At 41.9% G+C, this 140084-nt stretch overlaps 6 protein-coding genes across 6 annotated transcripts; 5 read left to right on the top strand and 1 right to left on the bottom strand.

The window, feature by feature from the left end:
- Positions 1-7836: 7836 nt before the first annotated feature.
- LOC139434665 (zinc finger protein 664-like) lies at positions 7837-16183 on the bottom strand. Its single transcript, XM_071204555.1, has 2 exons — positions 15938-16183; positions 7837-9255 (listed from the first exon to the last, which is right to left on the bottom strand). Exons 1-2 carry the CDS (start codon positions 16131-16133, stop codon positions 8054-8056), a joined length of 1398 nt encoding a protein of 465 aa, XP_071060656.1. The 5' UTR covers positions 16134-16183; the 3' UTR covers positions 7837-8053.
- Positions 16184-43382: 27199 nt separating this feature from the next.
- On the top strand, positions 43383-71048 carry LOC117453942 (zinc finger protein 726-like). Its single transcript, XM_034092979.2, has 6 exons — positions 43383-43476; positions 46555-46754; positions 65416-65989; positions 69655-70138; positions 70207-70460; positions 70629-71048. Exons 1-6 carry the CDS (start codon positions 43383-43385, stop codon positions 71036-71038), a joined length of 2016 nt encoding a protein of 671 aa, XP_033948870.2. The 3' UTR covers positions 71039-71048.
- Positions 71049-81456: 10408 nt separating this feature from the next.
- On the top strand, positions 81457-94376 carry LOC139434674 (zinc finger protein 79-like). Its single transcript, XM_071204565.1, has 2 exons — positions 81457-81988; positions 92302-94376. The coding sequence occupies exons 1-2, from the start codon at positions 81796-81798 to the stop codon at positions 93165-93167; spliced, it is 1059 nt and encodes a 352-aa protein (XP_071060666.1). The 5' UTR covers positions 81457-81795; the 3' UTR covers positions 93168-94376.
- Positions 94377-97786: 3410 nt separating this feature from the next.
- LOC117453943 (zinc finger protein OZF-like) lies at positions 97787-106304 on the top strand. Its single transcript, XM_071204575.1, has 2 exons — positions 97787-97935; positions 104165-106304. The coding sequence occupies exon 2, from the start codon at positions 104431-104433 to the stop codon at positions 105541-105543; it is 1113 nt and encodes a 370-aa protein (XP_071060676.1). The 5' UTR covers positions 97787-97935; positions 104165-104430; the 3' UTR covers positions 105544-106304.
- A 17979-nt stretch (positions 106305-124283) lies between these two features.
- LOC139434727 (RNA polymerase-associated protein LEO1-like) lies at positions 124284-130977 on the top strand. Its single transcript, XM_071204706.1, has 3 exons — positions 124284-124476; positions 130440-130853; positions 130952-130977. The coding sequence occupies exons 1-3, from the start codon at positions 124284-124286 to the stop codon at positions 130975-130977; spliced, it is 633 nt and encodes a 210-aa protein (XP_071060807.1).
- Positions 130978-131005: 28 nt separating this feature from the next.
- LOC139434675 (zinc finger protein 583-like) lies at positions 131006-132692 on the top strand. The gene has a single exon (XM_071204566.1). The coding sequence runs from the start codon at positions 131015-131017 to the stop codon at positions 132065-132067; it is 1053 nt and encodes a 350-aa protein (XP_071060667.1). The 5' UTR covers positions 131006-131014; the 3' UTR covers positions 132068-132692.
- Positions 132693-140084: the final 7392 nt, after the last annotated feature.

The following is a 140084-nucleotide window of genomic DNA, read 5'->3' on the forward strand; positions in this document are numbered from 1 at the left end:
GTAATCTTTATGACTTTCAGAAAGGACAGGAGACCCACAGGTGCCTATCAATGATTGTCAACTGACAGCACAATGAGTCAAAGGACTAGCAGCAGCAGCAGCAGCAGCAGCAGCATGATGATGATGTTAAAGGTGACATGTCATGCTTTTCCGGTTATTACCCGTCCCCTTGTGTTATGAAGCTTTTTATGCATGTAAACGGTGTGCAGAGTCAAAACCCTCAAAGTACACCCTGTAGCGAGTACAACTCTAACACAGAGAAGAACTCCCCAAAACGCCTCGTTGGTGAAACGTCATCATCCATTTGATTCTTCCGGGTACATCAGGACGTCATGTTGTAACCGGAACGAAATGGACCAATCCGTGGAGCCGTTACGTTAAGTCCGCGGAGCCATTACGTTAAGCCCCCGCTGACAGTGTTGGGAAAGTTCACTTTCTACATGAACTAGTTCAGTTCACAGTTCACATATTTTAAAATGAACTAGTTCAGTTCATAGTTCATAATTCAAAATGTTGAACTAAAGTTCATGGTTTCAAAAATGAACTAATTTATAGTTTATAGTTCTTTTTTCAATACGTTGCTGCGAGCTATTATTTGTCTCCTGTACGATGTTAATGGGCCATTGCAATGTTTACAATATCCTCAGAGGGCCGTACAAGTTATTGACCTCTGCTTAAAAAAACTAAAATCACAGCCCATTCATTTCATTCTGTGCAAAGAAAAAGCAACCTCCTAATCCAGATATCTCACCATGACTCGCGTATGCATGCACGTGCAGGGTGTGGCGTGACCACCAACACAGAAAGATATGGACACAAGATGTGTGCAAATGTATTTAGTTTCCTATCCATGTGAACATGGTTTAAGTGGGGGGGACCTAACCTCCTCTAGAGGGGTCCGGGGGGCATGCTCCCCTGGGAAGATTTGTTGCACTTTGAGAGCAACATTAGGAGATCTATGGACACATCTCTCAACACCCAAACACAACTGTAAGCAGATTTTCTTTTAATGTATGGATATTTGACAAATCACTACCCTTTCAAACTGTATTCTTCTTTATTAATAACTGTCATATAGTATTTTATACCTGTTTACTTTATTCTCTTATTTTTTTTATAACTTTAAAAATGATCATATAAAGATGTGCCTTTACCTCACTGGTTGTAGACAAAGCTTCTTATATTCGTTAGCATAGCTAGCTTACCAGATGCTAATGATAACAACACAGTTATTGACTGTCTGATCAGTATGACAGATGAGCAGATCGCCACTGGGCTTTCAACTAAAGACACAGACACCCAGAAACTGCGGCATGTGTATGGACTTATCGGTACTGCAATTTCTGAAGTGCTGGAGTGGCGTTCTGGTGCTCTCCGTCAGAACTGCACCCCTGCTGTCAAGACATATACCACGTGATGACACGTTAGGCTCGTGTTGTGTTCAAGGACCCTGACCTTGGCCAGGAAAAACAGGCACTCGCTTGTTTAATTTTTTTGCGGTCTAGATTTCTTTCATTTTTTTATTTTTTGCGTGTGTTTATAAATTACCTCGAGGGCCGTACCAAATTGTCTCGCGGGCCGTATACGGACGGAGGCCGGAGGTTCCCCACCCCTGCCGTAGAGTCTCACTCTGAGCGAGTGCTGCTGCAGCTGCTCTCGGCTTCGTCCATACTAATTCATTCATTCATTCATTCAATGCTCGCCGGTTCCGCGGTTCCACATTGTTTGTTGTGAGGAGTCTGATATATTTAGTATATTTATATTTTAGTGCGATAGCCAGGGGTGACAGGCGCGTACGCGTCACAGGCAGCTTGCTGTTGCCAGATTGGGTGGTTTTCCGCATTATTTTGAAGCCTGTTTACGGTGTGTTTTAACTGGGTTTTCGGCTGAAAGGCATATGAAATCTGGCACACTTTTGAACGCCGTTATAATACAGTGCTGAGAATGAACGCACTTTTGAACGCCGTTATACAGCGCTGAGAATGAACGCGTTCTCAATTACGTTCATCTAGCGGAAATACAGTACGTTCAGTTCACGTTCGCCCAAAATATGAACGCGTTCATGAACGATCGTTCATTGAACGCGTTCAGGTACATCACTGCCCGCTGATTGGTCCAAATTGACCAATCCACGGACTTCCTCACACACACACGCAGCTCAGCTGATGTCTCCTCCGGGCTGCTGCTGATAACAGACAGTTGGGATCGCGGCGAAATTCTCTCTGCAGACCCATTCTCACAGCGTGTATCAACCTTTTTCTTCTCAATATCAAGCCACACTTATTGTTTTTACTTCGGCTGTGACTTTGTGTGTGGTCAGGGTGAGTTTGGCTGTGTTTCGCTGTGTATCGCTAAACAAGGAAATCACACCTCCACGGAGCTCAGCGCGATTCACAACGTGAAACAATCGGACGTTGTGAATCACCCCGAGCACACACAAAGTCTCAGCCGAAGTAAAAACAATAAGTGTGGCTTGATATTGAGAAGAAAAAGGTTGATAAACGCTGTGAGAATGGGTCTGCAGAGAGAATTTCGCCGCGATCGCAACTGTCTGTTATCAGCAGCAGCCCGGAGGAGACATCAGCTGAGCTGCGTGTGTGTGTGTGTGTGTGTGTGTGTGTGTGTGTGTGTGTGTGTGTGTGAGGAAGTCTGTGGATTGGTCAATCGGAGCACACTGGGCTCACACGGAGGGGGGCAAGAGCTCCAACGAGCCGCTTAGTGGAGAGAGTGAATACAAGTAGTTTACAGAGATGCTGTATGCGAAACAATGTGAGTTTGGAAAATTGCACAGTATTTTTCTATTGTAATATCCCTCAACAATGGTATTATGATCAGTAGAAAGGACCATGACATGTGACCTTTAAATGTGTTGTTTTAGGAACATCCATTGTAAATAAATGGAATTCAATGAACATTGAATAGCATGCATGCAGTTTGTCTGTGCCTTTTCCTCTGTGTTGTCCTGGCATATAGTCTCCCCCATGGTTTGCTGTGCTGCCGGAGGATAATCCAATCGCTCAGAGAAAGGAGTACAAATGTAAGGTGTCCCCACTGACACAGAGAGGAGGACAGAATGGCTGGCTCAAGTCAGCAGGAGCAATTTAACCAGGTACGGACTAATGTTGCCCGGGCAACGGCCCATTTGCCATTTTTGTCTGACCTGCCCCTCTGGAGAGAGTGAGAGTTTTTTTGTTTTCTATTGTGGCCGAATCAACATGATAAGCCCACAATTAGTATTGTAGCGTCTCGCTGCGGGAAACACACCTTGTCAGCACTGTCATCTGCCCCCAGTCACGTGACTTTGTTTACAATCTTAAAGGTCCCATGTCATGGCCATTTCCACTGATCATAATTCCATTGTTGAGGTCTACTGGAATAGATTTATAATTTTCCAAACTCACATTGGTTTCTCAAACAGCATCTCTGTAAACTACGTGTATTCACTGAATTTCACTCTCTGCCTTTAACGGCTCATTGTAGCTCCAATAGCTCCAGCCACCCCCCTCCCTGTGAGCACAGTGTGCTCTGATTGTTTGGGACGTTGTGAATCGCGCTGAGCTCCGTGGAGGTGTGGTTTCCTTGTTTAGCAACAGCGAAACACAGCCAAACTCATCCTGAGCACACACACACTTCACAGCCGAAGTAAAAACAATCAGTATGGCTTGATATTGAGTAAGAAAAAGGTTGATAAACGCTGTGAGAATGGGTCTGCAGAGAGAATTTTGCCGCGATCCCAACTGTCTGTTATCAGCCTGCAGCCAGGGAGGAGAGATCAGCAGAGCTGCCTGCACTGAGTGTGTGAGGAAGTCCGTGGATTGGTCAATTTGGACCAATCAGCGGGGGCTTAACGTAACGGCTCCGCGGACGTAACGTAACGGCTCCACGGATTGGTCCATTTGGTTCCGGGTACCGCACGACCGTATCGCGCCATAGCTCTGGGCGCGGCTACTGGCCATTCCTACGTCATGATACCCAGGAAGTAAACAATGGACAATGACGTATCTCCAACGAGGCGTTTTGGGGAGGTATTTTCTGTGTTAGAGTTGTACTCGCTACAGGGTGTACTTTGAGGGTTTTGACTCTGCAGACCGTTTACATGCATAAAAACCTTCATAACACACAAGGGGACGGGTAATAACCGGAAAAGCATGACATGGGACCTTTAAGGCCGCTACACACCAACCTGAGACCAAAGAACGCGTACCGAAGGCGTCCCGACTTTTACGTCCGCTACGTCGCCTGCGTCGGCTACGCTGCCCGCCTACGCCGCCCGCCTACGCCGCCCGCCTACGAACACACCGCAAAGACTTCAGTCGACGAGTGGCAATAACTGTCCTTACCAGCAGTAGTGTGTATTCGTCATTCAAAAGAGGCAACAGCCAATCAGAGTGATTTCTTCAACATGTTGAATCGGCCGAGGGAGGTGTGAAAATGTGCCGTAAAGCAACGACGGTGCGGGACACACCAACCTGAGTAGGGCGTCGCGAATGCCCGACTGCCTCTGACCTGACGGCCTCTGACTCCCAAAATCGGGTAGGTGTGTCAGGGCCTTGACAGCTGGAAGTAAAGGAAAGCCCTCCGGCCTCCTATGGTGATCATACCATGTGCCTGCCTGGCGTTAGAGTATAGGGGACAAACCAGGGGACTTTACTTCCTCTTGACACTGTCAGTTATTTACAAAAAAAAACCTAAATATACTTGTTCTAATTGTGCTTCTGTCTTTCTGTGTATTTTCATCTGCTCCGTAAACTCCCTCAACGGGGCCGCACGCTCTCTTTTCTTGATCACCCTCTCACGGAGAACACTTCACTCTCCCGCTTCATTGTAGTATTTCTGCCATGTCTCTACTACTGTTTGCTTCCGTCCCACACACCTGAATCTTATCACCCGGTGATTACTTATATGCACTCATAAGTTGAATGCTCCATCCTGTGTTCAATGTTGGAACTGCATTATACATTCAGCTTGTGCAGATACAATTAAAACAACCAAGATATATTATGGCTCCAACACTTCCCTTGCTTTGGTTCTTCTTCCTCATGCATTGTTTTGTTGGAACTATTCTTGGTTATTTTAATCTCTCTCTTTGGACAATCTGATCGCCATGCTTTGTGATTCCCCCCACACTGACTATACTATGGTTCCTTCTCAGTTTCTACCGCTGCACAACTTATCCCTATATTTGCCACAAATCACCAAGGCATGTCTTCAGACCAAAGAACTGTGACCAAACGTACAACATTGTCTGCACTGTATTGGCTTAGGTTCAAACATCCTCAATGGGTAACCGATGTGATCCAGGAATACTTCGTCCAGCACCGAAGTCCATAGGGACATGGCTTGGGAAACGGAAGGTCACCGGTACGAGTCCCCGAAAGACCAAGTGCAACCGATATGTCCCTGAGCAAGGCACCTTTGACGACACTGATACCCGGGCAGTACATATGGCAGCCCACTGCTCCCAACACTAGGATAGGTGAAATGCAGAATGTACATTTCCCCTCTGTGGGACGATTCATGGTATATTCTTCTACATGTACACACTTCAATTGCTGTATTATTTACTCGAGGAACTTATACTATACCTAATTGTTTATTATATAATTGTTTTCTGCTACTTAACACCTCAACATTATATCTCAGAGGAAAATATGGAACTTTTTATGGCACAATTTTATTTTACAGCTTATTTTACAGATTCAGATTTTTATACAAAATAAAATCATCTCGTGAATTATTTCGTATTTCAACAAAACATAAACTACCAAGCATCATAGCCAATAATGTTATTAAAAATAGCTCCAACTTTATCAGCTTGAATATTAAGGTGATGAACAAATTGATAAATACATAATAACAAATATGATTTATTAATAAATAAGTACTTTTACATTTGGTATTTAGATGATAACACTGCAAAAAGTATAATCATTTGTAATATTTCTATATCCCTGATAATCTTCAAAACCCTTTCTGGTTCTTTGAAGGCTCTATCCAGATTATCTTCTGGTTATTTTCTACATCAATCCCTATTATCTCTTACAACAACAAAAGACAACATCTTGGACATAACCGCAAGACTGTAACCTCTTCACATTCTGTTGAAATTGTGAGTCAATTACCAGCCATATCTCACACATTGCTGTTTTTAATCATTAATATGTGGATGACAGTTGAACTGGATGATGTAACATTTATGCCATCTGCTGGAAAGAAGACGTATCGCTCTGTTGGCGTCGTTTGGACAAGAAAAACAGAGTGAAGCTCTCATACCATAAACAATCTTTGAGTACAGACACCGTCCTGCAGAGAGCACACAGCCCAACAGCACGTTTTCGGTCTAGCGTCACTTTACAAAAACGTTTGCATTAAGACACTAAGACTAGCTGGTTCATTGTAAAGGTCAGTCCACCTTAAATGAGCAGTGGGTGATCAGCAGGTGAAAGGCAGGACATGGGAACTTGGTCCTGAGGAGATGTAACGATTATTAAATAAGAAATAGACGATTCAAGGGGTCAAAGAAATTAACATTTTTGATTATTAGCGAATCGGTTGCAGATGGATGAAAACAGGCTTAGGGAGTAACGTATTACATGTATCGGCATTAGGTCATCAGGACACAAAATAGGAAAATGTATTCCCTTACAGTTACAGAAGCAAAAACACTTATGTTTTAATAATAATAATAATATATTGGATTTATATAGCGCTTTTATAGTACCCAAAGACCCTTTACAATATGAGGGAGGAGGGGTAGATAGACTGGGGCAGGTAGACAGCAGACTAAGAAAAACAACAAAAACAACAAAACAAAACACAGTGGCAGTCAGGAGGAGGTCGAAAATGAGTGGGGGGGTGTTTTACGGATAGAGAGAGGTGAAAAGATGGGTTTTGAGGCGGGACTGGAACAGAGTGAGGGACTCTGACTCACGGAGGTCTTGGGGGAGGGAGTTCCAGAGCTTTGGGGCGGCCACAGAGAAGGCTCTGTCTCCAAAGCTCCGGAGATTGCCAATGGGGGTGGAAAGCAGGCCGGCCGAGGTGGATCTGAGGGTCCGGGGAGGATGGTAGGGGATGAGAAGGTCAGTGAGGTACGGGGGGGCCAGATGGTGGAGGGCTTTATAGGTAAGGACCAGGAGTTTGTAGTTGATGCGGTGAGTAACGGGAAGCCAGTGTAGTTCTTTGAGGACCGGGGTGATATGGTGCCATGATTTAGTGTGGGTGAGAAGTCTGGCGGCTGCGTTCTGAACACGCTGGAGTCTACTGAGGGAGGTGGAGCTGATGCCGTATAGGAGGGAGTTACAGTAGTCGAGGCGGGAGGAGATGAAGGCGTGAATGAGTCGCTCAGCTGCGGGGCGGGTAAGATAGGGACGGATTTTGGCAATGTTGCGGAGATGGAAAAATGAGATTTTGACAACTTGGCGGATGTGGGAGTCAAGGGAGAGGGTGGGATCGAATATAACCCCGAGGTTGCGTGCCTGGGTTGAGGGGGAAACAGGGGTGCCATCGATGGTCAGTGTGAGGTTGGGGGTTTTACTGAGGGTGGATTTGGAGCCGATGAGGAGGAGTTCAGTTTTGTTAACATTTATGTAAAACAGGGCTCATTAACAGGATAGCAATGATACAAAACATTTAGAAATAAAGAACAATACATTAAATCATCCTATATCTCTATATGAAAACTTGGAGCCCTCAATCCAAATAAAATGGTTCATCAACAGTCAGTGGTTAACGTATACATCAGAATGACAAAAACATTAAACATATTGTCCACTTATGTTGATAAAGATGGAGTTCATTTAAGTCTTATATGGATGTTGTACAACAATGTTAATCCAGTCAGAAAGATTCCTCTCACGTGTGAACTGTCATAAAACTTATTCATTGTCCTCTCCATCAGCTTCTGATTCCATGTGTTCAGCTGAGCTGCTGATTGGAGGCTGCCTCTCTGTTATCCTCAGTTTAAATTTCATTAAGCTGTGAGGACTGACGACCAACACAATTGTGCCTTTTGAAATGATTACGCCATTTAGATCTTTTGTCACAAACAGACTGATTAGATGTGTGTTTTCTCTCCTGTGTGGACTCTCATGTGTGTCTTTAATTTCATATTCACGGCAAAAGCTTTCTTACAGACTGAGCATTTGAATGGTTTCTCTCCTGTGTGGACTCTCATGTGTGCCTTTAAACTTCCACTCTGTGCAAAAGCTTTCTTACAGACTGAGCAGATGTGTGGTTTCTCTCCTGTGTGGACTATCATGTGTGTCTTTAAATTCATATTCATGGCAAAAGCTTTGTTACAGACTGAGCATTTGAATGGTTTCTCTCCTGTGTGGACTCTCATGTGTTCCTTTAAACTTCCACTGTGTGAAAAAGCTTTCTTACAGACTGAGCAGATGTGTGTTTTCTCTCCTGTGTGGACTCTCATGTGTGTCTTTAAATTTTCCTTCCGTGAAAAAGCATTCTCACAGACTGAGCATTTGAATGCTTTCTCTCCTGTGTGGACTCTCATGTGTGTCTTTAAACTTCCACGCCGTGAAAAAGTTTTCTCACAGACTGAGCATTTGAATGGTTTCTCTCCTGTGTGGACTCTCATGTGTGTCTTTAAATTTTCCTTCCGTGAAATAGCTTTCTCACAGACTGAGCATTTGAATGATTTCTCTCCTATGTGGATTCTCATGTGTTGATTTAGATCTCTTCTATGTCTAAAAGCTTTCTTACAGACTGAGCAGCTGAATGGTTTCTTTTCAGCACTACGTCGGGGATCACTGAAAGATTCTTGTCTATTTTTCAGTGAGTTTGAGCCTGAGGCAGGTTCTCTGGTCTCCTTCCAATCAGCACTGTGTTCAGCGTCAGGTTCAGAAGAGTCATCAGTGTCTTTAGAAGAGTCTCCAGTGTCGTCCTCAGTCTTTGGTTGTAAACTGCTCTCTGGATCCGAGTCCCTGGCTGGTTCTGGTCCTCGACAGTCATCTCCATCAGCTTCTGTTTCCATGTGATCAGTTTGTCTTTGATGAGGCTGTGAGGACTGAGATTTCTCTTTATCATCTTCACTCTTCACAGGGTCAGGAGTGAAAGTGGACTTGGTGATATCAGCCTCCTCCAGCTCCTGAAGCGGCTCTCCCTCCTGACTGATCCTGAGTTCCTCCTGTTCCTGCTTGATGTGTGGGGGGGGCTCTGGGTTCTCCTGGTCCAGACTGGAGCTCCACTCCTGCTGGTCAGGGAAAGGCTCTTCTTTAACCACCACCAGCTGCTGGACATCTGCAGGAAACAGGAAACACACTGTTATATCAGTCTTGGACCTAGTCAATATAATTAGGTATGTTATTGAATTACAGTTTCCAGAGAAGAGAGGCCCATAGTCTCTTCCGCAATTATTAGGGGTGAGCGGAAGTGCAAAAAGGCCCTCCTCAGGATAATACAGTTAAGTCCTGTTAGGTGGTTCATATCCTGACAGGGTATGAACTACACTTAAAGAGGTCACGAGATAATGACCGACATGACCTCTATCTCTCAAAGTAACACCCTCGCTGGAATAAAGGCACTCTTACTCTCTTACTTTTTAACATTATACTCAAAGGGCCAGCAAATATCCCCCCGGGCCAGATTTGGCCCGCCAATTGAATAGCCCTGCACTACGCCTACATTATAGAATGAAAATACTGTTACAAATGAAAATCCTGCATTCAAACTAGGGCTGCTCGATTATGGCAAAAATCATAATCACAATTATGTCTGGTAAATATTGATAGTTAGTAAAAGTTGACTGTACGCTAGAGACCGGAGGATAAAGACATGGCAACTAAAGCTTCCCTTGTGACGTGTTTATATGGATTTATTAAACAGACTGCAAGTCACAACACAACCTGGCTGAGGGCTTTTAGGGAGGGGGGGGGGGGGGGGGCAGGATGTATAACGCAAGACACATTGAGAGCATCATTGCGAAAGGGAATGCAGCAAAAGAATAGTTTTTTTTTCGATGACGTTGTTTTCATAATCGTTGCAAGCCAAAATCGTAATAGATTAAAATACGGTTAATTGCACAGCCCTAATTTAAACCTTATTTAAGTAAAAGTATGCAAGTATTATCAGAACATTTTACGGCACCCTCTTATGTCACAGTAATGATGGTGCAGTAAAATGTTCCTCGTCAGTGTTTCATTTATGATGTTTCTTGATTGTTTGGAATGTTGCATTTTACTGCTGTACATGTTTAAAGTTCTGCTTGTATACATGAGGGATGAGGGAACCTGCTAAATATTAAAATATGTTTGTTTTTTATATACAGTACCAGTCAAAAGTTTGGACACCTTCTCATTCAATTGATTTTGTTTATTTTAATGTGTTTCTACTTTGTAGATTAATACTGAAGACATCAAAACTATGAAAGAACACATATGGAATTATCTAGTTAACAAAAAAGTGTGATTTTTTATTCTAGATTCTTCAAAGCAGCCCCCTTTTGCCTTGATGACAGCATTGCACACTCTGGGCTTCTCTCAGTCAGCTTCACGAGGATGTTAGTGCAATTAATGGTTCACCAACTTTAACTGTTAACACAGAGAGAGAGAGATCAATAAAACATAAACACAGATATGGTTGAGATTATTCAATATTTAGTTGCACAACAACAAATAATAATATTGGAGTATATCACCTCGCTTCAACAGCAACCAATCGCGGAAATGCCCCAACGAGTAGCAGTTTTACACAGGCATATATAGCTACTGTAATGAACACACACACATTTCCCCCTATGAATGCCATACTTGTATATGTTTCAGATGTCGAAAGGTATTAGCGAATCCGGTGCTTAAACAAATAGCTCTAAACCCCTGGCCAAAATGTCCCTAAATGAAGTCCGAGTTTGAAATATATCTCAAATAATGTATGCACTGCCATTTCTCCACATAAACATAACCGTCTGCAATGAAACGGTTGTCTCGTCTGTGCTCCACTTCCTACTTGGTGCACCGGTAAGTTTCTCGTGCGAACGAGAAACTTTTTTTTCTCTCTATGAACCTTTAGGGCAGGGCTATTCAACTTCATTAGCAAGTGGGCCAAATAGGAAAATCACTGGGGGTTTGTGGGCCACACAATACTTTGTCAAGGAATCACTACAAATAACTCTTGCTTACAGTAGTGTTAATATATACTAATACGAACAGTAATTTACACACATCTGGTTCTCCATAGTTATATGTGTATTCCCAAGTGAAAGAAATGTGTTTAATCTTAATCTCGATGTAGTGCTATAGTCTATAGTTTTCTCTCTATGAACCCTCCAGGGCTCCGTATGTATATCTCTCTCAGAATATATATTCTGTATGTATGTATGTATACATACATTACAACCCTACTAACCCAAGTACAGAGCTTTCGACAGGGAACTCCTTCGTCTCCATTTGGCGGTTCGCCATTTCCGTTTCCTGCTGGAAGGCCAGGAGTTTGCGACGTTCGTGGATCACAAGCCACTGACTTTCTGCATGTCCAAAGCGGCCGAGCCGTGGTCTGCCCGACAGCAATGCCAGCTTTCGTACATCTCCGAGTACACCACGGAAATAACGACACATCGCTGGCAAGGCTAACGTGGTCGCAGACTGCCTCTCCAGAGCGGTCATCAGAGCTGTGCAGCTGGGCCTCGATTACCTCCGCATGGGCGCTGACCAGGCAGCTGACCACGGGGTCCAGACCCTCAAGGTCTTGGTCACAGGATTACGCTTGGAGGAGGTCACGGTCGGTGACTCGGGCGAAGCTGTGGTGTGACATCTCCGCGGGCCAGCCTCGACCGCCAGTCACAATTTTTCCGACCGTGAAGTTGGTGTCGCTGAAGTTGGTGTGGCAGGGGCTTAAGAAGGACGTGAGGTCCTGGGTCAACTCATGCGTGGCCTGTCAACGTGCTAAGGTCCACCACCATACTAGGGCACCTTTTGGACTTTTTGTGGTTCCCGAGGGGAGGTTTGACCATGTCAATGTCGACATCGTAGGTCCGTTTCCCCCCTCTCATGGTTTCACCTACCTGTTTACGATGGTGGACAGGACGTTGGCTTCCGACGTCACCCGCGCTTTCATCGGCACGTGGGTGGGGCACTTCGGGACTCCGTCTGACCTCTCCTCTGACCGCGGTTCTCAGTTCACCTAGGAGCTGTGGAACGCGGTTGCTGTGGGTTTGGGGGTCAAGCTGCACCGCACCACCGCATATCACCCCCAGGCTAATGGATTGTGTGAGCGGTTTCACCGATCCATGAAGGCGTCACTGCACGACAGATTGGGTGGATAAACTCCCGTGGATTATGCTCGGCCTCAGGTGTGCCCCCAAAGAAGACCTGCAGTCCTCGTTGGCAGAGCTCGTCAATGGCCAGACGCTGCGGGTCCCCGGGGAATTCATCCCCGCCGCCACTGTGCCCTGGTCTGCAGCCGGGCAGCGCTCCTCCCTGCTGGAGACCGCCGGGACATTCAAGCCCGTCCACACGTCGCAGCACAGCAACCCAGCTTTCCGGGTGTCCCCCAGATTACGGTCGGCGGATTTCGTTTTTATTCGCCACGACGCCCACCGCGGCCCCCTTACAACGGCCCATTCAGGGTCATACGACACAGGGTCAAGATGCCTGGTGGTGGACGTTGGTGGCAGGCCTGAGACTGTGTCCGTCGATCGGATTAAGTCTGCTCACGTGGACGTTTCCAGGCCGTTGGAGTCAGTGTTAATTTTGTCAACGAAAACTATGACGAAAAATGTTCGTCAACAACCTATTTTACATGACTAAGATGAGACGATGGCGAGCTAAAAATAGTTTCTTGATAATGAAAACTTTGACGAAATGTATATTTAGTTTTCGTTGACGAGACGGGACTAAGGTGTTAATGGTGGACTATCGGACATTCAAAATGCAGCATATTTTCCCCCAATTGTCGGTCTTGTCTGTCAAAATGCATCTTACGTTTCTAACTTGCAATTAGGGGTGGGCGATATGACGATATATATCGTCGTGACGATATTAGGTCTCCACGATATGCTTTTTCAGAGATATCGTCCTATCGTGATAAAAAAAATATATATATATATTGCGGGAGGGGAAGAGGCTCTCCGTGCGCGGCGCAGGGGGCTATGACAGCGGACGGAGAGCCTCTTCCCCTCCCGCTCCCCCAGCCTCACCTACTGATTTTAATTTCACCATATATCAAGCCCGATCGATTTCACAATGTCAGCGCACCTCTGCTTTCGTTCAGTCCGAGTTGTTTGACACGCTCCCAAAGTCCCCGCCCCCTTTCTTTGCAGCAAGGGAAAATACACTGTTGGCAGTCTGCACACACAGCAATAATGGACGGAGAGTCAGATTCTGATGTAGAAGAATTCGATTTAGTCCCCAAAAAGAACTCTACGTCTGTGGTATGGAAATATTTTGGATATAACACAACAGACACGGAGCAAACAAATGTAATTTGCAAAATGTGCAAAAAAGGAAATTTCAAAGCGACAGATGGCAACACGTCGGGCTTACGAGACCACCTCAAACGCAAGCACCAGAAAGAGCATGCAGAGACTGTAAGAGTGCAAGGTCCCCCGCGTGTGAATGCACAATCTACCGCAGCGACTGCACCAAAACTACCATAGGGCAGGCATTTCATAAAGGGGCTCCTTATGGAAAGACTAGCAAACGGTGGAAAGACATAACTGACGCGGTGGCGTTTTATGTTTTTCCCTTCAGTTATGCTAAAGTATTTTATTACACTTCAAGTCTACTCTAAAGTTTACATTTTAATTGTTTGGCACTGACTTTTCCTCATTGATGTTTTATGTTTTACTTAGTTATGTTTTACCCTCCTTTTCATGTTTATTGATGTTCACTGCTCACTTGTTCATTCACGGATTCATTTCTGAAATAAAACCAGCTTGAAATGCTATTTTGGTCTGTTACTCCTTTTTGTTTTAGTTTCTGTTACCTTGTAGGTGCTTGTACTGTTAAGTAACATGAAAAATATCCATAATAACCGACATGAAAAAATATCGTGATATATATCGTCTATCGTGATACTGCTTGAAAATATCGTGATAACATATTTTTCAATATCGCCCACCCCTACTTGCAATATCATTATTTCTGCTCTCTTCACTCCAGAAGAGCGATCTCCCTGTGTCTCTCTGTGTGCGGGGGGCAGGGCCTAACAGACACGCTGCAGCGGCACACAGAGATCTGCCGGGGACGGAGCATTCAAAAGTATAGAGACATTCTACAAGGCTCGATGTGGACAAAGCTCGTTTGCCATTAGTGTTTTCTCGTTAGCGCATTGACACGAGTAGAGTAGTCTGTCCAAACAGCCGGCCAAAAGGCGTCATATTCAGTCGGAGAAATGCACAATTTTCGACATCCTTAACTCGTTTTCTCCATTTCAGAATAATATATATGATATGTTTTATAATGATTGATCATAAAAGTGTTCTCAAAGCTGGTAAAGGTGCAGCTAGTTTGAATGACTTTGTATACTGCAGGGTAGCTTGTGGATTTACTCCAGGTGGAACTAAAGTCTGATTTAACACTTGATTATATTTCACATCATTCATCCAGATCTGTAAAGTAACTAAAGGTATTAAATACATGTAGTGGAGTAAAAGTACACCATGTAGCTCTGAAATGTAGTGGAGTAGAAGAACACAGTAGCAAAACATTTAAATACTCCAGTAAAGTACAAGTACCTCAACATTTTACTCAAGTACAGTACAATATAATAACATTATATATATTTCATTTATTTCACATTTAAATAAAGCAATTAATTCGATTAACAATTTGTTAGTTTTTCCCTTTAACAAATAACAAAAAGTAAATAGAAGAATACCGTTAAAGTACCGGATCGATAAGCAGTATCGATAAGACTAGTAGTACTGTAAAAAACCGTAACGATACCCATCCCTAGATATTACACAAGTAAAGTGTTAAGAGAGTGAAATGTTGCTTTACGAATGTCAACAGTTGATGCTGTCCCATTGATTCCGATTTCAGAAACCTGTATTGGTTTAGAGAGAGAAAACATTTTGCCTATAAGTTGACTAAAATGCAATTTTTCATCGACCAAAACTAGACTAAAACGTTTTGAGTTTTCGTCGACTAAAACTAGACTAAAACTATGAAGGATAGAAATGACTAAAATGTGACGAAAACTAATAACCATTTTGGTCTAAAGACTAAATCAAAAACAGCTGCCAAAATTAACACTGGTTGAAGTTGGCTCTGCCCCCACGTCGGGGCCTCCTCCCATGTCCCGCCCCCTGTGGAGATGCCCTCGCCCTCGTGGGCGCCCCTGCCCTCGCCTGTGGCCCCGCCCTCCTCGGCCCCTGTGGTCCGTACGCGCCGGGTGGTACTTCCTCCCAGGCGCGAAGGTTTGACCATGGGTGAATTCTGGGGGGGCTTGTGTGGCGATTGACATTATTCACCCATGGACCTATGGGTTGGGGTATTGTTCCGCACGGACATTTGAGTTAGCCGGACTTCCCGTTTACCCCAGTCTTGCTTCCCGGGCTTGAAGTGTTTACATGTGTGTTAATGCTAAATAAAAGTCTAGCTTGTACCTATGATGAGCCTCCGACTCCCGTCTTATATTAATATTGAAATCAGTACATTACATGGCATATTATTCAATGTTTTCATATTATTCAATGTATGTATTTTTCTAAATATATTTATTTTGGTAGGTTTGCTCTTCCGTGATAAACTATTATTATTATAATTAAGTACATTTGTCTCATAATACTTACATACTTGTACTTAAAGATATGAATGCAGTACTTTAACTTATTATTAGTATTTTCACAGTGTGGTGTTTGTACTTTTACTTCAGGATCTACTACCTGCAGCAAGTGCTGATAAAGAGTCTAAAGGGTTATTAATGCGATAATAAAGTGTTACTGAAGAGTGTAAAGTGTTAATGAAGAGTAAAGGGAACATACCTGCTCTGTGTATCCGAAGCTGAGGCTGTAAAACAGCGTCCAGTAGTTTCTGGAGTCTCTTGTTCTCCTCTTTGGAAAGAAACAGCTCCTCCTCGAGCTCTGATAGTGTTTGTTCAAACAGAGCAAATATCTCTTCAGAATCAGCAGCAGTGACTCGCTGCTTCTTCAACGACAGCAGCATTTGGACTTTACTCATGTTTCCTAGATCACCTTTCCCTGCAGACTCCGTTAAACACACCGTTTCTCTCTCCGTCAAACTCTCAATCTGACTAGTGTTGCTAACGTGTTTCCAGCTAGCATGCTAAGCTAGCTCCTATAGTCCGAGGTAAACGCTCCAGAAAAAAGAGCACAGAGTCCGTTCAGAGGTTTATCCAGACACACAGATGATGGATCAGTAGAGCTGGAGCTCACACACACTTTCTCAGGAACACAGAGAGAACCGTAGCGACGAGACGCCACATGCAGGGCTCGAGTTATGTGTGAGCTAGTGATGTATCCGGTCGCGAACGACGGGAGCCGGTGTCAGCATAGATATATATAAACACTAGATGGCTCACACGCGCTGCTGGCCAATGGAGACCGACGTTGCCACTTGGCCGCCATCACGCTACAGGCAGTGCTCTCATTCATAACATTATGGTTTACTATTTAAATAACCATAGCTTGCTCAATTTTTAACCGATTTTCAAACGGTTTGGTTTTTTATAAACATTAAAGATGTAGTTATGATACTGCATACTTATAATCATGGACTTTCATATGAAAATAACATTAATCAGATAAAGCAATAGCTATACACACACACAAGGTATTTATATTAAATATTTGCCGGTGTATATATTTCCATTTATTTTATTATATTGTCAATATTTAAAATAAATTATAAATAAATTATAAAATTAAAATACATTTATATTTTATATATAAAAATCGGTCTCATGTTACCACTCTGTAAACCAAGAGTTGTTAATTGAGCAATGCCTTAGCTTGAAGAACAGGGACACAACTAATGACAATAGCATATGTTGGTATATTATTTAGATATTCACACCTTTATCAGAAGAACCAAACCAACATAAAATGTGCTCACAGACAGGCCAGTTCTGTCTAATTTATCACAATTATTCTTGACATGAGATCTTCATATCATCCTAGTTTTGTATTTAGTTTCTAGATTTGTAAACAAATCCAGAACCTTTGAAATATGTTAGTGAAAAAAGACCAAGAATAATATAAACTGTACCATATGTCCTTCTGTAGTCCATTTGTGGTTTGTCTTGACTCACCCCGGCTGATATATCACAAAATCCACTGTTTAAATTGTTCCCTATATTGCCCCTATGCCCCTGTAAGGTGTCCTTGGGTGTTATGAAAGGCGGCCCCCCAAAATAATTGTATTATTATTATTAAGAAGAACAACTTGGTGTGGTGTGGAGGGGATGTAGGAAGCAGGAGCAGGTGGGGAGAGATGGGGCTTCAAGGTTCAAGGTTATTTGTTTTAAATGTGTCTTGCACACAATAAAATAAAATACAGTATACCACAAAACCAATAAGACACACAGTGACACATGGCACACTAACAATCAATCATCGTCCAGCCTCAGCTTTGGTATTCTTTCACAACCATGTTATGGGTTTATTAGACTGAGCAAACATAAACATATGTGGTGATCCCACGGGTTCTTGTTTGCAGACAGCGGCGATTGGAACATCCGTAGGCTGCACAAAAGTCCGGCATAGTCAGGTACTTCTGTAAACACAAAGCCAGCAAATTCCTGTATCATAATGCAAGATGTTTTTAACAAGCCAAACCACTTGGAAGAAATCATGTGTAACTTAAGTTATGTTGAAAAGAAAGAGCAGTTCTGCCTCTCCCACTGGTGTAAAGTTGCTGGGTGAACTTTGTAATACTAGGTCTCACTGACAGCCTCTTGTTATTAGCCAGCTAATAAATACAACCACATACACAAAGAAAAGCTGCAATTTCAACATTTCCAAGCATCCTGTATCATAGCCATGCTAATAATGTTTATAATAAACCAAACCGTTTGTAAATCAGTCAAGATTTCAGCGAGTTAAGAGTATTTTTGTGCAGATCACTCACCTTACAACAGCTACCATAACGCGAATCAGAGTAACTGTTGACTGTAGCAAGATGGCGGCCAGTCAGCTACGCTGGAAAATCTCCCATGAGCCATCTAGTGTTTATATATATCTATGGGTGTCAGTACCACATGTGCTCGGGGTCCGTTACGCTTACCAATGACGTCACGCATTGGCCGTACGGCAACCCAAAAGGCAATAATAATAATTCTAAATAAAACAAGAAGTTCACCTAAATTACATTTAAGACACTGCAACGAAAGTAACAAAAACAATTTAATATCCTTTTTTTTCGTTTCAGAGAACACAAATTGGGTTATTTACATAATTATGTTTACACTGGTGGTGACATTTACGGGACACAATTCACTGGGTTATATAGTGTGTGTACAAGATCATCCTGTTGACTCCCATTCATCGGCAATACATTCTTAGAATAAGCGAGAAATTGATTTAACTCCTGTTTGACAATAACTGTAAATTTATTTCCTTTTATATAAAATTAGAAATCAAATTTGATCATACACCAATAGGGCGGGACATACTCAGGTGCTATATGAATCTGAAGTTCGTGGCGGGCCATTTGAATCACGATTTGAATCAATCAATCAATGTTTATTTATATAGCCCAATATCACAAATGTTACATTTGTCTCAGTGGTCTTCACAGTGTGTACAGAATATCAGTATGACAATACGACACCCTCTGTCCTTAGACCCTCACATCGTACAAGGAAAAACTTCCGGAGAAAACCCACAGTTTAAAGGGAACATGGGAGAAACCTCAGGGAGAGCAACAGAGGAGGGATCCCTCTCCCAGGACGGACAGACGTGCAATAGATGCCGTGTGTAAATTGAAAAGATAATACATTTGCAACATAGGTAGTCCAAATGTTTGGAAATGCATGTGTGTATAATAGGAAGATGAATCCATGAGGATATCCATCCAGGGCTCGCGATCCAGGACACAGAACCGCAGGATCATCCATGACTCCGGATCCCGGCGTATATAGACACCAAAAAGAAAGACATTTGGGGAAGCTGGGTTAATCGGAACATGAGAGGACACAGGTACAGACAGAGAGAAGAAGAAGTAAGGTGTCCCCCGACAAACTAAGCCTATATCAGCAAAACTAGGGGCTGAATCTAATCAGCCCTAACTATAAGCTTTATCAAAAAGGAAGGTCTTAAGCGCACTCTTAAAAACGGATAGGGTGTCTGCCGCCCGAACACAAACTGGAAGCTGATTCCACAAATGTGGAGCTTGATAAGAAAAGGCTCTGGCTCCCATTGTACTTTCAGAGACTCTAGGAACAACCAACAACCCTGCATTCTTGGAACGCAATGCCCTAGTAGGACAGTAGGGTATAATGAGTTATTGAAGGTAAGATGGCGCCTGCCCATTAAGGGCTTTGTAGGCGAGAAGAAGAATTTTACATTCTATCCTGTGTTCTATAGGGAGCCAGTGTAAGGCAGCCAGAACAGGAGGAATGTGGTCCCTTCTCCTAACTCTGGTTAGTACACGAGCTGCAGCATTTTGAATCAGCTGAAGCGACTTGACTGACTTCTTGGTACTCCCTGATAATAAAGAGTTACAATAATCCAGCCGAGAAGTAACAAATGCATGGACTAGTTTCTCTGCATCGTTTTGAGGCAAGATATGCCTGATTTTTGCAATGTTACGTAGATGGAAGTAGGCGGTCCTTGAAATTGATTTTATGTGGGCGTTAAAGGATAAATCCTGATCAAATATAACACCAAGATTCCTTACAGTCTCACTGGAGGCCAAATTAATGCCATCCATAGTTAGTATATCTTTAGATAATTTGTTTCGTAGATTCTTCGGGCCAAGTACAATAACTTCAGTTTTGGTCGTGTTTAACATCAAAAAGTTTAAGGTCATCCACGTTTTTAAGTCCTTGAGGCAGTCTTGAATTTTATTTAGATGAATAATTTCATCAGGCTTAATTGATAAATATAGTTGAATATCATCTGCATAACAATGAAAGTTTACAGAATGATTCCTTATAATATTGCCTAACGGAAGCATATATAATGTGAACAAAATAGGTCCGAGCACTGAGCCCTGTGGCACTCCATGGCTAACTTTGGTTTGCGTGGAAGATTCATCGTTAACACGTACAAACTGAGAGCGTTCAGATAGATAGGACCTAAACCAGCTTAAAGCAGTTCCCTGTATGCCAACTAAGTGCTCTAGTCTTTGCAATAGGATATCATTGTCGATAGTATCCAATGCAGCACTGAGATCGAGCAAAACAAGAATAGAGACAAGTCCCTAGTCTGAGGCTATTAGAATGTCATTTGTGACTTTAACCAGAGCTGTCTCTGTGCTATGATGTGTTCTAAAGCCAGACTGAAAATCTTCAAATAAATCATTGTTTTTTAAGTAATCACACAGCTGTTTTGCGACCGCTTTCTCAATAATTGTTGAGAGGAACGGAAGATTAGAAATAGGTCTATAGTTGGCTAAAACCTCTGGATCGAGGTTGTGCTTTTTAAGAAGCGGTTTTATCACTGCTACTTTGAATGATTGTGGAACATAGCCTGGTAATAAAGACATATTCATAATATTTAATAAAGAAGTGCTAATTAATGGAAAAACTTCCTTCAACAGCTTAGTTGAAATTGGGTCTAACATGCACGTTGATGGTTTAGAAGAGAGAATCATTGCATTTAATTGTTCAAGGTTTATGGCTGAAAAGCATTCTAGTTTACTATCTAGTGTAATATTAGAACTTACGGGCGGGCAATAGGGCGGGTCATACTCAGGTGCTATATGAATCTGAAGTTTGTGGCGGGCAATTTGAATCACGATTTGAATGCATAAATAACAGGATAGAAATGCAATTTTTGGTCATTAGTGGTCAATAAAGGTTTTGATTTGCAATATTTATACAACATATCGATATGTCTATGTAGTTACATCAATGTTTTGTTTTGTTTTTTAAAGTAACATTTGCTATTATTTGAGGATTAAGATAAAAAAAGAAGTACTTTATTGATACCAATTGGGGAAATGTTTACGCTGCATTAGCAAAAGACAAGGCATTGTACATTAGACAGTTAAAAGACTAGAATTAAACAATCGAAAATGTAAACATCTTAAATAGAATTAAAATAGCATTACACAAAGTAGAAAATAGACAGTGTGAACAGCTACCTGTTAACATATACATGTTAGGCTAACGTTGCCTTGGTTAAAGAGCCTGTTGCCTATTGCTTTGAATTCTTAAACCTGTATGGTAGTCAGGAGCATCACTTCATAATGTTTATTGATATATTTAGAGGGACGGGAGGAAGGTTTCAAAATTCTGATTAGATACATTTCTACCATTACTTTAATTCATGGTGGTTTCAGTAATCCATCATCTAAAGGACTAATGTAATCTTTATGACTTTCAGAAAGGACAGGAGACCCACAGGTGCCTATCAATGATTGTCAACTGACAGCACAATGAGTCAAAGGACTAGCAGCAGCAGCATGATGATGATGTTACATGTGTTGTTTTAGCAACATCCATTGTAAATAAATGGAATTCAATGAACATTGAATAGCATGCATGCAGTTTGTCTGTGCCTTTTCCTCTGTGTTGTCCTGGCATATAGTCTCCCTCATGATTTGCTGTGCTGCCGGGGGATGCTCCAATTGCTCAGAGAAAGGAGTACAAATGTAAGGTTTCCCCACTGACACAGAGCGGAAGAAAGAATGGCTGGCTCAAGTCAGCAGGAGCAATTCACCATTGTCAGAAACTTTCTTACGGCATCAACAACTATTTTGGTTCTTTCTGACTTTCTTTCTGCCTCAGCAGCACAGTTGATCCCCATAGACAGACATGACAATATTCCTCATGACTCCTACCTGCTTTACACTGCCTATTTTCTCGACTCTACCTGTAGTGACTATTTAACCTAATCTATACTCAAGCCACTGAGGGATGGGAACGGGAGACCTTTGTTCTGATGCATGTTCCAGACAATAAAACAATGTCCATACGAGTCGTGTATCTTTCAATCTAGTATATCCATTTCTTTTGTGTTCAATTTGCATGCCAGTCAGGATTTAGGTTTGTAGGAGATCCGGGGCATTGCCCAGGAGTTGTTGGGGGGGGGGGGGGGGGGGGGTACAGGGGTAAAGTGCTATTGTTTTACAAGTAGAGGGTGGACCGAACATCCTTTAGGGGGGTCGTCGCCTCCTCTAATATTTTTTTAAATATTGAAGTTAAAAGCATCAATCTGGTGCACATTGAGAGCAACATTAACCCTACCTTAATAATACCTTAAAAGGGACATATCATGCTATATTTGAACAATATATTGTAGGGCCATACCTATATAAAGTATATAAACAGTTTTTTTTTCAAAATACCAAACAGATCCTGCATTTTAGCCATGCCTCATTTCGCTCTATTTGCTCTTTCCAGCCCTGTTTTTGCAGGGGGCTGATTCTGTGAGCTGCACCACGCCCCCCTGCAGGAGAGGGGAGCGTGCTTTGAGATCAGCTGCTGGGCTGCAGCGGGGAGAAGAGGGGGAGAAAAAGAGATCTCCATCCTCCGTGTTTTATTCTTATATGATTATATAGAGTCATTATTCATTTGTTTTAAAGCTCAATAAATAACAAAGAAGACCTTTGACCGGCACTTTTCTGACTTTGTCCAGAAGATTTAAACTTTAACGGACATGTTGACCGGCGAAAAAAAATCTAACTGAAACTCTGCCGCACGGTCCCCTCGTTCCTTGGAAGAGGCGGAGAGGTGGGTGTTTGTCATCTGCTGGTGGACTACCGGAGAGAATTACAGCGAGGGAGGGATTGCATTGAATTACAGCAGCGGGAGCAAACGCTTGCCTCGAGGAGGGAGAAAAAGAGCCACAGCGGAGAATAAACAGAAGGGCAACCATGGCAACCATGGAAACCATGCGCGGGAAGTCTTCTTCGCTGCTTTTGTGAAAGACTACAGCGCCACTTACAGGCCTGGCATATGTACTACAGCGTCTCCTGCGCTTTCGAGCGGCAATGGCCGGCCGTGGCCCAACCCCACATTCCCCTGATAGGTGGAGAATTGACCACTAAGCGGAGCACCACTTCTGTGACGTAGAAAATAATTCAAATCTGGATCAGTCTGTATCAGATCCGTTGCAGCCCCGTTTTTAGAGATTTGGGTATGGAGGAAAAGAGAGAGGGTTGTGTTTTCTGACACTTGGTGAGTTCCCTGGAACACCGGGGACACATATTCATGTATAAAAGACGTACAAAAGTGCATTTTGCATGATAGGTCCCCTTTAAAGCGGACAAAAGGCACTGGAGAACACTTATTCATTAACACCCTTTAATGAAGCAAACTAATGCCTTAACTCACTCAAATACAGTCGTTTACTTATTTCGGTGAAACGAATGTGCGTAGAGTTTTAAAGGATGCGGATAGTCTCACCTTGATTCTGGCACATTGCTTATTGTTTTATAGATCTATTCTCATCCACCATCTTTGTTTGTGACGTAAAGAGTGTAAGAGTCATGTTTCTGACTGTTGCCTGTCAGTTCCGTTGCCTGTCAGTTCCGTTGCTATGGTTCCGTTGTTATGTGTACTGAAACGAGAGCCGGTATAATTCCACGCGCGAAAACAAAATAAAAATTGGAATACGTTATTTTAGTGTCTTGAAAGTAGACTGAGGTATGAAGGGTTAACGTTACATCTTAGAATAATTTGTAGTCATGTTCTGTATACATACTAACATATAAGGGTATTGACTTAGTGTGGTTTATCTTTTTGTCGCTGCTTTTAATTTAAACTGAGCTGTTGTGTTCATCAGTAAAGTGGAACTTCTGTGTGAACTATTCATATCTTAAACTGCACTGTAACTTTTTATTCATGTACTTTTTATTCATGTATTTTTTCTTTTAATGTTTCTTTTATTATCTTTTACTGTTTTTAAATGCCTTTGTCTGAATGTCTTTCATTTTTGTAAAGCACCTTGAATTGCTTTGTGTTGAAAGGTGCTATATAAATAAACTTGCCTTGCCTTGGTTACTCCATGTTTACTAGCTATAAGATTAACGTTACAGTACATCACTCTTTTTCACTTCTTACTCAGTCAGCCAGAGTGCAGATATCACCATGGACATGGTTTGGGAAACGGAAGGTCACCGGTACGAGTCCCCGAAAGACCAAGTGCAACCGATGTGTCCCTGAGCAAGGCACCTTTGACGACACTGATACCCGGGCAGTACATATGGCAGCCCACTGCTCCTAACACTAGGATAGGTGAAATGCAGAATGTACATTTCCCCTCTGTGGGACGATTCATGGTATCTTCTTCTACATGTACACACTTCAATTGCTGTATTATTTACTAGAGGAACTTATACTATACCTAATTGTTTATTATATAATTGTGTTCTGCTACTTAACACCTCAACATTATATCTCAGAGGAAAATATGGAACTTTTTATGGCACAATTTTATTTTACAGCTTATTTTACAGATTCAGATTTTTATACAAAATAAAATCAACTCGTGAATTATTTCGTATTTCAACAAAAAATAAACTACCAAGCATCACATGTGGGGTGTACGCAGGTGTAGTTAGTAGTTGCGTTGAGTTGAGCGGTTGTGTTTTAGTGAGCTGGTATTTTTCGGTAGTTTTACATTGTATTTCACCATTTGTAATCATGCAGTATTGTGTTTGTGCAGGTTGCACAAATACCAGCCTGTCAGGACATCGAGTCCACAGTTTCCCTAACAGGAAAAGAAAGCTAGCTAACTTTCAGTCCTGGGTTCGTTTTTTGTGCAGACAAAGAGACTGAACTTCAATGCTGCGTCTGTGACGAAAAACGCGGTCTTTTGTGGCGCTCATTTTCGACCGGAGGATTATGAGTCAAGTGATGTGAGGGAGTGCAGTATGGGATGAAGCCAGGGCTGTGTGAGGCTGATATCTAGTGCGGTTCCGTCAATACACACAGCTCCGGCAGCAGCAGCAGCAGCAGCAGCAGCAGCAGCCGCCGGTAGTGTATCAACAGTACATCATCAGTATCAACAGTTCTGCCAGTAACGTTACTATATTATCAATGCTACTTTAGTTATAGCCTGATATATGATAGCTAACTTTACACACATTTGTTGTGATGTGACGTTAACTAACATTCTGTAGCTAATGCCGGACACTCACCAAGATAGCTGCCCCTTCCCTGCTCGATGTGGACAATGCTCTTTGCCACAAAAAAAAAAGTGCAATAAGAGTTTAGCATGTAAGGGCGGTAACACGAGCAATTTGTCTAAACATTTTGCGAAAGTGCACCACATCCAGACGGAGAAATGCACCGGGTTCGACTGTCTTTCTTGTAGCTCTGTAGCCCCCCATCCACGAATAACTTTTCCACATCAGCAACACACGGAGTTAACAACATTATTACAAACATGGGATAATGATTAGAGGTAACTGAGTTATTTATTTTGTTAAAGTTTCAGCTATTCTGTTTACAGTTAGTTTAATATGATTTGTCAAAACATTGTTGTTTCTTTTGATGTGAAATATTATTTATTTAATTTAAATAAAAAGCAATGTTAATTTTGTTCACAATTTGTTAAGTTCATTTAATATTGTATGTATTTTTGAATCAAGTATTCATCTTTATTGTCTTCATTGTTAGTTTCCACATGCCTAAAACAACCTCAAGCTAAATCTAAAAGTTGATGGCTAAATAAGAGCGTTTGAGAAATTGTGCAAGGCATACAGTAATAGTCAGAATAGTCGATTAATCGTTTCATTAATCGATAGATTAATCGATTATCAAATGAGTCGTTTGTTGCAGCCCTATTGTAGTTATCCCATGTATAAATAAAACGTGTTCTTCAGCAACCCTTGCAATTTGGGATTTTATTGTTGGTTGGTAGACCTCGTGAGTTGGTCATTTCAAAAGTAGCTCACCAGCCAAAAAAGTGTGGGAACCCCTGGTCTAAAGGGTTATTGTTGAGCATATTTGTATAATAACAAAGTCATGTTTCAGTTCATGTGTATGACATCATCAGAATGTGCCTGAAACGTGGTGATGCTAATGAGCATGCGCAGATACAATAAACCGTCCGTACTCCAGGCCAAACTCTGAGCGATGTGGTCGTGTGTTTCTTCTGTCCATTAGCATACTTACAAGCTACTTTGGTTGACTGCAAACGTGGAGACTTCTGCTGAATATAATGTCTCACGCAACAGGTTATGGGCCCAGTCAAGGAGGCCAACGGTGGTTTAAGTTGTTATTCGACGGTGACGAGAAAAACTTTGAGTTATGGGAGACGAGATTGTTGGCGCACATGGAACTGCGCAGCCTCAGTGAAGTTATCCTGGAAGAGCCAGCGATAGACTACAACGACGAACAAGCACTTGAAGAAGACGCAACAAAGAATGCAGAAGCATATGCTGAATTAGTGCAGTGTCTAGATAATAAGAGTTTATCACTCATAATGAGAGACGCGAAACGAGATGGAAGAAAAGCGTTGGCAATACTCCGAGAGGACTACGCAGGAAAGGACCAACCACGAGTCGTGAGCATGTACTGTGAACTCTCTTCTCTCCACAAAGCAAGGAACGAGACTGCTACTGATTATATTATTCGAGCGGAGACTATATTCACGTCTTTGAGAAGGGCCGAAGAAAATATCAGTGACGGGTTGCAGATTGCCATGGTAGTGAAGGGGTTACCGGACTCATTCAACCCGTTTGTCACTCAAACCAACGACCGTCTAACATTCGGTGAGTTCAAAGCTAAACTGCAGAGCTATGAGAGCACTGACAAATATAGGACGAGTGACATGAATGCGGACGAGGACGGCGTTATGAGGACTAGCGGGGCGAGGACACGAGGACGAGGAAGAGGGAAGAAGATGGACTTAGCCGACACTGAATGCTACACATGCGGAAAGATGGGGCATATGGCTAGGGCATGCCCTAACGAGATCCAAGCGAGGCGAGAGGAGCGACGGTGGGACACACCACACCAAGGAAGGGGAAGAGGCCGAGGCAGAGGGCTGGGCCGTGATCAGGTGAAGGCAGACAGAGACACAGAGGATGATACCGGTGCATAGGGCTGCACGGTATTGAAAAAACTGACATCGCGATTTCCCCCCCCCCCCCTGTGGTATATATTGCGTTTTTTTTAACCTGTTAAACCCCAAAGTCCCGGCGGGTACTTTACTTTTTTTTTACGACACCGTCTCAGGGGATCGTAATATTTAAGAACCTATTCATGTGTTATACCAGATTAACGGAAATAATCTCAGCTAACTGACGATACAAACCATTTTTACCAAAACAAAACACAAGTTTCATAAGAAGCATCTAAATGACCCCTGAGCGAAAAATGCTAACGCACTTTGGCACAGAACTCAAGATAAAAGTACCTTTATTACTTATCGTAGCTGCACATAGAAGATATCCGATTAAAGCTAAGGTTCCACAGATTATTTAGGTATATAGTATCATCACTGAGTGATCTGAACTCGGACAGGGGAAGCAAACAGACATCACAACAGACATCACACAGACATCACAACACGTACTTTTACGTAGCTTCTAGGGGAGATGTCTCACCGTAGCTGTCCATCTGATCAAAAGACGTGTTCAATGGCATTAAAACGAGAAAAAACGCGGCTGAATCGGTTAATCCATAGGTTTTTAACGTCTCTGTATAAAAAAAGGATTTAATTTATAATCCATAATTCCATTTTTATGTAAAGATCGCAGAGCAAAAGTTAGCTGCTAATGGTAGCCACCAGAGTGGCTGCTGCTTCCGGTCTTGGCTATGCGGCAGTCTAACACACACACACATTACCAAATAAGGAGTGAGAGTGACGCATAGCCAAAACCGGAAGTTGCATACACTCTGGTGACTACCATTAGCAGCTAACTGTTGTGCTCCAATTTTTACATAAAAATGGATTATGGATTATAAACAATTGCTTCAAAGCCACAGATACATTATCAACCTATGGATCAAGCGATTCAGCCGCGTTTCTCGTTTTAATGCCATTGAACACTTCTTTTCATCAGATTGACAGCTACAGTGAGACGATCTCCCATAAAAGCTCCGTAAAAGGTACGTGTTGTGATGTCTGTGTTTGCTTCCCCTGTTGCGAGATCGGATCGCTTAGTGATGATACTATACTTAAATAATCTGTGGAGTCTCAGCTTTAATCGGATATATTGTATGTGCATTTTCGATAAGTAATAAGGGTATCTTTATTTTGAATTCTGTGCTAAAGTGCGTGAGCATTTTATTTTTATTTTTTTTACATGAATAAAACCGCACGTCCCTGCGGTGTGAATACCGCGCATGCCGCGGTTATCGCCATGACACGGTATATCGTTCAGCCCTACCGGGGCATCATTCTTTTTCAAAATAAGTGACTGTCAAAATTAAGTAGGAAATAAGAGAGGTCTTATGGTCGACTGCGGTGCCACGACACACATGATTAATGACCCGGCAAAGTTTAAGACAATCGATAAGAGCTTTAGACCCGAGGACCATGTGATAGAGCTGAAAGATGGAACGAAAACGACCGGGATGGCGAAGATGAGAGGAGAAGCCAAAGTTGTTCTGCTCGACAGCGAGAGACGGCAAGTGAAAACGAGGCTCAAACGAGCGCTTTACATCCCATCTTTTCCACGGAACATTTTCTCCGTGAAAGCAGCGACAGCCTGCGGAGCTGAGGTCCGTTTCAAGGACGGTGATGAATGGCTGATTCATCAAAATGGTACCAAGTTTAAAATGGATGTGTATGGTAGGCTATATTACCTTAGCACAGTAGAGGATGAAAATACTGATGTTTGTAATGGTTGTCATGACATCCCGACATGGCATAGAATACTTGGTCATTGTAATTTTGAGGATGTGTCTTCACTAGCAAATCTTTTATCACAACTAGACTACAAGGAAATAGTGCTACTTGGAGATTTTAACTGGGACTGGTTAACTGCAGTGTCAGAGGATTTTAAAAACCTTCTCTTTAAATGTTACTCAGATTGTTGACAGTCCTACTCGCCCTAACATTAAGTCCCCTAATAAATCCTCCCTAATTGATCTCATTCTAACTAATGTTCCCCATAAATACTTATCTGTGGGAGTATTTGCAAATGATGTTAGTGATCACTGTGTTGTAGCCACAATTAGGGACACTAAGGTTCAAAAGGTTAAACCTCGTATTATTATTAAGAGAGACATAAAACATTTTGTGGAGCAGGGTTTTGTGCATGATCTGTTTGATTTTGATTGGGGGGAAATCGATCTGTGTGCTGATGTAGAAACCGCATGGTCTTATTTTTATCTTGGTTTTATGGAGATCATTGATAGACATGCACCCCTGCGTACATTTAGAGTGAAGGGACGAGACAATCCTTGGTTTTCTGCCGAACCGTCCAGTCTCCTTCATGAGAGAAACAAGGCCTGGGCAAAGGCTAGGAAATCAGGCTCAGAGGTAGAATGGCTGTGTTTTAGGCAGCTAAGGAATAGCTTCACTTCACATGTCAAAAGTGCTAAATCTAAGTATTATCTGTCAGTAACCACAAAGAATCTGAATAATCGTGGAACGTTTTGGAAAGCCATTAAATCGTTATCCACCGGCGATATCCGTAATGAGCTACCTCCGTGCCTTACCACAGCATCTGGCTCTATATCGGACAGGGCCACTATGCTCAATTGCTTTAATGAGCATTTTGTGTCCTGTGGCTTTCTATTTGATTCTGTCACTAACTCTGCTTCTGTGAACACTACAGTCTGTGATTCTGAAAAACGTGTTTTGGAAAACCCTTTTAGTTTTACTCCTTTTACTGTTGATGTGGTTCGTGAAGCTCTAACCAAGTTAGATCCTAAGAAACCGGCCGGCCTGGCCAACGTAGAACCTTTCTTTTTAAAGATAGCTGCAGATTTTATTGCTCCACCTCTCACTACTCTTTTTAACCTCTCTCTCAGCACAAATGCAATTCCAAAAGTATGGAAGTCAGCGTTTCTCCTGCCTTTGCTAAAAGGAGGGGAGGCCACCGTATTAAATAATTATAGGCCAATCTCTAAGTTGTCAGTTCTGGCTAAGGTTCTTGAACGCCTAGTGAGTGAACAGGTAAAGGTGTTTTTATGTACAAATGACATCCTGTCTAAACATCAGTCAGGCTTCAGAAAGCAACACAGCACCATCACTGCCACAATGAAAGGGGTGAATGATGTGGCGAGTATTTTAGATAATAAGCAGAGTTGTGCAGCTCTATTTATTGACCTGTCCAAAGCGTTTGATACCGTCGATCATCGCATCTTAAAGCAGAGGCTACTCAGTATAGGCTTATCCAGCCATGCAGTGGGTGGTTTGTGAACTACCTCTCTGAAAGGTCCCAATGTGTTCATTTTGATGGGCTGTCTTCTGAGTGGTTGAACATTACTAATGGTGTTCCTCAAGGTTCTGTTTTAGGTCCACTTTTATTCTCCATCTACATCAACAGTTTAGGTGAAAATGTGGATGAAGCTACTTTACATTTCGATGCGGATGATACCGTGATGTTCTGTGCAGATCCCTCCACTAAGGAGGCTGTTGTTGAATTACAGGCTGTTTTTAACATTATTCAGACTCAGCTCTCTGAACTAAAGCTTCTTTTAAATGTTGAGAAACCCAAGGTAATGCTCTTTTCTAAAGCTAAAAAAACACCAGAGCCTGTTTTAGATATTGTAACTACGCAAGGAATAAAACTTGAAGTGGTTACCTGTTACAAATACCTTGGTATCTGGCTTAATGATTGTCTCACTTTTAAACTTCATGTCAATAATATATATGCTAGTGGATCGCCGGAGCTGTATTAGCTTAACATGCTTATTGTAGTTGTAAGTGCACTGTCTTGATGGAGGGCTGGACCTGTGTTATACAGGAAAGGAGTGAGCAGGGGGGAGTTGTCGATTCTTGTTCAGTTTTCTGTGACTTATCTTCCTCACCCTCTCTGACTTTCAGTTGCGCACGCTACTAAAGAGACGCGCTACCATGGAAACCAAACAATGGTGTAGCTGTATTAAAGTCTGAGTGGAAACAGTCGTGAGTAAATCCAATTTTGTCAGAAATTGGGAGAAATGCGGGAGAAATGTGACCCCGGGAGGAAACCGGGAGAGGGCAATGAAATCGGGAGTCTCCCGCGAAAATCGGGAGGGTTGGCAAGTATGCCTACATCTGCTCCCTGGTCTCACGGAGAATTGTAAGTGGCTACTGCCTGAGATCGAATGCTGTGGTTTTATTAAATGTGCCAACTGCTCGTCTGTCTTGGAATAGTCTGCAAATTAAATGGAAACTGAACAATCTGGTGCCACAAAATGTTTTTAAAGCTCGGTTGGATGCTAGTCAATCGGAAGCTGTTGGTACCTGCTCATGTTGATAATTTTGTAAATGATGCTGTATGATGTCCTTTTGTTGTTCTATTTATGTTTTTATGTGGAACTACTTGAGCAGGTCTCCCTTGAAAAAGAGATCAATGATCTCAAAGGGATTTATCTGTATAAATAAAGGTTTGAAATGAAAGGAAATACATAATTATAACAAATATGATTTATTAATAAATGACTACTTTTAAATTTGGTATTTAGATGTTAACACTGCAAAAAGTATAATAATTTGTAATATTTGTATTCTTTCTATATCCCTGATAATCTTCAAAACCCTTTCTGGTTATTTGAAGGCTCTATCCAGACTATCTTCTGGTTATTTTCTGCATCAATCCCTATTATCTCTTACAACAACAAAAAACAACATCTTAGACATAACCGCAAGACTGTAACCTCTTCATATTCTGTTGAAATTGTGAGTCAATTACCAGCCATATCTCACACATTGCTGTTTTGAATCAATAATATGTGGATGATGTAACATTTATGCCATCTGCTGGAAAGAAGACTCGCTCTGTTGGCATCGTTTGGACAACAAAAACAGAGTGAAGCTCTCATACCATAAACAATGTTTGAGTCCAGACACCGTCCTGCAGAGAGCACACAGCCCAACAGCACGTTTTTGGTGTAGTGTCATTTTACAAAACGTTTGCATTAAGACATTAAGACTAGCTGGTCCATTGTAAAAGTCAGTCCACCTTAAATGAGCAGTGGGTGATCAGCAGGTGAAAGGCAGGACACGGGAACTTGGTCCTGAGGAGGTAACGATTATTAAACAATAAATAGTCGAGTCAAGGGGTCAAAGAAATGAACATTTGTGATTATTAGCGAATCGGTTGCAGATGGGTGAAAACAGGCTTAAGGAGTAACGTATTACATGTAACGGCATTAGGTCATCAGGATACAAAATAGGAAACTGTATTCCCTTACAGTTACATAAGCAAAAACACTCCGATAACAGGTACATTTATGTAAAACAGGGCTCATTAACAGGATAGCAATGATACAAAACATTTAGAAATAAAGAACAATACATCAAATCATCCTATATGGAAACTTGGAGCCCTGAATCCAAATAAAATGGTTCATCAACAGTCAGTGGCTAATGTATAAATCAGAATCAGCTTCTGTTTCCATGTGTTCAGCTGAGCTGCTGATTGGAGGCTCTGCCTCTCCGTTATCCTCAGTTTGAATTTCATTAAGCTGGGAGGACTGACGACCAACACACTTGTGCCTTTTGAAATGATTAGGCCATTTAGATCTTTTGTCACAAACATTGCAGCTGTATATTTCCTCTCCTGTGTGGACTCTCATGTGTGTGTGCAAAAGCTTTCTTACAGACTGAGCAGATGTGTGGTTTCTCTCCTGTGTGGACTGTCATGTGTGTCTTTAAATTGATATTCATGGCAAAAGCTTTCTTACAGACTGAGCATTTGAATGGTTTCTCTCCTGTGTGGACTCTCAGGTGTTCCTTTAAACTTCCACTGTGTGAAAAAGCTTTCTTACAGACTGAGCAGATGTGTGTTTTCTCTCCTGTGTGGACTCTCATGTGTGTCTTTAAACTTCCACGGTGTGAACAAGTTCTCTCACAGACTGAGCATTTGAATGGTTTCTCTCCTGTGTGGATTCGCATGTGTTGATTTAGATCTCTTCTATGTCTAAAAGCTTTCTTACAGACTGAGCAGCTGAATGGTTTCTTTTCAGCACTACGTCGGGGATCACTGAAAGATTCTTGTCTATTTTTCAGTGAGTTTGAGCCTGAGGCAGGTTCTCTGGTCTCCTTCCAATCAGCACTGTGTTCAGCGTCAGGTTCAGAAGAGTCATCAGTGTCTTTAGAAGAGTCTCCAGTGTCGTCCTCAGTCTTTGGTTGTAAACTGCTCTCTGGATCTGAGTCCCTGGCTGGTTCTGGTCCTCGACAGTCATCTCCATCAGCTTCTGTTTCCATGTGATCAGTTTGTCTTTGATGAGGCTGTGAGGACTGAGATTTCTCTTTATCATCTTCACTCTTCACAGGGTCAGGAGTGAAAGAGGACTTGGTGATATCAGCCTCCTCCAGCTCCTGAAGCGGCTCTCCCTCCTGACTGATCCTGAGTTCCTCCTGTTCCTGCTTGATGTGTGGGGGGGGCTCTGGGTTCTCCTGGTCCAGACTGGAGCTCCATTCCTGCTGGTCAGGGAGAGGCTCTTCTTTAACCACCACCAGCTGCTGGACATCTGCAGGAAACACACTGTTATATCAGTCTTGGACCTAGTCAATATAATTAGGTATGTTATTGAATTACAGTTTCCAGAGAAGAGAGACCCATAGTCTCTTCCGCAATTATTAGGGGTGAGCGGAAGTGCAAAGAGGCCCTCCTCAGGATAATACAGTTAAGTCCTGTTCGTTAGGTGGTTCATATCCTGACAGGGTATGAACTACACTTAAAGAGGTCACAAGATAATGACCGACATCTGGAACATATGTGGGTGTGTTGGCTAATGTAAGGGAAATTGTGTGTGCGTTTATTACAGCTGCTATATATGATGTGAAAGACTTGTACTCATTGGAACATTACCACTATTGACTGCTTGTGTGCAAGGTTATGTTTCTTCATTATTATTGATTGTTGTACAATGAAATAATAATTAATCAACTATATCTGTGTTTTATTGATTCCTCTCTGTTTTTATTCTTTCCTTCTTTGAGTGCTGAATTGCCACAACAACACAGTCGGAAAATAGTCTAATTATGTTGGCTCAATTCACCTCAAGTAGCCCAGCCCCTTTCCACTTACAGTTAAAAATGAAAAAGGGTGTTTTCTTCTGGTTTAGCACGAGCCGCAATGTAAACAATTAATTGTATTTGGGATTGTTCACAGATACACTACGCCAGGGCTATTCAATTAGTTTGGAATGGGGGCCGGTTGATGAAAATGATCCAAAGCAAGGGGCCGGGAAAAAGATGGCTTGAAATATGAGCAATCATATTAAGAGCTTCAGATACAGTACAACAGCATAGTGGAGTGCATATATTGTGTTTCATTCAATCAAACAACATAGCCCCAAGGCCTTTATAGCTCTAAATGCTAAGTTCAGAACTCAGTAGACCTAATGTGTGAACTCAGTAGACTCAGTAGACCTAATGTGTGAAGCTAATTTAACAATCAACATCATTTAATTTAATTTAGATGACATGATCTAATCTTTCACGCAGATAGAATAAATGACAGGAGTTGTCACTACAGTAGCTATTAGGTGAGTTTGAAACCCGAGCCCGCCCAAGTTTTAAGGCAATGTCTTCCCCTCAATATCTCAAGGTAACACCCTCTCTGGAATAAAGGCTCTCTTACTTTTTAACATTATACTCAACGGGCCAGCAAATATCCCCCCGGGCCAGATTTGGCACGCCAATTGAATAGCCCTGCACTACGCCTAGATTATAGAATGAAAATACTGTGTTACATATTAAAATCCTGCATTCAAACTAGGGCTGCTCGATTATGGCAAAATTCATAATCACAATTATTTCTGGTAAATATTGATAGTTAGTAAAAGTTGACTGTACACTAGAGACCGGAGGATAAAGACATGGCAACTAAAGCTTTCCTTGTGACGTGTTTATATGGATTTATTAAACAGACTGCAAGTCACAACACAACCTGGCTGAGGGCTTTTAGGGAGGGGGGGGGGGGGGGGGCAGGATGTATAACGCAAGACACATTGAGAGCATCATTGCGAAAGGGAATGCAGCAAAAGAATAGTTTTTTTTTTTCGATGACGTTGTTTTCATAATCGTTGCAAGCCAAAATCGTAATAGATTAAAATACGGTTAATTGCACAGCCCTAATTCAAACCTTATTTAAGTAAAAGTATGCAAGTATTATCAGAACATTTTACGGCACCCTCTTATGTCACAGTAATGATGGTGCAGTAAAATGTTCCTTGTCAGTGTTTCATTTGTGATGTTTCTTGATTGTTTGGAATGTTGCATTTTACTGCTGTACATGTTTAAAGTTCTGCTTGTATACATGAGGGATGAGGGAACCTGCTAAATATTAAAATATGTTTGTTTTTTATATACAGTACCAGTCAAAAGTTTGGACACCTTCTCATTCAATTGATTTTGTTTATTTTAATGTGTTTCTACTTTGTAGATTAATACTGAAGACCTCAAAACTATGAAAGAACACATATGGAATTATCTAGTTAACAAAAAAGTGTGATTTTTTATTCTAGATTCTTCAAAGCAGCCCCCTTTTGCCTTGATGACAGCATTGCACAGTCTGGGCTTCTCTCAGTCAGCTTCACGAGGATGTTAGTGCAATTAATGGTTCACCAACTTTAAATGTTAACACAGAGAGAGAGAGAGATCAATAAAACATAAACACAGATATGGTTGAGATTAATCAATATTTAGTTGCACAACAACAAATAATAATATTGGAGTATATCACCTTGCTTCAACAGCAACCAATCACGGAAATGCTCCAACGAGTAGCAGTTTTACACAGGCATATATAGCTACTGTAATGAACACACACGCACACATTTCCCCCTATGAATGCCATACTTGTATATGTTTCAGATGTCGAAAGGTATTAGCGAATCCGGTGCTTAAACAAATAGCTCTAAACCCCTGGCCAAAATGTCCCTAAATGAAGTCCGAGTTTGAAATATATCTCAAATAATGTATGCACTGCCATTTCTCCACATAAACATAACAGTCTGCAATGAAACGGTTGTCTCGTCTGTGCTCCACTTCCTACTTGGCGCACCGGTAAGTTTTTTTTTTTCTCTCTATGAACCTTTAGGGCAGGGCTATTCAACTTCATTAGCAAGTGGGCCAAATAGGAAAATCACTGGGGGTTTGTGGGCCACACAATACTTTGTCAAGGAATCACTACAAATAACTCTTGCTTACAGTAGTGTTAATATATACTAATACGAACAGTAATTTACACACATCTGGTTTTCCATAGTTATATGTGTATTCCCAAGTGAAAGAAATGTGTTTAATCTTAATCTCGATGTAGTGCTATAGTCTATAGTTTTCTCTCTATGAACCCTCCAGGGCTCCGTATGTATATAACATATGTATGTATACATTACATTACAACCCTACTAACCCAAGTACAGAGCTTTCGACAGGGAACTCCTTGGTCTCTATTTGGCGGTTCGCCACTTCCGTTTCCTGCTGGAAGGCCGGGAGTTTGCGACGTTCGTGGATCACAAGCCACTTACTTTCTGCATGTCCAAAGTGGCCGAGCCGTGGTCTGCCCGACAGCAACGCCAGCTTTCGTACATCTCCGAGTACACCACGGAAATAACGACACATCGCTGGCAAGGCTAACGTGGTTGCAGACTGCCTCTCCAGAGCGGTCATCAGAGCTGTGCAGCTGGGACTCGATTACCTCCGCATGGGCGCTGACCAGGCCACTGACCACGGGGTCCAGACCCTCAAGGTCTTGGTCACAGGATTACGCTTGGAGGAGGTCACGGTCGGTGACTCGGGCGCGAAGCTGTGGTGTGACATCTCCGCGGGCCAGCCTCGACCTCCAGTCACAATTTTTCCGACCGTGAAGTTGGTGTCGCTGAAGTTGGTGTGGCAGGGGCTTAAGAAGGACGTGAGGTCCTGGGTCAACTCATGCGTGGCCTGTCAACGTGCTAAGGTCCACCGCCATACTAGGGCACCTTTTGGAGTTTTTGTGGTTCCCGAGGGGAGGTTTAACCATGTCAATGTCGACATCGTAGGTCCGTTTCCCCCCTCTCATGGTTTCACCTACCTGTTTACGATGGTGGACAGGACGTTGGCTTCCGACGTCACCCGCGCTTTCATCGGCACGTGGGTGGGGCACTTCGGGACTCCGTCTGACCTCTCCTCTGAACGCGGTTCTCTGTTCACCTCGGAGCTGTGGAACGCGGTTGCTGTGGGTTTGGGTGTCAAGCTGTACCGCTCCACCGCATATCACCCCCAGGCTAATGGATTGTGTGAGCGGTTTCACCGATCCATGAAGGCGTCACTGCGTGCCGGCACGACAGACGGCAACTGGGTGGATAAGCTCCCGTGGATTATGCTCGGCCTTAGGGGTGCCCCCAAAGAAGACCTGCAGTCCTCGTTGGCAGAGCTTGTCAATGGCCAGACGCTGCGGGTCCCCGCAGCCACTGTGCCCTGGTCTGCAGCCGGGCCGCACTCCTCCCTGCTGGAGACCCCCGGGACATTCAAGCCCGTCCACACGTCGCAGCACAGCAACCCAGCTTTCCGGGTGTCCCCCGGATTACGGTCGACGGATTTCGTTTTTATTCGCCACGACGCCCACCGCGGCCCCCTTACAACGGTCCATTCAGGGTCATATGACACGGGGTCAAGATGCCTGGTGGTGGACGTTGGTGGCAGGCCTGAGACTGTGTCCGTCGATCGGATTAAGTCTGCTCACGGGGACGTTTCCAGGCCGTTGGAGTCAGTGTTAATTTCGTCAACGAAAACTATGACGAAAAATGTTCGTCAACAACCTATTTTACATGACTAAGACGAGGGCGAGCTAAAATTAGTTTCTTGATAATGAAAATGTTGACGAAATGTATATTTAGTTTTCGTTGACGAGACGGGACTAAGGTGTTAATGGTGGACTATCGGACATTCAAAATGCAGCATATTTTCCCCCAGTTGTCGGTCTTGTCTGTCAAAATGCATCTTACGTTTCTAACTTGCAATATCATTATTTCTGCTCTCTTCACTCCAGAAGAGCGATCTCCCTGTGTCTCTCTGTGTGCGGGGGGCAGGGCCTAACAGACACGCTGCAGCGGCACACAGAGATCTGCCGGGGACGGAGCGTTCAAAAGTATAGAGACATTCTACAAGGCTCGATGTGGACAAAGCTCATTTGCCATTAGTGTTTTCTCGTTAGCGCATTGACACGAGTAGAGTAGTCTGTCCAAACAGCCGGCCAAAAGGCGTCATATTCAGTCGGAGAAATGCACAATTTTCGACATCCTTAACTCGTTTTCTCCATTTCAGAATAATATATATGATATGTTTTATAATGATTGATCATGAAAGTGTTCTCAAAGCTGGTAAAGGTGCAGCTAGTTTGAATGACTTTGTATACTGCAGGGTAGCTTGTGGATTTACTCCAGGTGGAACTAAAGTCTGATTCAACACCTGATTATATTTCACATCATTCATCCAGATCTGTAAAGTAACTAAAGGTATTAAATACATGTAGTGGAGTAAAAGTACACCATGTAGCTCTGAAATGTAGTGGAGTCAACATTTTACTCAAGTACAGTACAATATAATAACATTATATATATTTCATTTATTTCACATTTAAATAAAGCAATTAATTCGATTAACAATTTGTTAGTTTTTCCCTTTAACAAATAACAAAAAGTAAATACAAGAATACCGTTAAAGTACCGGATCGATAAGCAGTATCGATAAGACTAGTAGTACTGTAAAAAACGATACCCATCCCTAGATATTACACAAGTAAAGTGTTAAGAGAGTGAAATGTTGCTTTACGAATGTCAACACTTGATGCTGTCCCATTGATTCCGATTTCAGAAACCTGTATTTGCCTAACTGAATTGGTTTAGAGAGAGAAAACATTTTGCCTATAGGTTGACTAAAATGCAATTTTTCATCGACCAAAACTAGACTAAAACGTTTTGAGTTTTCGTCGACTAAAACTATGAAGGATAGAAATAACTAAAATGTGACTAAAACTAATAACCATTTTGGTCTAAAGACTAAATCAAAAACAGCTGCCAAAATTAACACTGGTTGAAGTTGGCTCTGCCCCCACGTCGGGGCCTCCTCCCATGTCCCGCCCCCTGTGGGGATACCCTCGCCCTCGTTGGCGCCCCTGCCCTCGCCTGTGGCCCCGCCCTCCTCGGCCACTGTGGTCCGTACGCGCCGGGTGGTACTTCCTCCCAGGCGCGAAGGTTTGACGATGGGTGAATTCTGGGGGGGCTTGTGTGGTGATTGACATTATTCACCCATGGACCTATGGGTTGGGGTATTGTTCCGCACGGACATTTGAGTTAGCCGGACTTCCCGTTTACCCCAGTCTTGCTTCCCGGTGTTGTGTCACATTATGCCTCCCCGTCATGAAATGCCCCCCTTGTCACGGGAACGCGCATTACTAAATGATACGTTTACGCCTCTAAATGACACGTTTACACCATAGGTTTACACCTTAAAAAGACGTTTAAAACGAAAAGTAAACATTCAGGGTTTTTATTAATGGTAATATTCAGACTGTGAGTTGTTTAGTGGTAGCTCATAGTCTGATTCTTATGGTTTAACTTTCGCTCCGTATTTGAGATGTCGAAATTCATTCGTCACTTCCTTTTCAGTTTTTGTTTTTTTTAATCTTTTTGTTATCATTATTGTTACGTCCTTTCTGTATAACCGTGGGGCAGCAGGTGAGGCCGATGGGGCAGCAGGTGAGGCCGATGGAGCAGCAGGTGAGGCCGATGGAGCAGCAGGTGGGGCCGATAGAGCAGCAGGTGAGGCTGGCGCTGATGGATCTTCCATGTAGGCTGGTGATGTGGAGGGTGCTGCTGTTGTTGCTGTTTTTTTAATTTGGTGAGGGATTCGGGGCAGCTGTGCTTTGCATATTTTCAAGTGATCCACATTGATTTTTTTAAAAACTTTAACATCCTCCGATAGCAGATCAGCACTTTTCCCCTCTAGTGCTGTAATTTGGAAAGGGCCAAGGAAGTTTGCCTCAAGCTTGCCACCTTTTCTTTGTTGGCCTGTCATAAAATGCCCCCCCCCAAAAGAGGTTTCTATGAATCCCACCCTCAAGAATTTTTCAGGGTATGGTTCTAGGACTGGTACCAATACATATTTTGTACACATAGCGTATATAACAATATGCTGACAAAGACTATGTAACATTTGTAAACATATATTTTGATTATTAGATGACAACTATGTAAAATTAAACAATACATTTTAAAGCACGGTTATACAGACAGGACGTAACAATAATGATAACAAAAAGATTAAAAAAAACAAAAACTGAAAAGGAAGTGACGAATGAATTTCGACATCTCAAATACGGAGCGAAAGTTAAACCATAAGAATCAGACTATGAGCTACCACTAAACAACTCACAGTCTGAATATTACCATTAATAAAAACCCTGAATGTTTACTTTTCGTTTTAAACGTCTTTTTAAGGTGTAAACCTATGGTGTAAACGTGTCATTTAGAGGCGTAAACGTATCATTTAGAAATGCGCGTTCCCGTGACAAGGGGGGCATTTCATGACGGGGAGGCATAATGTGACACAACACCGGGAAGCAAGACTGGGGTAAACGGGAAGTCCGGCTAACTCAAATGTCCGTGCGGAACAATACCCCAACCCATAGGTCCATGGGTGAATAATGTCAATCACCACACAAGCCCCCCCAGAATTCACCCATCGTCAAACCTTCGCGCCTGGGAGGAAGTACCACCCGGCGCGTACGGACCTCAGTGGCCGAGGAGGGCGGGGCCACAGGCGAGGGCAGGGGCGCCAACGAGGGCGAGGGCATCCCCACAGGGGGCGGGACATGGGAGGAGGCCCCGACGTGGGGGCAGAGCCAACTTCAACCAGTGTTAATTTTGGCAGCTGTTTTTGATTTAGTCTTTAGACCAAAATGGTTATTAGTTTTAGTCACATTTTAGTTATTTCTATCCTTCATAGTTTTAGTCGACGAAAACTCAAAACGTTTTAGTCTAGTTTTGGTCGATGAAAAATTGCATTTTAGTCAACCTATAGGCAAAATGTTTTCTCTCTCTAAACCAATTCAGTTAGGCAAATACAGGTTTCTGAAATCGGAATCAATGGGACAGCATCAAGTGTTGACATTCGTAAAGCAACATTTCACTCTCTTAACACTTTACTTGTGTAATATCTAGGGATGGGTATCGTTTTTTACAGTACTACTAGTCTTATCGATACTGCTTATCGATCCGGTACTTTAATGGTATTCTTATATTTACTTTTTGTTATTTGTTAAAGGGAAAAACTAACAAATTGTTAATCGAATTAATTGCTTTATTTAAATGTGAAATAAATGAAATATATATAATGTTATTATATTGTACTGTACTTGAGTAAAATGTTGACTCCACTACATTTCAGAGCTACATGGTGTACTTTTACTCCACTACATGTATTTAATACCTTTAGTTACTTTACAGATCTGGATGAATGATGTGAAATATAATCAGGTGTTGAATCAGACTTTAGTTCCACCTGGAGTAAATCCACAAGCTACCCTGCAGTATACAAAGTCATTCAAACTAGCTGCACCTTTACCAGCTTTGAGAACACTTTCATGATCAATCATTATAAAACATATCATATATATTATTCTGAAATGGAGAAAACGAGTTAAGGATGTCGAAAATTGTGCATTTCTCCGACTGAATATGACGCCTTTTGGCCGGCTGTTTGGACAGACTACTCTACTCGTGTCAATGCGCTAACGAGAAAACACTAATGGCAAATGAGCTTTGTCCACATCGAGCCTTGTAGAATGTCTCTATACTTTTGAACGCTCCGTCCCCGGCAGATCTCTGTGTGCCGCTGCAGCCTGTCTGTTAGGCCCTGCCCCCCGCACACAGAGAGACACAGGGAGATCGCTCTTCTGGAGTGAAGAGAGCAGAAATAATGATATTGCAAGTTAGAAACGTAAGATGCATTTTGACAGACAAGACCGACAACTGGGGGAAAATATGCTGCATTTTGAATGTCTGATAGTCCACCATTAACACCTTAGTCCCGTCTCGTCAACGAAAACTAAATATACATTTCGTCAACATTTTCATTATCAAGAAACTAATTTTAGCTCGCCCTCGTCTTAGTCATGTAAAATAGGTTGTTGACGAACATTTTTCGTCATAGTTTTCGTTGACGAAATTAACACTGACTCCAACGGCCTGGAAACGTCCCCGTGAGCAGACTTAATCCGATCGACGGACACAGTCTCAGGCCTGCCACCAACGTCCACCACCAGGCATCTTGACCCCGTGTCGTATGACCCTGAATGGACCGTTGTAAGGGGGCCGCGGTGGGCGTCGTGGCGAATAAAAACGAAATCCGTCGACCGTAATCCGGGGGACACCCGGAAAGCTGGGTTGCTGTGCTGCGACGTGTGGACGGGCTTGAATGTCCCGGCGGTCTCCAGCAGGGAGGAGTGCTGCCCGGCTGCAGACCAGGGCACAGTGGCGGCGGGGATGAATTCCCCGGGGACCCGCAGCGTCTGGCCATTGACAAGCTCTGCCAACGAGGACTGCAGGTCTTCTTTGGGGGCACACCTGAGGCCGAGCATAATCCACGGGAGCTTATCCACCCAGTTGCCGTCTGTCGTGCCGGAACGCAGTGACGCCTTCATGGATCGGTGAAACCGCTCACACAATCCATTAGCCTGGGGGTGATATGCGGTGGTGCGGTGCAGCTTGACCCCCAACCCCACAGCAACCGCGTTCCACAGCTCCGAGGTGAACTGAGAACCGCGTTCAGAGGAGAGGTCAGACGGAGTCCCGAAGTGCCCCACCCACGTGCCGATGAAAGCGGAACCACAAAAACTCCAAAAGGTGCCCTAGTATGGCGGTGGACCTTAGCACGTTGACAGGCCACGCATGAGTTGACCCAGGACGTCACGTCCTTCTTAAGCCCCTGCCACACCAACTTCAGCGACACCAACTTCACGGTCGGAAAAATTGTGACTGGCGGTCGAGGCTAGCCCGCGGAGATGTCACACCACAGCTTCGCGCCCGAGTCACCGACCGTGACCTCCTCCAAGCGTAATCCTGTGACCAAGACCTTGAGGATCTGGACCCCGTGGTCAGCGGCCTGGTCAGCGCCCATGCGGAGGTAATCGAGGCCCAGCTGCACAGCTCTGATGACCGCTCTGGAGAGGCAGTCTGCGACCACGTTAGCCTTGCCAGCGATGTGTCGTTATTTCCGTGGTGTACTCGGAGATGTACGAAAGCTGGCGTTGCTGTCGGGCAGACCACGGCTCGGCCACTTTGGACATGCAGAAAGTAAGTGGCTTGTGATCCACGAACGTCGCAAACTCCCGGCCTTCCAGCAGGAAACGGAAATGGCGAACCGCCAAATAGAGACCAAGGAGTTCCCTGTCGAAAGCTCTGTACTTGGGTTAGTAGGGTTGTAATGTAATGTATACATACATACACACAAAATATATATTCTGAGAGAGATATACATACGGAGCCCTGGAGGGTTCATAGAGAGAAAACTATAGACTATAGCACTACATCGAGATTAAGATTAAACACATTTCTTTCACTTGGGAATACACATATAACTATGGAGAACCAGATGTGTGTAAATTACTTTTCGTATTAGTATATATTAACACTACTGTAAGCAAGAGTTATTTGTAGTGAAGATGAAGATGAACTTTTATTAATCCCTCATGGGGAAATTATTTCTCTGTATTTTGACCCATCCTAGTGTTAGGAGCAGTGTGCTGCCATTTTTGAACGGCGCCCGGGGAGCAATGTGGGGAACGGTGCCTTGCTCAGGGACACCTCGGTAGCACTTGGTCTTGCCGGGACTTGAACTGGTGACCTTCCAGTTCCCAAGCCAAGTCCCTATCGACTTCGCCAGCACCACCCGTGTTTCCTTAACAAAGTATTGTGTGGCCCACAAACGCCCAGTGATTTTCCTATTTGGCCCACTTGCTAATGAAGTTGAATAGCCCTGCCCTAAAGGTTCATAGAGAGAAAAAAAAGTTTCTCGTTCGCACGAGAAACTTACCGGTGCGCCAAGTAGGAAGTGGAGCACAGACGAGACAACCGTTTCATTGCAGACTGTTATGTTTATGTGGAGAAATGGCAGTGCATACATTATTTGAGATATATTTCAAACTCGGACTTCATTTAGGGACATTTTGGCCAGGGGTTTAGAGCTATTTGTTTAAGCACCGGATTCGCTAATACCTTTCGACATCTGAAACATATACAAGTATGGCATTCATAGGGGGAAATGTGTGCGTGTGTGTTCATTACAGTAGCTATATATGCCTGTGTAAAACTGCTACTCGTTGGAGCATTCTTCCTCGTGAAGCTGACTGAGAGAAGCCCAGACTGTGCAATGCTGTCATCAAGGCAAAAGGGGGCTGCTTTGAAGAATCTAGAATAAAAAATCACACTTTTTTGTTAACTAGATAATTCCATATGTGTTCTTTCATAGTTTTGAGGTCTTCAGTATTAATCTACAAAGTAGAAACACATTAAAATAAACAAAATCAATTGAATGAGAAGGTGTCCAAACTTTTGACTGGTACTGTATATAAAAAACAAACATATTTTAATATTTAGCAGGTTCCCTCATCTATAATCATGTATACAAGCGCAACTTTAAACATGTACAGCAGTAAAATGCAACATTCCAAACAATCAAGAAACATCATAAATGAAAAACTGACAAGGAACATTTTACTGCACCATCATTACTGTGACATAAGAGGGTGCCGTAAAATGTTCTGATAATACTTGCATACCTTTACTTAAATAAGGTTTGAATTAGGGCTGTGCAATTAACCGTATTTTAATCTATTACGATTTTGGCTTGCAACGATTATGAAAACAACGTCATCGAAAAAAAAACTATTCTTTTGCTGCATTCCCTTTCGCAATGATGCTCTCCCCCCCCCCCCTCCCTAAAAGCCCTCAGCCAGGTTGTGTTGTGACTTGCAGTCTGTTTAATAAATCCATATAAACACGTCACAAGGAAAGCTTTAGTTGCCATGTCTTTATCCTCCGGTCTCTAGCGTACAGTCAACTTTTACTAACTATCAATATTTACCAGAATAAATTGTGATTATGAATTTTGCCATAATCGAGCAGCCCTAGTTTGAATGCAGGATTTTAATATGTAACACAGTATTTTCATTCTATAATGTAGGCGTAGTGCAGGGCTATTCAATTGGCGCGCCAAATCTGGCCCGGGGGGATATTTGCTGGCCCGTTGAGTATAATGTTAAAAAGTAAGAGAGTAAGAGTGCCTTTATTCCAGAGAGGGTGTTACCTTGAGATATAGAGGGGAAGACATTGTCTTAAAACTTGGGCGGGCTCGGGTTTCAAACTCACCTAATAGCTACTGTAGTGACAACTCCTGTCATTTATTCTATCTGCGTGAAAGATTAGATCATGTCATCTAAATTAAATTAAATGATGTTGATTGTTAAATTAGCTTCACACATTAGGTCTACTGAGTCTACTGAGTTCACACATTAGGTCTACTGAGTTCTGAACTTAGCATTTAGATCTATAAAGGCCTTGGGGCTATGTTGTTTGATTGAATTAAACACAATATATGCACTCCACTATGCTGTTGTACTGCATCTGAAGCTCTTAATATGATTGCTCATATTTCAAGCCATCTTTTTCCCGGCCCCTTGCTTTGGATCATTTTCATCAACCGGCCCCCATTCCAAACTAATTGAATAGCCCTGGCGTAGTGTATCTGTGAACAATCCCAATACATTGCGGCTAGTGCTAAACCCGAAGAAAACACCCTTTTTCATTTTTAACTGTAAGTGGAAAGGGGCTGGGCTACTTGAGGTGAATTGAGCCAACATAATTAGACTATTTTCCGACTGTGTTGTTGTGGTAATTCAGCACTCAAAGAAGGAAAGAATAAAAACAGAGAGGAATCAATAAAACACAGATATAGTTGATTAATTATTATTTCATTGTACAACAATCAATAATAATGAAGAAACATAACCTTGCACACAAGCAGTCAATAGTGGTAATGTTCCAATGAGTACAAGTCTTTCACATCATATATAGCAGCTGTAATAAACGCACACACAATTTCCCTTACATTAGCCAACACACCCACATATGTTCCAGATGTCGGTCATTATCTCGTGACCTCTTTAAGTGTAGTTCATACCCTGTCAGGATATGAACCACCTAACGAACAGGACTTAACTGTATTATCCTGAGCAGGGCCTCTTTGCACTTCCGCTCACCCCTAATAATTGTGGAAGAGACGATGGGCCTCTCTTCTCTGGAAACTGTAATTCAATAACATACCTAATTATATTGACTAGGTCCAAGACTGATATAACAGTGTGTTTCCTGCAGATGTCCAGCAGCTGGTGGTGGTTAAAGAAGAGCCTCTCCCTGACCAGCAGGAATGGAGCTCCAGTCTGGACCAGGAGAACCCAGAGCCCCCCCCACACATCAAGCAGGAACAGGAGGAACTCAGGATCACTCAGGAGGGAGAGCCGCTTCAGGAGCTGGAGGAGGCTGATATCACAAAGTCCTCTTTCACTCCTGACCCTGTGAAGAGTGAAGATGATAAAGAGAAATCTCAGTCCTCACAGCCTCATCAAAGACAAACTGATCACATGGAAACAGAAGCTGATGGAGATGACTGTCGAGGACCAGAACCAGCCAGGGACTCAGATCCAGAGAGCAGTTTACAACCAAAGACTGAGGACGACACTGGAGACTCTTCTAAAGACACTGATGACTCTTCTGAACCTGACGCTGAACACAGTGCTGATTGGAAGGAGACCAGAGAACCTGCCTCAGGCTCAAACTCACTGAAAAATAGACAAGAATCTGTCAGTGATCCCCGACATAGTGATGAAAAGAAACAATTCAGCTGCTCAGTCTGGAAGAAAGCTTTTAGACAAAGAAGAGATCTAGATCAACACATGAGAATCCACACAGGAGAGAAACCCTTTCGCTGCTCAGTTTGTGAGAGAACTTTTTCAGAGAGTGGAAGTTTAAAGACACACATGAGAATCCACACAGGAGAGAAACCATTCAAATGCTCAGTCTGTGAGAAAACTTTTTCACACCGTGGAAGTTTAAAGGAATGGTCCACTCATTAGATAATTAATCAAAACTTCAGTATTTAGTGAAACATTATGTTTAAACCTTACCCTGAAGAAATCAGCGATATTCCCCGGTAAATAATGATTTTATAGCTCTTTTTTTATCAAGACCTGTATATTCCGTCTGGCCGCCGCCATGTTTGCCATTTTCAGTAGTCACGTGATGGTCGTGACGTCATCCATGCGTTCACTTTGTCAACACAGGGAAACATGGTGGAGTATTTCAGTTCGGACTCGTCAGCAGAGGAACAAGTTTTGACCAATGTGAAGAGATTGGATGGGGGAATTCAGCCATACATATCAGTATGACAATACGACACCCTCTGTCCTAAGACCCTCACATCGTACAAGGAAAAACTTCCGAAGAAAACCCACAGTTTAAAGGGAACATGGGAGAAACCTCAGGGAGAGCAACAGAGGAGGGATCCCTCTCCCAGGACGGACAGACGTGCAATAGATGCCGTGTGTAAATTGAAAAGATAATACATTTGCAACATAGGTAGTCCAAATGTTTGGAAATGCATGTGTGTATAATGGGAAGATGATATAAGATACTATATGTATGCATGTAGTACCACCCTTGCTAGCGATTCCCTCTCTAGTTTAGCATACTCAGCTTCGTTGTCCCTGGCCATAGAATCACGATTTTATGGGGCCGGAAAAACTGGGGGGAAATACACACTAGCCGGTACCACGCTATATGGAAAGGCCACCAAAAACTGTCCTGGCCTGGACGTTAAAACGGGGCTAGCCGCTGCAATGGAAATGCGCTATAACATACCTTATTCTTACTCCGAGCACTACTTCTGCTCCTCCGTCGCTTCACACTTGCAGAGGGCGATTTCTCTACTGGCCGAACTGGTGTCCTGGTCGGTGATGACACCAGAAAGACCGATGGTACTGCATCTCCATTGAGTAATGGTTGTTCTTTAAATCCCATGTTATGTTTGATCATACTCTCAGAGTAGTCGTCCGGAAATGTGAAATGTTCGTTGCATACATGAGCCTGTAAATCTCTCGGTTCGGGCCGGCCACATTTCGCTAGCCACTGCCTCCGAATGTACTTCTTATGCTTACCTTTTGGCAACAGATGGAACCGAGCATTCCGTGGATTGTTCCTATCCGAATTATGGCAATATTTCGCGATACAGTGAGGCATATTTGAATAGAGAAACTACAGTAAATAACATGGAGATCAACGTGTCTTCGAAAACCAAACGCATGGATTACGTCACGTCCGGGAAATGGCGGCGCCCACAGTGTTGATGTTATATCGGTATATAATCAGTTTAAAATCACTGATAATGTCATCGGATTAAAAAAAAAAAAAAGAGAGACGGGCAGAGACTGGTCTGTTTTATCGGATGATAATTTTTAAAAAATGAGTGTCATGAGCATACCATTCCTTTAAAGACACACATGAGAGTCCACACAGGAGAGAAAACACACATCTGCTCAGTCTGTAAGAAAGCTTTTTCACACAGTGGAAGTTTAAAGGAACACATGAGAGTCCACACAGGAGAGAAACCATTCAAATGCTCAGTCTGTAAGAAAGCTTTTGCCATGAATATCAATTTAAAGACACACATGACAGTCCACACAGGAGAGAAACCACACATCTGCTCAGTCTGTAAGAAAGCTTTTGCACAGAGTGGAAGTTTAAAGGCACACATGAGAGTCCACACAGGAGAGGAAATATACAGCTGCAATGTTTGTGACAAAAGATCTACATGGCCTAATCATTTCAAAAGGCACAAGTGTGTTGGTCGTCAGTCCTCCCAGCTTAATGAAATTCAAACTGAGGATAACGGAGAGGCAGAGCCTCCAATCAGCAGCTCAGCTGAACACATGGAAACAGAAGCTGATGGAGAGGACAATGAATAAGTCTTATGACAGTTCACACGTGAGAGAAATCTGTCTGACTGGATTAACATTGTTGTACATCATCCATATAAGACTTAAATGAATTCCATCTTTATCAACATAAGTGGACAATATGTTTAATGTTTTTGTCATTCTGATTTATACGTTAGCCACTGACTGTTGATGAACCATTTTATTTGGATTCAGGGCTCCAAGTTTCCATATAGGATGATTTGATGTATTGTTCTTTATTTCTAAATGTTTTGTATCATTGCTATCCTGTTAATGAGCCCTGTTTTACATAAATGTACCTGTTATCGGAATGTTTTTGCTTCTGTAACTGTAAGGGAATACAGTTTCCTATTTTGTATCCTGATGACCTAATGCCGTTACATGTAATAGGTTACTCCCTAAGCCTGTTTTCACCCATCTGCAACCGATTCGCTAATAATCACAAATGTTCATTTCTTTGACCCCTTGACTCGACTATTTATTGTTTAATAATCGTTACCTCCTCAGGACCAAGTTCCCGTGTCCTGCCTTTCACCTGCTGATCACCCACTGCTCATTTAAGGTGGACTGACTTTTACAATGGACCAGCTAGTCTTAGTGTCTTAATGCAAACGTTTTGTAAAATGAAGCTACACCAAAAACGTGCTGTTGGGCTGTGTGCTCTCTGCAGGACGGTGTCTGGACTCAAACATTGTTTATGGTATGAGAGCTTCACTCTGTTTTTGTTGTCCAAACGATGCCAACAGAGCGATAAGTCTTCTTTCCAACAGATGGCATAAATGTTACATCATCCACATATTAATGATTCAAAACAGCAATGTGTGAGATATGGCTGGTAATTGACTCACAATTTCAACAGAATGTGAAGAGGTTACAGTCTTGCGGTTATGTCTAAGATGTTGTTTTTTGTTGTTGTAAGAGATAATAGGGATTGATGCAGAAAATAACCAGAAGATAGTCTGGATAGAGCCTTCAAATAACCAGAAAGGGTTTTGAAGATTATCAGGGATATAGAAAGAATACAAATATTACAAGTTATTATACTTTTTGAAGTGTTAACATCTAAATACCAAATTTAAAAGTAGTCATTTATTAATAAATCATATTTGTTATAATTATGTATTTCCTTTCATTTCAAACCTTTATTTATACAGATAAATCCCTTTGAGATCATTGATCTCTTTTTCAAGGGAGACCTGCTCAAGTAGTTCCACATAAAACATAAATAGTGTGAGAGAGATTTTCTTTTCAGCAATGTTGATGGAAGGAATGGAGGCTGGAGTCCGCTTTATATCAAACACCTGAGTTTATTGAGAGCCACGGCCGGGAGCATTGGCAGGGTTCTCACACGACTTCATCATGTGATTCCCCAGCCAACACTGAAGATTACACAGAAACACAGCGCAAATCTACACAGATAATCAAGGAGGAGCCTCTATTTCGCGCGTCTTCTGATCGATAATCACAAAAACACATGGATTCAGAGACAAAGACAGTCTGTTAAAGTCCTCTGGCAGTTAGTCACAGTCCCCCAACAGGAAAGCGGAACCTTTAACCCTTTAAACCTTTAACCCCCTGCTCTAAGTTATGGCAGACCTATGTGAAACACAAAATGCTTTTTGGTACAAACACACAACAAAATATTTCCCTCACAGATCCACGCTTTTATCAATTCATTGATAACCAATTAACATTAGTCTAAGAATATTTTCAGTCACTACTTGAATCAAATAAAACGTCCTCAGAGTTGGGTGGATTCCTCATTACATTAATCACATCAAAAGCAGAATAAGATTGGAACAGCCAATCACAATGGTTGATACAGACAACCATAATAGAAAAATCATCTTTCTTCAGTGTTTGATTTCTTTTGTCAAAAAACACAATAATAACACATGTGCAATACAAAAATATAATAGTAAAATATATGTTTCAAAAACAAGATCTTTTATCATTTATCCCTCAGTTAATCTCATTCATCAAACACAAATTCAAATTCAGCTTACATCTTTAAAGATTTACTTTAAGGTAATTACTTATTAAAACACAATTAGAATGTAGGATTATAAGAAATCCAATTGAGGTATAAAATCAGAATCAATAGGGATTCAGTTAAAAATTCACAGTTAAGGTATAAATTCACAGTGATGAATCGATCAATCTGTAATCTGTAAAGGTACAGTGTCCTCAATCTTTAGCATTACTTTTCGTTTACTTCAATACACTTATTCAAGAGTAAGGCACTTTACTACATACATTTTATTCAAATACATTTGTTCAAAAATCTGAAAAGGAAAAGTTAGGCATTTTATTTCAACAACCTGAGGAAAGAAAAGTCAAAATATCTATTCGTTTGAAACCGTCAGGCAGGTAATTGTATTTACTGTATCAACAATGAGAGAGACTAGGCCCTCGTACTGTTAAGATTGCTCAGAGTCTGTGGGGAAAAGTTGTACCAATCCTCAGCCTCCTCGCTAATTCTGGATGCTATGTTCAGCTCACTAAACCAGCTTTCGTGAAAGGAATTGGGCTAAACATGGGAGAATGCATAGATTCTGGCATATTTTGGCACAGCAAACAGTTGCTAATATTGTGTTCATGTGCGTAGTCTAACATTAAACTTGCTGCAGAATTAGTTTTAGTTCGTTTAAAAGGAGTGATTAAGGCCTTTTTTAAAAATCTACATCACCTGCTGAGTATTTAAGTGGAGTGGATAGAACATTTGTTTTTCTATCTAAATGTAGCATGCAGTAGCACCTGGATTGGGAACCTGGTAATCTGGTTTCCTCGTTGTACATTTTACCTGGTAATGATTAAGGATAGTAACATTGTCTGTTATAATATTAGAAATATCTTATTGTTCAATACATTATCAATCTGAAAATATCAATTAATTTATTTTGTTTAGTGTGAAAGTGTAATCTGATCTGACAATTAATTTATTTGTCACCACTATGTAACACATATCTGTTCATCGGAAATATAAAAACAATCATTAATTGTACATCTGTAATCATATGGTCATTCAATTCAAATGTTATCTTTGTACAAGAGCTCGAAGAACATGTCCTCCTGACTCGTTCTCCTCCTCTCTTTATGACACAGAATGTCTGGTGTGTGAAGGCATCCCGATACTGTAGATTAGCACTGAGTGCTGATTGGCTCAAAACTCTTCTTCCCCAGAGCACCATATTTCAAACCCCCCAATTGCTCTGCTTTTGTGGCTCATTCAGTGAGCACTTTATGATCTCCCAGTGAACCAGAGGCTCATCTGCCTGCATTCCTTCTGCTATCTGCTTGAGAGCAGAGCCTATTCCAAGTGCCACATCCAGATGCCACCCCCCGTGATGGGAGAGGTTAGGAAGAAATCTGCCCTTCCAAGAACCATGGAGCCTCTGAAGCCATCGCTCGTCCTGCAGAGTTGTCTGTTTGGCCCCCCCCCCCGAGCAGTAAGATGAAGAAGCATCCCATCCCATCAGAAAGTTGAAGATTAGAATCCTCTCATCTCGAACGACCTCGTGCCTCCTTGCCCGTGGCTGGGGGTGCTCTCTGCAGCCAGAGGGTGTGACCCTCTCTCTCTGACCCTTGACCTTCAGAGCTGTCCTAGTGATTGGGTTAACACTTCATAGAGATGTTTTCCTGGGTGCAGACAACTCAAAGTAATGGATTAGCACATTATCATTCAATTACAAAAATAGGATAGGCCCCTCAGAATTATTTGGGAGCCTTCCTGACACATGCACATGCATACATGTAAGGTTTGTGTTAGTCATTTAACATGCAAGAATCATATACTCATCAGTCCAAAGCAGAGAAATGTTATTTTAAGTTAAATGTGAGCTAGTCCCTGTGGATATAACCCGTTCTCAATTATTCTAAATATTATATTAATTCACCATTTACCGTTTGATAAAAGATTAGTTTATCAGAAGTACATTTCCTCTTCCATAAACATAGGTTTGAGAAATGAATGTTTCAATATGAGATCAATTACTCAAATATAATTGACTCTCCCCTCCCTTTTCTTACATATGTCACATAATGTAATAACAACGTAGGAGTCTATTTAAACATGGTATCGTCTATAAGCTATTAATCGAGAAAACTCAGTATCAGCACGCAACTTGCAAATAACTCTTCTCTCTTTCCTATCCCTCTCTTATCCTCATCTCTCTATTCTCTCCTTCTATTCTCTCTCTTATCCTCATCTCTCTATTCTTTCTTCCACATCTCTCTCTATTCTCTCTCTCTATTCTCTCTCTCTATTCTCTCTCTCTATTCTCTCTCTCTATTCTCTCTTTCTATTCTCTCGTCCACAGCTCTCTCTATTGTCTCTTACTTCAGTTAGATATGAAATAAAACATAGAAGTCCATGTAAGCATGGTAGAGGTCATAATCCATCAGTCGAGAAAACTCAGTATCAGCTGTGCGCAACTAACAAAAACAATTGTGAGAACCATATATTATGCAGGAAATGCACTCCTTTGTTGAAAAAAAAACAAAACAAACAAAAACAAAGCATCTCTGATTTGGGAGGAACAGCTTCAACCCCCTTAACATCTGAGTCACCACTGAAGGCATAGCATGAATGATAGTGGGCGTCTGAGGGTGTCTTTACTGAGAAATGTCAAACAAATTCAAAACCTTACATTTGAAAACAGGTTTGCATTCCTCCACTTAAGGTGACGTTATCATTGGAAACAATAAGAACAAACTATTTTGATATAGAATCTATAAATTGAATCTTTAGAGCAGAACAGAATGGTTGTATTTTTAGCCTAAGCTCCGTGCAGCCTCATGGTCTATATAATGTGAATATATGTAGTAGACAGTAACAGGCCCCTGACAACAGGCCTATACTAAAAATGGTAGGGGCTTTTCACAGCTTGCCAACCTGCAGGCATCCTCTGCATAGCAGTATGGATAGCCTTAAAAAACAAACAAACCCACTCTGTGGTAACGAGAATCATATTTCTGACCCCTGTGCCCAAGTGAAGCCGTTTGACTCATCTGACTGACCCAAGGGTTTGGAGCTGGTGTGACAGGGAGGCTTCCAAGTGTTCAGAGCAGACGTCAAGCTTTCAGTTCATGGCTCGGTGGGGGGGAGCAGACCCACGTGAGACAGTATCAACGGCTGTAAAGTTCAGTTTGAGGAATGTCATTCTCTCTGTGAGCAGGGAATGGTGTCCATTCTCGGACCAGACCATTAATGTCATGTAGCGCAGCCATAGCATCTCTGTGACTGCACTCAGCCGGTCTGTAGTAGGGCCGAGCTGGATGACTTTTAGTGAAGCCGTCCGAAGCCATAGACAACAAACGGAACACAGGATCATCAATGTCTCTCTTTACCAGTGGCTCAATCATAAAAGAAATTAGTGGGGAAATGTGGAACACTAATCCATCATGTGAAATGTTGAGTTAATTTAAATAATTATTTATGGGATGAAATCAAATTATCATTAATATTAGAAACTAAAGTCAGTTAAAATAGGACTTGCACGGATCAGAATCTAATCAATACACCATTTTCCCAGCTCTGTAATGAAATGGATGACAAGCAGGTATGCAAACTTGTCACCTTTTGAATCCAAACTAGGTCGTTTGTGTGATTCATGTAGATCTGCAATACAAATATTATTTGGGGCATGGGCAAGGTTGCCAACTCTGGGTACCTGGCTGGATTGAGATTTCGATATCATGGGTTTAATTACACACATGCGCACGAAATGACTGCTATCGTGTCAGTAGCGGGACCTTAGCATATATGTAGGATATGTATATAATATATATATATAAATGCACAATATTGGACTCAGACTATAAAAGGGCACACAGTGTCATTCACTAATGAAAGTCAAACACATGTTTGTTTCCACTGTTTTATTGTGTGCCTGTCATGATAAGCAATTAATTGACGTATCAGCTCCTGAGTATTTTTTTTTTTTTTTGGGTAATCTATGGTAGGGCTAACTCATACAGTGGTGGGGCTCAAATCAGTATTTGAAATGTAATTACATATTGATTGATTGATTGATTGATTGAAAAGTTTATTAACAGCTTGTATATTGGGTACAGTACAGCTCAAAAAATACAATTGTCAAGGGGCTGCAGACCAGAGAAAGACTTTCGTCTTGTTTACATCAGGGTCCCCCATTTCCAATTCATCATGTCATTTAAGACATATAAGACATATTTGACATACAGATGGCTATATCGCCCCCTTGACGGTGAAACGCCACGCATGAGGTTTGGATTATTTCCCTGTCTCAATCCAAATGGAACTGTATGAAATAAAAAGGCACATTTGTGTGACAAAATTGACATGCTGAAAACCCAACCCCGCAGCGGCGCTGTCTGGGTTTTTTTTTTTGAAATACTAACATAAAATACACATTCTCTTGAGATGAAAAAATAAGTCCATCTATTACTACACGACATATTTAAATGAAGCTGAACCTGCTGCTCCTCACAGAGGAAAAAAAGCTGTGTGAATTACTTTACATTCGTGGATCCCCCACTGTCCTGTGTGTGAAAACGGAAGACAGCCCACACACCTATCAATCATCAAACCGTGGGGTCCTATTTCATTATGTGATGAGTTCTATCAACACGTAATGTTGTATCAATGTATATCGAGATGTGTTACCGCAAAATTATTCTCCGTCGGGACTTCCTGCAACAACACCATGCCGCCACCTCGATTCTGATAGGCCAGAATCTATTATCAAAGATGTCCTATTTAAGAAGACGATCACTACGTGACAATCTGCAGCCGCTTGTTCTTGAGTAGAAGTACCAGAGTGTATGCATACTATGTTACAGCAAGAGTACTGCATTAAAAATGTTACTCAAGTGAAAGTAGAAAAGTATTCTCATCAAAATATAGTGGAAATAGCGACAGTCGTTGTGCAGATTGGTCCATTTCAGAATAATATATATGATGTGTTTTATAATGATTTATCATCAAAGTGTTCTCAAAGCTGGTGAAGGTGCAGCTAGTCTGAAGTACTTTGTAGACTGCAGGGTAGCTGGTGGATTTACTCCAGGTGGAACTAAAGTCTGATTTAACACTTGATTAGATTTCACATCATTCATCCAGATCCGTAAAGTAACTAAAAGGTATGAAATACATGTAGCGGAGTAGAAATACACCATGTACCTCTGAACTGTAGAAGTAGAAGAATAAAGTGGCAAAACATTTAAATACTCAAATAAAGTACAAGTATCTCAAAATAGTGCTCAAGTATAGTACCTGTTGACTTTATGAACTTAGTTACACCAGTGGCTATACAGATAGAAAGACTAAGCCTTACACAGAGGCATGAAAACACATCTATGAAAAATGCTCAACAATGCTGCCAGAACCACAAACTGACTGCTACAATTAAAATAAATGCCTCTATCCATCTCCATCAGATGTATATAGCACCTTTCAACGCAAGGCAATTGAAAGTGCCTTACAAAAAATGAAAGACATTAAGCATTAAAAGAAGAGCTAATAAAATAAGCATTAAAAGGACAAATACATGGATAAAAATTACAGTGCAGTTTAAAATATGAATAGTTCAATTTAACATTAAAAAGGAGAAGTTACATGGATAAAAGTTACAGTGCGGTCTAAGATATGACTAGTTCAATTAAAAGCATAATAACTGAACGCTGCTTAGTGTTTAGTTCTGACTCTGGGGACAGAAAGCTGACCAGTCCCTGAAGACCTGAGAGATCTGGATGGTTCATAATTTAGCAGGAGGTCAGAAATGTATTTTGGGCCTAAACCATTCAGTGCTTTATAAACCAGCAGCAGTATTTTGAAATCTATTCTTTGACACACAGGAAGCCAGTGTAAAGACTTCAGAACTGGAGTGATGTGATCCACTTTCTTAGTGTTAGTGAGGACTCGAGCAGCAGCGTTCTGAATCTGCTGCAGCTTTCTAATATATATTTTTTTGTGAGACCTGTGAAGACACCATTGCAGTGTCCAGTCTACTGAAGATAAAAGCATGGACAAGTTTTTTTTTTTTTTTTTTTTTTTCAAATCCTGCTGTGACATTAGTCTTTCAATCCTAGATATATTCTTTAGGTGATAGTAGGCTGATTTAGTAACTGTAAATCACTTACACGTGTGTGTGTGTGTGTGTGTGTGTGTGTGTGTGTGTGTGTGTGTGTGTGTGTGTGTGTGTGTGTGTGTGTGTGTTTGTTTGGTTGGGGGTAGCCAGATGTTCCTCTTTGTGCCTTTAGGCCATAAAACCCCCAATGGTCGCTCTGTGGTCTTGCTCAGATTCTCTGCCCCTCCAAAGGTCACGCCTGTGATTGACCTCGGGTGCAGGATTTTAGGAGCAGAGGAAAGGGGAGATTCCGTCCAAAATGCAAACCTCTCCATTAAAACGTTTTTAAACCTTTAAAACGTTCTTTAAGTCCTGTATTAAGTCTTCTGTTATGTAGCGGAAAATCCCATTTAAAAATGAAGAGCAAAATAGTTTAGTTTACTTCTCTGTCTGTTCGGATTTGGAAATGTTTATGATTTATTTTGTGTGCTCGTGAACGAGAGAAGGAGAAAAGAAAAACATCTACCTTTGAACTGCAATTACTTATCTTAAAAATTGCAACATTATACTCCTTTAAAAATTGCTCAATTCATCTAAACACATTTATTATGTGCACAATAAAACCTCAACAAGTATATTGATCCTGGCTTAACCAGCGACCTTTACTCTATTGTTCATAAGCTCAGTATTTGACAACTATTAGGATTGTAGTAATGTCTGTATAGACCAATTGTACTAGAAATAATTTGAAACAGTTTAATAAAGAATGTTAAACTATATTTAAACTGTAATTGAACTTCAACGTATATCAATTATCTGATTCCAGTGGCCAGTTGGAAACAGACAATCAACAAGGTTTTCATTTTGCAGCAACAGCGCAAAAGTTTCAATTACTGTCTGACTACATTGCAGTTAGCTGACGCTTTTATCCAAAGCGACTTACATTAAGTACATTCGACTAGGAAGACACAACCTTGAAGAAAACAGAACCCTATAAGTACATCAGGCCTCACAGAGCCGAGCACCTCAAGTGCTTCTCAACTGGCTATAGATAAGCCAGTCCTCATGTCTGAGTCTGGTTCTGTCTTATCTTCTTTGTTTTGGAATGTGTTCAATACATTACGTTTTTTTTTTATTATTCATTATTACCATACAATACATAGATTTAAGAATAAATGAAACAAATAATACAACATTGAGCTGTTTGAGCTTTTCATCTTTACATTATTGTTTTATTTCTCTCAAGTCATTTAATTTTGGTGAAATAACTGAAGTTTTAGTTCATTTTACCCTGGCTGTGGACTGATTCATTATGAGTTGTTACAACGCATGCACAAGACGGCGGGTAGACAAACAAACACGAAACAATTATACAAACAAACACTGCAGTTAGACAAACAAACATAAAAACTCTCAACAACTCAGCCTGACAAAAACTCTTCCAGCCTATTTTAATCCGAATTAGGGAGACTTTCAGAGGGGCCACTAATTATGAGCCCTCTATCCTCATAATTCTCGTGTATCTGCAAACACAGCCAAATTCAGCAATTCATACAACATTCTCAAACCACACATTGGGCACTTTCTTTAGTTCAAAAGCGTCAATAATGGCGGATAATGCTGTATGCTCCTTTTTTCTGCATGCAGCTCTCCCCAGGGGGCGGAGAATCGGCACCTCAGCAGAAATGCTATTTATCCTCTGAAAACTCCTAAATTCGGCGATTTGTTTAAATACAAATCTTGCGACATTGCTTCTAATTCAGAAAATCCACTTTGCTGGTGCATCTCTCAAAAGTTTCTCTGAATATTTGTTGTGTGTAATTGCCTGGTGAGTTAATTCCAAGAAGCACACACAGAGGAGATCGATGAAATTCGATATTCCTAGGTTATCATTAGCCCCAAATATTCTCATAGTTTTCACATAAGCCGCGTTTGCTCGTAGACACCTGTCCCAGCAACAAACACGGGGAAATCGGCCAGGACAATATCCCCTTGACACCGATTCCTGAGGTTATAGATTAGCCTCCAGATGTAAATGAGTAGAGAAACCCAAAAAAAATGCAGCAGCTCAGTTCTCTCAGGTAATTTTAATACACCGTTGATCTCAAACGCTGGCGAGTCAATCTCAAAATAGAAATGTACTCACCAATGTCTGAAAGATCTGAAGGTGCCTGTTCCGTGACGCCAATCTGTGAGAGAGATTTTCTTTTCAGCAATGTAGATGGAAGGAATGGAGGCTGGAGTCCGCTTTATATCAAACACTGAGTTTAATGAGAGCCAACGGCCGGGAGCATTGGCAGGGTTCTCACACGACTTCATCATGTGATTCCCCAGCCAACACTGAAGATTACACAGAAACACAGCGCAAATCTACACAGATAATCAAGGAGGAGCCTCTATTTCGCGCGTCTTCTGATCGATAATCACAAAAACACATGGATTCAGAGACAAAGACAGTCTGTTAAAGTCCTCTGGCAGTTAGTCACAGTCCCCCAACAGGAAAGCGGAACCTTTAACCCTTTAAACCTTTAACCCCCTGCTCTAAGTTATGGCAGACCTATGTGAAACACAAAATGCTTTTTGGTACAAACACACAACAAAATATTTCCCTCACAAATAGAACAACAAAAGGACATCACACAGCACCATTTACATAATTATCCACATGAGCAGGTACCAACAGCTTCCGATTGACTAGCATCCAACCGAGCTTTAAAAACATTCTGTGGCACCAGATTGTTCAGTTTCCTTTTAATTTGCAGACTATTCCAAGACAGACGAGCAGTTGGCACATTTAATAAAACCACAGCATTCGATCTCAGGCAGTAGCCACTTACAATTCTCCGTGAGACCAGGGAGCAGATGTAGGCATACTTGCCAACCCTCCCGATTTTCGCGGGAGACTCCCGATTTCATTGCCCTCTCACGGTTTCCTCCCGGGGTCACATTTCTCCCGCATTTCTCCCAATTTCTGACAAAATTGGATTTACTCACGACTGTTTGCACTCAGACTTTAATACAGCTACACCATTGTTTGGTTTCCATGGTAGCGCGTCTCTTTAGTAGCGTGCGCAACTGAAAGTCTGAGAGGGTGAGGAAGATAAGTCACAGAAAACTGAACAAGAATCGACAACTCCCCCCTGCTCACTCCTTTCCTGTATAACACAGGTCCAGCCCTCCATCAAGACAGTGCACTTACAACTACAATAAGCATGTTAAGCTAATACAGCTCCGGCGATCCACTAGCATATATATTATTGACATGAAGTTTAAAAGTGAGACAATCATTAAGCCAGATACCAAGGTATTTGTAACAGGTAACCACTTCAAGTTTTATTCCTTGCGTAGTTACAATATATAAAACAGGCTCTGGTGTCTTTTTAGCTTTAGAAAAGAGCATTACCTTGGTTTGATCCACATTTAAAAGAAGCTTTAATTCAGAGAGCTGAGTCTGAATAATGTTAAAAACAGCCTGTAATTCAACAACAGCCTCCTTAATGGAGGGACCTGCACAGTACATCACGGTATCATCCGCATCGAAATGTAAAGTAGCTTCATCCACATTTTCACCTAAACTGTTGATGTAGATGGAGAATAAAAGTGGACCTAAAACAGAACCTTGAGGAACACCATTAGTAATGTTCAACCACTCAGAAGACAGCCCATCAAAATGAACACATTGGGACCTTTCAGAGAGGTAGTTCACAAACCACCCACTGCATGGCTGGATAAGCCTATACTGAGTAGCCTCTGCTTTAAGATGCGATGATCGACGGTATCAAACGCTTTGGACAGGTCAATAAATAGAGCTGCACAACTCTGCTTATTATCTAAAATACTCGCCACATCATTCACCACTTTCATCATGGCAGTGATGGTGCTGTGTTGCTTTCTGAAGCCTGACTGATGTTTAGACAGGATGTCATTTGTACATAAAAACACCTTTACCTGTTCACTCACTAGGCGTTCAAGAACCTTAGCCAGAACTGACAACTTAGAGATTGGCCTATAATTATTTAATACGGTGGCCTCCCCTCCTTTTAGCAAAGGCAGGAGAAACGCTGACTTCCATACTTTTGGAATTGTGTTAGAGCTGAGAGAGAGGTTAAAAAGAGAAGTAAGAGGTGAAGAAATACAATCTGCAGCTATCTTTAAAAAGAAAGGTTCTACGTTGGCCGGGCCGGCCGGTTTCTTAGGATCTAACTTGGTTAGAGCTTCACGAACCACATCAACAGTAAAAGGAGTAAAACTAAAAGGGTTTTCCAAAACACGTTTTTCAGAATCACAGACTGTGGTGTTCACAGAAGCAGAGTTAGTGACAGAATCAAACAGAGAGCCACAGGACACAAAATGCTCATTAAAGCAATTGAGCATAGTGGCCCTGTCCGATGTTGAGCCAGATGCTGTGGTAAGGCACGGAGGTAGCTCATTACGGATATCGCCGGTGGATAACGATTTAATGGCTTTCCAAAATGTTCCAGGATTATTCAGATTCTTTGTGGTTACTGACAGATAATACTTAGATTTAGCACTTTTGACATGTGAAGTGTAGCTATTCCTTAGCTGCCTAAAACGCAGCCATTCTACCTCTGAGCCTGATTTCCTAGCCTTTGCCCAGGCCTTGTTTCTCTCATGAAGGAGACTGGACGGTTCGGCAGAAAACCAAGGATTGTCTCGTCCCTTCACTCTAAATGTACGCAGGGGTGCATGTCTATCAATGATCTCCATAAAACCAAGATAAAAATAAGACCATGCGGTTTCTACATCAGCACACAGATCGATTTTCCCCCAATCAAAATCAAACAGATCATGCACAAAACCCTGCTCCACAAAATGTTTTATGTCTCTCTTAATAATAATACGAGGTTTAACCTTTTGAACCTTAGTGTCCCTAATTGTGGCTACAACACAGTGATCACTAACATCATTTGCAAATACTCCCACAGATAAGTATTTATGGGGAACATTAGTTAGAATGAGATCAATTAGGGAGGATTTATTAGGGGACTTAATGTTAGGGCGAGTAGGACTGTCAACAATCTGAGTAACATTTAAAGAGAAGGTTTTTAAAATCCTCTGACACTGCAGTTAACCAGTCCCAGTTAAAATCTCCAAGTAGCACTATTTCCTTGTAGTCTAGTTGTGATAAAAGATTTGCTAGTGAAGACACATCCTCAAAATTACAATGACCAAGTATTCTATGCCATGTCGGGATGTCATGACAACCATTACAAACATCAGTATTTTCATCCTCTACTGTGCTAAGGTAATATAGCCTACCATACACATCCATTTTAAACTTGGTACCATTTTGATGAATCAGCCATTCATCATCGTCCTTGAAACGGACCTGTCGCTACTTTGAAAATGTTCCGTGGAAAATATGGGATGTAAAGCGCTCGTTTGAGCCTCGTTTTCACTTGCCGTCTCTCGCTGTCGAGCAGAACAACTTCGGCTTCTCCTCTCATCTTCGCCATCCCGGTCGTTTTCGTTCCATCTTTCAGCTCTATCACATGGTCCTCGGGTCTAAAGCTCTTATCGATTGTCTTAAACTTTGCCGGGTCATTAATCATGTGTGTCGTGGCACCACAGTCGACCATAAGACCTCTCTTATTTCCTACTTGATTTTGACAGTCACTTATTTTGAAAAAGAATGATGCCCCGGTAGGGCTGAACGATATACCGTGTCATGGCGATAACCGCGGCATGCGCGGTATTCACACCGCAGGGATGTGCGGTTTTATTCATGTAAAAAAATAAATAAATGCTCACGCACTTTAGCACAGAATTCAAAATAAAGATACCCTTATTACTTATCGAAACTGCACATACAATATATCCGATTAAAGCTGAGACTCCACAGATTATTTAAGTATAGTATCATCACTAAGCGATCCGATCTCGCAACAGGGGAAGCAAACACAGACATCACAACACGTACCTTTTACGGAGCTTTTATGGGAGATCGTCTCACTGTAGCTGTCAATCTGATAAAAAGAAGTGTTCAATGGCATTAAAACGAGAAACGCGGCTGAATCGGTTGATTCATAGGTTGATAATGTATCTGTGGCTTTGAAGCAATTGTTTATAATCCATAATCCATTTTTATGTAAAAATCGGAGCACAACAGTTAGCTGCTAATGGTAGTCACCAGAGTGTATGCAGCTTCCGGTTTTGGCTATGCGTCACTCTCACTCCTTATTTGGTAATGTGTGTGTGTGTTAGACTGCCGCATAGCCAAGACCGGAAGCAGCAGCCACTCTGGTGGCTACCATTAGCAGCTAACTTTTGCTCTGCGATTTTTACATAAAAATGGAATTATGGATTATAAATTAAATCCTTTTTTTATACAGAGACGTTAAAAACCTATGGATTAACCGATTCAGCCGCGTTTTTTCTCGTTTTAATGCCATTGAACACGTCTTTTGATCAGATGGACAGCTACGGTGAGACATCTCCCCTAGAAGCTACGTAAAGGTACGTGTTGTGATGTCTGTGTTTGCTTCCCCTGTCCGAGTTCAGATCACTCAGTGATGATACTATATACCTAAATAATCTGTGGAACCTTAGCTTTAATCGGATATCTTCTATGTGCAGCTACGATAAGTAATAAAGGTACTTTTATCTTGAGTTCTGTGCCAAAGTGCGTTAGCATTTTTCGCTCAGGGGTCATTTAGATGCTTCTTATGAAACTTGTGTTTTGTTTTGGTAAAAATGGTTTGTATCGTCAGTTAGCTGAGATTATTTCCGTTAATCTGGTATAACACATTAATAGGTTCTTAAATATTACGATCCCCTGAGACGGTGTCGTAAAAAAAAAGTAAAGTACCCGCCGGGACTTTGGGGTTTAACTAGGGTGACCAAAGGTCCTCTTTTGCCCGGACATGTCCTCTTTTCACGCCCTGTCCGGGTCGTCCGGGGGGGTTTATAAATTCATGAAAATGTCCGGGTTTCGCGGACCGTTTGCATGTACTTAAATTGACTGGCGCATTGCACAGAATACTACGGTACTCTGTTGCGTGTGTGACGTAATCCCTGAGTCTGAAGCTTTGTGGGCGGCTCTACAACTACGCTGACACACAAACAGAGGAAGGGGACAGAGCGGACCGCAGCTCACATTCACAATGCCAAAGCGCAAATGTACTTTTACAGATGAATTGCAGAAGAAATTCCAAATGTACCGACCCGGTCGGAACAAATGGGAGGCGGAGTGCACCGTGTGCAAAGCTTGCACATACGTGTGTGTGTCCAATAAAGGTGCAGGCGATCTTAAAGCACACATGGACACAGACAAACATAGGAAAGCTGTGCAAGGTGAGAGTTTGTCGGCAAAGTTGACAGACTTCTTTGTTAGACCAGGCAAAACAGAGGATGCTGTAAATGCAGAGGAGGGTTCGTTTGCATTTCACACTGTGAAACATCACAACAGCTACAGATCTAAGGATTGCACAAGTGCCTTGCTAAAAAAAGCATTTCCAGACTCTGACACTGCCAAAAAATTCAGTAGTGCGCGCACTAAAACCGAAGCCATTGTCAATGGTGTTATAGCGCCCCACTCGATTGATGTCGCACATGAAGCACTCAAAGAAATCCAGTACTGTGGTGTTTCTACAGACGGGAGTAACCACGGAGCAGTGAAAATATTCCCAATCATAATCCAGTACTTTGACTGGAAGAGGGGTGGCATGCAAACTAAATTAATCGAGGTTAAAGACACACCAAATGAGACAGCAGAAACCATTGCACAATATCTCATTGAAACATTGGCAAAAAACAATTTGTCTGAAAAATGCATTACATTTACGGGCGACAATTGCAACACAAACTTTGGAGGAATCCGACGTGATGAAGGGGGAAAGAATGTGTTTGCAAATTTGAAGAGGTTGCTGCAGAAGAACACTCTGATCGGTGTGGGTTGCCCAGCACACATATTGAATAATTGTGTTCATCATGGGGCAGACACAATATATATTGACCTCGAGAATATCATGTTCAAAATCTACCAGTACTTCCACATTTACACTGTGCGCACTGAGAGCCTGAAGGAGTACTGTGATTTTGTTGACATTGAATACAGAAGGATGCTTTCTCACAGCAAGACAAGGTGGCTGTCATTGTTCCCAGGAATTGAGTGGATGATACAGATGTTTCCAGCCTTAAAGGCATTCTTTCTGTCTCAGCAAAAACCACCCATAGTGATCAAGAAGTTTTTTGAAAACGAATTCAGTGAGATCTACCTCTGGCACATGCACTCACTCATGTCTGCGTTCCACACCCACACTCAAGACATGGAAAAGGAGAAGAACTCCATTATGGAGGTAAAGAAAATAATGAACAGCATCCACACCATTCTTCTTGAACGCAAGAGCAACAACTTCATGTCCCTTAAAGTTAAGGGACTACTGGCACAAAAGCGTAGTGATGGACTTGGTAAGGAATATGACCAGTTCTGTGCTGATGTGCAAGGCCTGTACAGTACATGTCTGGAGTATCTGGAGAAGTGGATGACTCCCATGGAAGAGTTCTCCACATTCACGTGGATGGATCTGAGTGAGCCACCAGAGTGGAATGATGTGGAGGCCTGCATCAAGTTCTTAGGAGAGAAGGGGGTGGTAATTGATGATGTCAAGTGTTTTGACCAGGTCACCAATCTGAAGAGATTCACAGAAAGGTGCAACCGTGATGAGGAGTTCAGTGGCCTGCAGGTGCACCAGAAGTGGACCAAATATTTTGAGAAGGTCAAAAGCATTGCATGTTACTCAGAACTACTGAAGATTGCACAGTTTGTCTTTGCACTTTCCTCTCACAATGCAAATGTTGAGAGGATTTTCTCACTGATGCAGAGCCAGTGGACCAATCTGTTGAGTCACTGAAGGGGATTCTATTTGTGCAATACAATTTGAAAGACATGTCTTGCAAAGACTTTCATGCTTATTTGTTGAGCAACCGAAAACTGCTGGGAAAGATCAGCTCCACAGCTAAATATCGATGGGCAGACAAGGGGGATGAAGAAGAAAAGCAGGATGAAGAAGATTGAAGTATGCAGCTATGCAGAGGGAGAAAGCTATGTAGCTGGGAGAGAATCTTTAAACTTTTAATTTTAAATTGGGACCCTAGAAAACTGTTAGCTAGAAGCTAGAAATATGTGAAAAGTTGTCGTTTCACTGTGGTTGTTTACAATGAAGGGGCCTGGAATTGTGTTTACAAACATTTAAAGTAGGCTTATATTTGGTTCATGGTGCCTCAAAATGTGTTTGGTTTGATTTAGGTAATCAAATGTTATGTTATGTTCACTAATGGCAATTATGCAAATGTGAAATCCAAAACTGCATAGTGCACTTTTAAAATAATTGGATTAGTATCTTTGTGAGGTTACTGTTTTATTGTTTACATTGACAAGATACAAAGAGATTATTTGTTAAAGCTGGATTTTCTATTTTCTACTATTTCATATATTTTGTTATTTATTTTTGTCCAGTAAGACTTGAAAAGAGAGCTATTATTTTGTTACAGGTTGATGTTTAAGTTATTCTTGTGCATTTGAGATTTGTCAGAGATAGTTCTAGGCATAATAAAGCATGTTGATTGTTGAGTAACCTTGGTTTGGTGTGTCTTTGGTTATAGAGAGATATTATTGTGTTATATACAGTAAAATAATATAAATAATAATTGTATATCCATACAGAGGAGGCATACTTTAAAACAATAAGGCATCTTTGAATAAACGTTGAGTATCATCAACTATCTCGAGGCTGGGGGCAGCATGTCCTCTTTTTTGGAAATCAAAATATGGTCACCCTAGTTTAACAGGTTAAAAAAAACGCAATATATACCACAGGGGGGGGGAAATCGCGATGTCAGTTTTTTTCAATACCGTGCAGCCCTATGCACCGGTATCATCCTCTGTGTCTCTGTCTGCCTTCACCTGATCACGGCCCAGCCCTCTGCCTCGGCCTCGCCCCCTTCCTTGGTGTGGTGTGTCCCACCGTCGCTCCTCTCGCCTCGCTTGGATCTCGTTAGGGCATGCCCTAGCCATATGCCCCATCTTTCCGCATGTGTAGCATTCAGTGTCGGCTAAGTCCATCTTCTTACCTCTTCCTCGTCCTCGTGTCCTCGCCCCGCTAGTCCTCATAACGCCGTCCTCGTCCGCATTCATGTCACTCGTCCTATATTTGTCAGTGCTCTCATATCTCTGCAGTTTAGCTTTGAACTCACCGAATGTTAGACGGTCGTTGGTTTGAGTGACAAACGGGTTGAATGAGTCCGGTAACCCCTTCACTACCATGACAATCTGCAACCCGTCACTGATATTTTCTTCGGCCCTTCTCAAAGACGTAAATATAGTCTCCGCTCGAATAATATAATCAGTAGCAGTCTCGTTGCTTGCTTTGTGGAGAGAAGAGAGTTCACAGTACATGCTCACGACTCGTGGTTGGTCCTTTCCTGCGTAGTCCTCTCGGAGTATTGCCAACGCTTTTCTTCCATCTCGTTTCGCGTCTCTCATTATGAGTGATAAACTCTTATTATCTAGACACTACACTAATTCAGCATATGCTTCTGCATTCTTTGTTGCGTCTTCTTCAAGTGCTTGTTCGTCGTTGTAGTCTATCGCTGGCTCTTCCAGGATAACTTCACTGAGGCTGCGCAGTTCCATGTGCGCCAACAATCTCGTCTCCCATAACTCAAAGTTTTTCTCGTCACCGTCGAATAACAACTTAAACCACCGTTGGCCTCCTTGACTGGGCCCATAACCTGTTGCGTGAGACATTATATTCAGCAGAAGTCTCCACGTTTGCAGTCAACCAAAGTAGCTTGTAAGTATGCTAATGGGCAGAAGAAACACACGACCACATCGCTCAGAGTTTGGCCTGGAGTACGGACGGTTTATTGTATCTGCGCATGCTCATTAGCATCACCACGTTTCAGGCACATTCTGATGATGTCATACACATGAACTGAAACATGACTTTGTTATTATACAAATATGCTCAACAATAACCCTTTAGACCAGAGGTTCCCACACTTTTTTGGCTGGTGAGCTACTTTTGAAATGACCAACTCACGAGGTCTACCAACCAACAATAAAATCCCAAATGGCAAGGGTTGCTGAAGAACACGTTTTATTTATACATGGGATAACTACAATAGGGCTGCAACAAACGACTCATTTGATAATCGATTAATCTATCGATTAATGAAATGATTAATCGACTATTCTGACTATTACTGTATGCCTTGCACAATTTCTCAAACGCTCTTATTTAGCCATCAACTTTTAGATTTAGCTTGAGGTTGTTTTAGGCATGTGGAAACTAACAATGAAGACAATAAAGATGAATACTTGATTCAAAAATACATACAATATTAAATGAACTTAACAAATTGTGAACAAAATTAACATTGCTTTTTATTTAAATTAAATAAATAATATTTCACATCAAAAGAAACAACAATGTTTTGACAAATCATATTAAACTAACTGTAAACAGAATAGCTGAAACTTTAACAAAATAAATAACTCAGTTACCTCTAATCATTATCCCATGTTTGTAATAATGTTGTTAACTCCGTGTGTTGCTGATGTGGAAAAGTTATTCGTGGATGGGGGGCTACAGAGCTACAAGGAAGACAATCGAATCCGGTGCATTTCTCCGTCTGGATGTGGTGCACTTTTGCAAAATGTTTAGACAAATTGCTCGTGTTACCGCCCTTACATGCTAAACTCTTATTGCACTTTTTTTTGTGGCAAAGAGCATTGTCCACATCGAGACGGGTAACAATTAACCACACCTTGGAGCGCTTCTCTCCGCCATCCCCGCCGTGTGTTGCTGCCTATGGTTGCTGCATGTAGCAGACGCTTGTGTGTAAACTGCCCCGCCCCCTCGCACACAGACGGGGGAGAGAGAGATCTCGTCTCGATTGGAAAGATCGAAAATACACCATAGACGCATTTTTAACGAGTTGGTGACACTAAGACTGTGATATAATGTTTATGTAGCAATAATACATATGTCATATATTTTTTAAATGTCTCCAGTACCGATAAAAAGACAGATAATGTTGGAGTTTAACGGTGCGTAAAACACACATGATGACGTCACCAACGAATTGACGACTGAATTAGTTGGCAACTAATTAGGTCATCGATTTTAATCGATTAAGTCGATTAGTTGTTGCACCCCTACTCGTGACCTCTTTAGGTGTAAATTAATTCATACCCTGTCAGGATATGAACCACCTAACTATTAAGACTTAATTGTATTCTCCTGAGGAGGGCCTCTTTGCACTTCCGCTCACCCCTAATAATTGCGGAAGAGACGATGGGCCTCTCTTCTTTGGAAACTGTAATTCAATAACATACCTAATTATATAGACTAGGTCCAAGACTGATATAACAGTGCGTTTCCTATTTCCTGCAGATGTCCAGCAGCTGGTGGTGGTTAAAGAAGAGCCTCTCCCTGACCAGCTGGAGTGGAGCACCAGTCTGGACCAGGAGGACACAGAGCCCCCCCCACACATTAAGCAGGAACAGGAGGAACTCGGGATTAGCCAGGAGGGAGAGCAGCTTCAGGAGCTGGAGGAGGCTGATATCACCAAGTCCACTTTTACTCCTCACCCTGTGAAGAGTGAAGATGATAAAGAGAAACCTCAGTCCTCACAGCCTCATCAAAGACAAACTGAACACATGGAAACAGAAGCTGATGGAGATGACTGTCGGGGACCAGAACCAGCCAGGAACTCAGATCCAGAGAGCAGTTTACAATCAAAGACTGAGGACCACACTGTAGACTCTTCTGAAGACACTGATGACTCTTCTGAACCTGACACTGAAGACAGTGCTGATTGGAAGGAGACCAGAGAACCTGCCTCAGGCTCAAACTCACTGAAAATAGACAATAATCTGTCAGTGATCCATGATGTAGTGCTGAAAAGAAACCATTCAGCTGCTCAGTCTGTGAGAAAGCTTTTAGACATGGAAGAGATATAAATCGACACATGAGAATCCACACAGGAGAGAAACCATTCAAATGCTCAGTTTGTGAGAAAGCTTTTTCACAGAGTGGACATTTAAAGACACACATGATATTCCACACAGCAGAGAAACCATTCAAATGCTCAGTTTGTGAGAACGCTTTTTCACGGAGTGGACATTTAGAGAAACACATGACAGTCCACACAGGAGAGAAACCATTCAGCTGCTCAGTCTGTAAGAAAGCTTTTACGGATGGAAGAGATCGAAATCGACACATGACAGTCCACACAGGACAGAAAGCATTCAAATGCTCAGTCTGTAAGAAGGCTTTTTCACTCCGTGGAAGTTTAAAGGAACACATGACAGTCCACACAGGAGAGAAACCACACATCTGCTCAGTTTGCAAGAAAGCTTTTTCACACAGTGGAAGTTTAAAGGAACACATGACAGTCCACACAGGAGAGAAACCACACAGCTGCTCAGTCTGTAAGAAAGCTTTTTCACACAGAGGATATTTAAAGATACACGTGAGAATCCACACAGGAGAGAAACCATTCAAATGCTCAGTCTGTAAGAAAGCTTTTATACGGAGTGGACATTTAAAGACACACATGAAAGTCCACACAGGAGAGAAAGCACACAGCTGCTCAGTCTGTAAGAAAGCTTTTTCACTGAGTGGAAATTTAAAGAAACACATGAGAGTCCACACAGGAGAGAAACCACACAGCTGCTCAGTCTGTAAGAAAGCTTTTTCACTGAGTGTAAGTTTAAAGACACACATGAGAGTCCACACAGGAGAGGAAATATACAGCTGCAATGTTTGTGACTAAAGATTTAAATGGCGTGGTCATTTCCAAAGGGACAAGTGTGTTGGTCGTCAGTCCTCACAGCTTAATGAAATTAAAACTGAGGATAACGGAGAGACAGAGCCTCAATCAGCAGCTCAGCTGAACACATGGAAACAGAAGCTGATGGAGAGGACAATGAATAAGTCTTATGACAGTTCACACGTGAGATAAATCTGTCTGACTGGATTTGTGTTGTCACGATACCAACATTTTGGTTTCGATACCAATACTAAGTGAAGAATTTGCGATTCCGATTATTTTTCGATATTTTCTTTTATTATTTTCATGATCAATAAAATTGTATTTGATCTGTGCTGAGCTGTGTTTTCTTACAACATGGTCTCTTCTTTATACTTGAGTTTATGTGATTTCTTTGATAGTTAATTTTATATTTTATTAACATGTAATAGTACAGTAATATACATAATGATTGACCAAATGTACATTGCAGATGTTAGCCACATTGATAAGTTAGCTAAAAAGATAGCCATAGTAGACAGTTATCATTGCCATTAATTGCCTCGTTTGTCACAAAATAAATTACACAGGTTTGACTTAGATTTGAGGGCATGGGCTTGAGCATGACGTAATTATGTTATCTATCACATTCGCTAACCTGTCTGTCTTTACATTCTTTAAAGAGCAACTTCCAGGTTAAAGACACCTGTGAATAAATGTGTAGGAAAATGATGAATACACTAGATTTTCAAAAAAATATACAGAAATATACACTACAGTGACATCTGGCGTCGTTTTTGTAAGAAATGTTCACTTCCGCATAAAAAATCCTCGGCACGTGACCTCCCGCGTGTGACGTAACACAGGGTAAACAAGGGGGAGAGCGGCCGGTGTAAGGTAATAATAAACATGGATCCCAATGCTAGTTTCGACACAGAAGAAGTTGAACAAGAATATTCGAATGCATATGACGGACCACAACCTTATAATTATGAGCCTGCTAGACGTCCAAGAGACCAGGAGCATCCAAGGATTAGAAGAAATAACGGCCATCGGAGAGAAATTGAGCTGTGGTGTGAGGAGAACCAGTGGAGAACTGGCCAGCTATCTTGGTGAGTGACCGGCGTTAGCTACAGAATGTTAGCTAACGTCACATCACAACATTGTGAAGTTAGCTATCATATACCAGGCTATAACTAAAGTAGCATTGATACTATAGTAACGTTACTGGCAGGACTGTTGATACTGATCCATAACAGAAACTAATGCTCAAGTATCAGCCGTATCTCGCGTTACCTAATGCAACTCCACACTACCTTCGGAGCTGTACCGGGGGGGGGAGAGAGAGCAGGGAAGGGGCAGCTATCTTGGTGAGTGTCCGGCGTTAGCTACAGAATGTTAGTTAACGTCACATCACAACATTGTAAAGTTAGCTATCATATATCAGGCTATAACTAAAGTAGCATTGATAATATAGTAACTTTACTGGCAGAACTGTTGATACTGATGATGTACTGTTGATACACTACCGGCGGCTGCTGCTGCTGCTGCCGGAGCTGTGTGTATTGACGGAACCGCACTAGATATCAGCCTCACACGGCCCTGGCTTCATCCCATACTGCACTCCCTCACATCACTTGACTCATAATCCTCCGGTCGAAAATGAGCGCCACAAAAGACCGCGTTTTTCGTCACAGACGTAGCATTGAAGTTCAGTCTCTTTGTCTGCACAAAAAACGAACCCAGGACTGAAAGTTAGCTAGCTTTCTTTTCCTGTTAGGGAAACTGTGGACTCGATGTCCTGAGAGGCTGGTATTTGTGCAACCTGCACAAACACAATACTGCACCATGATTACAAATGGTGAAATACAATGTAAAACTACCGAAAAATACCAGCTCACTAAAACACAACCGCTCAACTCAACGCAACTACTAACTACACCTGCGTACACCCCACATGTGATGCTTGGTAGTTTATTTTTTGTTGAAATACGAAATAATTCACGAGTTGATTTTATTTTGTATAAAAATCTGAATCTGTAAAATAAGCTGTAAAATAAAATTGTGCCATAAAAAGTTCCATATTTTCCTCTGAGATATAATGTTGAGGTGTTAAGTAGCAGAAAACAATTATATAATAAACAATTAGGTATAGTATAAGTTCCTCTAGTAAATAATACAGCAATTGAAGTGTGTACATGTAGAAGAAGATACCATGAATCGTCCCACAGAGGGGAAATGTACATTCTGCATTTCACCTATCCTAGTGTTAGGAGCAGTGGGCTGCCATATGTACTGCCCGGGTATCAGTGTCGTCAAAGGTGCCTTGCTCAGGGACACATCGGTTGCACTTGGTCTTTCGGGGACTCGTACCGGTGACCTTCCGTTTCCCAAGCCATGTCCCTATGGACTTCGGTGCTGGACGAAGTGCTGGACGAAGTATTCCTGGATCACATCGGTTACCCATTGAGGATGTTTGAACCCAAGCCATTTTTTTTAATTACAATTCCATTATGATTTTATGTCCTTTTTGTATTTAAAAATATAATTAGACTCTATAGATGTCTCTGCAACGTGGTCTCTTGTCTTCCTTGTATTATTTTTCATATCCACTAGATGGAGATCGGTATTAAAGCACTGATATTCATGATCTAGTAATCTTGAAAAGTTTGAATCTGGATCAGGGTGATCCTATCCTGAATTGCTTTGAAATACTGGGACAAAATCTGTCCGAGTTGTCTGATCCTGGATCACAAAAACTTGGATTTCAAAATCTGGTCGGATCTGATTGAGATTACAAGTTTTTAACTACTGGTCCCTGGTCATCAGATTCAGGTGTGTGGGAGGGAAGCAAACAGTGTTTTGACCGTGTCTGGAGAAGCCCTGTCGAGATGAGCTGAGTTAAACCTGTTTGTATTCAGTGTGACTGGCAGTGGCGGAGCTAGGGGGTGGCTACTTGGGCTCAAGCCCCGGATGTTTTCTGAAAAGCCCCGGATGTTTCACTTAAATTAAAAAAAGAAAATGTCTCGGGAGTAATGTGCAGTACCGGAGTCCACCAGAGAGGCAGCCGCTGCGGGACATTAGCCTGCGTACTGCGTAGCCTTCCCTGCCCTGAAGAAAAAGTGATCCTTCCTAGTGCCTGACGAGTTTTAAGCTAATAGCCTATAAAGTTATGGATATTAGAAAGTTATTTTCATCGAAGCAGGCGCCACAAGCTGCAGCAGCAGCAGCAGCAGCAGCAGCAGCAGCAGCAGCAGCAGCTGACAACAATGTAATCACCAGCAGTGAAGAAATGGATGATGTTTCAGGTTTGTGAATCTAATGGTGATATCTGCACTCTGGCTGACTGAGTAAGAAGTGAAAAAGAGTGATGTACTGTAACGTTAATCTTATAGCTAGTAAACATGGAGTAACCAAGGCAAGGCAAGTTTATTTATATAGCACCTTTCAACACAAAGCAATTCAAGGTGCTTTACAAAAATGAAAGACATTCAGACAAAGGCATTTAAAAACAGTAAAAGATAATAAAAGAAACATTAAAAGAAAAAATACATGAATAAAAAGTACATGAATAAAAAGTTACAGTGCAGTTTAAGATATGAATAGTTCACACAGAAGTTCCACTTTACTGATGAACACAACAGCTCAGTTTAAATTAAAAGCAGCGACAAAAAGATAAACCACACTAAGTCAATACCCTTATATGTTAGTATCTATACAGAACATGACTACAAATTATTCTAAGATGTAACGTTAACCCTTCATACCTCAGTCTACTTTCAAGACACTAAAATAACGTATTCCAATTTTTATTTTGTTTTCGCGCGTGGAATTATACCGGCTCTCGTTTCAGTACACATAACAACGGAACCATAGCAACGGAACTGACAGGCAACGGAACTGACAGGCAACAGTCAGAAACATGACTCTTACACTCTTTACGTCACAAACAAAGATGGTGGATGAGAATAGATCTATAAAACAATAAGCAATGTGCCAGAATCAAGGTGAGACTATCCGCATCCTTTAAAACTCTACGCACATTCGTTTCACCGAAATAAGTAAACGACTGTATTTGAGTGAGTTAAGGCATTAGTTTGCTTCATTAAAGGGTGTTAATGAATAAGTGTTCTCCAGTGCCTTTTGTCCGCTTTAAAGGGGACCTATCATGCAAAATGCACTTTTGTACGTCTTTTATACATGAATATGTGTCCCCGGTGTTCCAGGGAACTCACCAAGTGTCAGAAAACACAACCCTCTCTCTTTTCCTCCATACCCAAATCTCTAAAAACGGGGCTGCAACGGATCTGATACAGACTGATCCAGATTTGAATTATTTTCTACGTCACAGAAGTGGTGCTCCGCTTAGTGTTCAATTCTCCACCTATCAGGGGAATGTGGGGTTGGGCCACGGCCGGCCATTGCCGCTCGAAAGCGCAGGAGACGCTGTAGTACATATGCCAGGCCTGTAAGTGCCTGAATTCCATTTATTTACAATGGATGTTCCTAAAACAACACATGTAACATCATCATCATCATGCTGCTGCTGCTAGTCCTTTGACTCATTGTGCTGTCAGTTGACAATCATTGATAGGCACCTGTGGGTCTCCTGTCCTTTCTGAATGTCATAAAGATTACATTAGTCTTTTAGATGATGGATTACTGAAACCACCACGAATTAAAGTAATGGTAGAAATGTATCTAATCAGAATTTTGAAACCTTCCTCCCGTCCCTCTAAATATATCAATAAACATTATGAAGTGATGCTCCTGACTACCATACAGGTTTAAGAAGATAACATTTTTTTTAAAGAATTCAAAGCAATAAACAACAGGCTCTTTAACCAAGGCAACGTTAGCCTAACATGTATATGTTAACAGGTAAGATAGCTGTTTACACTGTCTATTTTCTACTTTGTGTAATGCTATTTTATTTCGATTTAAGATGTTTACATTTTCGATTGTTTAATTCTAGTCTTTTAACTGTCTAATGTACAATGCCTTGTCTTTTGCTAATGCAGCGTAAACATTTCCCCAATTGGTATCAATAAAGTACTTCTTTTTTTATCTTAATCCTCAAATAATAGCAAATGTTACTTTAAAAAACAAAACAAAACATTGATGTAACTACATAGACATATCGATATGTTGTATAAATATTGCAAATCAAAACCTTTATTGACCACTAATGACCAAAAATTGCATTTCTATCCTGTTATTTATGCATTCAAATGGTGATTCAAATGGCCCACCACAAACTTCAGATTCATATAGCACCTGAGTATGACCCGCCCTATTGCCCGCCCGTAAGTTCTAATATTACACTAGATAGTAAACTAGAATGCTTTTCAGCCATTAACCTTGAACAATTACATTCAATGATTCTCTCTTCTAAACCATCAACGTGCATGTTAGACCCAATTCCAACTAAGCTGTTGAAGGAAGTTTTTCCATTAATTAGCACTTCTTTATTAAATATTATGAATATGTCTTTATTATCAGGCTATGTTCCACAATCATTCAAAGTAGCAGTGATAAAACCGCTTCTTAAAAAGCACAACCTCAATCCAGAGGTTTTAGCCAACTATAGACCTATTTCTAATCTTCCGTTCCTCTCAAAAATTATTGAGAAAGCGGTCGCAAAACAGCTGTGTGATTACTTAAAAAACAATGATTTATTTGAAGATTTTCAGTCTGGCTTTAGAACACATCATAGCACAGAGACAGCTCTGGTTAAAGTCACAAATGATATTCTAATAGCCTCAGACAAGGGACTTGTCTCTATTCTTGTTTTGCTCGATCTCAGTGCTGCATTTGATACTATCGACCATGATATCCTATTGCAAAGACTAGAGCACTTAGTTGGCATACAGGGAACTGCTTTAGGCTGGTTTAGGTCCTATCTATCTGAACGCTCTCAGTTTGTACGTGTTAACGATGAATCTTCCACGCAAACCAAAGTTAGCCATGGAGTGCCACAGGGCTCAGTGCTCGGACCTATTTTGTTCACATTATATATGCTTCCGTTAGGCAATATTATAAGGAATCATTCTGTAAACTTTCATTGTTATGCGGATGATACTCAACTATATTTATCAATCAAGCCTGATGAAATTAATTATCTAAATAAAATTCAAGACTGCCTCAAGGACTTAAAAACGTGGATGACCTTAAACTTTTTTATGTTAAACACGACCAAAACTGAAGTTATTGTACTTGGCCCGAAGAATCTACGAAACAAATTATCTAAAGATATACTAACTATGGATGGCATTCATTTGGCCTCCAGTGAGACTGTAAGGAATCTTGGTGTTATATTTGATCAGGATTTATCCTTTAACGCCCACATAAAATCAATTTCAAGGACCGCCTACTTCCATCTACGTAACATTGCAAAAATCAGGCATATCTTGCCTCAAAACGATGCAGAGAAACTAGTCCATGCATTTGTTACTTCTCGGCTGGATTATTGTAACTCTATCAGGGAGTACCAAGAAGTCAGTCAAGTCGCTTCAGCTGATTCAAAATGCTGCAGCTCGTGTACTAACCAGAGTTAGGAGAAGGGACCACATTACTCCTGTTCTGGCTGCCTTACACTGGCTCCCTATAGAACACAGGATAGAATTTAAAATTCTTCTTCTCGCCTACAAAGCCCTTAATGGGCAGGCGCCATCTTACCTTAATTAACTCATTATACCCTACTGTCCTACTAGGGCATTGCGTTCCAAGAATGCAGGGTTGTTGGTTGTTCCTAGAGTCTCTAAAAGTACAATGGGAGCCAGAGCCTTTTCTTATCAAGCTCCACATTTGTGGAATCAGCTTCCAGTTTGTGTTCGGGCGGCAGACACCCTATCCGTTTTTAAGAGTGCGCTTAAGACCTTCCTTTTTGATAAAGCTTATAGTTAGGGCTGATTAGATTCAGCCCCTAGTTTTGCTGATATAGGCTTAGTTTGTCGGGGGACACCTTACTTCTTCTTCTCTCTGTCTATACCTGTGTCCTCTCATGTTCCGATTAACCCAGCTTCCCCACATGTCTTTCTTTTTGGTGTCTATATACGCCGGGATCCGGAGTCATGGATGATCCTGCGGTCCTGTGTCCTGGATCGCGAGCCCTGGATCTTGAGTCGTGGCTGTGGTCCTGGATCATCGGTCCTGGATGGATATCCTCGTGGATTCATCTTCCTATTATACACACATGCATTTCCAAACATTTGGACTACCTATGTTGCAAATGTATTATCTTTTCAATTTACACACGGCATCTATTGCACGTCTGTCCGTCCTGGGAGAGGGATCCCTCCTCTGTTGCTCTCCCTGAGGTTTCTCCCATGTTCCCTTTAAACTGTGGGTTTTCTCCGGAAGTTTTTCCTTGTACGATGTGAGGGTCTAAGGACAGAGGGTGTCGTATTGTCATACTGATATTCTGTACACACTGTGAAGACCATTGAGACAAATGTAACATTTGTGATATTGGGCTATATAAATAAACATTGATTGATTGATTCAAATGGTGATTCAAATGGCCCGCCACGAACTTCAGATTCATATAGCACCTGAGTATGACCCGCCCTATTGGTGTATGATCAAATTTGATTTCTAATTTTAGATAAAAGGAAATACATTTACAGTTATTGTCAAACAGGAGTTAAATCAATTTCTCGCTTATTGTAAGAATGTATTACATATATTCAAATGATTGGGAAATTACGTTGTAATGATAATAAATCACCTCCCTCATTCAGATTAATGTCGATTGTTATTTTTTATGTTTGAATGTTAAAAAAGAACAATCGACAGTGTTGTAGAGCCGATGATCTTGTATACACGCTACACCAGTGACCACCAACTGGCGGCCCGCGGGCCACATCCGGCCCGCCAGACATTCTCATCCGGCCCGCACGACGGGGGTGACTGTGGCGTTGGCGGAGAGGTTACTGCGTTCGCCCCCCACCCATTTCTTTGTTTACAACGTCTCGTGAGTAAGGTACCGGAGTCCAACAGCAGTACCGGAGTCCAACAGAGAGGCAGCAGCTGCGGGACAGAAGACTGCATACTGCGAAACCTTCCCTCCCCTGAAGAAGAAGTGATCCTTCGTTGTGAAGAGTCTGGTGAATGCGCTCCGCACCACAGCAGTAGCCCCGCTGCTACAGAGTCCAACAGAGAGGCTGGAGCTGCGGGACAGTAGCCTAGAAGCAGGGTTGGGTTGTAACGGAATACATAACGGCGTTACGTAATCAGAATACAAAAATCAAGTTGGCTAACTGTATTCAGCTGGCGTTACATTTGAAAAACGAGTAATTTGATTACAGTTACTTTCGTAAACCTGAAGTGAATACATTTTGAAATACTTATTGGAATTATTGGTGGAAAAGTTTCCTTACAAAATGTAATATTCATTACCGGCAGAACTGTGTGCACACTGCACAGAGCTGCAGCTTGTCTGTGAGGGAGAGAGAGATGCAGCGTGTCTGTGAGGCCCCGCCCCCGCACGCAGATGAGAGAGAGAGAGATCTCTTTTAAAATATATTGAAAGTTAGAAACGGAGATGGTTAGATAACATGTGCAAGATAACGTTTATGTAGCATTTCTTTATTGTCGAAATTATGACATTTCATAACGGGATCAAATCAAAGTGAATGGCCTGCTGCTGCTGAATGCATGGGGCAAGTGACTGGAAAAAGTTTTAAAAGTTATTACATCGTTTCAGATAATAAATAATAATGATAATTCATTCTATTTAGGGGCGCCTTTCAAAGCACCCAAGGACACCTTACAATTCATAACATATTCCAAGGAAAGGTTTTAAGGCAGTACAAAGAATGCAGTCAGGGTGATGTTTTTTATGTGGGGTGCAGATGAGAGAGCTGTCCAGAATGACACCAAGATGTTGTGTTTGAGTTCTTGATAAGCCATGAAAACAGTAAAAGAAGTGTCTCCTGTTCACCAAAACATACCCATCTGTTATGGAAAAAGAAAGTATTCCAAATGTAATCTGAATACTATTTATAAAATTCTGGGCTATATAAAAATCGCTGGCCCGCGATAGTGTCTATTGGTTACATTTCGGCCCTTGGACAAATGTAGTTGGTGATCCCTGCGCTACACAATCTAGAATGACAACATAACACAGGTGCACTCACTGACTCGTCCGTGGTTCAACACACACTATATAACCCAGTGAATTGTGTCCCGTAAATGTCACCACCAGTGTAAACATAATTATGTAAATAACCCCATTTGTGTTCTGTGAAACGGAAAAGGATATTACATTGTTTTTGTTACTTTCGTTGCAGTGTCTTAAATGTAATTTAGGTGAACTTCCTGTTTTATTTAGAATTATTATTATTGCCTCTTGGGTTGCCGTACAGCCAATGCGTGACGTCATTGGTAAGCGTAACGGACCCCGAGCACATGTGGTACTGACACCGGGGCCCTTTCTCATTTCATCAAATCCCCCTCCTCAACTCCTCTGTCCTCCGGTAGTGACCCGGAAATGAATTTTAGCGCGCCATGTTGAAGGACATCTCATTTCTCTAAATGCACGTCGAGGACCGAGCATCGAGCATCGAGGAGCCTCTCTGGAGGAGCTATAACCGAGGATACACTGATGGCTCCTCCACGGCTCCTTTGCGGATGCATTTCCGGGATCAGAGATGTTTCAAAGAGTCGTGACGCACGGCCGGACTTATCTCAGCCAATAACAGCTCTGCATGCATCCCCTGGATATTATTTTAGAAACTGCTTTCATCGCGGCGATGTTTACAGAGAGAACAGCTGTGAGGTCCTTGCAGAAAGCAGAGCAGTGTGTTTAATATATATCACTCTATAACAGGCCTACTCTCTTTATTTGTTTTAGTAGATATCTTCAAACAAAGAGTCGATATTTTTCTAAAACCATTCAGTGCTTCACATAATAAAATACGCAACAGCTGTAGCCTGATTACGTGTGTGTGGTACAGTGTGTGTGTAGATGCAGTGGACAGACAGGTCTCAGTTGGTTTGGTGTCCTCTGCTTAACTTGTAATACTTGTAAATAAAACTTTTGGCCCGTAATTTATTTTCCTCATTGCAGCGACCAGAGAGGGGGGGATATATCCAGTCTCTGATAGTGTTACGTTATTATGAATGCTCTGTTTGATTCTGAAATTGTATATATTTATATAAATATATAGGCCTACATATGTGTGTGTCCGCATCTGTAGCCTGTTATTGTCTCATTATACCGCACTGTGAATGAATCAAAGTAAATATATAAGTCATCATGAACACATCTGTCCATCAGACAGAGGGCTGCTGTGCCTCCTGTCATCATTAATGGACGTCTCTTTAAAATGACCGCTCAGAGGAGAGGAGTTCTCATTTCTCTAACCGCCTGCTGCTTCCCCTCCTCTCTCCCCCTCCTCGGCTCCTCCGCTCGCATCTCCTGTGGGCGGGACTAAGTCTCGAGGATAGGAGTCCAGGAGGGGAGTCAGAGAAATGAGAAAGGGCCCAACTCACACATAACTCGAGCCCTGCATGTGGCGTCTCGTCGCTTCGGTTCTCTCTTGTGTTCCTGAGAAAGTGTGTGTGAGCTCCAGCTCTACTGATCCATCATCTGTGTGTCTGGATAAACCTCTGAACGGACTCTGTGCTCTTTTTTCTGGAGCGTTTACCTCGGACTATAGGAGCTAGCTTAGCATGCTAGCTGGAAACACGTGAGCAACACTAGTCAGATTGAGAGTTTGACGGAGAGAGAAACGGTGTGTTTAACGGAGTCTGCAGGGAAAGGTGATCTAGGAAACATGAGTAAAGTCCAAATGCTGCTGTCGTTGAAGAAGCAGCGAGTCACTGCTGATTCTGAAGAGATATTTGCTCTGTTTGAACAAACAATAGCAGAGCTCGAGGAGGAGCTGTTTCTTTCCAAAGAGGAGAACAAGAGACTCCAGAAACTACTGGAAGCTGTTTCACAGCCTCAGCTTCGGATACACAGAGCAGGTATGTCCCCTTTACTCTTCATTAACACTTTAAACTCTTCAGTAACACTTTATTATCACATTAATAACACTTTAGACTCTTTATCAGCACTTGCTGCAGGTAGTAGATCCTGAAGTAAAAGTACAAACACCACACTGTGAAAATACTAATAATAAGTTAAAGTACTGCATTCATATCTTTAAGTACAAGTATGTAAGTATTATGAGACAAATGTACTTAATTATAATAATAATGGTTTATCACGGAAGAGCAAACCTACCAAAATAAATATATTTAGAAAAATACATAGGCCTACATTGAATAATATGAAAACATTGAATAATATGCCATGTAATGTACTGATTTCAATATTAATATAAGACGGGAGTCGGAGGCTCATCAAAGGTACAAGCTAGACTTTTATTTAGCATTAACACACATGTAAACACTTCAAGCCCGGGAAGCAAGACTGGGGTAAACGGGAAGTCCGGCTAACCCCCTAAACGCACCAGGAGCGTCTGCGCCACGTTACGTTGCGGCTGTGCCGCGCTGCGACCTCCTCCTGCAACCTAACGGCCCGTCTACACTACAGCGTCGAGAGCGTCGAAAGCTCCAAGCAGCTCCAAGCTGCCCATTCACTTTCAATGGGATGACGTCACGTAGCCGCGCTTTTTCGCCGAACTGAATTGTGGGTAGCCGAGCGAGGCGTCTCAGGCGACCAGAAGTTGAACATTGTTCAACTTCTGGTCGCCTGGACGCCGGAGTAGCCAGCGCCAGCCAATCAAATCCCGTTTCCCAAAATCTGACAGCTGAACCGCTAGCCAATCAAACCGCGTCTAAGCTGGGAGAGATATCCCGCCGTTCATTTCTATATTTTCAAAAAAAGTCGGAGGAGAAACTAACTATCGCCGTAGCGAATCACCCGGTTTTGTATGACCAGACCCTCTTCACCTCCCGGGATACAAACCGGAGGAACCAGGCATGGAGGGAGGTGGCAGAGACAGTGGGGGAAACTGGTAGGTTTTCGCCTGTTTGGGGAGTTTATATATATATTGCTCGCATAAAATCCCCGGGGGTTTTTGCTTTGTATGTCGGGGGCGGGAGATTCATGTGATTGGTTGTTGGCCGTGTTGCTTGAATAAAATCCCCAAGCTCCAGACACGCCCAGCTCCAAGCTATTTTTGGAGCTGTAGTGTGGACGCTCCGTAACACACCAGGCGCGTTTCAAAACGTTGCGGAAGCGGAGCGTCGTGTGTGCAGCCTGCAGTTCTTCTTCTTCTTCTCTTTAATGGCGAATCGCTTCCACTTGGAGCATATATCGCCACCTACTGTTGAGTTATTAAATGTTCATATTAAATCCTTATCCTCAAACTAGTGCTTTTGAGGAATTTGAAGATCAGCTTGTTTGCTTAATTTCTTGATTTACTTACATATATTGACTTGAAATCCATGTCCTTGATGTTGAGTTGTTCCAGTGCAGTTTTCAGAATGAGTCTTTGCCTTGTATATTCCGGGCAGCTAACAAATACATGATGTATTGTCTCTGGTTGTTGGCAACCATCACAATTGCCATTTGGATGTTTTACAATCAGATGCAGTGATGAGTTTAACCCAGAGTGACCCAATGTTATCCTGCTGTTAATGCTCTGTTCTCTTCTACTACTCCCCCAAGTGCTTCCTGTTCCTACTTCCCTTTGTATCTGGTATAAATGTCTTTGATGTTAGCCTCGCAGTTGTTGTTGATTTTGGAATATGTCCTGGACATTTGTACTTCTACAAGTAAGTAGGCTACGTAGTTAAATGGTTTGTTTGTGTCTGTTTAAATCGGGTTTATTGTTGTTATTTCCTATGTTGTGTTGTAGACTACAGACACAGTTAATAATAATTGTAATATTCCAGTTATAAACGACATGAATCAAAGATGTGTTGCTGTATTTTAGTGGTAAAAAAATATGCATTCATCATCATAATTATTCTATATATATATATATAATTTACATTGCCTGTAAACCGGAGGAGAACGCTGGCATGTATTCTCCTACTTGAAAGACCGGGGGGAGGAGGGGGAGCCGGTTTTGGGTGCACCCCCTCAACCAGCAAAGGAGACAACAAGGTGATTTTCATCACCTCGTGGCTGAGCTGAGGCTGGACAGCCAACGACATCACCAATATTTTCGGATGAGTGCAGAGCAGATGGATGAACTGCTGTCCCTCCTGGGCCCTGAACTGACCAGACAATCCACACATTTCAGAGCTGCCATTGAACCCAAGCAGAGACTGGCTGTTGCACTTAGGTCAAATGCCCATTTCACAGACAATACATCACTGACCACAAATTTAATAAACGTTTTATTTTTTAACAATTTCACCCCAAACAACATTTTAAACAGAAACATCAAATATAAACAATCAACACAACACAAGTACTAACAACTCAAGTAACTATTTACAGTAAAAAAAAAAATGAACTCAATTGCTCAACTATTGTTCGTAAAAAGACTCCTGCCAAGCTGAGCTACTGCTGGAGGACAGCATGTCTGATGGCCCTGTAGGTGTTGATTGGGCGCGTGGGGGTTGGGGTACACTTGGCCGAAAGGCTACTGGCCTGGCGGTGTGAATGGAATGTTGAGTGGCGGGGGGATGGTCAATGGGCTGCCAATGTTGCTGGTGTTGGGTGTCTCTTTCCAAGTTGTGGAAGGTGTTTAAAATACAGACTTTTGCCTGATGTTTTCTGTCTTTGTCCAGTCTTTGCAACATGGGCACAAGACTGAGAGCAAAGTAGTATGACTCCTCTAATTCTGAGTCTGGCATGTGTGGTGCAGTTGGAGGTTCCTGCAGTAGAGATATCAGCTGCTCTCCAAGGTCTGTGCTCTGTGGCCTCCTCCTTGTGTCCCGTGTGGAACGCTGGGCCGCTGCTGGTGTGGAAATGGGATCCCTGGGGCTACGGGACCTAGAGGGCCTTTGCCTCTCTGCAGAGGTTGTGGGTACCAGAGGTGGTGGGGCTGTAGGTGGTGGGGCTGGAGATCCACATGCTGTCCTGGCATGTTCCTCTGTTTCCAATGACAGGGGTGTAGATGCTCTCTCCATATCTTCTACAGGGGAAGGATTGCTCAAGCTGCTTTTTGAACTATATGAAAAGAAACAACATGAAAACAATTAAAACCTTTTTTCTGGGGATTAATTTATGCAATAGGAACATATTTATGTAATTTAAAATAAAATCTTTCATACCCTTTGCAATACATCATCACAAATTACAAAATTATATAAATTAAAATACATAATACATAGGGCAAAAGGAAGGACATTATGTCTGTATACTTCCAGCCCTTTTGCGTGCCGCCTGCAGATCCACTTGGGAGAGATTTCTTCCTGTTTTTAACAAAAGCATCCCGGAGTGACTTCCATCGTGCCTTGCAAATGTCGACTGAAACAAAGAATAGATTCAGATTAATAACATGATTTCACATATTTTTCTTTGCTTTTTTTTACCCTTCAGATACTTGGCTTCCAGGGACTCATTGGTCAGCCTAGCATTCAGGTATCGCCTAGGATGCGCTACTGTGTATGTAATACAATTTATAATAAATGGTTTTGTCTGACAAATGACTGCCAAATTATTCTTGTCTGTCCTCACAATTTATCTGACTATAAATGCAAGATTTTCCACCACAGCATACTGTATTTAAACATTATTGAGAGTATTTTGGGTAGTTGTTATAACACATGAATAAAAACTAATTAGAATACAAAAATATAATATCATTATAAAGAGTTAAACACAACTGTATTGATCCCTGGGCGAAATTCAGAAGATAAAGTATAGTTAAAAAACCAATATTTATAAAAATATAAATACAAAATAATAATAATATAATAATATTATAATCTTGATATAGGAAATAAGATCTTACTTTATTGTGAAATGCAAGTTTACTGAACAGTTTAACGACTTTCACAAGATGTTAAACTACTGAATGGCTCTGTACTGTACCTACAAGTATTAATTAACTTTAAAACATTAATATGTAGTTGTTACCTTCCACTCCACAAACTGCAGCGACTAAAAACCAGGCCTTGTCCTTTCTGATGTTGTCCTTGTAAAAAGCATTGGTTACATCGTATAAAATTGTGTGTTTCTCCACTTCCATTATGAACACCTCGTCGTCCATTGTGCGTATCGTAGTGGAGGTGTTGTGATGAAGGAGGGGGGTCTGCTAAATTATTATATACGCGGGATGGGCCTGGCCCGGATGCTCACCTTTCCACTTCCTGCGAGGGGGGGGCTGCCTGCCCGACCTTACCTTATGGCTGCGCCGCGGCAAAAATAGGATTCATCCTAATTTTAGAGAAGCGCTGCGCCGAGCCGCTTCTGGGACGCGTCTGAGCCGTAACGCGGGGCGTGTGGTGGAATAGCACCCATTGACTAGAGTGGCCGCGATCCTTACGACCGCCGCGGCGCGGCCGTAACGCGGCGCAGACGCTCCTGGTGCGTTTAGGGGGTAACTCAAATGTCCGTGCGGAACAATACCCCAACCCATAGGTCCATGGGTGAATAATGTCAATCACCACACAAGCCCCCCCAGAATTCACCCATCGTCAAACCTTCGCGCCTGGGAGGAAGTACCACCTGGCGCGTACGGACCACAGGGGCCGAGGAGGGCGGGGCCACAGGCGAGGGCATCTCCACAGGGGGCAGGACATGGGAGGAGGCCCCGACGTGGGGGCAGAGCCAACTTCAACCAGTGTTAATTTTGGCAGCTGTTTTTGATTTAGTCTTTAGACCAAAATGGTTATTAGTTTTAGTCACATTTTAGTCATTTCTATCCTTCATAGTTTTAGTCTAGTATTGGTCGATGAAAAATTGCATTTTAGTCAACTTATAGGCAACATTTTTTTCTCTCTCTAAACCAATTCAGTTAGGCAAATACAGGTTTCTGAAATCGGAATCAATGGGACAGCATCAAGTGTTGACATTCGTAAAGCAACATTTCACTCTCAACACTTTACTTGTGTAATATCTAGGGATGGGTATCGTTAAGGTTTTTTACAGTACTACTAGTCTTATCGATACCGCTTATCGATCCGGTACTTTAACGGTATTCTTGTATTTACTTTTTGTTATTTGTTAAAGAGAAAAACTAACAAATTGTTAAGCGAATTAATTGCTTTATTTAAATGTGAAATAAATGAAATATATATAATGTTATTATATTGTACTGTACTTGAGTAAAATGTTGAGGTACTTTACTGAAGTATTTAAATGTTTTGCTACTGTGTACTTCTACTCCACTACATTTCAGAGCTACATGGTGTACTTTTACTCCACTACATGTATTTAGTTACTTTACAGATCTGGATGAATGATGTGAAATATAATCAAGTGTTAAATCAGACTTTAGTTCCACCTGGAGTAAATCCACAAGCTACCCTGCAGTATACAAAGTCATTCAAACTAGCTGCACCTTCACCAGCCTTGAGAACACTTTCATGATCAATCATTATAAAACATATCATATATATTATTCTGAAATGGAGAAAACGAGTTAAGGATGTCGAAAATTGTGCATTTCTACGACTGAATATGACGCCTTTTGGCCAGCTGTTTGGACAGACTACTCTACTCGTGTCAATGCGCTAACGAGAAAACACTAATGGCAAACAAGCTTTGTCCACATCGAGCCTTGTAGAATGTCTCTATACTTTTGAATGCTCCGTCCCCGGCAGATCTCTGTGTGCCGCTGCAGCGTGTCTGTTAGGCCCTGCCCCCCGCACACAGAGAGACACAGGGAGATCGCTCTTCTGGAGTGAAGAGAGCAGAAATAATGATATTGCAAGTTAGAAACGTAAGATGCATTTTGACAGACAAGACCGAAAATTGGGGGGAAATATGGTGCATTTTGAATGTCCGATAGTCCACCATTAACACCTTAGTCTCGTCAACGAAAACTAAATATACATTTCGTCAAAGTTTTCATTATCAAGAAACAATTTTTAGCTCGCCGTCGTCTTGTCTTAGTCATGTAAAATAGGTTGTTGACGAACATTTTTCGTCATAGTTTTCGTTGACGAAATTAACACTGACTCCACGGCCTGGAAACGTGCACGTGAGCAGACTTAATCCGATCGACGGACACAGTCTCAGGCCTGCCACCAACGTCCACCACCAGGCATCTTGGCCCTGTGTCGTATAATCCTGAACGGACCGTCGTGGCGAATAAAAACGAAATCCGCCGACCGTAATCTGGTGGACACCCGGAAAGCTGGGTTGCTGTGCTGCGACGTGGGGACGGGCTTGAATGTCCCGGTGGTCTCCAGCAGGGAGGAGCGCTGCCCGGCCGCAGACCAGGGCACAGTGGCGGCGGGGATGAATTCCCCGGGGACCCGCAGCGTCTGGCCATTGACGAGTTCTGCCGACATGGACTGCAGGTCTTCTTTGGGGGCACACCTGAGGCCGAGCATAACCCACGGGAGCTTATCCACCCAGTTGCCGTCTGTCGAGCCGGCACGCAGTGACGCCTTCATGGATCGGTGAAACTGCTCACACAATCCATTAGCCTGGGGCTGATATGCGGTGGTGCGGTGCAGCTTGACCCCCAAACCCACAGCAACCGCGTTCCACAGCTCCGAGGTGAACTGAGAACCGCGGTCAGAGGAGAGGTCAGACGGAGTCCTGAAGTGCGCCACCTACGTGCCGATGAAAGCGCGGGCGACGTCGGAAGCCGACGTCCTGTCCACCATCGTAAACAGGTAGGTGAAACCATGAGAGGGGGAAACGGACCTACGATGTCGACATTGACATGGTCAAACCTCCCCTCGGGAACCGCAAAAAGTCCAAAAGGTGCCCTAGTATGGCGGTGGACCTTAGCACGTTGACAGGCCACGCATGAGTCGACCCAGGACTTCACGTCCTTCTTAAGCCCCTGCCACACAAACTTCAGCGACACCAACTTCACGGTCGGTTTCCTACTGGGGTGGGAAAAATTGTGACTGGCGGTCGAGGCTGGCCCGCGGAGATGTCACACCACAGCTTCGCGCCCGAGTCACCGACCGTGACCTCCTCCAGGCGTAATCCCGTGACCAAGACCTTGAGGGTCTGGACCCCGTGGTCAGCGGCCTGGTCAGCACCCATGCGGAGGTAATTGAGGCCCAGCTGCACAGCTCTGATGACCGCTCTGGAGAGGCAGTCTGCGACCACGTTAGCCTTGCCAGCGATGTGTCGTTATTTCCGTGGTGTACTCGGAGATGTACGAAAGCTGGCGTTGCTGTCGGGCGGACCACGGCTCGGCCACTTTGGACATGCAGAAAGTCAGTGGCTTGTGATCTACGAACGCCGCAAACTCCCGGCCTTCCAGCAGGAAACGGAAGTGGCGAACCGCCAAATAGAGACCAAGGAGTTCCCTGTCGAAAGCGCTGTACTTGGGTTAGTAGGGTTGTAATGTATACATACATACACACAGAATATATATTCTGAGAGAGATATACATACGGAGCCCTGGAGGGTTCATAGAGAGAAAAATAAATAAAACGAGGCCACGATTTATTATTTCGTGCGCACGATATACTTTCTCATGCCATATTATTAGTTGTGTGTGTATTCCGGTGCACTCCGGCAGGACTATAGCACTACATCGAGATTAAGATTAAACACATTTCTTTCACTTGGGAATACACATATAACTATGGAGAACCAGATGTGTGTAAATTACTGTTATATACGTATTAGTATATATTAACACTACTGTAAGCAAAAGTTATTTGTAGTCATTCCTTGACAAAGTATTGTGTGGCCCACAAACCCCCAGAGATTTTCCTATTTGTCCCACTTGCTAATGAAGTTGAATAGCCCTGCCCTAAAGGTTCATAGAGAGAAAAAAAAGTATCTTGTGTGCACGATATACTTTCTCGTTTCGTTAGTTTCTCGTTCGCACGAGAAACTTACCGGTGCGCCAAGTAGGAAGTGGAGCACAGACGAGACAACCGTTTCATTGCAGACTGTTATGTTTATGTGGAGAAATGGCAGTGCATACATTATTTGAGATATATTTCAAACTCGGACTTCATTTAGGGACATTTTAGCCAGGGGTTTAGAGCTATTTGTTTAAGCACCGGATTCGCTAATACCTTTCAGCATCTGAAACATATACAAGTATGGCATTCATAGGGGTGTGTGTGTGTGTGTGTGCGTGTGTGTTCATTACAGTAGCTATATATGCCTGTGTAAAACTGCTACTCGTTGGGGCATTTCCGTGATTGGTTGCTGTTGAAGCAAGGTGATATACTCCAATATTATTATTTGTTGTTGTGCAACTAAATATTGATTAATCTCAACCATATATGTGTTTATGATTTATTGATCTCTCTCTCTGTGTTAACATTTAAAGTTGGTGAACCATTAATTGCACTAACATCCTCGTGAAGCTGACTGAGAGAAGCCCAGAGTGTGCAAAGCTTTCATCAAGGCAAAAGGGGGCTGCTTTGAAGAATCTAGAATAAAAATCACACGTTTTTGTTAACTAGATAATTCTATATCTATATATAAATCTATAATCATTTATACAAGCGCAACTTTAAACATGTACAGCAGTAAAATGCAACATTCAAAACAATCAAGAAACATCATAAATGAAACACTGACAGGGAACATTTTACAGAACCATCATTACTATGACATAAGAGGGTGCCGTAAAATGTTCTGATAATACTTGCATTTTTTTTTCTTAAAGGTTTGAATTAGGGCTGTACAATTAGATCGTATTTTAATCTATTACGATTTTGGCTTGCAACGATTATGAAAACAACGTGATCGGAAAAAAAACTATTCTTTTGCTGCATTCCCTTTCGCAATGATGCTCTCAATGTGTCGTGCGTTATACATCCTGCCCCCCCCCCCTCCCCTCCCCTCCCTAAAAGCCCTCAGCCAGGTTGTATTGTGACTTGCAGTCTGTTTAATAAATCCATATAAACACGTCACAAGGGAAGCTTTAGTTGCCGTGTCTTGATACTCCGGTCTCTAGTGTACAGTCAACTAACTATCAATATTGACCAGAAATAATCGTGATTATGATTTTTGCCATAATCAAGCAGCCCTAGTTTGAATGCAGGATTTACATTTGTAACACAGTATTTGCATTCTATAATGTAGGCGCAGGGCTATTCAATTGGCGGCCCGCGGGCAAAATCCGGCCCTGTGGGGATATTTGCTGGCCCTTTTGAGTATAACGTTAAAGAGTAAGAGTGCCTTTATTCCAGAGAGGGTGTTACCTTGAGAGATGGAGGGAAGACATTGCGTGAAAACTTGGGCGGGCTCAGGTTTCGAACCCACCTAATAGCTACTGTAGTGACAACTCCTGTCATTTATTCTATCTCTGCGTGAATGATTAGATCATTTCATCTAAATTAAATTAAATTATGTTGATTGTTAAATTAGCTTCACACATTAGGTCTACTGAGTTCACACATTAGGTCTACTGAGTTCTGAACTTGCCATTTAGATCTATAAAGGCCTTGGGGCTATGTTGTTTGATTGAATTAAACACAATATATGCACTCCACTATGCTGTTGTACTGTATCTGAAGCTCTTAACATGATTGCTCATATTTCAAGCCATCTTTTTCCCGACCCCTTGCTTTGGATCATTTTCATCAACCGGCCCCCATTCCAAACTAATTGAATAGCCCTGGCGTAGTGAATCTGTGAACAATCCCAAATACAATTCATTGTTTACATTGCGGCTAGTGCTAAACCAGAAGAAAAAAACATTTTTAATTTTTAACTAAGTGGAAAGGGACTGGGCTACATGAGGTGAATTGAGCCAACATAATTAGACTATTTTCTGACTGTGTTGTTGTGGCAATTCAGCACTCACAACAGGAAATAATTAAAAACAGAGGAATCAATAAAACACAGATATAGTTGATTAATTATTATTCCTTTGTACAACAATCAATAATAATGAGGAAACTTTACCTTGCACACAAGCAGTCAATAGTGGTAATGCTCCAACAAGTACAAGTCTTTCACATCATAAATAGCAGCTGTAATGAACGCACACACAATTTCCCTTACATTAGCCAACACACCCACATATGTTCCAGATGTCGAAAGGTCATTATCTCGTGACCTCTTTAGGTGTAATTCATACCCTGTCAGGATATGAACCACCTAACTAACAATACTTAACTGTATTATCCTGAGGAGGGCCTCTTTTCACTTCCGCTCACCCCTAATGATTGCGGAAGAGAAGATGGGCCTCTCTTCTCTGGAAACTGTAATTCAATAACATATCTAATTATATTGACTTATATAACCGTGTGTTTCCTGTTTCCTGCAGATGTCCAGCAGCTGGTGGGGGTTAAAGAAGAGCCTCTCCCTGACCAGCAGGAGTGGAGCACCAGTCTGGACCAGGAGGACCCAGAGCCCCCCCCACATATTAAGCAGGAACAGGAGGAACTCAGGATCAGTCAGGAGGGAGAGCAGCTTCAGGAGCTGGAGGAGGCTGATATCACCAAGTCCACTTTCACTCCTGACCCTGTGAAGAGTGAAGATGATAAAGAGAAACCTCAGTCCTCACAGCCTCATCAAAGACAAACTGAACACATGGAAACAGAAGCTGATGGAGATGACAGTCGAGGACCAGAACCAGCCAGGAACTCAGATCCAGAGAGCAGTTTACAACCAAAGACTGAGGACCATACTGGAGACTCTTCTGAAGACACTGTTGACTCTTCTGAACCTGACACTGAAGACAGTGCTGATTGGAAGGAGACCAGAGAACCTGCCTCAGGCTCAAACTCACTGAAAAATAGACAAGAATCTTTCAGTGATCCCCGACGTAGTGCTGAAAATAAACCATTCAGTTGCTCAGTCTGTAAGAAAGCTTTTTCACGGAAGGAAAATTTAAAGGAACACATGAGAGTCCACACAGGAGAGAAACCATTCAAATGCTCAGTCTGTAAGAAAGCTTTTTCCGTGAATATGAATTTAAAGACACACATGACAGTCCACACAGGAGAGAAACCACACATCTGCTCAGTCTGTAAGAAAGCTTTTGCACAGAGTGGACGTTTAAAGACACACATGAGAGTCCACACAGGAGAGAAACCATTCAAATGCTCAGTCTGTAAGAAAGCTTTTGCCGTGAATATGAAATTAAAGACACACATGAGAGTCCACACAGGAGAGAAAACACACATCTAATCAGTCTGTTTGTGACAAAAGATCTAAATGGCGTAATCATTTCAAAAGGCACAATTGTGTTGGTCGTCAGTCCTCACAGCTTAATGAAATTTAAACTGAGGATAACAGAGAGGCAGCCTCCAATCAGCAGCTCAGCTGAACACATGGAATAAGAAGCTGATGGAGAGGACAATGAATACGTTGTATGACAGTTCACACGTGAGAGAAATCTTTCTGACTGGATTAACATTGTTGTACAACATCCATATAAGACTTAAATGAAATCCATCTTTATCAACATAAGTGGACAATATGTTTAATGTTTTTGTCATTCTGATTTATATGTTAACCACTGACTGTTGATGAACCATTTTATTTGGATTGAGGGCTCCAAGTTTTCATATAGAGATATAGGATGATTTAATGTATTGTTCTTTATTTCTAAATGTTTTGTATCATTGCTATCCTGTTAATGAGCCCTGTTTTACATAAATGTTAACAAAACATAAGTGTTTCTGCTTCTGTAACTGTAAGGGAATACATTTTCCTATTTTGTGTCCTGATGACCTAATGCCGATACATGTAATACGTTACTCCCTAAGCCTGTTTTCACCCATCTGCAACCGATTCGCTAATAATCAAAAATGTTAATTTCTTTGCCCCCTTGACTCGACTATTTCTTATTTAATAATCGTTACATCTCCTCAGGACCAAGTTCCCGTCTCCTGCCTTTCACCTGCTGATCACCCACTGCTCATTTAAGGTGGACTGACCTTTACAATGGACCAGCTAGTCTTAGTGTCTTAATGCAAACGTTTTTGTAAAGTGACGCTAGACCGAAAACATGCTGTTGGGCTGTGTGCTCTCTGCAGGACGGTGTCTGTACTCAAAGATTGTTTATGGTATGAGAGCTTCGCTCTGTTTTTGTTGTCCAAACGACGCCAACGGAGCGATATGTCTTCTTTCCAGCAGATGGCATAAATGTTACATCATCCAGTTCAACTGTCATCCACATATTAATGATTAAAAACAGCAATGTGTGAGATATGGCTGGTAATTGACTCACAATGTCAACAGAATGTGAAGAGGTTACAGTCTTGCGGTTATGTCCAAGATGTTGTCTTTTGTTGTTGTAAGAGATAATGGGGATTGATGCAGAAAATAACCAGAAGATAGTCTGGATAGAGCCTTCAAAGAACCAGAAAGGGTTTTGAAGATTATCAGGGATATAGAAAGAATACAAATATTACAAATGGTTATACTTTTTGCAGTGTTATCATCTAAATACCAAATGTAAAAGTACTTATTTATTAATAAATCATATTTCTTATTATGTATTTATTAGAGCCGGGACTCGATTAAAAAAATTAATCTAATTAATTAGAGGCTTTGTAATTAATTAATCGAAATTAGTCGCATTTTTAAAAATCGCATTTTTAAGCACAGCTGCAGGAATGCAGCTGTGGGAATGAGTCCTGAGCCCAGAGACGAGTCGGGTGTTCCCGTTAACCCACTGGTTTCCTCAGATCAGAAGCATGTGCTTTTGTTGCAGCTAGAGAGGAACCCAACATCGCTTCATATTAGCCAGGAAGCACGGGAGAATATCCAAGATACAACATGAAAAATAAAAATTACACGATTTACAAAATACACATCCTGTAACAGTTCTTTTAGATATAGCAGCCAGGTATATATTGCTCAGTTATTAACGGCATATATATTTTTATATTTTAATCAAATATACATATTTGACCTGAGAACAGTGAGAAGCAATTTTCACATGGATGTTACTCTGTGGGCCATCTAAGCTAATTTACAGATGACCCTGAGCCCAATAGAGATTGCCCTGAAAAATGCATGCGGACGAAATGGCACGAAGGGTTTGGGGGGCCTCCGTCCCCCTAGACATTTTTGAATTTTTGCAGGTCTTAGATGCTGTCTGGTGCATTCTCTAGACTAAATTATAAGATGAACCACCACAATAATATATAGTACAATTTCAATTGTATTCTTCATTTCACTTGTTTGTTTGTTCTTGTTTGGGTTTGCTCGCTTGCATGCCCTGCATAGCTATAAGAAATACTTAAGTTGTTGGTCAAAACACTTTCCATCTGATGAAGGCAAATGCCTTCCCAGATGGAAAAAAGTAGAAAACATTACATTCAGTTATAACTGCCAAAACAAACATTATTTATGCTATTATGGCCCCTGTTAAAAATGTTTGTAATGTTAACTACTGTAAGTTGGTCGAACGAATGCCTCCTCATCCGGAAGCTGACCGAGCAGACCCGAGCAGCAGTCGAGAGGAGCCGAGCGCATCCGCGAAGCACACGTCAGAGTTCCCGTTAGCCGGCAAATCTAAATACCTTCGGTCAAAATAATTTCCCTTTAGAGCAATACCGCTTCAGTTGCACCACTTATGTGACAGACAAGAAGAGTATGTGACAGACAAGAATAGTCAACTCTAATGTCTAGCACTTAATGTGGAGAAAGAGATGTCCTGTATGGGTTGATTGTGCGTTGATCTGTTGGTAATGCCTCGGGGTTCCGGTGGGCATGTAAACAAATCCGTGGATTGGTCAATTTGGACCAATCAGCGGGGGCTTAACGTAACGGCTCCGCGGACTTAACGTAACGGCTCCACGGATTGGTCCATTTCGTTCCGGTTACAACATGACGTCCTGATGTACCCGGAAGAATCAAATGGATGATGACGTTTCACCAACGAGGCGTTTTGGGGAGTTCTTCTCTGTGTTAGAGTTGTACTCGCTACAGGGTGTACTTTGAGGGTTTTGACTCTGCACACCGTTTACATGCATAAAAACCTTCATAACACAAGGGGATGGGTAATAACCGGAAAAGCATGACATGTCACCTTTAACATCATCATCATGCTGCTGCTGCTGCTGCTGCTGCTAGTCCTTTGACTCATTGTGCTGTCAGTTGACAATCATTGATAGGCACCTGTGGGTCTCCTGTCCTTTCTGAAAGTCATAAAGATTACATTAGTCCTTTAGATGATGGATTACTGAAACCACCATGAATTAAAGAAATGGTAGAAATGTATCTAATCATAATTTTGAAACCTTCCTCCCCTCCCTCTAAATATATCAATAAACATTAGGATGTGATGCTCCTGACTACCATACAGGTTTAGGAAGATAATATTTGTTTTAAAGAATTCAAAGCAATAAACAACAGGCTCTTTAACCAAGGCAACGTTAGCCTAACATGTATATGTTAACAGGTAAGATAGCTGTTCACACTGTCTATTTTCTACTTTGTGTAATGCTATTTTAATTCTATTTAAGATGTTTACATTTTCGATTGTTTAATTCTAGTCTTTTAACTGTCTAATGTACAATGCCTTTGTCTTTTGCTGCTGCAGCGTAAACATTTCCCCAATTGGTATCAATAAAGTACTTCTTTTTTTATCTTAATCCTCAAATATTAGCACATTTTACTTTAAAAAACAAACAAAACATTGATGTAATTACATACACATATCGATATGTTGTATACATATTGCAAATCAAAACCTTTATTGACCACTAATGACCAAAAATTGCATTTCGATCCTGTTATTTATGCATTCAAATGGTGATTCAAATGGCCCGCCACGAACTGCAGATTCATATAGCACCTGAGTATGACCCGCCCTATTGGTGTATGATCAAATTTGATTTCTAATTTTAAATAAAAGGAAATAAATTCACAGTTATTGTCAAACAGGAGTTAAATAAATGTTTCGCTTATTGTAAGAATGTATTTCACCATATTCATATTTAAATGATCGGGAAATTACGTTGTAATGATAATAAATCCCCTACCTCATTCAGATTAATGTCAATTGTTATTTTTTATGTTTGAATGTTAAAAAAGAACAATCGACAGTGTTGTAGAGCCGATGAATGGGAGTCAGCAGGATGATCTTGTATACACGCTACACAAGCTAGAAATACAACACAACACAGGTGCACTCACTAACTCGTCCGTGGTGCAACACACACTATATAACCCAGTGAATTGTGTCCCGTAAATGTCACCACCAGTGTAAACATAATTATGTAAATAACCCAATTTGTGTTCTCTGAAACGAAAAAAAAGGATATTACATTGTTTTTGTTACTTTCGTTGCAGTGTCTTAAATATAATTTAGGTGAACTTCTTGTTTTATTTAGAATTATTATTATTGCTTCTTGGGTTGCTGTACGGCCAATGCGTGACGTCATTGCTAAGCGTAACGGACCCCGAGCACATGTGGTACTGACACCGGCTCCCGTCGTTCGCGACCGGATACATCACTAGCTCACACATAACTCGAGCCTTGCATGTGGCGTCTCGTCGCTACGGTTCTCTCTGTGTTCCTGAGAAAGTGTGTGTGAGCTCCAGCTCTACTGATCCATCATCTGTGTGTCTGGATAAACCTCCGAACGGACTCTGTGCTCTTTTTTCTGGAGCGTTTACCTCGGACTATAGGAGCTAGCTTAGCATGCTAGCTGGACACACGTTAGCAACACTAGTCAGATTGAGAGTTGGACGGAGAGAGAAACGGTGTGTTTAACGGAGTCTGCAGGGAAAGGTGATCTAGGAAACATGAGTAAAGTCCAAATGCTGCTGTCGTTGAAGAAGCAGCGACTCACTGCTGCTTCTGAAGAGATATTTGCTCTTTTTGAACAAACAATAGCAGAGCTCGAGGAGGAGCTGTTTCTTTCCAAAGAGGAGAACAAGAGACTGCAGAAACTACTGGACGCTGTTTTACAGCCTCAGCTTCGGATACACAGAGCAGGTCTGTTCCCTTTACTCTTCAGTAACACTTCAAACTCTTCAGTAACACTTTATTATCGCATTAATAACACTTTAGACTCTTTATCAGCACTTGCTGCAGGTAGTAGATCCTGAAGTAAAAGTACAAACACCACACTGTGAAAATACTAATAATAAGTTAAAGTACTGCATTCATATCTTTGAGTACAAGTATGTAAGTATTATGAGACAAATGTACTTAATTATAATAATAATAGTTTATCACGGAAGAGCAAACCTACCAAAATAAATATATTTAGAAAAATACATACATTGATTAATATGAAAACATTGAATAATATGCCATGTAATGTACTGATTTCAATATTAATATAAGACGGGAGTCGGAGGCTCATCAAAGGTACAAGCTAGACTTTTATTTAGCATTAACACACATGTAAACACTTCAAGCCCGGGAAGCAAGACTGGGGTAAACGGGAAGTCCGGCTAACTCAAATGTCCGTTCGGAACAATACCCCAACCCATAGGTCCATGGGTGAATAATGTCAATCACCACACAAGCCCCCCCCCAGAATTCACCCATCGTCAAACCTTCGCGCCTGGGAGGAAGTACCACCCGGCACGTACGGACCACAGTGGCCGAGGAGGGCGGGGCCACAGGCGAGGGCAAGGGCGCCAACGAGGGCGAGGGCATCCCCACAGGGGGCGGGACATGGGAGTAGGCCCCGACGTGGGGGCAGAGCCAACTTCAACCAGTGTTAATTTTGGCAGCTGTTTTTGATTTAGTCTTTAGACCAAAATGGTTAGTTTTAGTTTTAGTCACATTTGAGTCATTTCTATCCTTCATAGTTTTAGTCTAGTTTTAGTCGACGAAAACTCAAAACGTTTTAGTCTAGTTTTGGTCGATGAAAAATTGCATTTTAGTCAACTTATAGGCAAAATGTTTTCTCTCTCTAAACCAATTCAGTTAGGCAAATACAGGTTTCTGAAATCGGAATCAATGGGACAGCATCAAGTATTGACATTCGTAAAGCAACATTTCACTCTCTTAACACTTTACTTGTGTAATATCTAGGGATGGGTATCGTTAAGGTTTTTTACAGTACTACTAGTCTTATCGATACCGCTTATCGATCCGGTACTTTAACGGTATTCTTGTATTTACTTTTTGTTATTTGTTAAAGGGAAAAACTAACAAATTGTTAAGCGAATTAATTGCTTTATTTAAATGTGAAACAAATGAAATATATATAATGTTATTATATTGTACTGTACTTGAGTAAAATGTTGAGGTACTTGTACTTTACTGGAGTATTTCAATGTTTTGCTACTGTGTACTTCTACTCCACTACATTTCAGAGCTACATGGTGTACTTTTACTCCACTACATGTATTTAATACCGTTAGTTACTTTACAGATCTGGATGAATGATGTGAAATATAATCAAGTGTTAAATCAGACTTTAGTTCCACCTGGAGTAAATCCACAAGCTACCTTGCAGTATACAAAGTCATTCAAACTAGCTGCACCTTTACCAGCCTTGAGAACACTTTCATGATCAATCATTATAAAACATATCATATATATTATTCTGAAATGGAGAAAACGAGTTAAGGATGTTGAAAATTGTGCATTTCTCCGACTGAATATGATGCCTTTTGGCCGGCTGTTTGGACAGACTACTCTACTCGTGTCAATGCGCTAACGAGAAAACACTAATGGCAAACGAGCTTTGTCCACATCGAGCCTTGTAGAATGTCTCTATACTTTTGAACGCTCCGTCCCCGGCAGATCTCCGTGTGCCGCTGCAGCGTGTCTGTTAGGCCCTGCCCCCCACACACAGAGAGACACAGGGAGATCGCTCTTCTGGAGTGAAGAGAGCAGAAATAATGATATTGCAAGTTAGAAACGTAAGTTGCATTTTGACAGACAACACCGACAATTGGGGGGAAATATGCTGCATTTTGAATGTCCGATAGTCCACCATTAACACCTTAGTCCCATCTCGTCTCGTCAACGAAAACTAAATATACATTTCGTCAAAGTTTTCATTATCAAGAAACTATTTTTAGCTCGCCATCGTCTCGTCTTAGTCATGTAAAATAGGTTGTTGACGAACATTTTTCGTCATAGTGTCGTATGACCCTGAATGGGCCGTCGTAAGGGGGGCGCGGTGGGCGTCGTGGCGAATAAAAACGAAATCCGCCGACCGTAATCCGGGGGACACCCGGAAAGCTGGGTTGCTGTGCTGCGACGTGTGGACGGGCTTGAATGTCCCGGCGGTCTCCAGCAGGGAGGAGCGCTGCCCGGCTGCAGACCAGGGCACAGTGGCGGCGGGGATGAATTCCCCGGGGACCCGCAGCGTCTGGCCATTGACGAGCTCTGCCAACGAGGACTGCAGGTGTTCTTTGGGGGCACACCTGAGGCCGAGCATAATCCACGGGAGCTTATCCACCCAGTTGCCGTCTGTCGTGCCGGCACGCAGTGACGCCTTCATGGATCGGTGAAACCGCTCACACAATCCATTAGCCTGGGGGTGATATGCGGTGGTGCGGTGCAGCTTGACCCCCAAACCCACAGCAACCGCGTTCCACAGCTCCGAGGTGAACTGAGAACCGCGGTCAGAGGAGAGGTCAGACGGAGTCCCGAAGTGCCCCACCCACGTGCCGATGAAAGCGCGGGTGACGTCGGAAGCCAACGTCCTGTCCACCATCGTAAACAGGTAGGTGAAACCATGAGAGGGGGGAAACGGACCTACGATGTCGACATTGACATGGTCAAACCTCCCCTCGGGAACCACAAAAAGTCCAAAAGGTGCCCTAGTATGGTGGTGGACCTTAGCACGTTGACAGGCCACGCATGAGTTGACCCAGGACCTCACGTCCTTCTTAAGCCCCTGCCACACGAACTTCAGCGACACCAACTTCACGGTCGGAAAAATTGTGACTGGCGGTCGAGGCTGGCCCGCGGAGATGTCACACCACAGCTTCGCGCCCGAGTCACCGACCGTGACCTCCTCCAAGCGTAATCCTGTGACCAAGACCTTGAGGGTCTGGACCCCGTTGTCAGCGGCCTGGTCAGCACCCATGCGGAGGTAATCAAGGCCCAGCTGCACAGCTCTGATGACCGCTCTGGAGAGGCAGTCTGCGACCACGTTAGCCTTGCCAGCGATGTGTCGTTATTTCCGTGGTGTACTCGGAGATGTACGAAAGCTGACGTTGCTGTCGGGCAGACCACGGCTCGGCCGCTTTGGACATGCAGAAAGTCAGTGGCTTGTGATCCACGAACGTCGCAAACTTCCGGCCTTCCAGCAGGAAACGGAAATGGCGAACCGCCAAATGGAGACCAAGGAATTCCCTGTCGAAAGCTCTGTACTTGGGTTAGTAGGGTTGTAATGTATACATACATACATACAGAATATATATTCTGAGAGTTATATACATACGGAGCCCTGGAGGGTTCATAGAGAGAAAACTATAGCACTACATCGAGATTAAGATTAAACACATTTCTTTCACTTGGGAATACACATATAACTATGGAGAACCAGATGTGTGTAAATTACTGTTCGTATTAGTATATATTAACACTACTGTAAGCAAGAGTTATTTGTAGTGATTCCTTGACAAAGTATTGTGTGGCCCACAAACCCCCAGTGATTTTCCTATTTGGCCCACTTGCTAATGAAGTTGAATAGCCCTGCCCTAAAGGTTCATAGAGAGAAAAAAAAGTTTCTCGTTCGCACGAGAAACTTACCGGTGCGCCAAGTAGGAAGTGGAGCACAGACGAGACAACCGTTTCATTGCAGACTGTTATGTTTATGTGGAGAAATGGCAGTGCATACATTATTTGAGATATATTTGAAACTCGGACTTCATTTAGGGACATTTTGGCCAGGGGTTTAGAACTATTTGTTTAAGCACCGGATTCGCTAATACCTTTCGACATCTGAAACATATACAAGTATGGCATTCATAGGGGGAAATGTGTGTGTGTGTGTGTGTGTGTGTGTGTGTTCATTACAGTAGCTATATATGCCTGTGTAAAACTGCTACTCGTTGGGGCATTTCCGCGATTGGTTGCTGTTGAAGCAAGGTGATATACTCCAATATTATTATTTGTTGTTGTGCAACTAAATATTGATTAATCTCAACCATATCTGTGTTTATGTTTTATTGATCTTTCTCTCTGTGTTAACATTTAAAGTTGGTGAGCCATTAATTTTCACTAACATCCTCGTGAAGCTGACTGAGAGAAGCCCAGAGGGTGCAAAGCTGTCATCAAGGCAAAAGGGGGCTGCTTTGAAGAATCTAGAATACAAATCACACTTTTTTGTTAACTAGATAATTCCATATGTGTTCTTTCATAGTTTTGATGTCTTCAGTATTAATCTACAAAGTAGAAACACATTAAAATAAACAAAATCAATTGAATGAGAAGGTGTCCAAACTTTTGACTGGTACTGTACATAAAAAACACACATATTTTAATATTTAGCAGGTTCCCTCATCTATAATCATGTATACAAGCTCAACTTTAAACATGTACAGCAGTAAAATGCAACATTCCAAACAATCAAGAAACATCATAAATGAAACACTGACAAGGAACATTTGACTGCACCATCATTACTGTGACATAAGAGGGTGCCGTAAAATGTTCTGATAATACTTGCATACTTTTACTTAAATAAGGTTTGAATTAGGGCGGTGCAATTAACCGTATTTTAATCTCTATTACGATTTTGGCTTGCAACAATTATGAAAACAACGTCATCGAAAATAAAACTATTCTTTTGCTGCATTCCCTTTCGCAATGATGCTCTCAATGTGTCTTGCGTTATACATCCTGCCCCCCCTCCCCTCCCTAAAAGCCCTCAACCAGGTTTTGTTGTGACTTTCAGTCTGTTTAATAAATCCATATAAACACGTCACAACGGAAGCTTTAGTTGCCGTGTCTTTATCCTCCGGTCTCTAGCGTACGGTCAACTTTTACTAACTATCAATATTTACCAGAAATAACTGTGATTATGATTTTTGCCATAATCGAGCAGCCCTAGTTTGAATGCAGGATTTTAATTTGTAACACAGTATTTTAATTCTATAATGTAGGCGTAGGGCAGGGCTATTCAATTGGCGGGCCAAATCTGGCTCGGGGGGATATTTGCTGGCCCTTTGAGTATAATGTTAAAAAGTAAGAGAGTAAGAGGGCCTTTATTCCAGAGAGGGTGTTACCTTGAGAGATAGAGGGGAAGACATTGCCTTAAAACTTGGGCGGGCTCGGGTTTCAAACTCACCTAATAGCTACTGTAGTGACAACTCCTGTCATTTATTCTATCTCTGCGTGAAAGATTAGATCATGTCATCTAAATTAAATTAAATGATGTTGATTGTTAAATTAGCTTTACATGTAGGTCTACTGAGTTCTGAACTTAGCATTTAGATCAATAAAGGCCTTGGGGCTATGTTGTTTGATTGAATTAAACACAATATATGCACTCCACTATGCTGTTGTACTGTATCTGAAGCTCTTAATATGATTGCTCATATTTCAAGCCATCTTTTTCCCGGCCCCTTGCTTTGGATCATTTTCATCAACCGGCCCCCATTCCAAACTAATTGAATAGCCCTGGCGTAGGGTATATGTGAACAATCCCAAATACAATTCATTGTTTACATTGTGGCTAGTGCTAAACCAGAAGAAAACACCCTTTTTCATTTTGAACTGTAAGTGGAAAGGGGCTGGGCTACATGAGGTGAATTGAGCAAACATAATTCGACTATTTTCCGACTGTGTTGTTGTGGCAATTCAGCACTCACAACAGGAAAGAATTAAAAACAGAGAGGAATCAATAAAACATAGATATAGTTGATTAATTATTATTTCATTGTACAACAATCGATAATAATGAGGAAACTTTACCTTGCACACAAGCAGTCAATAGTGGTAATGCTCCAATGAGTACAAGTCTTTCACATCATATATTGCAGCTGTAATAAACGCACACACAATTTCCCTTACATTAGCCAACACACCCACATATGTTCCAGATGTCGGTCATTATCTTGTGACCTCTTCAGGATATGAACCACCTAACTAACAGGACTTAACTGTAGGAGGGCCTCTTTGCACTTCCGCTCACCCCTAATAATTGCGGAAGAGACTATGGACCTCTCTTCTCTGGAAACACACCTAATTATATTGACTAGGTCCAAGACTGATATAACAGTGTACTTCCTGTTTCCTGCAGATGTCCAGCAGCTGGTGGTGGTTAAAGAAGAGCCTCTCCCTGACCAGCAGGAGTGGAGCTCCAGTCTGGACCAGGAGAACCCAGAGTCCTCCCCACACATTAAGCAGGAACAGGAGGAACTCAGGATCAGTCAAGAGGGAGAGCTGCTTCAGGAGCTGGAGGAGGCTGATATCACCAAGTCCACTTTCACTCCTGACCCTGTGAAGAGTGAAGATGATAAAGAGAAACCTCAGTCCTCACAGCCTCATCAAAGACAAACTGATCACATGGAAACAGAAGCTGATGGAGATGACTGTCGAGGACCAGAACCAGCCAGGGACTCAGATCCAGAGAGCAGTTTACAACCAAAGACTGAGGACGACACTGGAGACTCTTCTAAAGACACTGATGACTCTTCTGAACCTGACGCTGAACACAGTGCTGATTGGAAGGAGACCAGAGAACCTGCCTCAGGCTCAAACTCACTGAAAAATAGACAAGAATCTTTCAGTGATCCCCGACGTAGTGCTGAAAATAAACCATTCAGCTGCTCAGTCTGTAAGAAAGCTTTTAGACATAGAAGAGATCTAAATCCACACATGAGAATCCACACAGGAGAGAAAGCATTCAAATGCTCAGTCTGTGAGAAAGCTTTTTCACGGAAGGAAAATTTAAAGAGACACATGAGAGTCCACACAGGAGAGAAACCATTCAAATGCTCAGTCTGTAAGAAAGCTTTTTCCTTGATTATGAATTTAAAGACACACATGATATTCCACACAGGAGAGAAACCATTCAAATGCTCAGTCTGTGAGAAAGCTTTTTTACGGCGTGGAAGTTTAAAGACACACATGATAGTCCACACAGGAGAGAAAGCATTCAAATGCTCAGTCTGTGAGAAAGCTTTTTCACGGAAGGAACATTTAAAGACACACATGAGAGTCCACACAGGAGAGAAAACACACATCTGCTCAGTCTGTAAGAAAGCTTTTTCACACAGTGGAAGTTTAAAGGAACACATGAGAGTCCACACAGGAGAGAAACCATTCAAATGCTCAGTCTGTAAAAAAGCTTTTGCCATGAATATGAATTTAAAGACACACATGACAGTCCACACAGGAGAGAAACCACACATATGCTCAGTCTGTAAGAAAGCTTTTGCACAGAGTGGAAGTTTAAAGGCACACATGAGAGTCCACACAGGAGAGGAAATATACAGCTGCAATGTTTGTGACAAAAGATCTAAATGGCGTAATCATTTCAAAAGGCACAAGTGTGTTGGTCGTCAGTCCTCACAGCTTAATGAAATTCAAACTGAGGATAATGGAGAGGCAGAGCCTCCAATCAGCAGCTCAGCTGAACACATGGAAACAGAAGCTGATGGAGAGGACAATGAATAAGTCTTATGACAGTTCACACGTGAGATAAATCTGTCTGACTGGATTAACATTGTTGTACAACATCCATATAAGACTTAAATGAACTCCATCTTTATCAACATAAGTGGACAATATGTTTAATATGTCATTCTGATGTATACGTTAACCACTGACTGTTGATGAACCATTTTATTTGGATTGAAGGCTCCAAGTTTCCATATAGGATGATTTGATGTATTGTTCTTTATTTCTAAATGTTTTGTATCATTGCTATCCTGTTAATGAGCCCTGTTTTACATAAATGTACCTGTTATCGGTACATTTATTATTTTGTATCCTGATGACCTAATGCCGTTACATGTAATACGTTACTCCCTAAGCCTGTTTTCACCCATCTGCAACCGATTCGCTAATAATCACAAATGTTCATTTCTTTGACCCCTTGACTCGACTATTTCTTGTTTAATAATTGTTACATCTCCTCAGGACCAAGTTCCCGTTTCCTGCCTTTCACCTGCTGATCACCCACTGCTCATTTAAGGTGGACTGACCTTTACAATGGATCAGCTAGTCTTAGTGTCTTAATGCAAACGTTTTTGTAAAGTGACGCTAGACCAAAAACGTGCTGTTGGGCTGTGTGCTCTCTGCAGGACGGTGTCTGTACTCAAAGATTGTTTATGATATGAGAGCTTCACTCTGTTTTTGTTGTCCAAATTACACCAACAGAGCGATGCGTCTTCTTTCCAGCAGTTGTCATAAATGTTACATCATCCAGTTCAACTGTCATCCACATATTAATGATTAAAAACAGCAATGTGTAAAACATGGCTAGTAATTGACTCACAATCTCAACAGAAAGTTTTGAACAGGAGTTCAAAACTTTGAATCTCAATCAGATCCGATCAGATTTTGAAATCCCATTTTTTGTGATCCAGGATCAGACAAGTCGGACACATTTTGTCTCTGGAATTCAAAGCAATTCAGGATAGGATCAGCCTGATCCAGATTACGATTTTTCAAGATGACTCGATCCTGAATATCAGTGCTTTAATCCTACCGATCGCCATCTAGTGGACATGAAAAAGAATACAAGGAAGACAAGAGACCACATTGCAGAGACATCTATAATGTTTAATTATATTTTTAAATACATAAAGGACATCAAATAATAATAATGAAGCTGCTGGGAGTCCCAGCAGCTTCTACTGAAGCCTTCCGAGTAAATTGCCAGAACGCCGACACCTCTTCATTTCCACCGCTCCCATGTTTTATTTTGTGTTGCCATAAGTTAGTCTCTCTACGTTTCTGCGCTGGGCTAATGCTAATAATGCTAATGCGAGGATAATAAAATGGCGGCTTCACAAAACATTTTGGGAGTTTTACGGGGCGTGGTTTGCAATCCGCCCAGCCAATCAGAGATATAGCTCTTTTCTCACAAAAGAGCCGCTCGAAAGTCCCTGCTCTCTAGCAGGGACTTTCGAGGGGGTAAAAAGGTTCGCATGAACTAATTTTAGTACCGGCTCTTTTTGGTGTGTACGCGATCATGAACTAAGTTCGCATTAACCTTTGTGGGAAAAGTACCGGGGTGTGAATGCGCCTAATTGACATATAAAGAGTAGACGCCGCATCGACCATGGGAGCCTGCCTGCAGACCTCCACTCTCAGGACAGTTCCGGTGCAGACCTCCACTCTCAGGACACCTCCACTGTCAGTACAGGAAGTGACGATTCTGACGCATTTTTTTCCCGTCCACCGAAGGACTCGTTTGATGGAAGTTTTCAAATCACAATGGAGACTCATCACGGAGGTGATGAGTCCGACCACCGTGCACTTTGGGTCGGCATTGGTCAAGCCCTTTTGACCCCCCCAGCCTGGTTCTCGTAAAAGTTTTTCGCTCAAATGACACCATGGAGGAATGTAACGGGAGTTGACCGGGGACTCTGCCCTCCTCATGAGTGCCTATTTTCGGATTTTTTTTCCCACTTTTCCCCGGTTTTATTATTTTTTTGGCTATTTCACCCGGTTTCTACCGGGGACATTGCCCGGTCTCGGGTGTCCCCCCCACGGCCTCTGTCCAGCCCCCCCCCACACTCATCCATATATTATCGGATTTGGACAATTTTTGTGTTGCATTTGTCTCCTCTCACTGATCGAATGGCCAACGCGACCCACTGTCGGAGGGCCTCCGCGCCGGCCGATATGAAGCGTGACCAAGACGCACCGTCCAGGGGTCCCACGGGTCCCACGGGTCCCGCAGCGGGGTGGAGGTTCCCAGCTGGAACCTCCCCAGCTCCGCCGCGGTGCACCCGGCAAACACGGTTGTTTCTCGAACCTTCCACTGTTGTCTAGCGGGTGTAACTAAAATACAAGATGTCGTATTTATATATATAAATAAATAAATAAATATATCTATATAGATATATATATAGATAATAAGTGTCAGTGCTATTTTATGTTGTATTAGCGTGCATTTCCTGTTCGGAAAGTGGCGCTGCGGCTTTACTGATAGTAACTACAATACAAGGTGTCTATATATATATATATAGATATAGATATATACATATGTATATAATAAGTGTCACGATCCGATTTTATTTTGTATTTGCGTGCATTCCTGTTTGGAAAGTGGCACTGTCCTGATAGTGGTGATTTTATTTTGGAATTCTTAACGTGCACTTCCTGTACTGACAGTGGAGGTGTCTTGAGAGTGGAGGTCTGCACCGGAACTGTCCTGAGAGTGGAGGTCTGCAGGCAGACCCCTCTCGCTTCGACTGCTTCTGCCTATTGGCGCTGACGAGCCATGGGGCCGCCATCTTGGACCGGTCACCCGCTCTACTCAGTGTAATCTGTCCGGCAGGCGCAATGAAGTGTCAGCGCATTTAATCAATCATAACTCGCTGAATACAAAACTGATTTTCACAATTTCTTTCTTTCTGCAAACGTCATATTTGTAGGCATGATACCGGACACATGATTCGGCGTATTGAATATTCATAGTAGGCTTAACAGCAATAGAATATTCTGGTATTTGATAGCCTATATGTTATGTATGATAGGTATTTTGCAAAAGACACACGATATATAATGTAGGCTAATATATACACACACACATGTAAAAAAACACTAATGGTCTATATGATAGAGAAGCAGATTGTGTAGGCCTACTACTCAGCTATTTTAATAAGTTGAAAAATGAAGAAACAATAATACATTATACATAGACAGAAGTTATATATCAGTAAAAATGAATATCTATATCTATGTCAGAAAAAATGAAAATCTATATTTATATAAAAAATGTAAATGTTCAAGTTAAACACAAGAACATGACACCACCCCGCCCCAAACCATATTTACACAAAGTTGCTCATGAAAGTTTAAATGAGCTAAAAGCCCTGAAAGAGGACTGTTTTGCAGAGATTCTTTCTCGTGCTCCCTTTCTGCAGGTCAAGAGAGGTGAGTTTGGCAATGTGGTGTAGTCTTATTTTCAGAAACACAGACACAACCAATGACAACAAGTCGGAATAATGGTTGTCGATGCCAAACTGCGTCTCCTCAATGTGTTCCCCAAGCTGAAAAACATCCTCCGTTCCAATCTCCTCCCGGACGATGTAGGTGACTGTGGACTCCTTTGGAGCTTGCCTTGTTGAAGCTTGGCGAATCACCCTCTCTGCAGCTCTCAGCACCTTCACTGTGCCTTGTGATGGAATCACTAGGCCACCGTTGTTTTTCAGGGCTAGAAGGTGGTAGCTCTCATCAAATGATGAAGGTACAGCATCTCTGACCAAGCTTGCACGGCACACATCACAGGACAGCTTTCGCAGAATCTGCCGGACTACAAATCCTGCGATGTAGACCAGCGGGGCATTTTCCACCAGACCACCAAACCGAGTGGGAAGATAGCTGTGGTCACTCACAACAGCCGAAATGTTGGCGAATGGAGATTACATTACATTACATTACATTACATTGCATTTAGCTGACGCTTTTATCCAAAGCGACTTACAATAAGTACATTCGACCAGGAAGACACAACCTTGAGGAAAACAGAATCATATAAGAACATCAGGTTTCAAAGAGCCAATCGTTTCAAGTGCTGCTCAACTGGCTAAGCCAGTCCTTTATTAGTATATAAGTGCTCTGTTAGCAGTTCTTTGTTAGTCATTCTATCGCTCGAAGTGGAGTCGAAAGAGATGAGTTTTCAGTCTGCGCCGGAAGGTGTGTAAGCTTTCTGCGGTCCTGATTTCAATGGGGAGCTCATTCCACCATTTTGGAGCCAGGATAGCAAACCCACGTGTTTTTGCTGATGGGAACTTGGGTCCCCCTCGCAGCGAGGGTGCAGCGAGCCGTTTGGCTGATGCAGAACGTAGAGATGGGTGCTCTTCAGCAGTTTCAGCAGAGGACATCTCTACCGCAGACAGGGACACAGTGTGATCTTGGGCTGCCACGTTGCTTGTCTCACTATGAAACACCGAACCATCAGACGGCGGAAGATGGCCTGGAACTGGCGTGCAGATGGATTGTTATTCAGCCACCTTGTATGGAAAACAGGCACACAATACATACATTACTCATAAGCAGTGTTGGGACTAACGCGTTACAAAGTAACGCGTTACTGTAACGCCGTTATTTTTGGCAGTAACTACTCTAACGCATTACTTTATAAATTCAGTAACTCAGTTACCGTTACTACATGGTGCGTTACTCCGTTACTGCGTTAGTTTTTTTATATAGTCAACAGCCAGGCGAACAGAGATGAGAACTGTACTTAAGTACAGTACTTGAGTAAATGTACTTAGATACTTCCTGTGTCACATGAGGAGACGGGCTGTGGGCATGTTTGTGTTGTTTACTAACAAGACTATCATGGCGGCGGCGGAGCTCAAGTCTAGTTTCTCCACCTGGAGATATTCTCACTATTTCACTTTTGTCGAGCACAAAGAAAAGAACGTTTTAGTTAAATGTAAGTTGTGTCCTGGCGGGTCAAAGAGCCTATCTACTGCCCAAACCAGTCATTCAAATCTCTCAAAACATCTGCAAAAACAACATGCTGGGACGAAGCTAGTAGCTAAGACCACAGAGACTCAGCCGACGCCACTCCACCTCCACCTGCACCTAAGCAACAGCGGCTGGATTTTAACCGAGGGACTGCTAGCCAGGGAAAAGTCGATAAAGCCATTGCACGGTATGTTGTAGAACACATGCAGGCTATTGCTACAGTGGAGTCACCCGCTTTCAGGGAGCTAGTTAGCATGATAGCATGTCCGGGCGGCACACGGCATATGAAACGGAAAACTTTTTCCAACTACCTGGAGAAAGAATATACAAAAAGGGAAAGCCAGCTAATATCGATGCAATCCAGATTGCATATAATGCATGTCAAGTTGATCAACAGATTGTATTATTCTCCAATGCAATAACAGTACTGAAGGGATGAAGGCTAAGGGCATTAATATAATGGGAGCCCTTTTTTAAGTAACTAAAATGTTACTTTTCACAGTAACTCATTACTTTTTGGTGTAAGTAATCAGTAAAGTAACTGAGTTACTTTTGAAATGAAGTAACTAGTAATGGTAACTAATTACTGGTTTTCAGTAACTAGCACAACACTGCTCATAAGTCATTTTCAGAATGTATTGCAATTAAAAGAACATCAACCCTACCTGACGCTCTGATGGAATTAAATAGGAGCTCCAAGTGATCCTGGCTGAACCTGTAGGTGAGGACATACCGCTGAACTTGGAGCAGTTCAGGAATCATCAGCATCAACGTGTCGATGTTAATGACAAATCCGATGACTGACAAGTACCTGCAAAATAAAAACATTTTATTACTCTGATCATGGCAAAACATATACAGTATACTTGTAGGACACTTAGCTAACTAGGAACAATGTAATTGCAGAACTGGGATAACTTGAGAACAAGAACACAGGCAATACATACCATTTTGACACCGACATGTGCTTGATGTTGTGTAATACGTACCATTAGAAGCATCTGGGACCTCAAAAACACTGAATACAAGATCATTCAAATAGAAACAAAACTGCAGATTGAAAAACATTGAAACAAGAGAACATCATTTCAACATACATACCCTCCTTCTGACACCTGCAAAACTTGATGTTGTGTAATACAAAATAATAATATTTAGAAGCACCTGGGACCTCAAAAACAATGAATACAAGATCATTCCAACACAAAAGTGAACACAGAAAAACATTGAAATAAAAGAGCCTCATGTTAGCAGACCAAACTAAAGGAAAACACGTTGTAACGGTAGCATCATATGAACCTGATGTAGAGAACAGAGCATCTTATGAACTCGATGCATAACGGAAAGAGTATCGTTGAACTCATGTCGTAAACTTTTCATGCATGAATAACAAGCACTATTTGAATAGACCTCTTAGATCGGTGAAGTGGTGCTCCATCTTTTGTCACCAAAGTGAGCAAGTACTCCCTGGCTCTTGAAAAAAATGCTTTCCTCTCCATCCACTTCAAAGCACCCAAGGGAGATAGGAATCCTTTGGCACGAGGATTGCGTCCATTCATTGTGTCAAACAGCCTGTCAATCATCTATAAAGAAATATCTAAATCACTATCATTACAATGTTTCATTAGGTATCAGATAGTTGTAATCAATACTCATCCATTCAATGTATAAAGAGAACAGAGTACTTATTTCTAAACTGTATGTTCAACATGCAAACTTAGTATTTGCTTGACTTCCTTCTCTCCATAGGCTGCTTTGTGCTACAGCACATTTCACACAGAGCTTTACCACTCTAACATGTGTGAAGGTATGTGTAAGGTTATATACAAACTTTTGTATTTATGAATATGCAATATCACGGTTCATGAACATATTTGCATGTTGAACTTAGAGAATTATCAACAAAGTATTCCTGATGCTCAAATCACATTTTGATCAATTATTTAAAAACAAACACGTACTTGGTTCTATAATCACTAACTGTTTACCTCAATGAATTCTGCCGTTGCCTCACAGCCTTTGAACTGAGAGTACCTAAGATCCCTCACTGTGCGGAGAGCGACTGGCACGGAGCGACTCAAGGACACCCTCATCTTGTGGTTCTCAAAGTAGACATGTTTGTCTGTGATTTTATTGGCAGCACGCAGTCCGTCTTTTTTTTGCACATCATTGAGATGATTGATGAACCTCCACTTGATCTGTCCGGTGGTCGTTGCAATTGGACTGCATGCCTGCAGAGAAAGATTCAGTCACTGCTCAAACAAGTACAAACAGCAACATGTTGATCATCGCGTCCAGCCATAACCGTGCAAATGAACAGACAACAATATTTAGATACAACTTTTAGCAGCAGAGACATAACTTATACAAATAGGTCTAAAACAATCATCATTTACCTGCAACATATTACTAACTTCAGCATGTGGCATCCATCATTACAAATACTTTGTCACCAGTCGAGGGATGCGGGACACTGGTTTTAAGCGGCTCCTGTGGGTTTCCCTTCAGCTCACACCCAAGTTGGTTGCACATGCTGACGTTGGAGGCATGCCCATCCATCGTGACAGATACCACCCGAATGCCCCGTGCATGCAGCTCCTCCAAAGCATGACTGAGAAGGACCCTTTGTGTTTCAGGTGACAGAGACTTCGTCAGGTAATATGCAATGGGAGCCTTCCAATGTCCTTGTAGGCCAACCACCATGGACACCAGAGCCTCAGTAGCAACATCGGTCTCATTGTTTCCATCACCCATGTCTACAAAACCAGACATTGACTGGTTATGTGGATTATATTGCACATGTTTCCTGATGGCCATGGCATCCAACAAGAGTGCAACACAATCCATATTGAGCCTGGTCTTCCTGGCATCTTCTCTCCAGCATATTATCCAGCATCATCTTGTTCAGGCCAGGCTTGCCATCCACCGAACACAGCCACCTGTAACAACAAAATGAGAAGTAGCTATTTAACGTATTTGCAACCGTAATTTCCAAAAATTAAATTGAACAACATTAAGACTACCTTTGTAATGTATGTGGATGAGGGAGGAGAAGATTTGTAGTCTCTCTGAGGTATTTGTATGCCTATGGACCATGTAGATGGAGTGTGAGGGCAAACTCTCTGTGGTCCTTTGAGTACTCATGGCCCTGCTTTGCCTTGAAGTCTATTTGAAAATCTGAAATTGTATGAGAAAAAAAGTCCCCTTCATATAATAACAAAGGAGTTTAATAAAGAGTGTAAGAGTAAGATGTACATGAATTTCAAAGTGCTAATTTAATCTTACCGGAGTAGAAATCAAGCCTCTCTTTGAGTTCTTCATTAATGAGGTTATTTTCCCTCAAATCCCCCAAAAGACTCCTCACTGTGGTCTCTGCCCTCTTTTCTCTAGCCATGGCATTCTTCCTCTCTCGCTCGAGACTCTCCACTCTTGCTAAAGCTTCATTGACTCTGGCCTTAAGAGCAGTAGGAGAAGCAGGCAAGACATAGCTATGATCCTAGTAGAAAGAGGGATGAACATGGTTTGAGTGATGTTTCACTTCACACACATCACTTTGACACAACGAGAGTATGGCCCACATTCTTTCTTATAGTCATCACCTGTCAAAGCCACTGCCAGCATCATGCGTGTGTGTGTGTGTGTGTGTGTGTGTGTGTGTGTGTGTGTGTGTGTGTGTGTGTGTGTGTGTGTGTGTGTGTGTGTGCGTGTGTGTGTGCGCGTGTGTGAGTGAGTGTGCCAGGAATGCATGTTCAACATGTCTTCAATTGTGTGTGTGTATGGGTTTATTTGTGAGTGTGTTTAATATCAGTGGCAACAAACAAGAGAGATTTTACTTTGTCTAGGACCATTATGAATGATGTTTAAAATGGAAATACTCACATCATTAGGCTGAGGTTGTGAGTGTGAGGTTGAAGCTTCTGGGTCGTCCTGAGGGGCCACAGACAGGCTCATTCACGCAAAATCAATGCTGGGTCAAAGAACTACACTGGCTGCATAGGACACACCTCTTTTTATTGCATTTTATTACTTTAAATATTTTATATTAATAATTTGATGGAAATATTTGCTTATTTCTTCAATACCTTCCAGGTCATGTGACCGATTCGCTCAAAATCAATGTTGGGTTAGGGTTAGGGTTAGGAAAATACACAAGACGAGGAACAATTTCCAAAGCCTTAACCAGTGGTGTCAGCAATTATTATTACACTATGTTAAGACAGACACCAGTAGAGGAAATAATGGCTGGTAACATAAGCAGAAGCCTCACCAAAGACGTGTTAAAGAAAATATCCTCTGAAGTGAAGAAAAGTGCAAGGCTCCACGATGACATGATGCTTGAACTCATGTTGAATACAAAAATAATCAAAGAGAGCAGCAGTCATGTATCATCAAAAGGCTATCTTCAGCACCTACAAATTGATCCGTTTCCTGTACATTTATACACAGATGCTGGAATAAAGATATTGACTGAGCACTTGAAAAAGCCAACACCTACGACTCTCTACCTTGACGCCACAGGCAGCGTGATACAGAAAATTCCTGATCAAAATAAGCGGGTCTTATGCTTTGGTTTTGCCCGGAATGGGTAAGGATAAGCCTCCCTTGCCTGTCACAGAACTGATCACCAACAGCCATCTATTTCCCATTGGCTCATGGAATTTAAAAGAAAGTTGTCTTACATAACAAAAAGAAAGATAGCACAGGTTGAGACAGATTAGAGTTGGGCTCTGATGAACAGTGTGCTTCTGTCTTTTAACAGGGAAAATATGTCAGTGTACCTTGACAAGCATTTGAGATAGTGTCTGGACAAACTGAACTGATTCCTAACTTCACTGTGCTGCATCTGTGCTCTGCTCATATCATGAAGGCTGTGTCACAAGCATTTGAAAAAAAAACTGTAGACAGAGGCACACAGGAATATGCAACATTCTGTTTTGCGTACATCCTGAACTGCACAAGTATGCAGGAAGCCCTTGATGTTTTTTATCATATGTGTGTGCTTTTTGATGCAGAGGAGTACACTCATTCGGTGAAACAGAGCTAAATGTACCTCGACGAGTGCATTTTGCAAACTCGGGACTTGAAACTGGAGGAAAGTGGACATGTAATGGGAGAGGAGGAAAGCAAAATGGAAACAAAATGCTCATAGCATTATTGGAAAGTCCCCTTTTACACAAGCTTTTCAAGTCAGGCGGGACCAAGCAGAGAGTGACATTCTCTCTGACGATGCTGTTCATGTAAAAAACCACTACCTCTGTCCTGGTGTCATTGATGCACTGTTAAAAAACTACATGGGGATCTTCCCATTGTGGAGTGGTTTGTTGCTTGGGGATCTGTCGCGAGACTCGCGACATAGAAAAGGTACCTCTAAAAAAGATGGAAGTCATAAAACCAGGGATACTAACTGCCATGTGGAGCTCTAGTTTGGGTTGGTCAAACACTCCATCCTTTTAAAAAAAAAGTACTTGAGACCAGCTGAGTTCGTCTCCAAAATGTACGCCTCAATACAAGGAAGATATATAGAGCACATTGAGCAACACAATCTGCCAATGCATATTCTGGACTAAAACTTTGGACAAACTAGCAGGCCAGGTGATGACCACGAGGAACAGTGGAACAAGCGGGAAAGTTCTGCTGGTCACACCAAGTCCAAGTACTTCAATCCACCAAAAACACTACCCAACCCCAAGAGCCCACATGCCACAAAGGTGGAGAAAAGAAAAGTGGACCAACAGGAAAAAGACGCACAGGAAATGTGAGTTTCTCTAAGACTTACTATGTTCAAAGTGTGTAAATTAGGGATGCACGATAATTATCGGTCCGATATTAGGAATTATGACGTCATCCCGATAAACCCGATACCAGTATGAATAGCCCCGATAATATACAATATATTTTTTGGGTAAAAAAAAAGAAAAAAATACTGCGGTGTGGGTGGATTGGGATGAGGGGCGCTTGTTTTTTACTCGGCTCCTCCCGTTTTGCCAGTACTGTGGTATTAGTGGTATTAGTGGTTTAGGAAGAGGGGAGTTCTTCACAAATCCAGCGCTCCCTAATACTTCGAACCTGATCAGTCACCTGATGCGTCACATTGGCCAAATTGTAACACAGGCAAACCGTTCGCTCAGCTTCCTACACCGGAACCTGCGACGCTGTCCCCAGAAACTGAAGGAGACAGCTTTTGTGGCCCTAGTACGTTCTAAACTAGAGTACGCCAGCTCGGTCTGGGACCCCTACACTGATAAAGACAGTGATGCCCTGGAATCAGTACAAAGAAGAGGTGCAATATTCATTTTTGTAGATTATGAATGGGACAGCAGTGTCACAGAAATGCTCAAGCAGTTGAACTGGGTGGAATTAAGTGAAAGGCGGCGATTGGCTCGTTTGGTTCTCTTCTTCAAGATTGTCCATAACATCTCAGCCATTGATGCATCAATGTACCACATTTAAAAGAAGCTTTAGTTCAGAGAGCTGAGCCTGAATAATGTTAAAACAGCCTGTAATTTAACAACAGCCTCGTTAATCGAGCTACCTGCACAGTACATAATGGTATCGTCCGCATAAAAATGTAAGGTTGCTCCTTCGACATTTTTACCTAAACTATTCATATAGATAGAGAATGATAGCGGACCTAAAACTGAACCTTGAGGTACACCATTAGAAATGTTTAACCACTCAGAAGACAGCCCACCAAACTGAACACATTGGGACCTTTCAGAGAGGTAGTTCACAAACCACCCACTGCATGGCTGGATATGCCAATACGGACCAGCCTCTGCTTCAAAATGCGATGATCGACGGTATCAAAAGCTTTGGATAGGTCAACAAATAGAGCTGCACAACTCTGCTTATTATCTAAAAAACTCTTAATATCATTCACCACTTTCATTGTCGCAGTGATGGTGCTGTGCTGCTTTCTGAAGCCTGACTGATGTTTAGACAGGATGTCATTGTTATATAAAAACACCTTTACTTGTTCACTCACTAGGCGTTCGAGCACCTTCGCCAGAACTGAAAACTTAGAGATGGGTCTATAATTGTTTAATAAGGTGGCCTCCCCTCCTTTTAGTAGTGGCAGGACATACACTGACTTCCATACTTTTGGGATTTTGTTCGTGCTGAGAGAGAGGTTAAAAAGAGTAGTAAGAGGTGGAGCAATAAAATCTGCAGCTATCTTTAAAAAGAAAGGTTCTACGTTGTCCGGACCAGCCGGCTTTTTAGGATCTAGCTTGGTTAAGACTTCACGAACAACATCAACAGTAAAAGGAGTAAAACTGAAAGGGTTTTGCAGACCACATTGTTCTGAGTCACCGACTGTGGTGTTCACAGAAGCAGAATTAGAAACAGAATGAAACAGAGAGCCACAGGACACAAAATGCTCATTAAAACAATTTAGTATGGTGGCCCTATCCGATATAGAGCCTGATGCCGTGGTAATGCACGGAGGTAGCTCATTACGGATATCACCGGTGGATATCGATTTTATGGCTTTCCAGAATTTTCTAGGGTTGTTCAGGTTCTTTGTGGTAACTGACAGATAATACTTAGATTTAGCACTTTTGACATGTGAAGTGAAGATATTTCTTAGCTGCCTAAAACGCAGCCATTCTACCTCTGAGCCTGATTTCCTATAGCCTTTGCCCAGGCCTTGATAAAGGACGCAAAAAATATTACGGTCAAATGTAAACTTTGTGCAGGACAGAAAGAATTGTCCACATCGAATAACAGCAATGCCAATCTCCTGAAGCACCTAACGAATGTACATGTGGGGAGTTGTCTTTACTCTTACGGTGCCACAGAACAATACACAAACTTGTATTTGTATTGTTATTATTTTTAAAGTAAAGTAAACTTGTTACTAGTTACTTTTATAATTTAGTAACTAATAAAGTAACTTTTTTGAGAGCAGTAACTGTTAGGGAATAATTTGCCTAGGTATTCAATAGGGGTGTAACGGTTCACAGAAGTCACGGTTCGGTTCGTACCTCGGTTTGGAGGTCACGGTTCGGTACGGTTCGGTACAACAAGAAAAAGCAAAAAAAAATCCAAAATGCATAATTCCAGGTTTGTTGTTATTTATTTTTTAACAGTAGTGCAAGTTTCAGTTTCAAAATAAAGAACTCTGACATTTTGAATAATTAACTGTATTAAACAGTTAAAAACAAACCATAAACAGTACACTCAGATGGCCATATTATCTATAATGGCTGATGTCAAACAAAAAGGTTTCATCAAGCTGTACAACTAAAAAGAATGTCTTGAAAATATGACATCATAAATAATAAGAAAGTGTTTCAAGAGCGCACAGTTGTTGAACAACATATACCAAAAGCTTCCGTTATTTATTTTGGTCTCACCGCTTTCATGTCTATTGGCTTCTTAAAAACAGCGGGGATCAGCTGGGCTCCGGTGATTGGCAAATCTGGGTGATGCCTTCTGATATGATTTAGCATGTTTGGCGTGTGTTACCATTAGCATACCGCACCGCTATCGAACAACGCCGACACACCGTCCTCGTCCGATCCACCACTCGCACACCTCATCGTTATTGTAGTCCACAGGGAACCCGAAATGTTCCCACACAGCTGATGTAAAAGAAGCAGGTGGGTTCTAGCTCCTGTGTGTTATCTGAACTCACCATACTAACTTTACTTCTTCTTGTATTTTGTTCGTTTTGTTGTTGTGTTTCTTCTTGTTCTTCATTTGTTGTTTAAGGACAGCTGGCAAACAGCTTTTAGGCGCAATAATGCCCCCTGGATTATATATAGTGTAGTGGATACTGCCCTGAATTACTTTTTTCCCACTCGTAAAAAAAAGGCGTATTCGTCGTGTGACTGCGTGTGCCGAACCGTGACGTCCGAACCGTGACGGTACGGGACGAATACGGATACCGTTACACCCCTAGTATTCAACCTTTGACACAGTTCATAATTTTCTCCTCTCACTGTCTCCTTTCCCATGGCATATGTCTACGGCCTTGGGTATTGCTGCTATCTCTCTTAAGGAGAGGCAGCTTGGGCGCATTGTTGTTGCCAGTCTGTGACAGAGCACAAGCCGCCATGAGGTAGTTTACTGTTCAGGGACGAAGGTTCCCTGGCGCGCATTCTTTTCTATGGATGAGAGCTCTCGTTAGATTCAGGGTCCATAATTGTTTAGTCTCGCTGATGAAGAATGTTGATTATTACACTCCGAACTAGATAAAACCTCGAGCTCCAGAAAGAGTTCTTCAGAATTGGTTTGGCAACCGCTGTGTCAACTCGTGACACACCACCTGTCTTGTCAACTCTCCGGCCGTAACTCCAAATAAACCATCAGTGTTTGACATCAAAGCTCCTGCTCATCCCGTGTCTCCTTCATGAGTCGGTGACTCCCACTGCATTGCTACACAGAAGTTTCCTACACAGTAACTATTACTAGTTACATTTTAAAACTAACTTGCCCAATACTGTCGATCATATAATATCATAATATATCATATTTCCTTATCTGAGTCAGCTTCTCGAGCCGTATCTGGCCGTGCAACACTTACAGTGTCTTATACTGTATGCAGAAGTATTATTTTAAGCAACACATTAGGTTGACGAAACACTCAACTCAAATGTAATTAAGTCAGATCCACTCGTGTCTTAGATGATATAGTGATATCATAAAACTGTTGTACGCTTTCAAACACTCGGTAGTTTATTTATTTTTTAACCAGTTGTTCTATATTCACCTTGCAGGTGCAACTCTGTGGCTTGTATCCTGGATTATATGTTTAAGTCATGGATGTTTAAAGTTCATATTAATCTAATATTAGTTTACTTTTCATTCAGGAAGTATGACGCTGCGCTGTCTGTGCACATGTCCCTGTTTTTGACTAGTCAAATGCAGAGTTGGGTGCATAATAATATTACTTTTGTCGGTAACGGAGTAGTGTAACGCTCTACTTTTATAATTCAGTAATCACACTACAGTTACTAACATTTCCCCGACACTCGTTACTTCGTTACTTACTAAAATCAGTCATAATCAAACCTCAACAAACACCTGCAAAGAACACATGCTAAGGTGAAGCTAACGCACAGCTATTTGTTGTTTGTTTATATCACGTTCTTCTTCTCTGAACTAAAACTAAACTAACTAACTAAGGGCAGCCGACACAAACGAATGCCGTGCTTCCATGAGCGTCAAATCCCGCCGCAGATGGGAATACATTGCAATCAGTTGAAAGCTATTTGCGTCCCTTTATGAAGCTGAAGGAGCCTAGGAGCGTCACAACTGCACGCCACGGGACCCTGACCAAACATCGCTCCTGGACGATTATGGAGTGAGAGTGTGTTGTGCAGGCATATTGTCATTCAAGAGAATGCTTAGTTCTTTTGAGAAACACGTTTTTCTTTTAGCCTATTGTCCTCGTTAACGTAAATAATACTCGTAAATAATACGTAAATAATAATTCCTTCCCCAATATCCCTCCGGATTCAATAATTGACTTGTTTGGTAAAATCAAACAAGATTGGGAAGGGGAACTAGTCCAAGCTATAGATGATGAGGTCTGGGATGGCGCATTAGCGAGAGTGAACAATAGTACGTCCTGTGCCAGGCTCAATCTTATACAACTGAAAGTTGTCCACCGTATTGTTGAGAGCTTCATAGTATGTTGAATACTTAAAACGAAAGTTAGTTATAATCAAATAGGATCAATCATATTCTTGTATGAACCCATAATGAGAATGCTTCTTGATGGTTTTTGAATATGTATGTATTCTTACAATTTTAGTTGTTGCTGTTTGATAACTTTGCGTTTTAAAAAGAGGGTGTTGAGAGCTTCATAGTATGTTGAATACTTAAAACGAAAGTTAGTTATAATCAAATATAATCAATTATATTCTTGTATAACCCACAATGAAAATGCTTCATATTTTAGGTTTTTCTATATTTACAGCATAAACAAAACAAAGTGGTTTGTTAAGTTGAGTGTAAGACTTATAATGATGTATGCCTTACTCTCTGATAAGAGAGTAGGCAGGTTCTTTCCTCTCACAGCAGGGAGGGCGGCTCCGGACTTAAGGAGAAACACATTGAGACCTCAAAAGGGTGGTTATGTCATAGCCATAGAATATGTCTAGTCATGTTTTGTTTTTTTCACAAACTTGGGAAGGTGTGTCTTATGCCAGAGCCAATAGAATATGTTGGTTGGGTATAGAGGAGGTGTTTGTGGGGTTTCTATCCGGTTTTTTGAGCATAAAAAGACTGGCTTTTTTGGATTTTGTGGGGGAGAGAGGGGGAAACCCCTGGTATACTCTCTCCCGGTAAGCTCTGACCCTCAGAGCTGGGTTAGATGGCTCTCGGTAAGGTATACCTAGAAGACGTTGTTCGGACGTACAGGAATCTTATGACTATTTAGATATACCTGGAAGACGTTGTTCGGACGTACAGGAATCTTATGACTATTTAGATATACCTGGAAGACGTTGTTCGGACGCACAGGAATCTTATGACTATTTAGATATACCTGGAAGACGTTGTTCGGACGCACAGGAATCTTATGACTATTTAGATATACCTGGAAGACGTTGTTCGGACGTACAGGAATCTTATGACTATTTAGATCGACCTGGAAGGCGTTATTAAGAACGTACAGGAATCTTATAACACTATTTAGATCGACCTGGAAGGCGTTATTAAGAACGTACAGGAATCAAAGAAATAACACTATTCAGATCTACCTGGAAGACGTTATTCGGACGTACGGGAAGCTTAGATCTAATAGTATTATTTAGATCGACCTGGAAGGCGTTGTTAGAACGCACGGGAATACAATGAATATGAATTAAGGTTTTAGATAAAAAAATATAACCCCAGCATGATATGTTTTGTATGATTATAATGTGTTAAAAGGTAAAGACTCTGTATTGGTTTGGACCTACTTTTTCTTCAAATAAACTGATCCCACCTTTTGGATTGGGACAACTAAAAATAAAATCTGTGCTCTCCTCCCCTGCTTCAAAGGTAAGACTGCACCCTGCCATACACACGTAGGTAGGAACACACCCCATTTACTGATATCAAAATCCTTCGGGATCCCTTAAACAGATTAAAAAGAGTTGTCTGAATAGAAACAGCAGTTAATTGAACCTGGTTCTTCGGGGAGTTAATAGAGGTGAGATCTTGCTGACGTTGGTGGATCTGAGCCAAGCAGTAAACTTACATAGACTCAGTAACTTCGGTCAGGTCAGTTAGTAGGTCTGAGTAATTTACCGGAATAAATTATCAGGACCTCACCTATACTCTAAACAGTATCTTTTACACCAACTCTAAACTCTCCAAAATATACCAAAATGTCACGGATACCTGTAACAGATGCCACACGTCACCAGCAAACATGACTCATATGTTTTGGTCTTGTCCTCGACTACAAGGATACTGGACAAGCATTTTCAAACACCTTGCTGAGGCCTTGGACGTGGTATTGACACCGTGTGCAGAAACTGCCATTTTTGGAGTACTACCTGGCCACCGAATGATAAGGGGGAAACTAAGGACAGTATAGCCTTTGCATCTATCTTAGCACGTAGAAGAATACTCCTAGAATGGAAATCTCCGATACCACCTAAAGCATCTCTCTGGCTTAAAGATCTAATGATGTACCTGAACTTGGAGAAGATTAAATATAACCTGAGGGGCTGTTCAAAACTATTCGGCTCTATGATAGCCTACATAGCTGAACTTAAGACACTAAGAAGAAAGGGGGACCATGAATGTATGTGCTTTTTTGTTTGTTTGTTTTGTTTCTGTCTTTATATACATGTATGTATGTATGTATGTATGTATGTATGTATGTATGTATGTATGTATGTATGTATGTATGTATGTATGTATGTATGTACAGGGTTGGGAGGGTTACTTTGTAAATGTAATCAGTTACTGAAACTGCTTATCTTACTTATTTTATTACTTATAAACATACAATTGTGATCACACACTGTGTGGGTCACATTACATATGTATGTATGTATGTATGTATGTATGTATGTATGTATGTATATATGTATGTATGTATGTATGTATGTATATGTGTATGTGTACATGTGGGTATACATATGTGAGTATATGGGTACATGTATTATTGTTATTATTCTTTATTTCCTTATCTATTAATTTTAATTTTCTTTTAATATTATCTGTTATATTACTTTATTTGTACCTATATATTTATCTATTTATTTACTTTACTAGCTAGGACCGGGAGGGGAGGGGGGGAAAGGGACAAACATTGACTGTATAAATGTAAACTCATTGTGCCTGACTCAATAACAATAAATAAATACATACAAATAATGGTTGTTGGTAATGTATTAGCGACCCCCAAGGAGGGGCAGGGTCTGAGTTATGTGTGAGCCAATGGGAGCTGAGCTCCCATAAGGAGGGTTCTGAGCTCCCACGGATGCAGTGACATCATACCTCCTTGTGTGAGCTCAGCTCCCATTGGCTCACACTTAACTCGAGCCCTGCATGTGTTGTCTCGTCGCTCCGGTTCTCTCTTGTGTTCCTGAGAAAGTGTGTGTGAGCTCCAGCTCTACTGATCCATCATCTGTGTGTCTGGATAAACCTCCGAACGGACTCTGTGCTCTTTTTTCTGGAGCATTTACCTCGGACTATAGGAGCTAGCTTAGCATGCTAGCTGGAAACACGTGAGCAACACTAGTCAGATTGAGAGTTTGACGGAGAGAGAAACGGTGTGTTTAACGGAGTCTGCAGGGAAAGGTGATCTAGGAAACATGAGTAAAGTCCAAATGCTGCTGTCGTTGAAGAAGCAGCAAGTCACTGCTGCTTCTGAAGAGATATTTGCTCTGTTTGAACAAACAATAGCAGAGCTCAAGGAGGAGCTGTTTCTTTCCAAAGAGGAGAACAAGAGGCTCCAGAAACTACTGGACGCTGTTTTACAGCCTCAGCTTCGGATACACAGAGCAGGTCTGTTCCCTTTACTCTTCATTAACACTTTAAACTCTTCAGTAACACTTTATTATCACATTAATAACCAGGGCCGGATTAGTACCTGCAGGGGCCCCTGGGCACTGAGCGCTCATGGGCGCCCCCCCCAACCCAACAAGTAACACCACGCCTACCCAATCCTACCAACATGACCAATATTTAGAATTTTCAGTCAATCTGGCATGTCAAATCGCACACCTATTAATCATGGGACGGGTGGCGCAGTGGTCTGTGCATCTGATCATCAGATCAAAGGGGGTGCTGGGGAACTATAAAAAAAAAAAAGTGTAATGTGTGTATCTGTAAACTGGAAAAGCGCTATAATAAATGCAAGGAATTATTATTATTAATTGTAAAAAGCAGGGACGCAGCCACATAGTTCAACCAAAGTAGGTCTAGCCTTTTGCCCTTTTAGTTAAACATCACAAGACAAAATACAATGGATAAGATTCCAAGACAGTGTATGGCTCAGGAATACCTAGGTAATATCACTCAAAACCTCAGAGTAGCACCCGATTTAATGCCAAAATATGACTGGCTGGCTGTACACGTACACGAGGAGTTTTATTAGTTACAAACATTGAGAGTTACAAAAGTATAATATGTAGTGAAATGGTGTGGTTGCTCAACTAAGTGATCAGTATATGTGATGGAAGATCGTGTGTGTGTGTGTGTGTGTGTGTGTGTGTGTGTGTGTGTGTGTGACCATCTTCATCACGCAGTCAGCCAGATTTGACCCAGTGTGACTGTGAATGGGTTCAAATCCAATAAATCTCTCAATGACTTTTCCTTTCTCACTCACAAATCGGAAAACGAAAGTTAATTGGTCGACGTGAGACATGTCAGGTGTAGAATCTACGATGACAGAGAAATACCTTGCTCGCTGTAGTTCTGTTGCTATTGCTTCCTTTGTTCTGTCACCCATCAAACCAATAAACTCCTCACAGATAGTTGATGACAAGTATGAAGTCCTACCACGTCCCTTCTGGCCAAACTTCTGCAAATGATCCTTTAAAAATGGATCAAACTGCGCAAGCAGCTCCAGGATTCCCAGGTAGTTCCCGTTATGTGCGGATCCCAAAAGTTCGTAATTTCCCCGGAAAGGAAGCCCCCTCTCACTCAAGAATTTAATCACCGCAACTACACGTCTCAATACATCCTTCCAGTACTGACTTTCTGTGTCGACCTGCATCCCTAGAGAAGCATCCACAGTGCCCATGAGTTTAGTGCGATGCATAAGTGAAAGTATGCATTTTCTGTGCTCACCACTCGTCTCATGTTCCGTTATCCTCTCGGGATGCTTCCAATCACTAAAGCCGAGAACAAATGCATTACTGTGGCTGTGAGTGGATACAAGTTTGCAGGCAAAACAATAAATTGCTCCGGTAGATGGAGAATAAATAATCCAATCGCGTTGAACGATTTCTCCATTGTGAAGCTGTCTGGTCAGCATATCATTGGTCAGTGAGTGTGTCCGGCCACTAGCATCGGTCTCCCTCCGAGATGCTGGATACTTCGTTGCCCGATTATGAAAGTATGAAACCTCTTTCATCAAAGTCTCCTCCCGGACATTTCCAGCAATTAATCCCCATTGTGCAGGGTCCTGAGAGACACAGGGAACTTCCGATGAACTCGAACCTTCACCCTGCTCTGTGACTTCCTCGTCAGGCTCGTCTTCATCTTTATCTTCCTCTTCTACTCGCTTCTGCGTTAGCATGCTAGGTTCAAGGCTAACATTGCTCGCTAGCTCAACAACATCCTCCGTGACCGCCGCCACTCTTCCTTGTGGTTGTTGCTGGCCTATTTCGTCACGTTTTGCTATTTATTGTTGGCACATTTTTTAATCCAGCCGCCACTCTCTCTTCTTTTTCTTTCTTTTTGCAGCCCCGCTGGGTGTTTGGCTACCGGCACCATCCATTTTTTCTGCTCACGTGACAAAATGTGACATGAATGAGGGTGGGGCTGTGATTCGGCTATACACTGCCGCCGCGTAGTAATACATTTGAGTGCATACATAGTGAGACCTACAGTACAGAGACGGTTTAGAAAATATATTAATTTGACCCTATAGAAAAGCTGTGTTATTTATAGCGAAGAGTGAGTGTTATTTAAAAACAATGTATTATGAGTGAGGTTGTGCCCGAAAAAAAAAAATATTTTTTTTAATCTTGTCACTGAGGGCCCTCTTTGCTCAAGGGCCATATGGTTAATCCGGCCCTGTTAATAACCCTTGTTTAGAGTTCTAGGTGAGGCCCCGATTAATTTATTCCGGTAAATTACTCTGACCTCACAAATTGACCCGACCGAAGTTACTGAGTCTATGTAAGTTTACTGCTTGGCTCAGATCCACCAAACGTCAGCAAGATCTCACCTCTATTAACTCCCCGAAGAACCAGGTTCAATTAACTGCTGTTTCTATTCAGACAACTCTTTTGAATCTGTTTAAGCGATCCCGAAGGATTTTGGTATCAGTAAATGGGGTGTGTTCCTACCTAAACATGTGTGTGGCAGGGTGCAATCTTACCTTTGAAGCAGGAGAGGAGAGCACAGATTTTCCTTTTTATTGTCCCAATCCAAAAGGTGAGATCAGTTTATTTGAAGAAAAAATAGGTCCAAACCAGTACAGAGTCTTTACCTTTTAACACATTATAATCATACAAAACATATCAAAATGGGATTATATATTTTTTATCTAAAACCTTAATTCATATTCATTCAAAAGTCCATGTATGGATTCCGGTCGTTATAACTTCTGGCATAAAATCATATATTCCGGATCGTTCTATTAACTACCAGCATAAAACCCATGTATGGATTCCGGTCGTTATAGCAACTTCCGGCATAAAATCATATATTCCGGATCGTTCTATTAACTACCAGCATAAAACCCATGTATGGATTCCGGTCGTTATAGCAACTTCCGGCATAAAATCATATATTCCGGATCGTTCTATTAACTACCAGCATAAAACCCATGTATGGATTCCGGTCGTTATAGCAACTTCCGGCATAAAATCATATATTCCGGATCGTTCTATTAACTACCAGCATAAAACCCATGTATGGATTCCGGTCGTTATAGCAACTTCCGGCATAAAATCATATATTCCGGATCGTTCTATTAACTACCAGCATAAAACCCATGTATGGATTCCGGTCGTTATAGCAACTTCCGGCATAAAATCATATATTCCGGATCGTTCTATTAACTACCAGCATAAAACCCATGTATGGATTCCGGTCGTTATAGCAACTTCCGGCATAAAATCATATATTCCGGATCGTTCTATTAACTACCAGCGTAAAACCCATGTATGGATTCCGGTCGTTATAGCAACTTCCGGCATAAAATCATATATTCCGGATCGTTCTATTAACTACCAGCGTAAAACCCATGTATGGATTCCGGTCGTTATAGCAACTTCCGGCATAAAATCATATATTCCGGATCGTTCTATTAACTACCAGCATAAAACCCATGTATGGATTCCGGTCGTTATAGCAACTTCCGGCATAAAATCATATATTCCGGATCGTTCTATTAACTACCAGCATAAAACCCATGTATGGATTCCGGTCGTTATAGCAACTTCCGGCATAAAATCATATATTCCGGATCGTTCTATTAACTACCAGCATAAAACCCATGTATGGATTCCGGTCGTAATAGCAACTTCCGGCATAAAATCATATATTCCGGATCGTTCTATTAACTACCAGCATAAAACCCATGTATGGATTCCGGTCGTTATAGCAACTTCCGGCATAAAATCATATATTCCGGATCGTTCTATTAACTACCAGCATAAAACCCATGTATGGATTCCGGTCGTTATAGCAACTTCCGGCATAAAATCATATATTCCGGATCGTTCTATTAACTACCAGCATAAAACCCATGTATGGATTCCGGTCGTTATAGCAACTTCCGGCATAAAATCATATATTCCGGATCGTTCTATTAACTACCAGCATAACCACTTACCGAGAGCCGTCTAACCCAGCTCTGAAAAACAGAGCTTACCGGGAGAGAGTATACCAGGGGTTTCCCCCCCTCTCCCCAACGTAATCCAAAAAAGCCAGTCTTTTTATGCTCAAAAAAACCGGATAGAAAACCCACAAACACCTCCTCTATACCCAACCAACATATTCTATTGGCTCTGGCATAAGACACACCTTCCCAAGTTTGTGTAAAACAAAACATGACTGGACATATTCTATGCCTCTGACATAACCACCTTTTTGAGGCCTCCATGTGTTTCTGCTTAAGTCTGGAGCCCCCCTCCCTGCTGTGAGAGGAGAGGAAAGAACCTGCCTACTCTCTTATCAGAGAGCAGGGCATAAATCATAGGCCTTACACTCAACTTAACAAACCACTTTGTTTTGTTTATGCTGTAAATATAGAAAAACCTAAAATATGAAGCATTTTCATTGTGGGTTATACAAGAATATAATTGATTATATTTGATTATACCTAACTTTCGTTTTAAGTATTCAACATACTATGAAGCTCTCAACACCCTTTAGACTCTTTATCAGCACTTGCTGCAGGTTGTAGATCCTGAAGTAAAAGTACAAAACACCACACTGTGAAAATACTAATAATAAGTTAAAGTACTACATTCATATCTTTAAGTACAAGTATGTACGTATTATGAGACAAATGTACTTAATTATAATAATTATAGTTTATCACGGAAGAGCAAACCTACCAAAATAAATATATTTTGAAAAATACATAGGCTATATTGAATAATATGCCATGTAATGTACTGATTTCAATATTAACCAGACATGTAGGCACTAGTTGATTACATTTAACATACATTGATCATTTAATTTTATTGTGCTCATTTATTCACCTTTTCTTTTTAAATGTGTAAAAAGCAAATAAAAAACACTTTGGATTAATTCAAATTGCGGGAGAATAATTCATTAAAAAAATCAATAACAAATATGTTCAATAATTAAGTAAACACATCTAAAATGTTACTTGATAAAGAATAGCGGAACTATACAAAGGTCATAAAGTAATTCAAACATTAATATAAATGAATGTAAAATCTCATCAATCAATTATTGCCAACATTTATTTATAATATATTCTGTATATTGTAGTGCTGAGAGACGGGAGTCGGAGGCGGGGCATCAAAGGTACAAGCTAGACTTTTATTTAGCATTAACACACATGTAAACACTTCCACAAGTTTGGCTAACTCAAATGTCCGTGCGGTCAGACGGTTCGTCTCGGTCACGCTTCATATCGGGCGGGCCGGGAGGCCCGCGCAGCACACCCTCCCGGCCATCAGAGTCGAACCCGCAGTTCGGAGGAACCGACCGCCAGAGCACCGGCAAGAGGCCGGGTCGGCGGAGGCTCTCCGATGGCGGGTCGCGTTTGCCATTCCATCAGTGAGAAATCAGGAAAAAAGTCTGACTTGACTTTTTGGAGAACCAGAGAAAAGGGGTGAAAATGGGAAAAAAGTACCCCAAAATAGTGTTCCATAAGGCAGGTAGAGTCCCCTGACAACTCCCCTTACATTCCTCCAGAGTCAGCAAATACTCTGTTATCTTTTGGAAGAACCAGAGAAAAGGGTGAAAATGGATCAAATGTATCCGAAAATAGTGCCTCTTGAGGCGGGTAGAGTCCCCTGACAACTCCCCTTACATTAGCCAAAACACCCACATATGTTCCAGATGTCGAAAGGTCATTATCTCATGACCTCTTTAGGTGTAATTCATACCCGGTCAGGATATGAACCACCTAACTAACAAGACTTAACTGTATTATCCTGAGGAGGGCCTCTTTGCACTTCTGCTTACCCCTAATGATTGCGGAAGAGACGATGGGCCTCTCTTCTGTGGAAACTGTAATTCAATAACATAACTAATTATATTGATTAGGTCCAAGACTGATATAACAGTGTGTTTCCTGTTTCCTGCAGATGTCCAGCAGCTGGTGGTGGTTAAAGAAGAGCCTCTCCCTGACCAGCAAGAGTGGAGCTCCAGTCTGGACCAGGAGGACCCAGAGCCCCCCCCACACATTAAGCAGGAACAGGAGGAACTCAGGATCAGTCAGGAAGGAGAGCAGCTTCAGGAGCTGGAGGCTGATATCACCAAGTCCTCTTTCACTCCTGACCCTGTGAAGAGTGAAGATGATAAAGAGAAACCTCAGTCCTCACAGCCTCATCAAAGACAAATTGAACACATGGAAACAGAAGCTGATGGAGATGACTGTCGAGGACCAGAACCAGCCAGGAACTCAGATCCAGAGAGCAGTTTACAACCAAAGACTGAGGACCACACGGGAGACTCTTCTGAAGACACTGATGACTCTTCTGAACCTGAAGCTGAACACAGTGCTGATTGGAAGGAGACCGGAGAACCTGCCTCAGGCTCAAACTCACTGAAAAATAGACAAGAATCTTTCAGTGATCCACAACGTAGTGCTGAAAAGAAACCATTCAGCTGCTCAGTCTGTGAGAAAGCTTTTAGTTTTGGAAGAGATTTAAATCGACACATGAGAATCCACACAGGAGAGAAACCCTTTCGCTGCTCAGTTTGTGAGAGAACTTTTTCACGGAGTGAAAATGTTAAGAAACACATGAGAGTCCACACAGGAGAGAAATCATTTAAATGCTCAGTTTGTGAGAGAGCTTTTTCACAGAGTGGAAGTTTAAAGATACACATGATATTCCACACAGGAGAGAAACCATTCAAATGCTCAGTCTGTAAGAAAGCTTTTTCACAGCGTGAACGTTTAAAGGTACACATGAGAGTCCACACAGGAGAGAAACCATTCAAATGCTCAATCTGTAAGAAAGCTTTTTCACAGAGTGGAAGTTTAAAAGAACACATGACAGTCCACACAGGAGAGAAAGCACACATCTGCGCAGTCTGTAAGAAAGCTTTTTCAAAGAGTGGAAGTTTAAAGAAACACATTAGAGTCCACACAGGAGAGAAAGCACACAGCTGCTCAGTCTGTAAGAGAGCTTTTTCACAGAGTAGAAGTTTAAAGACACACATGAGAATCCACACAGGAGAGACACCACACAGCTGCTCAGTCTGTAACAAAGCTTTTTCACGGAGTCAAACTTTAAAGGAACACATGAGATTCCACACAGGAGAGAAAGAACACAGCTGCTCAGTCTGTAACAAAGCTTTTTCACGGAGTGAAACTTTAAAGGAACACATGAGAGTCCACACAGGAGAGAAAGCACACAGCTGCTCAGTCTGTAAGAAAGCTTTTTCACGGAGGGAAAATGTAAAGGAACACATGAGAGTCCACACAGGAGAGAAAGCACACAGCTGCTCAGTTTGTGAGAAAGCTTTTTCACACAGTGGAAATTTAAAGACACACATGAGAGTCCACACAGGAGAGGAAATATACAGCTGCAATGTTTGTGACAAAATATTTAAATGGCGTAGTCATTTCCAAAGGCACTTGTGTGTTGGTCGTCAGTCCTCACAGCTTAATGAAATTCAAACTGAGGATAAGGGAGAGGCAGAGCCTCCAATCAGCAGCTCAGCTGAACACATGGAAACAGAAGCTGATGGAGAGGACAATGAATAAGTCTTATGATAAACGTTTGTCCTGACAGGTTAGTTTGTGTGCAACCTGCACAAACACAATCCTGCACCATGATTACAAAAGGTGAAATACAATGTAAAACTGCCGAAAAATACCAGCTCACTAAAACACAACCACTCAACACAACTGCTCAACGCAACTACTAATTATTCCCGCGGTCAGAGAGCGGAGATGTGTACCTTTTGTGATGTAATATGACGCGTTTGACGTATGACCTTAAAAAAAAGCCGTTTTTAAGAGCAGAGCTCAAAATTGCTCCTTTCCCTCTGAATTCCTTATGTCTCGTAAAACATATCAAATCCTGCATTCACTTTTTTAATTGTAATTTTCAAGCAAGTTTAAGCATAAATGTAGAAAAAAAAAAACCTGCAAGTTGCTCTTTAACCACTGACTGTTGATGAACCATTTTATTTGGATTAAGGGCTCCAAGTTTCCATATAGAGATATAGGATGATTTGATGTATTGTTCTTTATTTCTAAATGTTTTGTATCATTGCTATCCTGTTAATGAGCCCTGTTTTACATAAATGTTCCTGTTATCGGAGTGCTTTTGCTTCTGTAACTGTAAGGGAATACATTTTCCTATTTTGTATCCTGATGACCTAATGCCGTAACATGCAATACGTTACTCCCTAAGCCTGTTTTCACCCATCTGCAACAGATTCGCTAATAATCACAAATGTTCATTTCTTTGACCCCTTGACTCGACTATTTCTTGTTTAATAATCGTTGCATCTCCTCAGGACCAAGTTCCCGTGTCCTGCCTTTCACCTGCTGATCATCCACTGCTCATTTAAGGTGGACTGACCTTTACAATGGACCAGCTAGTCTTAGTGTCTTAATGCAAACGTTTTGTAAAATGATGCTAGACCAAAAACGTGCTGTTGGGCTGTGTGCTCTCTGCAGGACGGTGTCTGTACTCAAAGATTGTTAATGGTATGAGAGCTTCACTCTGTTTTTGTTGTCCAAACGACGCCAACAGAGTGATATGTCTTCTTTCCAGCAGATGGCATACATGTTAAGTAAATGACTCACATTACATTACATTTAGCTGACGCTTTTATCCAAAGCGACTTACAATAAGTGCATTCGACCAACAAAATACAAACTTGAAGAAAACAGAATCATATAAGTACAGGTTTCATAGAGCAAAAACATTTCAAGTGCTACTCAACTGGCTTTAGGTAAGCCAGTCCTTTATTAGTATATAAGTGCTTTGTTAATAGTTCTATCACTCGAAGTGGAGTCGAAAGAGATGAGTTTTCAGTCTGGAAGGTGTGTAAGCTATCTGCTGTCCTGATGTCAATGGGAGCTCATTCCACCATCTTGGAGCCAGGATAGCAAACCCACGTGTTTTTGCTGATGGGAACTTGGGTCCCCTTCGCAGCGAGGGTGCAGAGATCCATTTGGCTGATGCAGAGCGGAGTGCACGTGCTGGGGTGTGCGGTTTAACCATGTCCTGGATGTAGGAAGGGCCAGATCCATTCGCAGCATGGTACGCAAGTACCAGTGTCTTGAAGTGGATTCTAGCAGTTACCGGAAGCCAGTGGAAGGAGCGGCGTGGTGTGGGAGAATTTAGGAAGGTTGAAGACCAGACGAGCCGCTGCATTCTGGATGAGCTGCAGAGGTCGGATGGCAAATGCAGGTAGACCAGCCAGGAGGCCACAATTTCCACAGAATTTGAAGAGGTTACAGTCTTGCGGTTATGTCCAAGATGTTGTTTTTATTTGTTGTAAGAGATAATAGGGATTGATGCAGAAAATAACCAGAAGATAGTCTGGATAGAGCCTTCAAAGAACCAGAAAGGGTGTTGAAGATTATCAGGGATATAGAAAGAATACAAATATTACAAATTATTATACTTTTTGCAGTGTTAAAATCTAAATACCAAATGTAAAAGTACTTATTTATTAATAAATCATATTTGTTATAATTATGTATTTATCAATTTGTTCGTCACCTTAATATTTAAGCTGATAAAGTTTAATAACATTATTGGCTATGCTGCTTGGTAGTTTATTTTTTGTTGAAATACGAAATAATTCACGAGTTGATTTTATTTTTTAATAAAAATCTGAATCTGTAAAATAAGCTATAAAATACAATTGTGCCACAAAAAGTTCCATATTTTCCTCTGAGATAATGTGGTGTTAAGTAGCAGAAAACAATTATATAATAAACAATTAGGTATAGTGTAAGTTCCTCGAGTAAATAATACAGCAATTGAAGTGTGTACATGTAGAAGAATATACCATGAATCGTCCCACAGAAGGGAAATGTACATTCTGCATTTCACCTATCCTAGTGTTAGGAGCAGTGGGCTGCCATATGTACTGCCCGGGTATAAGTGTCGTCAAAGGTGCCTTACTCAGGGACACATCGGTTGCACTTGGTCTTTCGGGGACTCGTACCGGTGACCTTCCGTTTCCCAAGCCATGTCCCTATGGACTTCGGTGCTGGACGAAGTATTCCTGGATCACATCAGTTACCCATTGAGGATGTTTGAACCCAAGCCAATACAGTGCAGACAATGTTGTAAGTTTGGTCACAGTTCTTTGGTCTGAAGACATGCCTTGGTGATTTGTGGAAAATATAGGGATAAGTTGTGCAGCGGTAAAAACTGAGAAGGAACCAAAGTATAGTCTGTGGGGGGAATCACAAAGCATGGCCATCAGATTGTCCAAAGAGAGAGATTAAAATAACCAAGAATAGTTCCAACAAAACAATGCATGAGGAAGAAGAACCAAAGGAAGGGAAGTGTTGGAGCCATAATGTATCTTTGTTGTTTTAATTGTATCTGCACAAGCCAGAGATGTTCACAAGTCTTTTTTTGCAAGTCCAAGTCAAGTCTTTGGTCACGAGTCAAGTCTCAAGTCTTTGTGGGGTGAGACTTGATCAAGTCTCAAGTCTTTGGTCACGAGTCCAAGTCAAGTCTCAAGTCTCTAAAAAAATAAAAGTCTCATGTGTGAGAGAGATTTTCTGCTCAGCAATGTTGATGGAAGAAATGGAGGCTGGAGTCCGCTTTATATCAAACACTGGGTTTATTGAGAGCCACGGCCGTGAGTGAGCTCAAAGCGTTTACACAACATGCTCTGAGAAAACCCTCCAACTCACTGAAGCATTACACAGAAAACACAGACGATCTACCGGAGAATCCGGGAGGGGCGTCTGTTTCGCGCGTCTTCTGATCGATAATCACAAGCACATGGATTCAGAGACAAAGACAGTCTGTTAAAGTCCTCTGGCAGTTAGTCACAGTCCCCCAACAGGAAAGCGGAACCTTTAACCCTTTAACCTATAACCCCCTGCTCTAAGTTATGGCAGATCTATGTGAAACACAAAATGCTCTTTGGTACAAACACTTAAACAAAATATTTCCCTCACAGATCCACGCTTTTATCAATTCATTGATAACCAATTAACATTAGTCTAAGAATATTTTCAGTCACTACTTGAATCAAATAAAACGTCCTCAGAGTTGGGTGGATTCCTCATTACATTAATTACATCAAAAACAGAATAAGATTGGAACAGCCAATCACAATGGTTGATACAGACAACCATAATAGAAAAATCATCTTTCTTCAGTGTTTGATTTCTTTTGTCAAAAAGCACAATAATAACACATATGCAATACAAAAATATATGTTTCAAAAACAAGATCTTTTATCATTTATCCCTCAGTTAATCTCATTCATCAAACACAAATTCAAATTCAGCTTACATCTTTAAAGATTTACTTCAAGGCAATTACTTATTAAAACACAATTAGAATGTAGGATTATAAGAAATCCAATTGAGGTATAAAATCAGAATCAATAGGGATTCAGTTAAAAATTCACAGTTAAGGTATACATTCACAGTGATGAATCGATCAATCTGTAATCTGTAAAGCTACAGTGTCCTCCATTTTTAGCATTACTTTACGTTTACTTCAATACACTTATTCAAGAATAAGGCACTTTACTACATACATTTTATTCAAATACATTTGTTCAAAAATCTGAAAAGGAGAAGTCAGACATTTTATTGAAAACAACCTGAGAAAGGAAAAGTCAAAACATTTATTCTTAACAACCTGAGAAAGGAAAAGTCAAAACATTTATTCTTTATTCTGAGTGTCAACTTTAATCAATTTATCAATCGCTGAAAGGAGGTACCCAAGGTACCGGAACTACCACGGAGACCCATGGGTCTGGAAGCTCGGCGTCGTACATCAACATTGTGTCATCTACAGTAGAGTACCCCACTAGCCTCTGTGGGGCCTGGAGGGCAGTTTTGGCAACCCTGCGTATGGCTAATTTAATTACAGTGATCAAACAGGTCACTAGGATTAGCACAACCAAGATAAACACTGCAACAGTAACAACAAATTTAACCAACCCCGCTCCCCAGGACCCAAGAGTTCCGCTTAAATCCCCAAGTGTAAACCCATGAGTTTCATGCAATTCTTTTATCCCCTTAGCTGTGTCCTGGACCATATCCGTAACTTCAGGTGTGGCGTCAGAGACAAAGGAACAGCACTCCGCACCAATTACTTTACATGCGCCCCCCTGGGCAGCTAAGAGGAGGTCCAGCGCCATGCGATTCTGTAGTGCTACTGTCCTAACTTCCTGCAGTTCTTTATGTTCCGCTAACATCGCGATACTTGATACATTTAGATGATGCTCCACTACTTTGGATAATGCCATGATCTCCTGCTGACTAACATAAATGCCGTACCAGGGCAAAAGTAGGCTCGCTACCTGTTGTCCTTTTGTAATGGACCTGCTGTTCCTGTGTAGAGAGGGAAGTATCGCTGCAATCTCATTTGCCTCTACTTTACGGATTAAAGGAATTAGGTAGGCTAGATAACAGGTGCCATAAAAAACGTCATATGGTACGCAGCCATAAGCCCGGTCGCCACAAACTAAGTAAACTCTCTGTGGGAGGGGAATTCTGGCTAATGTTACCCTCACTATGGTATTACAGTCGCTGTGTCCCACATCCGGAGAGGTGTGAGATCCTGCTTCATTCTGGAAACAGATGGACACATTCTTCCATTCGTGTACTGCAATTGGGGGAACATATATTGAACAGTCACGTGTAGGGGGCTTGCCTAAGGGTATTGGTTTCGTGCAATCATGTATTTTAACCTCAACGGAGTTCACTGTTCTGGAGCCAAACCAGGGCACAACTGTTACCAAAGCTTCAACCAGCAAAGATGCCAGGTGTGGTTGTTTTGTGCATGTTGGACTTGTGGAATTAACCGAACAATTAGTTTGTACCAGAGCTAACTGGAATCTGTATTCAAAAGCTAGGTTAATGTATTTCTTCACATATATTAGTTTTAAAAACATCAATCGTTTGAAACCGTCAGGCAGATAATTTGTATTTACTGTCTCAACAATGAGAGAGACTAAGCCCTTGTACTGTAACGGTTTATCAGAGTCTGTTGGGTATGAAGGAGTGTAGCAGTCCTCAGCCTCATCGCTAATCCTAGAGTAAATGTCGTTCCAGCTGATTAATTTGTAGTCTACTCTTGCAAACGGGATTGGGCTAAACATAGGAGAATGCATGGATTCTGGCATATTTTGGCATAGCCAACAGTTACTAATATTACGTTCATGGGCGTAGTCTAACATTAAGTTTACCGCAGAATTAGTTTTAGTTTGTTTAAAAGGGGTGATTAAGGCCTTTTTTGAAGAATCTACCTCACCTCCTGAGTGTTTACGTGGAGTGGATGGAACATTTGTTTTTTCCTCTGGTCCAGACAGGTCGCACACAGCAGCACCTGGATCGGAAACCCGGTAAGCTGGTTTCCTATCTCTACATGTTACTTCATCCCTTATCATTGCCTTATACTGCTCTCTAGTGCTACACCACAGTTCTGGGGGCATGTTTTCAATGGTGTCGAGTGCCATTCTCACCCCTCCCGACGCCACTCCGTCCGCACGGTACTGGTCCATTGGATATAACTCCCATGTTGACCAAACTGAGGACACATAAAATACAATAATACAGTTAGATGAATCACATATTGAAGCTGGACAGTTAAAAGAAATAGTCTTTGATTTGTGATCAGGGAGGGAGACAATCCTCCTGATTCTTCCTCCTTTTCTTTCTCGTTGTGTCTCTCGCACCATACTGAGTGTCTGTGTGGTGATTGGATACAACCTGTCCTTGTCGCTAGGCACTGATTTGCCCGTTGGTGTCGTTTTGCCCTCAGGGTCTGGGCCCTGAGTGGTCAAGTCGTCTGCGCTCGTAGATAAGAGCACCTTATTTTCTTCCTCAGACGGGCGAGATCCCTCGCCACCTGTCGTTGGGATTCCCACAGCTCCATCTAGCAGGGTGACCTTGGCCAGGTACAGAAGACCCAGCATGACGATGATGATGACTGTCTTCACACGCCAGCATCCGGTAGAGGGGAGAGACGACATCTTGTAGCGTGAATCCACTCCGGTCTCCCTTGTACCCTCAGCGATGTTCTGGTCACTATTAACACCTGGAAAGGACCTTTCCACCTGGGAGACAGAGCATCTTTTTCAAGAGATTTGATTAGTACATTATCACCAATCTGAAATGGGTGGGTGGGCTCCTCTCCCGGCTGGGAAGCCTGTCAGCCACCTGCCTGTGAAACTTTCTCAACATGTCAGTTAGATATTTGACATAGTTAGTCATGTAATCCTCTGTCCACAAAAGAGTGAGTGTGTGGGGTGTTACTGGGGGGCTAGATCCTGCGAACATTACCCTTCCCATCAATACCTCGTGTGGGCTAAGCCCTGTCGTTGCATTTGGTGAGCTTCTGATGGAGCACAGAACTAGCGGCAGCGCGTCTACCCATTTTAGTCCTGTGGTCAACATTGTTTTAGTGAGTTTCTCCTTTATAGTCAAGTTCATTCTCTCAACCTGGCCTGAGCTCTGTGGGTGATAGGGAACATGCAATTGCCATTTGAACCCTAACACTGTAGCTAGACTCTGGGTTATCTTCGAAATGAATGCTGGACTTCTGTCACTGTTAATTCCTGTGGGCACACCAAATCTAGGAATAACATCTTTGAGAAGACACTTTACAACTGTTCTAGCGTCTTCTTTTCTGGTAGGGTAGGCTACCCATTTGGAGAACTGGCACACTATTACCAAAAGATATTTGAATCCTTGGCATGGTGGCATATGTGAAAAGTCAATTTGCATATTTACAAAGGGCCCCGAGGGGGGCGGTAAGTGTTCATGCTGAATTTGACCACTTCTTCGTCTTGTCTGCTGGCATATCATACATCTGTCTACAAGGGTCTGTGTAGCTAGTGTGATGCCTGGAGCAAACCATTGGGACTTTATAATCCCATTCATCCCTCCTTTTCCTACATGTGATTTGCCATGTGCAACATGTGCCAAAACATGGAGGAACGAACGTGGACAGACCATCCGTCCGTCTGGGTGGAGCCACAAGCTGGACTCAGCGTCAAGTGTACAACCTCGTCTTAGCCATAAATCTTTCTCCCTAACATCAGCGCGGGCTTGCATGTCCGCGACATCATTAAAGGAAGGCAAAGAAATGGGTTCTGCGGGTTGTGTCAAGGGGCATTGGAGCACCATAGAAGAGGAGGAAACTGCTGCTTGTTTAGCCGCGGTGTCGGCTAACGCATTTCCACGCGAAATAGGATCATCAGAATTTGTGTGAGCAGCGCACTTAACCACTGCTAGCTGTGTAGGGAGCATGATAGCGTCTAATAGCTGAGCTACTAACGCATGATGTTGAATAGGCTTACCGGCCGATGTTAAGAAACCGCGCATTTTCCACAAGACACCAAAATCACGGCACACACCAAATGCATACCTGGAGTCTGTGAAAATGGTTGCAACTCTATCTTTAGCCAAAATACACGCCCTCAGCAGAGCATACAACTCTGCAGCCTGAGCTGACGTGCCATTTGGCAAGGCCCGGCTTTCTAAAACTTCCCAGTCATTTACAACAGCATAGCCTGCTAAGTGTACTGTGTCAGACGGCCTGCTCGCAGAC

Source organism: Pseudochaenichthys georgianus, chromosome 10 (assembly GCF_902827115.2).
Source record: "Pseudochaenichthys georgianus chromosome 10, fPseGeo1.2, whole genome shotgun sequence".
Taxonomy (NCBI): Eukaryota; Metazoa; Chordata; class Actinopteri; order Perciformes; family Channichthyidae; genus Pseudochaenichthys; species Pseudochaenichthys georgianus.

What these genes read in the sequence shown, in the direction of transcription:
- LOC139434665 (XM_071204555.1), bottom strand. Translation starts at nt 16,133, where the DNA reads ATGAGTAAAGTCCAAATGCTGCTGTCGTTGAAGAAGCAGCGAGTCACT. An exon ending in GCTTCGGATACACAGAGCAG is followed by an intron (nt 9,256 to 15,937) that starts GTATGTTCCCTT and finishes TGTTTCCTGCAG; the next exon opens with ATGTCCAGCAGCTGGTGGTG.
- LOC117453943 (XM_071204575.1), top strand. Translation starts at nt 104,431, where the DNA reads ATGGAAACAGAAGCTGATGGAGATGACTGTCGAGGACCAGAACCAGCC.
- LOC139434727 (XM_071204706.1), top strand. Translation starts at nt 124,284, where the DNA reads ATGAGTAAAGTCCAAATGCTGCTGTCGTTGAAGAAGCAGCAAGTCACT. An exon ending in GCTTCGGATACACAGAGCAG is followed by an intron (nt 124,477 to 130,439) that starts GTCTGTTCCCTT and finishes TGTTTCCTGCAG; the next exon opens with ATGTCCAGCAGCTGGTGGTG. An exon ending in TGAACCTGAAGCTGAACACA is followed by an intron (nt 130,854 to 130,951) that starts GTGCTGATTGGA and finishes AGTGCTGAAAAG; the next exon opens with AAACCATTCAGCTGCTCAGT.
- LOC117453942 (XM_034092979.2), top strand. Translation starts at nt 43,383, where the DNA reads ATGTGTCGTTATTTCCGTGGTGTACTCGGAGATGTACGAAAGCTGGCG. An exon ending in GAAGGTCAAAAGCATTGCAT is followed by an intron (nt 65,990 to 69,654) that starts GTTACTCAGAAC and finishes TATTTCCTGCAG; the next exon opens with ATGTCCAGCAGCTGGTGGTG. An exon ending in CTGTAAGAAAGCTTTTACGG is followed by an intron (nt 70,461 to 70,628) that starts ATGGAAGAGATC and finishes AAGCTTTTTCAC; the next exon opens with ACAGTGGAAGTTTAAAGGAA.
- LOC139434675 (XM_071204566.1), top strand. Translation starts at nt 131,015, where the DNA reads ATGAGAATCCACACAGGAGAGAAACCCTTTCGCTGCTCAGTTTGTGAG.
- LOC139434674 (XM_071204565.1), top strand. Translation starts at nt 81,796, where the DNA reads ATGAGTAAAGTCCAAATGCTGCTGTCGTTGAAGAAGCAGCGAGTCACT. An exon ending in GCTTCGGATACACAGAGCAG is followed by an intron (nt 81,989 to 92,301) that starts GTATGTCCCCTT and finishes TGTTTCCTGCAG; the next exon opens with ATGTCCAGCAGCTGGTGGGG.